This window comes from Adiantum capillus-veneris, chromosome 3 (assembly GCF_014529385.1).
Source record: "Adiantum capillus-veneris isolate H3 chromosome 3, ASM1452938v2, whole genome shotgun sequence".
NCBI classification, from domain to species: domain Eukaryota; kingdom Viridiplantae; phylum Streptophyta; class Polypodiopsida; order Polypodiales; family Pteridaceae; genus Adiantum; species Adiantum capillus-veneris.
In genome coordinates this window covers 171189516-171333694 of record NC_140933.1, presented here as the reverse complement: position 1 = coordinate 171333694, position 144179 = coordinate 171189516, and the positions used below count along the sequence as shown (strand labels likewise).

The 144179-nt window shown below is 42.6% G+C and overlaps 1 protein-coding gene across 1 annotated transcript; it reads right to left on the bottom strand.

Annotated features, from left to right (window-relative positions):
- Positions 1-53694: 53694 nt before the first annotated feature.
- LOC147462185 (E3 ubiquitin-protein ligase RGLG5-like) lies at positions 53695-121908 on the bottom strand. The gene is made up of 11 exons (XM_086509588.1): positions 121708-121908; positions 56626-56710; positions 56344-56487; positions 56128-56241; positions 55928-56025; positions 55783-55853; positions 55607-55712; positions 55225-55352; positions 54996-55116; positions 54860-54916; positions 53695-54792 (listed from the first exon to the last, which is right to left on the bottom strand). Exons 1-11 carry the CDS (start codon positions 121825-121827, stop codon positions 54709-54711), a joined length of 1128 nt encoding a protein of 375 aa, XP_086365714.1. The 5' UTR covers positions 121828-121908; the 3' UTR covers positions 53695-54708.
- Between the last annotated feature and the right edge of the window lie 22271 nt (positions 121909-144179).

Sequence of the window (144179 nt, the reverse complement as noted above, 5' to 3'; positions counted from 1 at the left end):
AGCAGGACAAGCACCTCGAGATGGGTCGGGTTTCCGCGCCTCAAGCTCAGCCCTAGCTTACCTAAGGTCAAAGGCCTTTTACACACATTATTGGAGGTCTTCAATGAAGCTAACCCTAAGGTCTTATGATCCATTTGTTAGCCTTGCTCTTTGATAGACCATCTCTCATTTGGGCCCCTTTACCATTTACCTCATGCTGAGATAGATCTATAAGCACATGTCTATATCTTAACCCTTGTTCTCGTTTATTCTCCCACATTAAGTGATCAGTTTAATATGAGAGAATCATTTGGGTTGGTTAGATATTAGATATTAGATTTTATGACATTACCTCTCTCTTGAAATCATAGTCATCCTCGACTATGAGGTAGAAGAGATAAAGCCTTAGTCATTAGTCAATTTTACTTAGCGGGTAGAAGATCCCTTTTTACCCTACGACATCTTTCCAAGATGGATGAATAATCTGTTTGGTGCTTGGGAGACATAGCTGCCGCAAGCATGTCTGCTCTTTAGTCCATTTCATTCTCCCAAAGTAGAGTGACAAATTCTACTTGGTGTTTGAAAGACGTCGTCATCACAAACATGATTCTAAGCATGCATACTAGTTAAATTTGTGCACAATTAAAAAGAGGACTAGTCTTATAAGACAAGAAAATGAGTCAAGAAATTTGTACATTTGCTTACTCTAATGTAGCATTGTAAGCATTGACAAGGTTCTTACTATCCTTAAGCTATATTCCTTGCATCCATCTAGCATCTTCAAAAGGATAATTTTTGAACTTAATAAGATACCGTCGGATAATCTTACCATGTCGTAGTACCTTGTCTTCATGCCGAAGAACAGCTTCGGGTTGTAGCACCTCTTCTTGGTCTTCAACTTCGGGAGGGTCTTCAATAATTGGTTCAATTGGCGGCTCTCCTTTGTAGGGCTTAAGTAGGCTTACATGAAAGGCATTGTGTATGAGCCAATGGTTGGGCAACTTGAGTTGATAAGTATTGGAGGGGGGACCGGCTCCACATAAATCCAGTCCTCAACTGTTGTCATGTTCTCTAAATTCTCTCTTGCAAAAGTATTGTTCATGCCAAGTTAACTAATTGCTATGATTATGTTGCTATCTTCGACTATGTTCACCCGCTATGCTCACAAAGTCATTTCTCAAAAGTACTTTCATTAATTTTTTCTACTCTCAAGTTAAATAGGCCAATTCCATTACATTGGTATCAGAGCATTTGGTTTCTCTCTTCTTGCTTAAGAAGAGAGGTCCTTAAGTAGCCTATAAATGGTTGATGTTGTTAATTATATTAGGGTAAGTGGAACTGGGATCTATTATCGGTTTTATTGAGCCCACTATGTGGGGGATGGTGCACACCTCGGGAGCTTTGGACTTAATAATGGAGTCTTTTTAGACTTGCCTACGGCTTTACCATTATTGAGCCATAAGAAGTCCGAAAGGAGCTAGCCCTTGGCAACTCTGCTATGTTAGACCTGCTCCTCTACTCTCTATAATTAACCACTTCGAGCCGTGGGTGTAGATACTTAAGAGCCAATTTTCAAAGGCTAAGAGGAGTGGCAACTAAGGTTTTGAATTGCCAAAGCATACACTAAGTACATACATAAATGTTTTTAGCATGGCTGACAATAATCAAGAGAGTAGAATGAAGATTGATAGCTTTGATTTTGCACATGAAGGTGCTAATGATGATGCTCCCATGTTTATGAATTATCTCGTTAGGTTGCAGCAAGCTATGGGCAACCCTGCTTTGCAAGCCGAAGTTAATCAAAAACTTCATGCTTATGGAATTTTCCTTCCTCTCCAAGAGGAGAGAGAGTTTAGGAGGCCTCTTGAAGAGACCCCCAAAAGAAGACTCTCTCCCATTCGAGAGGAGGAATCCAAAGAGTAAGAAAGAAATGAAAGTTTAAGTTCCTCTGAAGATGTGGCTCCACGAAGACGGCGGTCTAGACGATCGCCCACTCCTCCCAAGAGGAAAAGATCAACACATAGTCCTCCTCATCACTCTGAAAGGCAAGAGAGGAAACAAAGGAAGAAAAGGGCTAGGAAGAGGTCACCCTCTTCTCCTTCTTCTTCACCTTCCTCCTCTTCTGATGAAAGTTATGGTTATTCTCCTAGAGAATACAAGAGGGGAGGACATCGCAAATCATTTCCTGCATGGCGAAGGTCACAAAAGCTAAAGAAGTTCAAGGAGGGAGGAAAGAGTATCTCTTTTCTCACCTATGATGGCACCTTCGGTGCTACCGACAAAGTGTTGGCCTTCATCCAGCAATTTGATGCGACCTTTGGAGATGAGGGCTTCACAGAGTCCTCTAAGCTACGCCATGTAGCTATACACTTCCAAAAATCAGCTCGTCAATGGTGGGCTAGCCTTCGTGGAAATGGTGAAGCCCCAAAGACATGGAAAACTCTACGAGTTTCCATCATGAAGCAATTCCTTGCAAGCGATGCAAAGGACAAAGTACTTATCGAATGGCGCAGCTTGAAGCTCCTCTCCCATGAGTCTATCCACAAATATGTAGACAAGTTTTGGGATTTACATCTCAAGGCTACTGTCTTTCAAAAGATAGACTTTGCCGATCAAAGGCAACAATTCTGTGCGGGATTACCTGAAGAGATGGCCAAATACATCAACTCTCAACGGCCTGGTACTATTAGCGAAGTAATCCATCACACCATGGTTGCTTCACGCATCAATTTCCATCAAGGGGCTAGACGTAATGTCAAGCCCATGGAAAACAAAGACAAAAATGATGCAAAGGGGAAAACCAATGTTCAAAATACTTCCCAAGTCAATTTCAACAACAACAACAATTGGTCCAAGGAGAAGGGAGTTTACAAAGGTAAAAACAAACTCTCTCCTAAAGAGCTTGAAGATTTTCGCAAGGACCATAAGTGTTTCAAGTGTGGGGAGCAAGGACATGGCTATCGTTCTTGCCCCAAGAAGAATACTCGCAATGAGACTCCTAGGGCTTCCACCATCGAAGCTCCAAAAGAGGATGCTCACTGCAAAGGATCATCACTTTCCTATGCTTGGGGAAAGGTAAGAGAGCATGATGCCTTCATCTTGTTTGACCCTAGCTCTACTCTTAACTTCATATCAATGGAGTTGGCCACCAAGTTGGGCATTCAAGCTTTTGAGATGGGAGATATAGTAGTGGCTAATGCAGCTTTCAAGGGACAACAAGCCTCCGTTACTCCCTTGATTGGGCAGTTGAGGCTTCATGTCCAAAGCTATGTCGACAAGGAAGACTTCTTCATCTCTCCTCTCCAACATGAGGATGTTATCCTAGGGGCACCATGGTTTGATCGCATGGCTGCCAACATGAAGTTCCCTGAAAGGAGAATCTACTTCACCTACACGGGAAAGAACATGTATATAGATGCTAGTGAGGGTGGTCGCACTATTCCACTTGTAAATCCTCTTGCTTTTGATAAGTCAATGAAGAGCTCAGTTTCTGCGTACATGATTTTTATCAAAGAGTCTCTAAAAGATACTAATGTTTCATCAAATGTAAATGGTAGGAATCAAGAAGAGTTAGACTTGTCTAATTTTCTAAAAGGATTCCTAGATGTGTTCATCGATGATATCCCTATGGACGTACCTCCAAAACAAGGGGATGATGACCATCGTATTGAGCTCCTTCCTGGATGCTAACCACCTAACAAGCCTCCTTATCGAGTCTCACAAGCTCAACAAGAGGAGATCATGAGGCAAGTACAAGAGCTGGTAGACAAAGGGATGGTGAGGCCTAGTTCCTCTCCCTTTTGTTCTCCAGTCCTTTTAGTGCAAAAGAAAGATGGTACATACCGTATGTGTGTGGACTATCGAGCACTAAACTATATCACTATCAAAAGCAGATTTCCCGTACCTCGGGTAGAAGATCTGTTTGATAAGCTACAAGGATCGACCTACTTCAGTGGGATTGACCTTAAGAGTGGCTATCATCAAATAAGGATAGTGGATGAAGATATCTTAAAGACCGCGTTTCGCACAACGTTTGGTCTTTATGAATATCTAGTCATGCCTTTTGGCTTGACTAATGCACCAGCTACGTTCAATCGTTTGATGGAGAAAATTTTTAGACCATACCGCAAATTCACTGGAGTGTTCTTTGATGATATCATCATCTACTCCAAGTCTTTGGAGGAACATAAGCAACATCTCCAAGTGATTTTTCAAGCATTGAGGGAGAACAAGCTTTTTCTCAACCAAAAGAAAAGCGAATTCTTCCTACAAGAGATTCAATACCTAGGTCATATTATCTCTAAAGATGGTATCCAAATGGATCCATCAAAGTTAGAGGTAATAAAAGCATGGCCTAACCCAAGAAATCTACATAAGCTAAGAAGCTTTGTTGGTATGTGCGCATACTATAGACGCTTCATAGCAAAATTCTCTCAAGTAGCAGGACCACTACATGACTTAAATAAGAAGAACGTTAAGTTTGTGTGGATTGCTAAGGAGCAAAATGCTTTTGAAAAGCTCAAAGAGAAGCTTACTTCCCAACCAGTCCTCGTGCTTCTAGATCTCTCAAAGCCATTTGAGGTCCAATGTGATGCTTGTGGTGATTGCCTTGGAGCAGTTTTGCTTCAAGAAGGGCATGCCATATCATATGAGAGCCGAAGGCTCAATATTGATGAACGAGTCTTGGGCATTTATGAGAAAGAGCTTTTAGCTGTTCTACATGCCCTAGACACATGGAAGCACTACCTATTGGGGACTCCATTTATCCTACGAACCGACCACCAAAGTCTCAAGTATTTCATGACGCAAACCAAGCTTTCCGACAAACAAATGAGGTGGGCAAATTTTCTTTCGCAATTTAATTTCCATGTTGCTCACATAGCTGGTAAGCACAATCAAGTGGCCGATGCACTTTCACGACGACCCAAAGTTAATGCGGTGTCTATAGCTACTCACAATGATCTATCCTCTATGATAGATGAGTATGCTACTGACCCTGACTTTAGAGACATAATGTCAGCCCTTGCTTTGGGGAAGAAAGAGGAACCATTCACCTTGCAGGATGGTTATCTTCTCCACGGCAATAGGCTATGTGTTACCCATTCCCTTCGTGAGAAATTTATGTATGAATCCCATGCTCCTCCATATGCGGGGCATAGAGGTATTCAACCTACTCTCCGAGGAGTAGAGACATACTTCTATTGGCCTACCATGAAAGTGGACATACAAGAGTATGTTTCAAAATGTGTAGCATGCCAAAAGACCAAGTATGATAGAGGGAAGCAACCTAGATTACTCTAGCCATTGCCTATTCCAAATTCACCATGGGAGAGTATATCCATGGATTTCTTCTTTGGATTACCCAAGTCTATCCATGGGAATACAGGAATATGGACAATAGTTGACAGGTTTAGCAAGCAAGCATATTTTATTCCTGTCAAAAAGACTATTAAGGCACATCAAATGGAAACTCTCTTCATATCTCAGATTTTCAAGCACCATGGATTACCCACATCCATCGTGTCAGATAGAGATACTAGAATGACCAGTAATTTCTAGAAAGGTCTCTTTGAAAATCTAGAAACAAGATTGAATTTCTCTTCGGCCTATCACCCACAAACGGATGGCCAAAGTGAGATAGCCAATCTCACGATACTCGATCTACTCAAGACTTATGTTACCGAAGTAGATCAACGCTCACAATGGGAAAAGTACTTACCTCTTGTAGAGTATGCCTACAATAATACTATACATACTTCTACAGGAAAAGCACCTTTTGAGATCATTGAGGGAAGACCTAAAAGTCCATTGCTACTCAAAGTACATGGGAAGATCTTCGCCGCCGATGAGTATAGCCGTGACCTACAAGAATCTTATTTGCATTATGATTCCTCCCATTAAGAGAGACTTGTTACAATACAATCTTTGTGTTCCTTGTGACCTAGGTGATGCAATGAATATGGAAAGCTTCATGCATCACAAACATAACATAAACTTGAAGAAAGATTTAACTATCCCAAGACTCAGTCCCACGACCTCAAACACCTTCGAAGGTGGAGAGAGCTAGCAGGGAATGAGGGTAGGGAAGAGGAAGAAGAAACATTTCGTAGGAGAAAGAATTAGTTCCTCACTTATCATAACTCTTGTTGCTAGCATACATAATAGCATAGTAATGAAGAATAAGGAGATGGCAAGCTTAAGCATTGAAGCATGGCTCTTGGTTGGATTTGCACTCCATATCCAAGAGTGTTGGTGTAGGCTCTCAACCTCTACTTGCTTGGAGAAGGAGAGGGAGCTCTTGCACTTTGCATAGCACACAATGAGAGTGTTTCTGAGTGTTTGTGGGTAAGTATACCCCCTAATCAACCCCCTAGATTGCTTGGGTCGACCCCCCCTTGTAGTTCATGCTTGAAGCTCATTGGACCCCTCCAAGCCTAGCCAATCACAAGCAGGAGGCATTACAAGCAACAAGGGTAGCCTTGAGACAAGTGTCCCCCTTTCCCTTTTGAGAGAGAGGGCTAGATAAATGCCAAATCATTTAATTAAATCTCCTAAATTATTATTGGACCCCTTGGGTAGCCAACCAATAGGCTTCAGGCACACCATGAGGGCAACATGAGGAGGAACTTGACAAGTGTCCCTTTTTCTTTCTTTGTACCATGCATGCCTTGTGTGAGTGTGTGGGTGTTCTCTCTCATCCCCCCTCATGTAGGGCTTGCCCCCTCCTTATAGGGATTGAATCTTTGACTTTTTGACACCTCAAGCCCCTCATGCATAGGCCCAGTTCCCACCACAAGCTTGGCTCATAAGCACTTTAAGCTTGGGCTGGGTTCTCACCTCAAGTGCAACCCTAGTATCTCAAGCATCTCAATAATTAAGCACCTCAAGCATCTCAAGCACCTCAATCATCAAGCACCTCAAGCACCTTAGTCATCAAGCATGACAAGCACCTCGAGCTGGGTCGGGTTCCCGGGCCTCAAGCTCAGCCCTAGCTTACCTAAGGTCAAAGGCCTTTTACACACATTATTGGAGGTCTTCAATGAAGCTAACCCTAAGGTCTTATGCTCCATTTGTTAGCCTTGCTCTTTGATAGACCATATCTCATTTGGGCCCCTTTACCATTTGCCCCATGCTGAGATAGATCTATAAGCACATGTCTATATCTTAACCCTTGTTCCCGTTTATTCTCCCACATTAAGTGATCATTTTAATATGAGAGAATCATTTGGGTTGGTTAGATATTAGATATTAGATTTTATGACAAGACCTTTGAATTAACAAAAGAAGAAGGAGTGAAGTGGTTTGTGGATACCTACGATACAGATGCAAACTACAAAGGTGACATCCATCTATATTTGTCACAAGGTGATATGAAATATGGAGACATGGGGATTGTTGTGGGTGTCAATGATGATGTGGATGCAACAACAATGCCATGCTTTGCATGTAATGTGCTACCTATTGGAGAGACCACAAAGGCAAACAAGTTTTGCTTATCATTGGGTACTTTTCATGTAGCAGACATGAATGGTAGCAAACTAGGAAAAGAAAATTCTATTGTAAAATCAGGATTGAAGATCTCCAGCTTCACTAATCAAGAAGACTCATGTGTGGACTGTGTGGAAGACCTAGTGAAGGTAGTGAAACATGCAAAGCAAGTCTTGAGCTTACCAAAGAAGATTGTACCTGCAAAGAAACCAATAGGGACACTATCTAAGAAAGTTGTGGAGAAGACAAGGAAAGCCATAGTTAGGAGTGCACTTGCAGCATCAAGAGGTGCCCATGCAACCCAGGGTGGTCACTTATCAAAAGCTTCCTATATCACGTGCGTTCAAGAGGTTATTAATAATACCTCAATATACATACTTTATTTACACTACATGCCTATTTAAAAAACCCCCACCTCCCTCTGTATGTATACATTTTGATACATTTTGATCTTTTAATAATCCTCTCCGGTTAACTTACATGATAGCATACACATTCTAAAAAGTGACCGCCCCGGGCCGTGCAAGCTCTTCAACACATGTAGAAAAGATCACTGCCACCATTAATTTAGAGGAGCAAGAAGGTTCACAAGAGCAAGATGCACAATGACTCAGAAGAAAAATAAAGGCAAAGGATGATTCTACTCTTGAGGAAGATCGACAAAAACTAGCAAAGAGGAAGATGAAAAAGAGTGCAGAAGAAAAAGATGTTTCTGAAGAGGAGTTGATGGACATGGAAACTCCATTCGAAGATAACAAGGCACTGATCTCTTTAGAAATCAAGAAGGGATTCTATCCTTTTGGGATTAATGAAGTCTTTAGCATTGACGTGACAAGGTGTTTTCCTGCTCGATCAAACTATGTGTACAGAAGATTAAATATAAATTGGGTTAGGATTTTGACTTTAGACTTCATTCAAGAACCAAAGCAAGAGGAGATACTAGCAATTTTGATTCCTTGTGATCCTTTTAAAAAAAATCCTCTTGACAAACTTGCCTAAGAGGATGTTCGCAATGTTGATTACTGGATCATCTCTGGACAACACTCCATTAGTGCTGCAAAACGTTTGCAGGGTGCAAACGTTGCAAATGTTACCCCTCAATTGCGTCAATAATTCAAATATAGACGATCAAAGATTATTCTCAATTGCCCACCAAAGATCTCTCGTGAAATCTCCAAAGATGCGAATCTATCTGTTGCAATGTCAATGCAAAAGGAGCCATTTCTTGACCAACTTATGCAAGCACGAGCACAATGGCATGCAAATGGTTGTCCTTCTAAGCCACCACTTGGTGTCAACCAAACCAAGAAGGACTTTGAGGCTTGGAAGGTACTTTTTTTATTCTTGGATGTGAGTCTTCTTAATCAATATCTATTTGTAAACTAGAGTCTATCATAGGCTCAAGCAAGACCTCCATGTGCTCATTCAGAACTTAAAGTGAGGTTTTAACTTAAGATTTAGTGTCACTTGCATATGAGGCTATAGCACAAACAAGCGAGGCTCGAACTTAAGTTTGAGCCCCACTTACATACACCCATGTAATTTGGACTTTGCATAGATGTATGTGAGCATATAAAGAAACAATTCAATCTAGCTAGGCTTGAACTTATTAAGTATGCGTCTCAATCCCACAAGTTAGAGCCTTGTCAATATTGATGTTGGAATTTTCAATTTTGCAGACCTTTGTTGAGACAACAGAGCACACACTTCAAAAGGGATTTGTCAAGACCGACTTGCATTTGCTTCTATGTGATGAGAAGATATGGAAGAATTGGGTCAAGATCATGAGACAATATGGTCAAGGCTTGCTACCAAATAAAAAGGGAGAAACAATTGACGAAGGTTCCAAAAAAAATCCTAAATTTCTAACTATGAAGGGTGGTCAGATTCGACAAGCACCTGTTCACAGGAACACTTGCACCTACATTGTTCAGGTGCATTTTAGGCCTCGAGAATAAAGAAGTTCTTGAACTACAAAATGCAATCGTGGACAAAACCATCTTGCTAAAGAAGAGCAAGCATACCCCTCATAGAATGGACAAGGGAAAGAAGCAATAATATCATTCTTCTTTGATTTGACAAGGGAAAATTTATCTTGGGAGCAAGTTTGTGAGAAGTACAAGCTATGAGAGCATGAGTACAATCAAATGAGGATCTATAGCCAGTACTATGTCAAGGACTCCCTCAACAGAGCAAAGAAGACTCCACCCTCACTTCCAAAAAGTGTAGTAACTCTCTACAATCATCTTTATAGAGCTAATATGGGCATAATATCTCAAGATGAGTCTATTTCATGGAGAATCAAGGGGGTGGGCTTTGATATGGGGAAGATCAAAGACTTTTGCAATACATAGCACATACCATTTCAATTGGTCATCTTGGATCTTCATGGTACTCAAGAAAAGCTCTCTATAGACTTTTTTGCAAATTTGGCACTCAATCTAAACACATTGAATGCACAGTATGAATATGTGCTAGTGTGTTTCATTGATTTCATCAATATCGGAATGCTTGTTGAAGGGGTTTCTAACCAGTCAACTAAGGTCCATATTGAATATGGAAATATCCAAGCAACCAGAGATGACTCATGGATAGATGGAACTGTGGACTCTGCAATGGTTTCTCTTTTTGTTAGCAAGGTTGATAGATTTGAGGCTATTGGCAAGGCTCATACAAAAAGAGTCTTTTTCTTAGGCTCTTGTGGCAAGGATCATGAATTTATTGATAGAAACTTCATTGATGTCCTTATCACAGGGTTTTGTCTTGAGCAAAGCTATGTTTTGGAATTTTTTTGCGGTGGAGTTGTGCTGGAGCAAAGCTTGTCGAAGAAGAGAAGGGAAATTTCTCTATGTAAAGATGATTTTGAAGCAATGGAGTTAGAATCTCAATGCTCTAGTCTTTTGGAGAGCGATCCGTCCTTGCAGGAGTGGTGTGGTGCAATTCAAGCATCACTTGCGAGACAAACAGTGGAGCTGGATGATAAAGAAAAAGAAGACCTTAACAATCTTGACATCGATGAGCAACAAATCAGTGGATAGGATGTTGATGAAAATGAAGACAATGATAACGTAAACAAAACGGATGATAGTGAAGTTCAAGAAGCTACAAATTTTGATCATCAAGGGGAGGGAGACAATGTTGGAGAAATGAGTCCAGTTGTGGATGTTGAGTGTGCAAAATAAAATGATGAAGATAATGAGGATGATGATGCAGGCAATGAGGATGCACAAGAGGATGATAGAGCCCCTCAAGACATTGTAGTAGCTGATGAAAAAGGTGCGAATGCTTCTTTAGAGTATTTTTGATACTAGGTTTAATGATGCATGCCATTATCATGTACCAACAAACTCTTAAAGTGTAAAAAGGCAGGATAGTGTATTGAATTGATCAATTGTGATGCTTTAGGTCCTTCAAACACTATTTTCTTAATACTATCTTGTGTCTTTATCTAAAAGTATGTCATTTTAATTAGATTTAGTTGTTCTTGTTTTAAAAAATGATGGGGGGGATCAAACTTGAGTTTGAGCCATCACAAAGCACATGTCTTTATTGAAAGTGCCAATTCACAAATCATAGCTAACATACAAATGTGTATTAAGAGTAAGAAATTTTGGTTTTGGTGAGACAAAAATGAAGCATTACTAAACACTAATGAGGCTCAAACTTAAATTCAAGCCTTACAAGGAGAGATAGTGAATCACTTGTGTATGAACTTCAATCACAAAAGTCCTCGCTGAGTTGTTCTAAGTGAGACTTGAAATTCCATATCCTAGTGTAGCACTTGCATATGTTACATGAAACTCATAATGTCTTTGTACCTAACAAGGCATTGAAATTTAGTTTGTAGGCTCAAACTTAAGTTTGAACCTTGCCTCCACATATTAGTGTAGCACTACCATGTGAGGCCGAGCTCATGAGCACTACCATGTTAGGCCAATCTCAAGAGCATTGTAGTAATATAATCTTCCAAATAGCAATACTTACGGATCATGAAGTAAAAAGGATCATACCTTGAAAAATTAATAGTTAAGAGGTTTTTTGAATAGGCCCTAGATGTGCACAATTTTTATACATAGTGAATGCGTTGAGACTAGACATGGCTTGAGACTTAAGCCTTACACTTGAAACATAAGCTTAAGGTTAAGACTTAAGCTTCAGGCATGAACTTAAGTTTGAGCCTCACCTCCAAATGTGAAATAGGTAGCATGTTAGGTGAGCATCAAGTGATCATGTGTATGAGTTTCAACAACAAAAGTCCTTGTCATAGAATCCTACTTTAGTACTTCCAAGTGAAGCTCACAATTTCATATCCTATTGTAGCGATTACATATGTTAAGAAAGAGTCCTAATCTATAACAAGAAACTGAAATTTATTTTGTAGGATCGAACTTAAGTTCGAGCCTTGCCTTTGTATGTTAGTGTAGCACTACCATATGAGTCCAATCTCATGAGCATTGTAGAAAAAAATGTTACAAATAACAAAATACTTATAGATTATGAAGAAAATTGGATCATACCTTGAAAAATTCATAGATAAGGGGTTTTATATAAATAGGTCTTAAGTGCACATAGTATAAAAGGTTTTCATATAGTGAATGATGAAGACTAAAAGGGGCTTAGGGCTTACATTTTAAACTTCAAACATAAGCATATATTTTGAGACTTAAGTTTTAGGCTTGAAACAAAAGCCTAAACTTTGAGAGACTAAAGCCTTAGGCTAGAGCTTAAGATTAAGCCTCACTTTCAAATGTGCTTTAGGTATCATTCTAGGTGAGCATTTTTGTGTTAATGTGCTAAATGGAGCCTTTCTAGCATAAAACGTCTGGGTTAGATGATGGAAATGAAATGGATTCTATGGTTATTGAAAATCCAATAGACTATTTTCTAAATAGGTAAAAATTTGGCTTCTTTTATCTTTCAGATGAAGACAACAAAATAGAAGACGAAGATAACATATCTCAAGCAGCACAAGTACTACCCACCATTATTGGAGAGACCCAGTTTCATAAAGGTGATCTTGTAAAGCACAAAAGTGATCTTGTAGAACAAACCTCTCAAAAAACTTCAAATGACATGACTAAAGAGAGCGAGAACATGCTACCTACAATTGGAGAGACCCAAATTCATGAAGGTGACATTAGGAATAGTGAAGAGGAGATGGTGGTGGTAGAGCATCAAAGTGATTTTGTTGTGATAAATTCTCCAAAACCTTTACATGACACTAACAACATGCCTCAAAGAGATGAGGATGCAGAGGGTAGTGAGAAGAAGGGTGAAGCCAATGAAGAGCGCCAACAAGCGACTCTTACAACCAAGGACATACAAGAAGAAATTGACAAAGGGACAGGAAAAGAGACACCAAATACAAACAAAGTCCAAAGCATTCAAGAAAGGGAGCAAGGGATTGAAGTTGGTGAGAAAAACAAAGGTACTGATTTGTCCAATGTGATTAGTATATATATGGCCCTTTTTGGAAGATAATACAAAACTCTATTATGTTGTCTTTGCAAGTGAAATTGAAATTCAAAATCAAGGATCCAGTGTGCCACAAGTAGACATCAACGTTGAGGAGCTACGTCCTGATGCACGAAAATGTAGGCCACTTGGAAGGTTATATTCTTTTACGAGAGATGGAGATAAACTAGTCTTTCAATCTTCCCACCAATAGAGAAATGCAATCACTTTTAGGAGACATCATCATAGATGAGTATGGGAGTATGAGACATAAATAAACGTGTGCAATTTACAATTGTGTGCTACAAATATTTGGTCCCTTGTTTTGAGATTTATAAGTGTAAAACCTTAAATTGTAATCATTCTTTTGTATCGTATGCAGAAAATATTGCTCATGTAATCAACAAAGAAGACAAGAGGCATTCATGTACAGATTGTGTCAAAATTGACCTTGGTCACACCACAATTGTTGTTCACCCGGGTTGTTTTGAATTTTTGGATGAGATATGTCAGTACTTTCATGTTGGTATTTGGTCCACCATGCTACAAAAGAATGTTTGCACTTATGTGAACACTCTTGAAAAGCATGCACATAAAAAATATCATTTCTTTATGGTATGGGGACAAGAAGATTGCTACATCCATAATCTTCGAAAAGTGTATAGACCAGATAAGCCTAATGTTGAGGCTATTTTTAAGCCTTTGTTGAGGGTTTGGTATCAGTGCAGGAATTTATGCAGTACAAAGAATACATTGCTCATTGATGATAACCCTTTCAAGGGATGTATTAACCAAAAGATAACTGATTATATCCTGAAAGTTTTCAAGGGAGGCGTGACTATCTTCTTTGCAATGCACTTCTACCATACCTTTTAAATCTAAATAATAGAGATGACATTCAATCTGTTATTTCACTCAATCGGCTAGGACAATCTCCAATCACAAAGGTTCATGACCTATTTACAAAGTTTCAAGACATTATGGAAGAATGGGGCATGTGCAATGTCCAAGTTCTAAGGGAAGAACTTGACAACAATTCAGTCGAAGTGGAAAGCTCATCTTGTGCATCTTCACAGCTACCATTGTGCAATAACAAGTTAAGTTATGTTCAAGAAAGTAGGGCAAGAAAGTAGTAAACTCCTTAAGCAAGGATCCAGCTATGTTGGCATCCAAGTTTGGTGTGCCACTATTATCTTCAAACCAGCTGAACTTGTTAAAATTGTCTCACAAAACAAAAAGTTTGAGTGATCAACATGCTATTGCTTATGCTACTAGCTTGGGGTAAGGTCGTGGTCATTTCATTAGCGGAGTTGCAGCAAAAGCATACATATCAAAGCTACAAAAGGCCTACTTAAGGTTATGGGTAGGACTCACTTTAGATTTATAAAAAAATATAAAAAATAAAATCAAATTTTTATCTAATCTAGCATATTTTTTATTGCAGGTGGAAGAAAACAACCAGTCAGGGCTTGACGTGCACGTTGACTCAATCACCTGGAATGTTCACATACATCTAGAGTGGTGGAAATATGTTAAGAAGATTTTGACCAAAACAATGTGTTGGGCTCTAGTATTCCGGCCAAAACAATGTGTTGGGTCCAATTATTGAAGATGAACCAAATATGTACACTTTTATATTTCATCAATTAGATGTTATTCAACCTTGGAAAAAAAGTCTCTCTTTTATCTTTGTGGTTGAAGCTCTTTGTACAAGATTTCTTCTGTGTATTGAAGAAAAATATTTTCTTTTGTTGTCTTCTCAAGGTTTAAGTCTATATATATCATGGATAAAATAAATAATGTTGGTGCACAATGTGTTAATTGAAAATAATATCTCTTCCATTGACCATCATGCCTTTTTTTTGAAACAAGAGATTCTGAAGCATATAAATTTGATTTCAAATGTACAAAGCATTTACGATTGAGGTGGCACATGTCATTGAGGACTCACAGGCCTAGAAGGAAACTGATTCCACCACCCTCAGATACTATACAGAAACAAAGAAGAGTATTGATCCTTGAACTCAATGGTGTTTTACTTAAGACCATTGAAAAGCAACATGGTGATGTATGCCCAGATTGGAAAAAACATATACATCTCGTTGAAGAGAGTACAAATGTGTGGCATTTTATTCGCAAAGATGCATTCACTTTCCTTGATTTTTGCATGCAATGGTTTGAGGTGTGGATTTGGAGCACTAATAGATTGCAAAGGACTCGACATATTCTTGAGTTATGCTTTCCACAAACCATCAAAAATTTAATGTCATGGCAGGACAAGTAGCATGCCAAAAGACAGATCTTTTAATTGGATATCGATTTGTATACCACAAGAACTTGGATGTAGCATGGAGAATTTTTCATGATTTGGATGGAAATAATACCTTAATTTTTTACGAGGCCCTTTACAGTGTAATGCGCAATATGCTCGGAACCTACTTGATTTTTCCAAAAATGTGGAATCAATCAATAGAAGAGCTTGAAAGTTTTTTTGGAGAGAACAATCACTGCATGGTTACTTGGTTGGATCTATGCAAGGGACAAAACGAGAGTATACTTGCAATATGTTGGTAAATGAAGCAGCTTGTGATAGAGAAACCTTGTACATATTGGAGCAATACATGAGAAAACGCAAAGTTTAATGTTGTATTTATAGTCATTGAGCCTCTTGACATAGTATCATTTTCTCGGATGAGTTGTAAAATACTTGGATCCATGTAAATATGTGAATTGGATTTTATTTTCTATCTTGGTGTTTCTAAACACCACACTATTTTTAGGTCCCTTCAATTCTAAAATTTGTTTCTGATTATTGTAGATTCTTTTCATGAGTGTTGATATAGCCAATTCTTTAACGTTAATGTTTCAAATCTGAGCTACTGATTCAAAGAACTTTTTCTACATGAATAATATTGTATAATGCAAATTGAGTTTAGTGCCATGCTTCCCTCATTCTTTCGATGTCATTGTAGTTGATGCATATAAGTATTAATATAAATACACATATCCCTATAGATATGTGTTAAGGGGTATATGAAACATAGAGTGTAGCCGTGAATAGATGATAGCTCAAACTACTAAGTTTTTTAATAGCGTTATAATAAATGGGACTTGAATAATTCCCAAAATTCCTAAATAGGTCGTAAACATCATTGTATGCACTAAAGACCAAGGAGATGCCAAGGAAGTCCTAGAGAAAGCTTTGATTAATGGTGGTATATCAAGGGAGCACCAACGCAGCTAAGATAGTACCAAACATACTAGAAGACAAGAATTAAAAACTACCAAAGAAACTATGGAAAGGTACCAAGGTACCAAAGTGGTCCATCCTACAATGATAAGGTAACAGTGCTCAACTAATGTGCATTAATAGCACTGCATGCAAAAATGTTCAATCTACAGTTTTCATCACAACATGCACAACACACGTCTCCTCTTCGATGTAGACATGTTGTCGTCGGCAAGGATAGAAGAACCTCCATGTTTAGATTGCATGACACAGAAACTCAACTTGCTTGCACGAGTATTCAATGTCCTCACTTCCTCGCAGTGGACTTAGTAACAGCAGCCCTCTGCGGGGACCTCGTAGCAACTAGCAAAGGGGACACCAAGAAGAGATTGGGATGAGCACAGCAAAGAGGATGGCCGCACAACACAACTCAATGCAGAAGAATCTTGTGATGTGACAATAGGAAGGCCAATCAGCCTGTCAGTTCCAAGCGCAGAGGATAACTCGTCTCGCACGCGGGTGAGAACAATTCGAAGTGGCTGTACTTGTAATTATTATACCACACACACACGTTTTCTTCAAAAGTAGCTCATAATATAAAATTGGGAGTTTTCCCTCCAAAAACATAAGAATAGGACATCTTTTGTTTTATGGCCATAACAAAGTAGCACTAAACAAGTGAATTAAAAATTGGTCGTTTTTTGGTACCACCAATACATGCTTTCACCCATGTGTTGAAACGAACCACAATGCTTGCCTTCTACTCTACGTCTACTATCATGCACAACTTAAAGCACAAACCGCATATTTAAGAGACACCACACATAGATTAAGTAATCAAATCAACAAACATGATTGATTAGCTATTTCAAACACATTGCATAAAATACATTTTCGCAAGCCCATTAGTTCTATTACAAATTTCAACCACCATGTATAAGGGAGCACGTGGGAGTTAAGGAATACAAAAAGGTAGAAGATCTTAAGAGGATAGGGAAGCTATGGAGATCCTAAGTGTTCACAAAGTTCTCAATCTCAAAATGTGACTAGCTCTCCAACTTTGGAACCCTTAAAATGACTCAAAATAGCTATTTAACATAATGGGCTGATTAATATAGGGTTCATATTTGATCGGCCAAAAACAATCAAAATTAGTCCCATAACTTAGTTTAGAGCTCTATGAACAAGTTACCCAAGCTTCTTGATCCTAATTAACAACCACGTTGCTCAAAATAGTGGCTTTAGAGGAAAATCATTCACAAAACGTATGACTCCACTTGGACCTACTTGTCCTCTTGAGTTGTTTCTTTCTCAATTGCATTGTGCCTCACTTCCTTAAAGGCTTTAGTGGATGTTTTGCAGATTGTTTTTCATGCTGGAGAGCATTACCCTCTAGCAAGAGTACCATATTCCTATCTTCATTCATTACACTAAAGTAAAACTTGGTTTCGATGCTTGAGGGAAGCTAGGAGCATACGTGCTTGCCAATTCTCTTATTTGGAGTGTGTAGCAAAGGTTTTGAGTTACTAAGTCCATGCATGTGCTGCTAAATTGTCGTTATGACTCCATTTCCATTAGATTTTTTTCACATTATTGTTTCTCTTTTAAGTTCTTCATTTTTGCACAACTAGGAGTAGATTAAGTAAGCCCGCACCTATGAATCAAAGGGTCATGATTTGTTGCGCACTTTGAATGATTTTCTTTTCAAGTCTTGCATGTTCTATTGTATTAGCATATCACCCCCCCTTTGTTTCATTGTATCCCAACCTCGTTTCCTTAGTCAAACGTCCGATCTTGTAAGTAGGCACTGTAGTCGAGATTGTCTCCCTATTCATCTTGATTTGGTGTTCTTGTTTATTGGCTCATTAGTCATTGTGGATAATCAATTCTATCATGTATAACAAGATAACATAGTCTCCATGCCCCAATTGGTTGACCGCCCCTATGTATTGAATCTAGTATGTAAGTACATAAATACCAATGTTGCATTGTCCATTCGGCAACCTGCTAACATTGGTTTCAGTGCCGAGAATTGGCTCTATGTTGATAGAGTGACCTATTCTTAGCTTCTCGGCCCTTTATATTAGCTAGAGTAACGTATTCCATTCTCACTCATGGCACTACAAGAAAACTAGGTTTTGATGCTTAAGGGAAGCTAGCAATAGGGAGTGCTTGCTAGCTAGTGGGAGTTTTTGAGTGTGTTTTGAATGGTTTCAAGTTATAAAATCCATGTCCATATTTTTATTCACGTCCTTTTAAACTTTTGTTAGGATTCCATTTCCATTCAAATGTTTCACATCGGTTTTGCACATCTAGGAGTACACTAACAAGCCAAAAATCATTTCCTGCTTCATCCAAAGCGTCTTTAAAAAATATAACTTTTGGGCTTCAAAAAAACTTTTAAAAAACAGACTTGTAGAGGGTCGTACTAGAAGGGAAACTTGGACAATAGTGGAGTAGCCATATCCTCAAAGTCATCACCTTGCCACAAACAAAAATCTCATCTCAAAGTTGCTACATGCAAGACTTCATTTTCATGAACCTCCTATTGTGGTAAGATACGTACATGAAGGCCATGGAAGAATTAGACCATCACAGGGCTAGAAGTGGGTCAAGAACCCTACAGTAGAGTAGGAGATCCCTATGAGCATGTAGCTAGGTTGAACTAGGTCCCAAGGGAAGAAAAATGACGTGATTTTCACACATAGTTCAAGGATTTTGAATGACCATAAAAGGAAAGGCATCATCATGGTTCCAATGTTGAAATTCTTCCTACTTTTGGAGCATAGATGCACTTATGAAGGAGTTAGGTGAGGATTTGCCAAGAAGAGGTTTTCATTATTACAAGTCCATTTCCATTAGCAATTTTTTTCATATTGTTTTTGTTGCTTTAAGCTCTTTCTTTACTGCCCATCTAAGAGTACATTAAGTAGCCCAAAAATCATCTCCTATGTGTTCCGAAGTGCCATTAAAAACTTCGATTCACCATAACCTTTGAGTAAAGACCATAACTTTCAGATTATGGGGAAAGTGAAAAAAAAAACAAAGTGTTAATTGGAAAAATTATTGCATGAAAATATCGAAAATGTCTTTGAAAGGGATCATAAAGAAAATGTAGAAATATTAGGTTGCATCTTTGAGTGGTGACAAATCATATCCATCATGCCCTACAAGTTGACTAGAGGTTGATACAGCTTGTAGCACATGCCTTGTAGCTCACATCCCCAAAACATCATCCAATTTGGATCTCATTTGAGCGTTCAAAATGCTAAAAGTCCATCAAAACTCTACAATACCATCGAAATACGAAAATGTGAATTGCGTAATCCAACTCACTTTCATGTTGGTATGCAGGTTAGTGCTCATACAGACCTTATTAAAACTCAAACAAGAGCACTAAAGGTGAAATATGTACATGAAGGCCATAAAGGAGTTAGACCATTGAAGGTCCAAAAGTGGATTAAGAAACCCTACAATGAAGTAGGAGATCCTTATGAAAATGTAGCTAGATTCAAGGTAGTCATATTGGCAGAAAAATTGTGTGATGTTCACATACAACTCAAGAGAATTGGATTAACCTTCAAAGGAAAGGAATGAGCATGGTTCTAGCCTTTGAATTCATTGTATTTTTGTGACATAGACCCACTCATGAAGGCGTTTATTGAGGAGTTATCAAAGAGAGATATTAAACACAACATAGTCTTACGACCTATGACTTTAAGCGATAGTTAGGGAAATTTTAAGGGACGCATCTAATTGAGACAATATGTTGAAAGATATCTTGAAGTTGAATTGACAACCCACGAGAGACTAGTGTTAGAATTCATTGAGGGCTCAACAAACAAAAACTTTAAGAAGGATATCTATCTAAAAAAGTGTAGATCTTTGGAAGACTGCAGTTGAGAGGTGATTGATCTTGAAAATAATTGCAAAAGTCTATGGTTAAGGGGATCGTTAGAGTATATTGCTAAGTCTACAACGAGCACAATGAGAGCATCATCACCATGGGGAACCAAATAAATGAGGAGGTCTTAACAGAGTTGTTGACGAGAAAGATGGGGCATGCATTCAGAGCATCTCAATGAGTGTTAATTGTTACAATGGTAACTCCATGTGAGCAAGACTTTTCTGACACAAAGAGAAGTGGATTGGATCAAGATACAAAGACAGGTAGAATACTAGAGTAATTCAAGTTTTGAGCCAAGGTGAACATTGAGACGAACATTAGAATATTAATTCAATTGTTAATTTAGTCACGCTCAATGAGAGTCCTAGCTTGTAATGGATTCACAACTGAAGATTCTAGTTGAGTAGATCAGAGTTAAATGGGTTAGTTTTGAACCTATATAACCTTAGCACATATATATGTTTAGAAGCCCTATGTATAAGAGTCAGTTTATCTGATTCTAAAGGGTCATTTGAGATCAGCAAGATTTTTTACAAAAGATCTTTTGTTAGTAATTCAAATCAAGATTTTGCAAATTCATTGTGCTCGCTTGCAATTGTAACTCCGTAGGGTAATCTCCTACTCTTGCGCTTTATTTGAGTGCTCTCATCATGTGATTCATGTTTCTTCAGAATGGCAGGTTGTTTAAGGCTTGAATATGTTGTGTGTCTTAAACTGTGTTTTTCAACTAATTTTTTATTTGAAAAGCATGAGAGGACTAATCCCAAGCAATTGCAAGCTTGTTGCATCATTTTTAACACTTGTGAAACAAAAGGTTGCAATTTTTTCACACTCCCACTTTTTTCAAGTCCAGCATGTTATGTTAGAGTAGCATATCACTCGTAGATTGCTAGTAAGTTGTACAATCAAGATTTTTTACATGTTCATCTTTACTTGTTGTTCTTGTTTGCTAGCTTATTAGTCATTTTAAATAGTCCATTTCATCATGCCCCTCGGTGCTCAAAGATTGGAATGGAGTGAGTTTTTTGAGTGAGCTTTGGAGTGAGCTTGTTTCAGATATTTCTCAACTGACCAAATCTTAAAAAAAGCTCAGTCTGAAAGTTCGCTCCAAAAATAATTTTTGCAGTGATACCTCTCTCTCTCTCTCTCTCTCTCTCTCTCTCTCTCTCTCTCTCTCTCTCTCTCTCTCTCTCTCTCTCTCTCTATATATATATATATATATATATATATATATATATATATATATATATATATATATATATATATATATATATATATATATATATATATTGCTTGGGCAATATGGGAATCTTCTTTTTGCAAAGCATGCCTACTTCCCATGGCATAACTTTGTACCCAAGTATTGACGAAAGTCTAGACCTCGTTGATGTTTATGTAATTCCCTTCATCAATGTTTGATAAATGAGAGAGAGAGAGTACGAGGTCTAGACTTTCGTCAATACTTGGGTACAAAGTTATGCCATGGGAAGTAGGCATGCTTTGCAAAAAGAAGATTCCCATATTGCCCAAGCAATACATTGCTTGGCATAAAGGGTAGACACCCATAGATTATCCTCAAAAAATGGATAAATAATCAACACTAATAACCACTTCTTAGGTTTTAGGCTTTTAGTTATAGTTTCCCTCCTCTTATCTTGTGAGCAACAACCCAATCGATCGATAACAAATACCTTGACATCCGCTCTGCAGACAATAGTTTTGCCAAGGGAGACATTGTATCTTTGTCAAATTCAGCGACATTGCCATTGATTTCAAGGCCCCTAAAACCAGTACCACCCAAGACCAACTGCTTCGTGGGTCCTAGCACTACCACAGAGGGAGAAATTTGATATATATATATATATATATATATATATATATATATATATATTATATATATATATATATATATATATATATATATATATAGATATATATATATATGTGTGTGTGTGTGTGTATGTATGTATGTATGTATGTATGTATGTATATATATATATATATATATATATATATATATATATATATATATATATATATATATATATATATATATATATAGAGAGAGAGAGAGAGAGAGAGAGAGAGAGAGAGAGAGAAGGGAGAGGGAGAGTGGCCATGCTTGCAATGGCGGGCTTCTCGTCGAGGAGTACGTACTGACGCTGACAGGTGTAATACGGGATGCGGGGATGCACATGCTGCGAGGTAAAAAAGAGAGGATAAGATGAACAAAACCTGAGATGCATCTCAGTTAAGGACTGAGGGTTTGACGAGATGTAAAAAAGGGAGGATAAGATTAACAAAATCTATGGAGGGACGGAAGGTGAGCACGGAGCAGGTTTGGGAGTTTGGAACTCCTGGAGAATGGCTTTATCTCCGCGATAGACTATCCATTTCCCTGTTGTGTGTGCTTCTAGCATCTATTGGAGTTCTGCCTTCTTTTGCTTGAGTTGAGATGTTGTAAGATCTTTTACAAACCAAACTCTAGTGTCTTGAGAAGCCTCAATTGCTCAAAAAATTTGACTTGGTCTACCGTAGTCTTGAAAGTGAGGAATGCATGGTTGGTGTGATGTTTGTGTGTAAGAGAGGTGATTGTTGTTGGATCCCATTGTACCATGTGGATTGTTGTTTGGATGTGGGCTTCTCGTGAAGGAGTGCGGGGTGACGCTAATAGAGGAAGTTTAAGATGCAGGGATGCACACGCTGCGGGGGTACCAGGGATCTACAATTCACAGACTGAGTAAGGGGGTAGGGTTGTGGCTTAACACCTCCCCACAAGGAAGCCCCCGACCTAGGGGGAGACTGAGAGGGCGAGAGATTGACATGAGGAGGAGGTTAGGGTTACAGGTACAGAGACGAGCAAGGGTTAGAGAGAGAGAGAGAGGTATATAAAAAGGGGGAGAGGAAAAAGGAAGAGAGAGAGAGAGAGAGAGAGAGAGGGAGAAAGGGGGGAGGAAAAGCAACAGAGAGAGAGATTGAAGGAGTGGGAGATAGAGAGAAATAGAGATAGGGAGAGGTAGCAAGAGACCAAAGGGGGGGGGAGAGAGAGAGAGAGAGAGAGAGAGGCACCATGAGTTGAGGTTTGGAGCGAGCTTTCAAAGCAAACTTTTTTTCTAGATTTGGTTAGTCAAGCAATATCTAAAAAAATCTCACTTCAAAGCTCGCTCAAAAATCTCTCTCCAAACCTCAACTCATGGTGCCCCAACCGGCTCGCCTTCTTGTGTTGATTTTGGTATATTAGTGTAGAGATAGCTATGTTGTAGCATCCATCATGTGGACCCACTACCATTGGCGTCATTTTCAAGAATTGTCTACGTGCTAGTAATGACCTATTCTTAGCTTTACGACCCTCTAGATTAGGTGGAGTACTATATTACATTCTCACTTATGGTAGTGCCAAAAAAGTGGATCTAGATCTAAGTTACATTATACGTTAAACGTTAAACATATTATACACGTTTAATGCTTGTATGATACGTTAAAGAGTATAAAAAAGACGTATTATACGGTGACACATCGTTGAATTTGGCTCTCCGTATTATTTCTCTGTACTTCGATCGAAGAAATCTTCGATCAAAGAAAATATTCAATCGAAGTGCTTAGTATATATATGCAACCACTGAAGCTCTTTTACTAGTATTTCACACAACAAAATATTGAGCTATTTGATAAAAGTTATCATCTTCTCTCGGTAAGATAAAATATTTATAAAAATATATTTAAAAAATTAGTTATTTATTAAAATTAATTCTATTGATGTAATCAAATTTTAATTTTATGATTTGTAGTTTTTCTTGTTTTCAGTTTTTAAATTGAATAGTTTTAAATCAAAATTAAAATTAAAACTTGCTCTTTCTGTGTTAGAGTTTTTTCACACTTAAAGAAAAGAAAATTAAGTTTATAACCATCTATCATTGTGTTGGAGTATATACTCACACTTGAAGATGGGTGTGTATTGTAAATAGTGATTATTTACTGTTGTGCTAGAGTAAAAGTGCTTACTTGCATTGGAGATACTTAGTTGTTTTCCTTAGATTAAGATTTAAGAATTAAGAATTTCTCTAAGTCCTTGTGTTAGAGTGATATACTCACACATGATAGAATGTTGATAAAGTTTCTAATTGAGGCTTTTTTATTGTACTTGATGCTTATTTTGTACGATTAGAAATGCTTCAACTATGATAATGTTATCACCTTGTCGTGTTAGAGCAACTGCTCACACTTTCAGGTATATTTCCAATTAAAGTTTTTTGGCAGTAATTCTTGTGTTAGAGCATCTGCTCACAGTTTGGGGTATTTCCAATTAAATTTTTTTGGTCGTACTTGATGTTTATCTTGTACCACTAGAAGTGCTTCAATTACAATGATGTTATCACCTTGTTGTGTTAGAGTAGTTGCTCACACTTCTAAGAAGATATGCAATGATCAATACATATTATTTTTACCAATGTGATTTGTAAAAAATCGTGATAATGTAGCTACAACCCAAAATTGATCGTTGATAACCAATGACCTTCGCGTTGAGTTAGTGTATTATGCTCACACTTCGAGATTATCTGATGCAAAAAAATATTATATAAGGTACAATTCTTATCATTTGTAGGTTTAAAGTATCCAAAATTTATCAATGCCTAAACACTGAATTATATTCTCTTTTTGAATATTTGTATACAATGCAAAATTGTTGTTGAATACGATTGACTATGTACTTTCAATTGCTTGGCATAATTAAATAATAAATTGTATACTTTACGTGTGATTAATAAAAAGGATAAATTTACAAATTACATTTGTCTATTTTTTATAGATCTCTTTTGTGCATCATGGTTCGCAGTCATGAGTGGACGTACGTGCATGAAATAGTGTCAGGACGAACTACATCTCGATTGAAGTACAAGTCTTGTCACCATGTGTTCTGTGGCATGTTGAGGTAAGCCATTTAGCTTACACTCGCCCCTTAAGCCAAGCATATCAACCATGCACCATTATGTGCATGAATGCATCCCACTACATAGAATTCCCTAATTATATACTTCTTTATAGTCACATGCTATTCACTATAGGCGCATGATATTTGACCATTCTCCCACATGTGATGGAAATCACTTTCTAGCTTTAAATGCCACCTTTCCACTTTGAGCCTATATAAGGCCATATTGCTTAGCTTGTATTTTGCTCTTTTCATCCAAATCAATCAAGCGAGTCTATTTTCATTGAGTGTTGTCTCTCTAATTTGTTTTGCTCCTAATTATCATGAAACTCTTACTACTATGAATGCAACGAACTCTTTTCCGCCTTAATTAATCAAACCTTACAAGTGGTATCGGAGCTTGTAAGTAATTAGTATCTCCTAATTATGTTAATTAGATCCTTAAGCTAGATTTAATGCTCTCTCTCCCTAAGCACTAAATCAATTCATACTTATTTTAGGATTAGATTAGTATAACTCAATTCTAGTCATCTTCATCATTGGTTTTGGGCAAGTCTACACGGCCACTACCCTCACCGATGATTTTATCAATAATTGAATTGAGTTCTAATTGTGCGTTTTCTCTTCTTTTACTTATCGTTTGACATGCTTGATAAAAATCGGTGCTTATATATATACACATGTACATGTGAATTCATTATCAAGAGCTTTCGGATGAATGTACTCATACTCTGTTTAAGGCAAGCACCAAAGCATGGCGCCTTGATTAATCTTGCATGATTTTATGCTCACTGCCAATTATTCAAGAGTGTGTGTGTGTGTGTGTGTGTGTAGCAGTTTTAAATCTAAATACATATATGCAAACGAACACGAGCTATTCACAGACCATGAATTCTAGAAAAGTACAGTGGTATTGCACAATAATTTATTTGCAGTTGAAAATAAATTTTGTACAAGGTAATGAAGATAACACGATATAGTTCAAGAATCCATAAACCCAAAGTCTGGGAAAATTTGCGTCACATTAAGATATCCTCCATTTGTTAAGAACTCGACAATTTAATCAAGGAAGGTAGCCCTCACCTGCACCCATAGCCACAAGAAAACAGTTCGTTAGCACGTGACTGTACGCAGGTGATGCAGGGCATCCCAGTTGTTATCCATGTCACCTTTAAAAAAAATATTGTTCTTAACAAGTATTTTGTTTAGTTTTGAAATAAACCATTCTTTGGCAAATTTTGCCAATCTGATAAAGGAAATTGCACACCATAAAGTAGCAATGTACATGTTCATTCCTCAATTTAATATACATATATCTCTCTTTTTTTAAAACCATCTTTTTCTAAATCTTTTGATATATATATATTTTTAAAAAAAACTACATTTCTCAAGAAATATTAAAGCTTATCAAGTCATGTCTTGTTATATTGTATCACTAGCCAGAAATAGACAATTGTTTTAATTAAAAAAATATAAGGCACTAGGTGAGTCAGTCCTTCGATCAGACTCGGACCTGGTCTGAGACAGATACAACATATAAAAAACCAGAACAGACCCGTATAAAAGGGAGTTTATACGACTTTCCATAAATACGAGGATTTTATAACCTATTCCTAGAAGCACTATTGTATATACTACAAGATGCTTAGGTTAGAGTCAGCTTCTATATTTTTGAGTGTTTCTTTTTAATCCAGCAAATGAAGACCAACAAATTTTATATAATAGCTGAGGTTCCAACCCAACCAAGCCATATATAACTCAATTTCCCAGTTGAAGTAAAGGTAATTTACCGAACAGTATCAAAAGAAACATCATCTTATGTGAAAAAAAACCAGAATCTTGGAACCAGTTTTAATAAATCCACTATGTACTGCAATACTTTAGCTCAATATACAAACCGAGTATGTATTGCCACTCATATTCAATAACGGATGTGTAGCAACTCTTAGCTTTATCATGAATAAGAGAACAAGCACTAAGAGAAGTCAGGACGCCTTTACAGAAACCAGTATAAAGTGCCCTCAAACAAGTGTACCGCAGATCTAATGCAATAGGAACCTTACCAAGAGATTTAAATTTATCAAGTGACTGTAATTTTATACACAGGACAGCAGTAAATTAGTGAAGCCGTAATCCAAAATATCAAATCCACATTATATGATCATTACAGCTCATTTTATTTGTGAGTTTCTGGGTTTTTTTCAATTTTTACACGAGTTAATTTAATCTATTGAGCAGATTTTTAACCGAATCTTAACATCTTCGCACCAATATACAATTCCATTCTAAAAAGTACATACAATACTCTTTCCTTAGTAGCAAAAACGGCCTCTTACCAGGCAGTTTCCCCCAATTTTTTTAAAAAAACAGAATTTTCCTCATAGACCAATTTTACGGCACTTTAAAGGGAAACCATGCATACAACTCCCATCATTCACAAAAATCCAGGCAATACTTAGTTTAACCGAGCCTTTCACTCAGTTTCCAGAACCAGGTTGCAACTTAATTATTTGTTTATTTTACGACATCGACCATCATTAGTCAAAGAAATATATAATTTCCAAACTGTCACACAGCAGCAAAAGAGTACCTACACATTCATTAATCTCCAAAAGACCAGTAAAAAGTATCCGGAACAAGTTTCCAAATTTTCAACATCAACAAAGCTTCAAAGTGACATATTAGCTTTAGGTTAAATATACGGTAACAGACTACCAGTTACAGCGAAGCTACAGAGATTCCAAATGTAAGACAAGGAATTTTATAAAACCTGTAGATTATGAGATGACGAAGCGTCCACAGTATCCTTCACGTTCTTTTTCGGCATGATTGAGCACCCAGTAGGAAGTATCCACTCACCCACACAGTATAGAATGCACACAAGTGAATACAGTACGATGCCAAGTGAGTAAGAGTACTCACAATTTTAGGGGGCTTTTATACATTGCTGAAGCGAATCGGGAGCAGATCCGCCACTGTCACAGTCCTGCTACAAAGTTAGACGCCACCCATACGGGCCAGATACTCAGGGATAGTCCCCGCTGAAGATACGGTCTGACCTTACATCAGTATATGCGACTATACTCACAAGCCACCTCAACCCTAGCGCAGGCACAAGACGTGTTGCAGGCAGCCCGACACAACAGAGAGGTAAAAATACGCTACAGAGGGTAAATGGAGAGAGAGAGATGTGCTATTTACCTTAAAGCAAGGTCACATCATAAAATATCTAGTCTTATAATGTATACCTACTGGACACACCAAAGCCGTCGATACCCGGTTCAATTCGACCATCGAGATTTTTTTTACCTGGCTCAAGTTTAGCCACACATCCCAATATAAAATCCACACACCATAATCCTCGGCATATGTCATGCATCCAGCAACTGGGTACAGTATATAGAGATGTTTATTTACCTTAAAGCAAGGTCACATCAAATAAATATCTAGTCACATACAGAATACCAACTAGAAACCCCAATGCAGACGATACCCGGTTTGAATCGACTATCGAGCTTTTTAAAAAACAAAAGCGGCTCAGTTTTATCCCACACATCCTAGCTATCCACAAACCAATATACTCGGCTTAAGTCAAGTATCCAATAACTGGGGTACAGTATCCAGCAAGGAACTAAAAAGTGTACGATATGCTGCATATTAACAACACATTTTTTTTATTAATTCATACTTCCAATTTTGATTCAAAGTCAAAAAGTGAGTCTATAAAAGCCAGAAGACACTAATATATAAACCAATCAAAGGTAGCAATAAGGAGTAATTGTACAAGGGTAATATACATATCCGCATGTTTGCATATCAGGAGTGCTAAAAAAATGGCCTACAATCAAGAACTGGTTTTTTCCATAGCAAAAGCACACCTTTATCAATCAGGTGACTCTACACGGAGAACAACATTACTCCGTTATGAACTATATCTATTCCCACACTTAGGAACCTCTGTTTCCCAGACTAAATGGTGGTCATACAAAGATCGAGTGACTCGTGTAACACTTTGGGGTCGTGAGCATTTTAGGAACAATATCAGATTGGCTATGGTTATAGAAGCTCTGGGCCTAGGGTCACAGTATTATTACGTAGAACATTCAATGAAGCCAGGTTTTTCAGAGCGGTTATACCTGCTAGCCCAATTCCTTCCATCTCAAAAGATCTATTTGTATCGAAGTTATGGTCATCAACTAAGAGGTTATTTTAACAGTACTCCACGCACACGGGAGTATGGGTTGGTCTTGGCAACTTGTATTTTGCCCTTAACAGAGCGCCCAAACACCTGCTATTACTGCGATAGCTGTTTGTGTGATCACGTAATGGGTGGTTTAATAGAGATGTAGATGAGGAGCCACAAAAATACTTATCGGCCCTACTTCTTTTTGTCCCTTGTGAATCAGAAGAAAGAACTCAAGCTATTTTGTGTGTGTGTGTGTGTGTGTGTGTGTGTGTGTGTGTGTGTGTGTGTGTGTGTGTGTGTGTGTGTGTGCCCACCCTTTCCCAGGCACCAAATCCTATGAGGTAGTAGACCCCATAGAATAGGGGCCTACAACCTCGAGAAGTATTTGTATTATCAGACGCAGGTTATGCTGAGGTTTTTTGAATCACTCTGATTTAAGTAGACTAATCAGATTTTGTAAATCAAATTTAAGATAGGTCCAGTTTTGTCTTTCTAAGGAGTTGCAGATGCATGCAACCAGGTATTTTTTTGTAAACCCGTTCTTGATGAACTTGGTAATTAACGTATCTATCTCTTCATATGCTCTAAAATAGTCGGAAGAGGCATACATTATAAGAAAAAGAATTCCTAGACAGGTGTGTAGAGAATTTTTGTACGGTCTATTGCTTTTTTTCTTCGTAAATTCAGAAGACATAAGCATAAGTTTATCTCTTTTCCAAAAAAAGAGAGTATAAAAGTTTCCCACAAAAGGGGAAATTATTGTAAACTCAATATTCAGAAAGTGTGTTCTAGAAACGATCAATTTATCCTGCCATAGTACTTTCTCAGAGAATGTAGGTTCGATACATATGCAAGGTGGATAAATCTCTTTAAGTGTAGGTTCAAATAAGGGGTTGTTGATGCTACAAAGGTCATCCATAAATCTGAAAGACTGTGCAAAGTGTGAGAGTAATGAATTACTTGTTGGTATAGTTAATATTTTAAGGAGCCAATGATATTCGAAGTAACAAAGATAAAGATTACACATAATCGGGGAGCATGCAAACCCCATTGTTATCCCTAGAGTTTGTTTGTAGCAGGTATTACCTAATTGGATACAGCAATTATTCAGTAGCCAAAGGATATACCTATATAGATCTTCCTCTTTAAAGATGAAAGGTGCAGATTTATTCGATTTTTTTACCCATCCTTTATTCCCTTTATGTGAGATGCACGTATATCCAAGTTCCTTTCTGTGGGCAAAGGCAATCTTTATAAGAAATGATAAGGTATAAAAAAGACCGAATGGCCCATCTAAAGGGATATTTTCATAGCATTGAGTAATGTCTGCAGTGAAGATGGAGTAAATACTATCTGGGAGGTTGATAAATAACTCAGCTGCATTTTTTATGACCCAAAAAGGGCAATAGTCTACATTTCTGAAACTCTTAATATCACTGTGTTTGATGGCACAGATATTTTCGATTTCTAGTAAGACAAAGTTTAAGCAGTGGGTGATATCTTTCGTAACACAGGAGAACAAGCTATTTGAAGCATCAGAAATCCATCTGAATTTATGTTTATGCATTTTGTACGTTGGGAAGAGTACAGGAATTTTTTGAGATGCAGGATAATACCCGAGACCTGATAATTCATTGTTTAACGTTGTAGCTACGCAAAGAGGAGAGTAATCTAGTTTAAGAAAGTCATTACTATTAAGTCTAGAACTGGCAGCATCAAAAGCCAATTTTTTACATATCAAGGAAGCAGTGTTAGATGCTTTATCTAGGCCAATAATGAGCCATTTCTTTTTAATCTCATAGATAGAGGTCTTCATTTTATGCGTAAGCCAAGTAGTATCAGTGCTAAGCCACGAATGTGGTAAAAGACTAATCTTTTTCCAAAAGATATTTTCGAGAGTTGATGTAAGTTGGAAGTGAACTTCCGCCTCCAGTTGGAGTTTTAAGGCCAAGTCGGCCAGGCATTCAAGTAATGCTGATAAGGCACATTGAGGATTTAGTGGAAAAGGGGGAATATGATTCAAGCCATTACTCAAGAGACTTCTTACATGGGATCCGAGATGATCTCAAGGTTCGATGTACAAACATGTGAACCAAAATCAGTGACGTGTTTACAGAATTTTTGAAATAGATGACAAGAGCAATTAGGTACCTCATTATTATGGAGAAATTCATTGGAATAAAATAGATTCTTAATGGGTGGCGAATATTTCCAACCAAACATCACATCCTTTAGTAATAAATTCAACCCAAAAATATGTCCAAAACATTCTGAAAAGATAGCTTGGGGAGTAAAGAAATCCAAAATTTTGCTTGTAAACAAGCAATGTGAGAAAATCCTATTACACACTTCATGAAGGTTTTTTCTATATCTTTAGCTCGACGAAGTTTTTCTGAAATCAAAGCTCGTTTTTCAGGGTCAGAACAGACTTTCATTCTTGCAGTGAGCTTTCCCACAACCTGGTAAACAGAAGTAATAAATAAAGTAAAGGATAATATCTAACAAGAGTGAAAAAAAAAATATAAATAAATAAATAAATAAAAAGTGGTATGGTAGTGCTAGCAACCTTATCACCAGTCAGGTTTAAAAAAACACAGGGACTGTGTGATTGCACCCCAGCCTATAAGAGTATAATCATTATACTATCATAGGCGAAAGATTCTAGAAACATAGTCTGAGAGAGACCAACCAACCAGTCAATCCCCTTTTGTGTTTATTGTGTGTGTAACAGTTTTAAATCTAAATACATATACGCAAACGAACACGAGCTATTCACAGACCATGAATTCTAGAAAAGTACAGTGGTATTGCACAATAATTTATTTGCAGTTGAAAATAAATTTTGTACAAGGTAATGAAGATAACACGATATAGTTCAAGAATCCATAAACCCAAAGTCTGGGAAAATTTGCGTCACATTAAGATATCCTCCATTTGTTAAGAACTCGACAATTTAATCAAGGAAGGTAGCCCTCACCTGCACCCATAGCCACAAGAAAACAGTTCGTTAGCACGTGACTGTACGCAGGTGATGCAGGGCATCCCAGTTGTTATCCATGTCACCTTAAAAAAAACATATTGTTCTTAACAAGTATTTTGTTTAGTTTTGAAATAAACCATTCTTTGGCAAATTTTGCCAATCTGATAAAGGAAATTGTACACCATAAAGTAGCAATGTACCTGTTCATTCCTCAATTTAATATACATATATCTCTCTTTTTTTAAAGCCATATTTTTCTAAATCTTTTGATATATATATATTTTTTAAAAAACTACATTTCTCAAGAAATATTAATGCTTATCAAGTCATGTCTTGTTATATTGTATCACTAGCCAGAAATAGACAGTTGTTTTAATTAAAAAAATATAAGGCACTAGGTGAGTCAGTCCTTCGATCAGACTCGGACCTGGTCTGAGACAGATACGACATATAAAAAACCAGAACAGATCCGTATAAAAGGGAGTTTATACGACTTTCTATAAAACCGAGGATTTTATAACCTATTCCTAGAAGCACTATTGTATATACTACAAGATGCTTAGGTTAGAGTCAGCTTCTATATTTTTGAGTGTTTCTTTTTAATCCAGCAAATGAAGACCAACAAATTTTATATAATAGCCAAGGTTCCAACCAGCCAAGCCATATATAACTCAATTTCCCAGTTGAAGTAAAGGTAATTTACCGAACAGTATCAAAAGAAACATTATCTTATGTGAAAAAAAACCAGAATCTTGGAACCAGTTTTAATAAATCCAGTATGTGCTGCAATACTTTAGCTCAATATACAAACCGAGTATGTATTGCCACTCATATTCAATAACGGATGTGTAGCAACTCTTAGCTTTATCATGAATAAGAGAACAAGCACTAAGAGAAGTCAGGACGCCTTTACAGAAACCAGTATAAAGTGCCCTCAAACAAGTGTACCGCAGATCTAATGCAATAGGAACCTTACCAAGAGATTTAAATTTATCAAGTGACTGTAATTTTATACACAGGACAGCAGTAAATTAGTGAAGCCGTAATCCAAAATATCAAATCCACATTATATGATCATTACAGCTCATTTTATTTGTGAGTTTCTGGGTTTTTTTCAATTTTTACACGAGTTAATTTAATCTATTGAGCAGACTTTTAACCGAATCTTAACATCTTCGCACCAATATACAATTCCATTCTAAAAATTACATACAATAATCTTTCCTTAGTAGCAAAAACGGCCTCTTACCAGGCAGTTTCTCCCAATTTTAAAAAAAAAAACAGAATTTTCCTCATAGACCAGTTTTACGGCACTTTAAAGGGCAACCATGCATACAACTCCCATCATTCACAAAAATCCAGGCAGTACTTAGTTTAACCGAGCCTTTCACTCAGTTTCCAGAACCAGGTTGCAACTTAATTATTTGTTTATTTTACGACATCGACCATCATTAGTCAAAGAAATATATAATTTCCAAACTGTCACACAGCAGCAAAAGAGTACCTACACATTCATTAATCTCCAAAAGACCAGTAAAAAGTATCCGGAACAAGTTTCCAAATTTTCAACATCAACAAAGCTTCAAAGTGACATATTAGCTTTAGGTTAAATATACGGTAACAGACTACCAGTTACAGCGAAGCTACAGAGATTCCAAATGTAAGACAAGGAATTTTATAAAACCTGTAGATTAGGAGACGACGAAGCATCCACAGTATCCTTCACGTTCTTTTTCGGCATGATTGAGCACCCAGTAGGAAGTATCCACTCACCCACACAGTATAGAATGCACACAAGTGAATACAGTACGATGCCAAGTGAGTAAGAGTACTCACAATTTTAGGGGGCTTTTATACATTGCTGAAGCGAATCGGGAGCAGATCCGCCACTGTCACAGTCCTGCTACAAAGTTAGACGCCACCCATACGGGCCAGATACTCAGGGATAGTCCCCGCTGAAGATCCGGTCTGACCTTACATCAGTATATGCAACTATACTCACAAGCCACCTCAACCCTAGCGCAGGCACAAGACGTGTTGCAGGCAACCCAACACAACAGAGAGGTAAAAATACGCTACAGAGTGTAAATGGAGAGAGAGAGATGTGCTATTTACCTTAAAGCAAGGTCACATCATAAAATATCTAGTCTTATAATGTATACCTACTGGACACACCAAATCCGTCGATACCCGGTTCAATTCGACCATCGAGATTTCTTTTACTTGGCTCAGGTTTAGTCACACATCCCAATATAAAATCCACACACCATAATCCTCGGCATATGTCATGCATCCAGCAACTGGGTACAGTATATAGAGATGTTTATTTACCTTAAAGCAAGGTCACATCAAATAAATATCTAGTCACATACAGAATACCAACTAGAAACCCCAATGCAGTCGATACCCGGTTTGAATCGACTATCGAGCTTTTTAAAAAACAAAACAGGCTCATTTTTATCCCACACATCCTAGCTATCCACAAACCAATATACTCGGCTTAAGTCAAGTATCCAATAACTGGGGTACAGTATCCAGCAAGGCACTAATCAGTGTACGATATGCTGCATATTAACAACACATTTTTTTTATTAATTCATACTTCCAATTTTGATTCAAAGTCAAAAAGTGAGTCTATAAAAGCCAGAAGACACTAATATATAAACCAATCAAAGGTAGCAATAAGGAGTAACTGTACAAGGGTAATATACATATCCGCATGTTTGCATATCAGGAGTGCTAAAAAAATGGCCTACAATCAAGAACTGGTTTTTTCCTAGCAAAAGCACACCTTTATCAATCAGGTGACTCTACACGGAGAACAACATTACTCCGTTATGAACTATATCTATTCCCACACTTAGGAACCTCTGTTTCCCAGACTAAATGGTGGTCATACAAAGATCGAGTGAGTCGTGTAACAGTTGGGGTCGTGAGCATTTTAGGAACAATATCAGATTGGCTATGGTTACAGAAGCTCTGGGCCTAGGGCCACAGTATTATTACGTAGAACATTCAATGAAGCCAGGTTTTTCAGAGCGGTTATACCTGCTAGCCCAATTCCTTCCATCTCAAAAGATCTATTTGTATCGAAGTTATGGTCATCAACTAAGAGGTTATTTTAACAGTACTCCACGCACACGGGAGTATGGGTTGGTCTTGGCAACTTGTATTTTGCCCTTAACAGAGCACCCAAACACCTGCTATTACTGCGATAGCTGTTTGTGTGATCACATAATGGGTGGTTTAATAGAGATGTAGATGAGGAGCCACAAAAATACTTATCGGCCCTGTTTCTTTTTGTCCCTTGTGAGTCAGAAGAAAGAACTCAAGCTATTTTGTGTGTGTGTGTGTGTGTGTGTGTGTCCACCAAAAACATCGATAAGTTTAACGATGTCAAATTTCACACCTGGCAGGCAAAGGTCAAAGGAGTGCTCATAAAGATCGCTATGATTGAAGGGCATGACATTGCTAGCCTAGTAAATGGGCTTAAGAGCATTGTCACGCAGCAAACTTACATCTAGCGAAGTACCACAAGACGACAAAGTGGCCGTACTATTAAGTGCACTTCCACCTTTATATGACCACCTAGTCACAATTCTTGAAGAAAAAGAACCGGCTCCACCTTTCCAAGATGTCATCAACTCAATCCAAGCAGAAGAAAGAAAGCAAAAAGGTCCAATAACATCATCAAGAGGGGCTTATGTCACGACATGCTCAAGGGGAAGATATTCGTCATCAACATCATCAACTGGAAGAAAGTGTTATGAATGTGGAAGAATGGGACACATAGCAAAAGATTGCTACACAAACAATCCTTGCAACAAATGCGGTAAGAAGGGACACCCTCCTTCTCGATGCTACTCAAATGGAGGCAGTAGCAGTGGAGAAAGCAGTAATAGTAGAAATAACAGCAGAAGCTACGAAGGGAGGAGACCTATCAAAGGGTCAGCTCACATGGTAGAAGACAAAGAAGATGAAGGCAAGAACAACCTTGTCTTTTATGAAGACGTACTTTGAAGATGCAGCCTCTCTACTGGTAGGAAAGGACTTCTATTTTCCTGTGTAGATATGATCATCCTGTGTGGATTTTTTTGTCAGCATGTGTGGATATTACCATCCTGTGTGCATACCAACTTATCATCCTGTGTGGATATTGCAACTTCAGTATTTTGTCTTAGTCCAAACCGCAAGGGGAGGATTGTAAAGTGTGAGCTTTGTCCTAAAGTATGAGTCAAGAAGAGAAGAGTGGAATTATCCCACATGTTGTGGAGCAAACCTGTAGAGCTACTTAAAGTTCATTTCATGAATGAATAAACACAACTCTATTTTGCACTACATGTTTGTCTATGGTGAGTATGTGTTAAGCTAAGTCAATACTCAAGATTGTGTTTATGAGTCCAAGCTAATTCTATCTTGGAACCTAATTCACTTGAGTGATAATCTTGCTTACACACACACTCACACAGTTGCTCTATGTTTCTCTTTCATCCACCCTAGCTAGCACGATCCCATTCCTATCAAAGGGTCAGCTCACATGGTAGAAGACAAAGAAGATGAAGGCAAGAACAACCTTGTCTTTTATGAAGACGTACTTTGAAGATGCAGCCTCTCTACTGGTAGGAAAGGACTTCTATTTTCCTGTGTAGATATGATCATCCTGTGTGGATTTTTCTGTCAACATGTGTGGATATTACCATCCTGTGTGCATACCAACTTATCATCCTGTGTGGATATTGCAACTTCAGTATTTTGTCTTAGTCCAAACCGCAAGGGGAGGATTGTAAAGTGTGAGCTTTGTCCTAAAGTATGAGTCAAGAAGAGAAGAGTGGAATTATCCCACATGTTGTGGAGCAAAGCTGTAGAGCTACTTAAAGTTCATTTCATGAATGAATAAACACAACTCTATTTTGCACTACATGTTTGTCTATGGTGAGTATGTGTTAAGCTAAGTCAATACTCAAGATTGTGTTTATGAGTCCAAGCTAATTCTATCTTGGAACCTAATTCACTTGAGTGATAATCTTGCTTACACACACACTCACACAATTGCTCTATGTTTCTCTTTCATCCACCCTAGCTAGCACGATCCCATTCCTATCAAAGGGTAGACCTAATTGTGCAACATCCCTACTGCATAGTGTAGGAATAAGGAGATGGAACACAATTTATAAGGCATCTAGGTAGCAAGGACTAAAAGCATATCATTGCAAATTTCTTGAATCCACCCAATATGATTTGAACACATAGATCACCTTTGCAATGGGAATAATAGTGTGTTGATGGTAGAGCTCTTTTAAAGAACTTGGCTTGGTTATGGCATTTTGTCTAGACAGGCAACGCTTACTGCAATGGTGCCGACCATTTTAAGGTTACAATAGCTAGGTTTCTAGATGTGGAGGATTACCTTGTGGATTGTGCTATTGCAAGATCTATGAATTGCGTGCACGCACACACACACACACACACACACACACACACACACACACACACACACATAGATTGGTCATCTTTTCATCTCAAATATCAGACCTTGAGGCCAAGACTTGTCCAATGGCTCTTTGAGGTCTCTTGGGATTGTCTATGTGCATAGGAAATCCTCTTTCTCTTTCTCTCATAGATGGTGGACTCTAGAGGATTGTTTCTAGTGTTTGGGCTAAGGAAGCTTACACACCGGCTGCCCACAAATGGGCAATAAGTGCGTGAGCAAGACGTGGTTGCCAATTGTGAAACAAACACTGGTTCTGTGTTTCTAGTGTTGGACATAATCTCGGATAGGCAAGCTTCATCACCCATGCATGGGCACGGATTGAGCCACATACTCAACCAAAAGAGAGAAACACTTTGAGCAATAGAGTAGTTGCCTTTTCAAGATGAAGTGAGTTGCTTTTAGTTATACTTTTAAATTGGACAAGCATGTGTGTAATGCATACCCGCCCATTGTTGGGCAATGAAAAATTAGGGGTGTATCCAACCTAAGTGTGCCTCAGCTGGTAATGAATCTTAAAGTGGGTGACATCCAGATTCTTCTCGAGAGCTCGCTACTGCTGCACGCTCCCCCCCCCCCCCCCCCTTTCGCCCTCGCGCTGCCTCCAGCCCCCGCGCTACCCCCCTCGCCCTCGCGCTGCCTCCCTCACCCTCGCACTGCCCAGCCCAGCCCGCCCCCCCTTTTGTGTTGTTGCCCACCGTCCTCGCCCCGCGCTGCCCCCCAGCCCCCCCCCCCCTGTCCTCATTGTTCCCGAAGGTCTTTTGCACCTCACTCTGCAGCACTTCTTCTTCGGACAAGTGCTCGGCGTACTCGGTTGCAGATTTTCTTCACGGTCTGCTTCTTCGACTCAGCAGTAGACACAGATGGAGGCTCCAGCTCCGCCACAGAGGGACTCACCCGAAGCCCCCTCGCCCGACCCCTCTGAGCCAACCATTCGACTTGCTCTCTCACTCGACAAAGCAAGTGAGCCTAGCCGCAGAGGAGAGATGCGCGGGGGCTGGAGGCAGAGGAGAGCTGCGCGAAAAGCAGCAGAGGAGAGCTGTGTGACCTTCTCCAGGCCCGCCTTCTTGTAGAGGTGAGCAGGATCTTGGACGTACAGATACTCGGACGCGGTTACTACCAGATTGAGTTTGAGAATTCCGAGATGGCGTCCAAGGTCATCGCCATGAGTCCACTGACCATCCGAGCAGCACATGCCCACTTTCAACAGTGGAGACATGGTTTCAACCATGCTTCGGATGTTCTAGTAGATGAGGCAGACATCCCCATCTCTATCTGCTTTCCGATTTTGCGGAGGGAGTACTTACCACTTCTGTCTAGGATAGGCTCAGCTATTGGGAATGTCCTGGAGACACCTCGCACGGCAGCCTCAGTAGCTGCCAAGGTGGCTAGCATTCCCTCATTTCGCGTTTTGGTCATAGACACTCACACGCTCCCGAAGGTTATCCTTCTGCCTCAGGTGAGTGGGGGTTGGTTCAGACAAAGTGTGGAGTATTCGGGCCTCCCGAACCAGTGCTTCATTTATTGACAGATGGGCCATCTAGCAAAGGCCTGTCCATGGAGGAGGCCTCGACCTACACCAGAGCCTCAGCCTCAGTCTGCAAGGGCTGGCCAGCAAACACAGCCAGAGACATAGCGCACACAAGCAGAGCCACCCTCTGAGTCTGGGACTCCAGTGGAGGAGGGATGGCAACAGGTCCGTGGTAGACATCGACAGGGGCCACAACATCATACTGGCACTTAGAGTGGTCCTCAGGCACCTACTGATGGGTTCCCACGGGAAACCATTTCGGTCCTCTAGAGCAGGACAAGGTCCCTGCCCCAACCCCTTCCCCAGCTTCACCTTCTACAGCCCCTCCCCCCCCAGAGTTCCCTCCATCTTCCTCATCCTCCCCCCCGCCTCCTGCTCCCGCCGCCTCTTCCCCCCGCCCTTCTTCCTTTGTCGCTCCTTCCTGCCCCTCTTCTCCACCGCTCCCCCCATCTCCTTCTCCCCCCCCCTCCTACTACAGTTCCACATTCGACCCAGGGGACAGGGCCTTCTCCTGTGGCTAGGAGATCTCTTGGTAGCGCCTTTGCCACGAGTCGCTTAGCGAGAGAAGGACGACCTTTCCTGCGGCCCCCTCTGCAGGTACAGACATCTTCCCTTGCAGCTATCCCTTGTGGTGTGACGAGCATTGACATCCGGTGCCGATGGGACTTCTTCGACTACGGCTTTACTCGTTTTCTCGGCGACCCCTCAACAGACCATTAGGCAGCCTGCTTCAGGATCCATGTTCTGTTCCTTGCCGCTAGGGGGACAGAGGCCTTGGACTCATCAGTTGGCTTCTCCTTCCCCCTCTCTGGCAAAGACCAGGTAGAGTGGACTCTCGACTTAGTGTCGGGATGGTTGCACACACAGGTACTAGAGTTCTCTCACCACATGGGAGAACTAGGACTTACATATTTGCTCCAGACTTTGTGGCCATTGGCCAAGTTTGCGGTGACACCTCCAGACTCAACAGAATGTAGACACATTGTGGTTTACTTCTTTGCCGATACACAGTGCTTGCCATGCTATGTATACATTCATGAGGACTCCTGGATAGAGGAGGTTTCTTTACTTACGGCTCGCTCTGCTTGGGCTTGGGCCAGGCAATCGTTGCAGTCACGCTATCTAGAGGATGCTCGGATGCGGATTACTCCCCATCCAAGCCAGCCTTGAAGATAGCCCATCTAGCTACTGCGGCAGCATCTGTTCTCTCTCATTCTCCATGAGGATCGTCTCATGGAACGTGCAGGGACTAGTTGGGCCCCAGTTTCAGCGTCAGCAGGGCCGACTACATCAGGAGCTTCAGTGTTGTCTTGTGGGAGGAGAGATTGATCTCCTTATGCTTCAAGAGCACCATCTGTGTGAGAGTTGCATCAGACGTTGTGGTCAGCTCTTGCGTGGACGATATGATACTTTTTGGTCAGCTGCTTTTGGACCTCGAGGCATCCAGGGTGGGGTATGTATGACTATTGTAGACTCTCTGCCAGCAGGCCATAGTGGGCAGAGGGATCATTGTGCCAGGCAGGGCCCAATGGATTACTATGCAGGTTTAGGGTAGCCTTGTGGGTTTCCTAAATATCTATGCGCCCAATGTGGCGAGTGCTCGTGAAGCATTTTGGTCACAGATAGTTGAGTCTCTTCCGCAGGCAAAGCATTGGTGCATAGGGGGGGACTTCAACATGTTGGAGGACCGTTCTGACAGGATTGGTGGTGGCCATGCTACTGTGCATGGAGTTGAGTTGGCAGCTTGGGAGAGGCTTTGTATGACTTTGAGGGTCTCGGATGCATGGCAGCACTCTGGTTTTGTGAGGCACCCAGACAGCCTTGCCTTCTCTCGATCGGACCGCAGAGTGGGAGGAGTGAATTTATCGCGGATAGATCGCTTCTACACTAGTGACCACTTCAGTGACTTGGGAGGGATAGTGGGCATCCTGGCAGGGACCTCCTTCTCGGATCATGCACCAGTGATCCTCACAGTAGAAGATAGGCAAAGGAGTGGGAGAACGATGCTTCCCATCCTAGAGAGGGTCTTGTTGGACTCAGCACTCAGAGAAAGGGTAGAGGCCCTCTGGAAAGAGGGCTTGGATAGGCAGGACTCTCCTGCTGACATAGTGGATGCAGGCCTAGCACAGATTAGTCGTTCCAAGAGTCTTTGGCTCGCCGGGCTGCAGCGCGAGAGGAGGAGCAGCATCTCAAACGGGGCATTGCTTTGTTAGAGAGGATGCAGGAGCAGCATCCAGACATCCCATGGTTGGAGGAGCAGTTACAGCGGGCTCCACAGGAGCTTGCTAGCATAGAGGAGAGGCGACATGAGTTTGCTTTCCACAGACAGGCATCTCAGTGGACCTAGGTGGGCAACAGAGTGACTGGTGCTTTCTTTGAGGCAGTGGGACCTCGGCACTCACATGCCAAGGTCAGTCAGTTGAGGAGGCCCGATGGTTCAGTTGCTTCTAAGCCCGAGGATATGCGTGCAGTTGCTACTCACTTTTATCATGAGTTACTGTCTGTTGAGTCCCAGTCAGCGTGTCAGGATGCATGCAGGGAGTAGGTTTGGGCACAGATGCCTTGTCTTGTGACTGAGGAGATGCATCAGAGGCTTGAGCTGCCACTTCAACTTGAGGAGCTGCACATGGCTCTTAGGGCCCTCCCCCGTGGTAGTTGTCCAGGTGAGGATGGACTCACTCCTAGTTTTTTCTTGGAGTACTCGGACCTGCTTGGCCCAGATCTCTGCAGTGCTTTTCAGTACATTTTTCACACAGGAGAGATGCCTGACAGTATGAGTGAGGGCCTGATCTACCTCATTCCCAAGGAGGGTGGCTCCTTGGATGAGATTCGACAATGACGCCCCATCACCATCCTCAACTCAGCCTACAAAATTCTTGCCAAGGCTCTGAGTTTGAGGATTCAGCCACTTCTGGAGAGTCTGATACATGGGACTCAGACAGGTTTTGTCAAGGAACGTAGTATCCTTGACAACATCTTTACCCTTTGGGAGGCCTCTGCCCTCGCACGGCTCCATGGTGAGGACCTCGTGATCCTTCTTCTCGATTTTGAGAAGGCATACGACAGAGTTGACTGGGACTTTCTAGAGGGAACTCTACGCAAGATGGGCTTCTCAGATGCTTGGATCGGAGGGATGTTAGCTTTGTACAGACAGGCTCATAGTCAGGTACTCTTGGCAGAAGGGAGAGGTGATCGCTTCATGCTTACACGCTCGGTCAGACAGGGCTGTCCTCTTGCCCCTTTCCTCTTTCGGTTCTATGCGGAGGCGATGAGCAGGTTTTTGGTGTCGCAGCAGGTTGGTCTACGGGGCTTAGCACTCCCTATTCAGGGAGATGAGCTACTGGACACTGAGTTTTCCGACGACTCAGCCTTGTACTTAGATGGCCATGAGGCCAACCTCCACAGGTGTGAGCAGGCTCTGGAGACCTTCTCTTGTGCATCGGGCGAACTGATCAACTGGAGAAAGACAGTGTCTTTCTCGGTTGGTAGTGCTCCTATGCCAGATTGGATGCCAGGAGAGGGTTTCAAGTGGATCCCCCCAGGGACTACAGTTCGATACTTGGGCTGTCAGGTTGGTTTGGACTTGTCTCCCGAGCAGCAGATTGCTCCCCTTCTCCTGTCTATCAGGAGAAAGTTGTTACACTGGAGCTCAGCACGACTCTCTTTGGCTGGCAGAGTAGTAGTTGCCAATCAGGTGTTGTTGGCGACTATGTGGTACATCACTTCCTACTAGATCTTCTCGAGTTCTTGTATCAGCCAGGTAGAGAGGCTGATCAGGAACTTCCTTTGGTCAGGACGTGACACTCAGATAGCCCGAGCCAAGGTAGCTTGGCAGGTCATCACTCTTCCTTATTCACAGGGAGGGCTTGGGATCATTGATCCAGCAAAGCAGAGCATAGCCCTTCTTGGGAAGTTCATCGTCAGAGGACTTCTTCCAGGTGAGGAGCACTGGAAGGAGTTCTTGCTACAGCAGCTACGTGCTAGGGTGTCTCAGGCAGGAGGCCCTTGGCAGCCTTCGACCAGATGGATCTTTACAGAGATGCGCAGAGTTGGTCTGAGCAGGAGACTGGAGGATCGCTTCGCTGTGAGTCTGCTTTGATCTTGGGAGCACTTGCGACGTGGCCTGGAGCAGAGACATCCTACATGCACGGAGGAGCGCCTACGGCAACCCCTCGTCTAGAACCCCATGGTTAGCACTCAGAGAGGCCACTTGGTTGGTAGTCGGGTTGGTAGTCGGCCTCATGTTTCCTAGGGTCCCATGGCAGCAAGTCCAACACGCTCTTTAGGTGACTGGCTAGAATTCACAGGTTTGTCAGAGAAGGCCCAGGGCCTTCACAGGACATGAGACGGGTGCAGAGCATGTGCCAGGACATCACAGAGTCAGTTCCAGTTGAGTCGCTCATGCCCCTCGAGCCAGTAGCACCCCGGTGGATGAGAGCCTTCACACGACTGGAGGTTCTCATCTCAGTCAGGGCCTGCTCAGAGGCTGTCCCAGCTCTTTTCTTCGAGCTTTAGGGTGTGGGGCGCCTTCAACGAGTTGCAGTAGAGGACCCACAGGTAGCAGAGTGCTGTTTTCAGAGGATCCGAGTAGTGGGCATCTGTGGGAGGACCGTTGTCATAGACCCTGACCCAGCAGCTCTTGAGACTGCACACTGGAGGCTGTGGGCTTGGGAGTGTTTTCCACTGGCATGAGTACAGTGGGACCCTGGTGAGTGGCTATGGAGGGATCCCTTCTCTTCTGTAGACCACCAAGAAGTCTCGTTCTTTCAGTACACTGTTCGACTGGGACGTCATATACTAGCAGCACAGAGAAAGGCCCACCCCGTTGCAACACCTCATTGGCAAGAGGAGGGGCTCACAGCTGAGTTCTTGGCAGTTTTTTGGGAGAGGTTGTGGGACTCCAGATAGCTGAGGCGAGTCACCTTGTTTCAGTGGTTGGTCGCACACAGAGCTACAGCAGTCGGAAGCTAGCTAGTGCATAGTGGTCTCTCGGCCGCCTGTGCAGCTTGTGACCACCTTGTGGAGCGTCAGCGTCACTGTCTTTGGGACTGTCCCTCAGCCCAGCAGGTGTGGCTACGAGTTCTTCGGCTCATGCCTTCTCTCTCTACGGCTCGACAGTACACTTGGGGAGCAGCGGCTTGGTCCACCCTCTCAGGACTGGCACTTCAGTTTGAGCTATCTTCCACCAGCAAGATGATAGTGATGCAGGAGGGGCGACCTACACTCCAGCCCGCTACAGAGCTTACTCCACATGAGTGGTGTAGTGAGAGAGAGGAGTGTTGGGAGCTCATCAGTGGCCTGGCACTCTGGTTCATATGGCGGGCCCGCTGCTTCCGCATCTTTGAGGCTTGCCCTGTGCCACCAGCAAAGACTGTTCGTGACTTCTGGGTAGAGCTGATCCACGCTCTCAGAGGACAGCTCAAGGGACTATAGGGCAAATCCAACCACATGCGGGAGCGCAGAGAGACTTTCCTTCGACTCTGGCGTCCTGGGCCTTTCTACTCCATGGTCCAGGGTGTACTCGGATGGCACTACCGACCACCTGTGTGGCTTTTTCCTCCCCCCATTTCTTGATTTAGCCCCATTGTACATATGCTAGTTTTTTCATTGGGAGAGTCTCCCACCATGGTTGTTGTAGCCCTCTCTTGAAGAGGTGGTTGTAGCCCTATGGGCAGTTTCAGTAACTAATAGAAGGATCTTTTTCTTGGAAAAAAAAAAAGTGTGCCTCAACTGACAGTCGTGTGGTTTGATAAGTTGCAAGAGGAAAAGGAAACAAAATTTAAAGTCGAACATAACTTGAAAAAACTAGGTCAATGTTTGGCAAGTTGGCAAACATTTGAATTTCCCAACTTGGGTGTTAGGGTAAGCTCAACTTGTGGCACCATGTGGGAAAGCCCTCTAGCCGCCTAGGAAAGAATAATTGATAACATGGCCAAATAGAAAAAGGATGAAACCCATCTAGCCAATGATTGTAAAGCACCAAGCCTATAGAGAGGCTACTTTCTCATTAATCAATTGCACTTTTACTCTTATCAATTGTATCTATACTCTCTCTCTATGCTCTTAGCTTTGGTATAACCTAACCCTAATCACCATCTCTCTAACCCTAACCCTAACACCATGGTTAAGCTAAGGCTTCACCCTCCATAGCCTAGTGCTAATCATCGATGATTAGGGAGTAAGCTTCCGCAACCACTAACTCATCAAGTGTCGCTAATTAAGCTTGGGCTTGTTCTTGGCAATACCAATGAGCCACTACCCTTTTTTATTAGCGGCATTTTAATAATCGTATTGTGTGTGTGCAATGTTCTTCATCTTATTGTGTTTATTATCATCACATTTTGCAATGGCATTGCTCTCATCACATTGTCCATTTGATTGCGGCTTGTGTATGCGACGTGTTTGTCGAGAGCTTTCTATAGAGCCCTTAAGTGCGTGATTTGCGCAAAGTTCAATGAGTGTGCAAAATCCTTTTGCTTTCAGCTTCGTTTTGAGCCCTTAAACTTTGAGATCCAATCCCATTAAGACCACCTAATCACATCCCTAACTATAGGTGTGCGTCGCATTCTTTTGTGTGTGGACACCCTGCCATATTGAGCATAAATATTACTTTTTTTTGGCAAGTTTACATACAAGGATAGCCTTGTTGGCTAGTTTACCTTGTATAAGCTATTCTTGGGGATATAGGTCGCGTGTTCAACGTCTGATTTTAGAATGAGCTTCACGGGCAGATCTGAAGTAGAGACTTAGATTCCCACGCACATGCACGCCCATCTTTCTTATGCTACCAGACGTGAAGCGGATAAGTAAATCCGCCTTTGAGCCTATTTTTGGCTCCGCCTTAGAGAGGTCCCCCTTCCCGCAGCCCAGCTTGGCTCAAGAGGCTCCACCTTGGGGTCCCTTCCCACCATCCAAGGCTCTGTTTCCCTCGAACCTCCCAAATCTTATACTATCCAATGCACAAGCCTCTGTTCTTGTGCTGCAAAATTTCAAGTTTCAGCAATTGCCCCGTTTTTCATGCTTCCAAAAGATTTGTAACTTTTTATGATATTAAAGGTTGGATCAAACACAAAGACACAAAGCATACCCCAATGGCCATGATAGAAATGTGCATGAGGACACAATACACACACATGACGTGCACCACCATTGAAATGGCACAGTTATCCATGAGGATATAGTGGTTCCAATACATGTAAGGGGACTAGACATTGCCACTAAATGTGGTAAGACCTTCCCTACAAGAAGCACACTTATGAGCACTCACATGAATGTGCTCACAAGCACACAGAAAGTGAAATGTATGTGTGTATTACATCGTTGGCCAAGATGGCCGCATCCTCAATACAATAGATCAATGAAGATAAAAAAACAAGAAGACGACAACGACATGAAGATAAAGACGACAAACAACAACAAGATAAAGACAAAGCAAAATTTGACAACGACTTTGACAAACAAATTTGTAGATTTGAAGACGGTATCAACAACACATTTGACCCTCAAACATTGGAGGCAAATACACAAAACCATTTGAAAGCACCACATTTGTATTTTTACCTACCACCTAGTTGCCTACAAATCTCTAGGGGAGGTGCACACTTTGATCCTACACCCAGTTGATAATTCTCTGGGGAGGATGTTGTGACTTTGGCTTGACACCCAGTTGACAATTTTCTGGGAGGACACTTTTTGCGTGCTACATTTGACACTCACTGAGATGATGCCCATCTACACATGAATGCAAGGAAGCTTTGTAAACCCCAAGTTTGGCTTGAGGAGGCATATGTTAGGGTAAGCCCAACTTGTGGCACCATGTGAGAAAGCCCTCTAACCACCTAGAAAAGTATAATTGATGACATGGTCCAATAGAAAAAGGATGAAACCCATCTAGCCAATGACTGTAAAGCACCAAGCCTATATAGAGGCTACTTTTTCATTAATCAATTGCATTTTGACTCTTATCAATTGTGTCTATACTCTCTCTCTCTCTCTCTCTCTCTCTCTCTCTCTCTCTCTCTCTCTCTCTATGCTCCTGGCTTTGGCATAACTTAACCCTAATCACCATCTCTCTAACGCTAATCCTAACACCATAATTAAGCTAAGGCTTCATCCTCCATAACCAAATGATAATCATCGGTGATTAGGGAGTAAGCTTTCGCAACCACTAACCCATCATTGGGTACCCTCCAAACAAAATTAAAACACAAAGAGAAAATTTTCCAATGAGCAACATGATCAATTCTTGCTAGGGACGGTCTCGAAGCGGATTAGCATATTTGCAGGCCTTATTTTCCCTGAACTCGAGTAGGGCTGAACCCATTTTGTTTGAGCCAAAATCTACAAAGATCCTTTTGCAAGCTTCGTGGATGAAAGCAAAAGAAAGTGGCAAAAAACAGGGGAGGACAATGAGTGGGTAGTTGACGACGCTTTGACAGACGCGTGGGCAATTGGCACTCGAGGAGAGGACCAAAAACCAGACGGGCTACACAGTGTGCAAGGCAAGCTTGAGAGCAACCTGGTAGGCACGCGAATATCTAAGAGAAAATTGTTTTTTTTAATATGTAGTTCATGGGCTCAGAGCGACACAGCAAGCCGATCTTGGTGGACTGGCTCAACCCAGACGATTATCTACGAGTGTTGTTGCACGTTCAATATCGGAACAAAACTAAAAAATTTAAATCAGAGAACTTGCAGTTCCAGCTTCCTACTGAGCAAAAAATAGAGATTCTTGCTAATAGAGTTAAAGTGGAGCTAGTGGGTAATGAATATAAGGAAAAAGGGAAACTTGGCCTATAGCTTTTCCCAGAGGGACAGCCTTGCACCCTTAGCCAACTTCGCAAGGTGGCACAGTCAGTGTTGAAGGCAGAGGTAAGCACTTGTGCCCTTGCGATTTGCTACAAAGCGTGGCCAACTTCTTTTTCAAAAGTTGGTGTGATAGCAACACGTCCGACCACCTTGAGAGAGAGAGAGAGAGAGAAAGTATCAAAACGCCTCCTCCATATGCTCCTGTCTGCCTCTTTCATGTCATGTCCAAATATTTCGAATTCCCTTTGTGTTTTCTCTGGGCTTAGTACCCTGGTGCTTTGTAATTTGTGAGCTATCCTAGTTTCGTGGATGAACCGACATTGTTTTCTTTCATTTTGCAAGTCCCAAACCTCAGGTTGTCCTGCTCTATTTCTTGGTTTGTTCTTTGCTATGTCTGTGTTTTTTTTTTGCGTGTGCGCTAGTTTCTTGTGCTTGTTTTCATGTGCATAGAGTGGTGTGTTTTTTGCATGGTTTGGGGTGTGTGTGTGTGTGTGTGTGTAGCTTCCAAGCAAAGGACTGCTTTATGGCGAGACATCTCTTCTTATCCATGGATCTCCAATGCATTCATTTGTGGTGATTCTAACAATATTCCAGATATGCATGACAACACCACGTGCAATTCACACATGTTGCTTGCGGAGAGGCAAGCATGGAATAATCTTCTTGCTTTTGCACGAATGCTTGATTTATAGTGTTATTTGCATCCACATGTCTCGAGATTTACTTTTCAACATGTTGCTCGTCCCTCTCATCGCGCACGTCTGGATCGTTGTTATGTGCTCAACTTACAACTATATGATGATTTTGTATGTGATATGAGGATGGATTACACCTTGGAGCTATTGGTGGATCATCACCCTGTTTTGTTGACTTTGGGCAACTCCTTTGTGATCGACCTCTTTCTCGAAAGTGTCTACTACATATCAACAATGCTTATCTTACTCATGAGACATTTCAAGATATGATTTCTAGACTTATCCCCCTCTTGCTTGCCCACATGCATCTTGATCTTGATGTTTCTTGGTATCGCTTTGTTATATGGGTGCAATATGTTTGTTCAAGATTATGGTAAACAATACATGCATCAAACTCGAGGGAATGTTGATGCTACAAAACAGGTTTGTCAATGACTACAGGTATTGGCTGGCGGTCTTTGTTTGACTCTAAAATGATAAAGTTGTTTGAAGCTCGCGTATGATCCAATATAATGACAAGCGGAAACTAGATAAATGGAAGACACGTGCTCGTCAACAGGATTTTCTGGATAAAGGTTGTGCTTTGAAACAATCTTTTAAGCATCTACATCATACGAGGGTTTCCTAGAACATTAAGCATATATTGCTTCCTTCAAGTGCTTGGGCGTCATCCAAACAAGAACTTGCCAATGCCATGGTCTCACATTATTGGCAAGTGTTTGTTGCTCCTCGTCAACCCTCTACAACAGTTCATCAAGCACGACAATTATTGCTCTCTCATGTACATTCAATCTTTTCTTCATAGGATGCACAATGCCCTGAGGAACCATTCACTGATTTTGAATTGCATTGTGTGTTACTTGCATTGGGTTGTTCGCAATCCCTTGGCTGGAATGGGCATATTGTGGAATTCTTCCTTCCTTTTGGGAGACTCTCAAAGAGCCCTTGCTTTTCATGGTGAATTCAGTATGAGAGAAACAAGATTTGCCACTATCCTAGAGAGAGGGTTTGCTTAAATTGTTGCCTGAGCAAGCACTCATTGGTAGCCAATTACTTTGATGCATGTCATTTATAAGATATTGGCTAAGTTGTTGGTGAACCAGATTAAAGATCACCTTCTTATAGAACTTCATCAAGCTCGGTACGGTTTCATTCACGTCGCCAAATCACCGACAAATTGGCTAATGTTTTGATCGGCATAGAATATGCAAAATACACGCAATAGGATGTACTTGTTATGCAAGTTGATATTGAAAAGGCTTTTGACACTGTGTAGTGGGACTACATTACGTCTTCAAGGATCCTTGAAGGTGAATTGACGAAATCTTGGCCTCTTGGTTGTTCACTTAGGGGGTGCATTGTGTATGCTTTTGACATTGTGTAGTGGGACTACATTGCTGCTACGATGCAGAGTCTTGGGTTCGGTCCTAAGTAAGCAATGTCATTTATTTCTTGTATGCTTGCAATATGTCTTAAAGGATCCTCGACGATGAAGTGACGAATCTTGGCCGGTGTTCAATTAGGCAGAGCTACCCCCTTAGTGCATTGTTGTATGTTATTGCCACTCACCCCTTGTTGATGTATTTTGATCATTTGACCTCCCATGGTCGTCTTGTAACAAACTTGGACACTCCAAGTCAAGAATCAACTGCGACAGCACCAAATAACCACGTCAAAACAATTCACAGATCACAATAGATTTGCACTTGCCCGACGGAGTTCCGTGCCTAGAGATATTGGCCCCAAAGACTGGCGCCCCTTTCGGTATTTCTTTTTATATTAATCAGATCAAAGTACAAGAGGTGGCTAGGGTTTCACTCTCAGACTCTGCGTCCAGATGCTCTAAGAAGTGAAGCCTTCTCCACATATTTAAAGGTACAAGGGATGCCCAAAAGCAGAGCTCCAAAAGCTTTTAAAATAAAAAGCATAAGAGCTCAGAAGCTCTTCTCTCTCAAGTTCTCCTTTTTTTTGTTAAAAAAAAGCATCCTCTTCAAAAGTGAAATTCGCGTCGCTCATCATTTTTTATTTTTATTTTTTATTTTTTTTTGAAAAAATTACCAAAATACCCCTCTAATTTGTGGAAATTCCCAAAATATCCCTCAAATTTCAAAAATTCCCAAAGTACCCCCATAATTTGTCATAAATTCTTAAAATGCCCTTCAAATTTTCCAAAATTCCCAAATTACCCCCGGTTGTGAGAGTAAATTTCTCCAAAAATAAAAATAAAAATTGTAGCTTTTCATAAGAAGAGTGATTGTCTACCATACATGATGCTACACTAAAATTTGAGTCGGTTATGTAGGCTTTAGATATGAATTGCTTCATTATTTTTAGACATATTTCGTTTTTTCTTTGCGAGGTAATTGGGGACAAATTACATGTAAGCACTCAAAAACCGATCTCAATTGTCAAACAAGAATAAAGATTAGAAAATCTTGAAGAATCCAACGAAAATAGATACAAGGGTATTTTGGGAATTTTTGAAATTTGAGGGGTATATTGGGAATTTCCACAAATTAGAGGGGTATTTTGGTAATTTTTCCTTTTTTTCAACCTTGACGATTTTCAAAAATTAGGGTTTTTAGCAAAAATTAGGGTTTGCAGGAATTTTAGGGTTTCTGCTGTCCGCCACGTCATCACTTTGTGACATACCCCCCTCTTGAAATCGACCGCGATTACGCCTGCAAAATCGACAAAAGCCATAAACCGTCTTAGCAGACACTGACTACTAGTACCTACGTACTAGGAACACACATACAGCACATGTACAAAATCGACAGTCACATCACACGACATCACAAGACATCACATGACATTCAACATTCATTCGGATCTTAGACCATGATTTATCAGCAATGTAGCTAGCAATCACATCTAGGTCTAATCGGGACCTCATCAATGTCCGATTGACTAACCCCTATTGCAACCATGTCTATTCGAGATCAATCAGACCAAAATGCTGCAGTCATTCGTCTATCAGTTCCTGCACTCACAAGAAGTCAAGAACAAATCAGTATCATAATCAGGAATTCCATTTCATAAAGTCATCCAGCAGAATACTGTCAGCTCTCAGTATCCCTGAAGCTCAAAGAGACATCAGTGACTTTAGTATCAAAATCAAGGCATGAAAAGTACAAAAAGAAATACCGAAAGGGACGCCAATCTTTGGGGCCAATATCTCTAGGCACGGAACTCCGCCAGGCCAATGCAAATCTATTGTGATCTGTGAATTATTTGAAGTGGTTATTTGGTGCTGTCGTGATTGATTCTTAACTTGGAGTATCCAAGTTTGTTACACGTCTTCATGGCTTGCAGTTACCCTCCGTTCAAAACCTTTTGGGCAGGCTTATGCAGATAACTCTTTGTTTATGCCTCGCAATCACCAAGTTGTTGTTCAAGCGATTATGGACGCTTTGGAGCTGTATGTACTGACAGATCTTGCAATCAATTTTCACAAATCGATTCTTTTGTCGCTTAATACTTGTGATTGACATGATCTGATGTGGTGAGGTGAGATTGTTCCTCAGAATGTGCTTGCCAAGTATTTCGGGTATCCAATTGGATAGAACGTCACTCACACTCAAAAAATGGATTGGGTTTTGCAACGCTTGAATGTCAAATTGCATTACTGGACATTATCCACAAGGCCATTGCATGTTGGCCTGCAAATCAGTCAAAGTGTCTTGATGACTCACATTCACTTCTACATGTCATTGTTACATTGCCCTCATCATTGTCTCACTTCTCTTATGTCGGCTATTTTGTCTCACTTGTGGCGAACCCATGCTCACAGAAAAGGCGAGTAGGTGTTTACGTGTATGTGTTTTTTTTTTGCATGCATTTGATGTCGATGAGAAAACTTTGCAATCCTAAGCGCTTTTGTTACAAACTTGGACACCCCAAGTCAAGATTCTACCGCGACACAACATAGATTCACTTCAAAACAGTTCACAATTCACAATTAGGTTGACACGGCGAGGCGTAGTTTCGTGCCTAGAAGTATTGGCCCCAAAGACTAGCGCCCCTTTTGGTATTTCTTTTTGTATTAATCTGTGTTCAAAGTACAAGCGAGTGGGTAGGTGCTCACTCTTAGACTTAACGTCCAAATGCTCTGAGAAGTGAAGCCTTGCCCATTAATTTATAGATACAAGGAATGCCCCAAAAGCACTTAAACTTAAAAGCTTCTCAAATTAAAGCAACTGTCCCAAAAGCTGTTATAATCAACCAGCACCAATTCAGAAAATCCGCACGCAGTGCCACGTCAACAGCTCCGCAAATCTCAAAAAATCTGTACGGAAAGTCACGTCAACCTGTCAACGCAATATGCGGGGGTTCCCGTTTTGTGCCACGTATCAGCCCTTTTCGGGTGTATCCGAGGTTAGCCACGTCACCATTTTGTGACATACCCCCCTCTTGAAAGCATTGTAATCACCCTCGATTACGCCAGCAAAATAGACAGAGGCCATAATCTGTCTTAGCATTAGCAGACACTGACTGTTAGTACCGACGCATTAGGCACAACACATCTAGCACATGTACCAATCGACATGACATCACAGGATATCACTTGACATCACAGAAGATCACATGACAAATCACATTCAAATTCATTCCAAATCTCAGACTATGATTAATCGACAACGTATTTAGCAATCGCATATAGATCCATTCGGGACCTCACGCATGCCCGATTAACTAATCCATATTGCAATCATGTCTATAGAGATTTATGAGACCGAAATGGTGCAATCATTTCGTCTTTCAGTTCTGTCAGATTCTTCACGAGAACCCATGTGTAATATGGGATTCTTTATGGCTTTATGCCTTGTAAGACAGAGTGATGAAGACGGGAGCGTGCCCGCTGTGCGATGTATGAAGGGTGGGAGTGGCTAATAAGTCCAAGGTCGGGGCACGAAGATTCTTTCCCAAAAGTTGTGCGCACTGCAAAAAGGATCAGATCCTCCATAGGAGAAGAATCTTTATGTGCTATGATACCACTGTAACAAACTTGAACACCCATAGTCAAGATTCTACCACGACACAGTAGAGATTCACTTCAAAAGAGTTCACAATTCACAATTAGGTCGACACAGCCCGACGTAGTTCTGTGCCTAGAGGTATTGGCCCCAAAGACTCGTGCCCCTTTCGGTATTTCTTTTTGTATTAATATGTGTTCAAAGTATAAGAGAGTGGGTAGGTGCTCACTCTCAGACTGATATGGGGTACTTGGATTTTACTTCCACATTGATTTCTACTTGGAAAAATGTTACAATTCATTTATAATGGCACGGTCGACAAGAGTGGGAAGAGAATTTGCTTTGCTTGGAGAGTCTTCATTAGAGTCGGGCATTCTCTCTTACTTTGGTTGACCGTTCACCTCATGAGGCATACTTTCTCTCTTGTCGTGGCCTTCGCGTAGTTGATGGTGTGGTTGATGAGGTGGGCTACATTTTCCAATTTCCCCTTGCCACTCCCCGTTTTGGATTGGGTATGCATTACCGTCAACTCTAGAGAGAGCTTCAACACATGCTGGTTGACTTTTTACCCATTCCGCCTTTGGTTGATGGTAGCCGCATGTCTAATTGGAATTTCCGGGACACACCTTTTGAGGCCATTTCTGCCAGTCAAGTTTATGTTGTTCTTCTTATGTCTTATGTTTTTCGTCCGCAAACCAGAACCCATTCTTGAAAAAGTAATAGAGTTTTCCTGCTAACGCCGAGTATTTTAAACATTATGCACCCTGTTTGATACAAGTTGCCTACCAAAAGGAAAAAAAAATCCCTTGTAGAGCATCACATATTAAACTTTAAAGTGTTCTATGTTACGTCAGCAACTTGGGGAGACTGAAAATCTGGGAAAAAATAGCTGTCAGTATATCATCTGTCCGCCATTGCAATCAAATGTCAACTGCCTATTTTGGATCTTGAAAACATGAACTTACAAAACTTTGGTTGACAGAATTACCATCTATGGCTGTTATTGCAATCAAGTTACTTGCACTCACTCTGCACCTAAATGGGTTAGACACTTCGCTCAACCAAACAATCTCAATCTTGTCGTTATCTGTATTCTGCAAATTGGACATCTTTGCAATTGGGATGCACACTCTCTGCAAGTCTGCATGCTCTTATGTGAGGAATTCAGCACAAGTAAAGAAGTCAAAGACATAGCAACACACACATACCTTATGACCACACTGAAATGCCATATTCTTGGGTTCTTGAAGGCATACAGGACATACCTGCACAAAGGCAAGCAGTTCCAATATTAGATTTCTGCAGTCCCTTCACACATGAACGCAAAGTACATCTTATACGCACATCACTTGCATCTGGAATGCTCCTTTCATCCATTGTCCCTGATGCCACACTTGAACTCCTGTTTGGAACACCATGGGGAGGCTGACAAACATGACCTTTTGTTTCCCTTCCAGTCTTTTGGCTGCAAGAGAAACTTACAATTTCATCCTAGCCAAAAATAACACTGCCAATGCCACAAGCCAGAAAAATTCTCTTGCCAATGCCAAACAGCCAAAAGTTCTCTCCTTACTTCAAAATTCCCAGTTCAATGGCTGCTTTGTACTGTGATGGGATCTCCATGAGTGCCGCCAATGCAAATGCAGCCTCTTTTTGAGGTGGAGGCAAGTTTTTTGTCATAAGGTTAGTGAAATTCACGAACTGCAACCACAACACAAACAAAATAATTCAATGGCAAGCATTTTTAACCAGCAATCACATAGTTTAGAAAACTGATTACATACTTCCTCTGATTCCACTCTTATATGCACTATGTATTGATGAGAATTGACTAGAGCTTGCCCAATTCTTCTAGGAGCTAAAAATTAACATCTCACTTTCGAATGCTCACAGGATGCTTGCAGAGGAGAGATCTATCTTGGTCATGATAAAGAAAGGTTGGATATTTCTGTTACCTGGAAATTATCGAACATTCGATGTGGAATTCTGTCATCAAACTGCTTCATGGTGTCCCAAGGACCATCACCAACACCCACCAACACGATCGATAATGCATATCCACTACGGTCAAGCGCGATCAATAAATATCTAGTAGGTCATAGTGTGTACAAAAACTTCCAACAAGCCACACCTCGCCTCCACAATAGCATCTATGGTCCCCTGCTCTTGTGGACTTAATCCGCTATTCACACTGTGTGTAACCTGCAGAGAAAGTGGTTCAAGTATTACATCTGGCAAAGCATCACTGGATTTGTGACCGCAATAATCATAACAACCTGCCCATCTGCTATTATGAGGAGGACATGATACTGGCCTCCACTTTGTTCAACTATGTCCATCCCTACTTTAATAATTGGTGCAAATGAAGTTGGACCTGAATATTCTCAGCAGAAGAGTTGTCTCAAAGTGGGTGCAAAATTTGTCTGATTGCAAAACACAACTGCCAAGGTATCAAAAACAACTGAACAGTTCAAACCTGAAAGATGGAGGTGTGGAACTATCTCTTTGTAACGTGTCAAAACCTCTTCAAAACCATGACAAGGCTGCCCATTTGCATGAAAGCTAAATACCGAGTGGTCACCTGTGGTTGCTGCAATGCAAAGCCCAACCTAAATCCAATCTCAACAGTTCCAAAACAACTTAGCCTCGAGAGCTGTTAGAAGCTGTTAGGAAATATAGTATGTGTACAAACCATCCCCAAAGCCAAAGCAGGGAATCAAATTGTCATCGTCAAAAGCAGACATGGTCCTTCCCAGTATTTCTATAGACTGTTCATATGGATTTGGTCTTATATTGCTGATAGTATGCAGACTTTGCCCATTGAATGACTGCCTGCCTGCAGCAACATTGTTAAAATTCATTTATGCTTTGCCATGTGCTAATGATCCTGTTTTCTTAGCAAGCTCAGTCATTGAAATTTTACAAATTCTAATACTTGACATAATAACAATTTTCTTAATATCTGGCAAAATACCTGTCCATTCATTACTTTTGGTAAAATCAATGCCAACAATCAAGTTCGACGATTCAAGACCAGCCCCTCTTAAGGCGTCTGTTACCTGCAGCAATTGAATGAAATGGATCAAAATACTCTCTCTCTCTCTCTCTCTCTCTCTCTCTCTCTCTCTCTCTCTCTCTCTCTCTCTCTCATCTCAAAAAAGAAAAGGGGCTGTATTCCTGTGTACATATGTCTCAAACTGGTGACGTGGCATGGCCCTGGACAAGTGGGGCAGCAGACCCGGACACTCTCACTGGCTAGACAGGCCCGAAAAACGCGGAAGACAGGCTGACGTGGCAGTCCGGAATTTCCGGTGCAAAATGCGGAGGGAGGCTGACGTGGCAGAGCGAACGGATTTCCGCTTTTTACGCTAATGCTGTACGGATTTTCCTGCTTTAGCGCTGGCTGAGATTTACTGGCAGCTTTTGGGGATAAATTGCTTTATTTTCAGAAGCTTTTGGATTACTGCTTTTGGGGCTCTACTTTTGGGCATCCCTTGTAACTTATAAATAAGTAGGCAGGGCCCTCACTTCTCAGAGCATCTCGACGTAGAGTCTGAGAGTCAGAACCCTCCCACTGTCTTGTACTTTGAACACAGATTAATACAAAAAGAAATACCGAAATGGGCGCCAGTCTTTGGGGCCAATATCTCTAGGCACAGAACTCCGCCAGGCAATGTCGAATCAATTGTGAATTGTGAACTATTTTGAAGTGAATCTCTGCTATGTTCACAGTAGAATCTGACTCGGAGTGTCCAAGTTTGTTATAGTGGTATCAAAGCGCGGCCGATTTCTCTTCTACTTGGAATCCCTTTTTCGCAACACTCAAGGATTTCAACAAAGAACGGTCGACTTTCTCTGCATCTGGGGATGCGGGAAGAGATCACGAAGAAGATTCTCACGAAGAGTACAGCCCACCTCGTGTTGGGTCTAAAGGCCCTCTTATAGCCTCTCTTACTCATTTATTCATTCTTTTATACTTGGGTGTGTTCACACCCAAATGCCATTTAAATGGTCATAAGTTTGTACCCTTACATAATAATAAAACATAGGGCTTTTAGTTGTGTGCCCAAGAAACACACTAAGAAATCGTACGATCTCCTCTCTCCCTCTCTCTGCAACAGTGCTCACGCTCACTCTCTCTCTCTCTGCTCGTGGGCTCTTCTACACCCATCGCTAGCCCCTTTCTCACTTCAAACTGGTATCAGAGCCAAGTTCCCTACTCCCGCGCGCATTCCCTCGCGAGAAATCTTCATTTTCTCTCTCTTGTGCAGTTTTCTCTCTCTAAAAACAGCAAGCACAGGTGTCTTCTCTCTCCTCCCCAGACTCAAGGAAGACAATACCTTAGCCCACAAGTGCTTATATGCTGAAAACAGGTTGAAAACAGGTCATTTCGGGCTGTTTCTCTTCAAAAACAGGTTTTTTCTGTTAATTACAGCAAGCACAAGTGTTACAGGTACATTTGGGACACTTTGGGCAACACCAATCCACCCGGAGAATTGGGAGTTTTGCCCTATTTGCTGAAATTTCAGTAAATTTCAGCAAGTTGTCACTTTAAACTTAGGGGTTTTGCACATTAGTGCAAGATTATTCAAGTCTACGCGTACAGGTGTAATTACAGGAAAAATTCTCAAGAATTCGAGTTGAGAAATTTAGGGCTTTTGCTGATTTTTCAGAAATTTCAGCAAATTGTGCAGTAACTTTTGGGGCTTTTGCAAATGTGATACAATTATGGACATTTTGTGTCATATATTGCAATTTGTGGTACAATTGAGCAGAGTTTGAGACCTCTCTCACATATACAGGAGGTTTATGTGACAAAAAACACATGTATTTACTTGTGGATGTTTCCCATTGAGTCTATGTATTGCTGAAAATACATTTTGCAGCAGCTTTTACCTCAGTTGCAGGTTTGAGGTTGTTGCAAATGCACTTTGGTTTTACTGCTGAAGTAGGAACATTCATGCACAGGGTGTATGCTTCATGTGTGTGCTGAAATTTCAGTATTTACTACTGAAATTTCTCTCTTTTACTGTTGTACACTTTGGATAAAGTGTTTGTAGCCCATTGTTACGTTTCCTTGCACTTCTTTAGTGTTCTCTGAGCCTGCAAGAGGCTAAAATTGCAACTTGTAGCCTGCTGTTATAAAATTATAGCAGTGAATTTTTTGTTTATTTTGCTCGAAATGGCTTCCAATGCATCTACAAGTAGCAGTGAGTCAAAGTCTTTGATGGAAATCAAAAGATTTGATGGCACTCGCTTTGATTTGTGGAAGGAAAGAATGCAAGGCATTCTATTCCTTAAGGATTGAGAAGATGCATTGCTCGCAGCAAAACCTGAAAACTTGTCAGATGCAGATTGGGCAAAGCTGAACAAAAAGGCTATTGCTTATATCAAAATGGTTCTATTAGATGATGTGCTTACTGATATTAAGCGTCTTGACACTGCACATGCTATTTGGCAGAAGTTGACTAGTTTGTATGAGAATAAAACTCTTGTGAATCAAGTTCATCTCATGCGGAAACTTGTAAACATCGAATTGGATGAGGCAAAGCCTGCATCTGAGCATTTGAATGCGTTTACAGGTGTTTTGAGGCAACTTCAGGATTCAGGGCTGCAACCATTTGATGACAAGTTGAAAGCTATTTTTCTTTTGATGACTTTGCCTGACAGTTGGGAAGCGCTCATTGTCAAATAATGCTGCTTTAACCTATGATGGTGTAAGAGGCTCCATTCTAATTGAGGAGATTAGGAGGAAAGCCAGTGGTGAAGGCAGTGGCATAGCTTATCATTTAAGGGGCAAGTCAGAGAAAAGGAACAATGTAGCTAACAGGGGCAAGAGTAGAAGTAAGAGCAAGGGAAAATCTCAAGATATAACTTGCTATCAATGTGGACGCAAAGGGCATAAAAAGCCTGATTGCAGATTTTACAAGCAAGAGCTTGAGAGGAAGAAGCAGCAAACAGGGTAAGAAGAAGAAGGATGCAAAAGATGCTAAAGGTGATGATGACACCTCCTCTTCTTCCAAGGATGTTGGCAAGGCCAATGTGGCCTCTAGTGTGGTCATAGATAAAATTGTTGATGTGGACGAAGTACTTGTCGTAGCTTCGAGTGTCTTTGATGATGTTGTGGCTATGGCAAGTGATATGTATATCACAAAGCCAGATCTTATTGACGCTTTGCTTTCAACACATGATGGGCTGTCCCAGTCTTGGATAGTAGACAGTGGTGCCTCATTTCATGTAACTCCTCCTTTGGAGTCTTTTGCCACATACACTGCAGGTAACTTGGGTAAAGTTTACTTGGGTAATAAGTATGCACGTGACATTGAGAGTGTTGGCACCATTCACTTGGCTTTGGAAAATGGCCAAGAACTTGTTTTGCATGATGTTAGGTATGTGCCTGGCATTAAGAAGAGTCTGCTATCAGTTGGGCAGCTGGATGCAAAGGGCTACTTCACTACTTTTGGTGGTGGCTCTTGGAAAATACAAAAGGGTTCTATGTTGATTGTGAAGGACACCAAAAGGGGAACTTTATACTATTTGCATTGCAAGGCCTTACCTGGCAAGTTTGCTGCTATGGCTGAAGTTCATTGTCCAATGGAACTTTGGCATAAGAGACTTGGCCATACGAGTGAGAAAGGACTGCAGGTTCTCTCCTCTCTTGGGAGATTTGATGTAAAAGGTCCTTGCCTTGAATTTTGTAAAGATTGTATCTATGGTAAACAAGTGAAGTTCTCTTATTCGTCTGGTGTCTCTAAAAAGTTGCATGCTCTTGATTTAGTACATTCAGATGTTTGCACTATGCCTGTGAGCTCACATGGTGGTGCACGCTATTTTGTATCTTTCATTGATGATTTCAGTAGAAAGACTTGGGTGTATGTACTTAAAAACAAGAGTGATGTTTTTGACGCTTTTAAAAGATTTCATGCTTTTGTGACCACACAAAAAAAGGGTCTCAAGTTAAAGGCCATAAGAACAGATAATGGGGGAGAGTATGTATCACGTGAATTTAATGCTTTTTGTGAGATGCATGGTATTAAAAGGGAGTTAACGGCCCCTTATAATCCATCATCTAATGGCGTGGCTGAGAGATATAACCGCACAATTTGTAAGAGGATACGTTGCATGTTGTCCACAGCTAATCTTCCACAAGAATTTTGGGGAGAGGCTTTGAAAACTGCAGTTCATGTATGCAACCGTTGTGCTTTAGACAATGGCATCCCCGAAGAGGTTTGGTCTGGCAAACCTGCTTCATATGACCATTTGCGTGTTTTTGGCTGCGAGGCATTTGTGCATGTGCCTATAGATCAGAGGACTAAGCTAGACATGAAATCCATCAGAGGCATCTTCATGGGTTATGGAGATGAGGGTGAGATGGGTTACAGAGTATGGCTACCTGATTACAGAAAGGTTGTACGCAGCCGAGATGTAGTATTTAATGAGGCTAAATTGCTCCAAAATGCTACACATGTAGACCATGATAAAAAGAGGGTCAAATTTCATAATGACCAGCCAGCCATAAAGCCTTCCTTGGCTGAAAATATGGTGCCTATTGATGCTGAAAATGAGCAGCAACCATTTGTGCAACAGCCAGAAGAGAATGGACAGCAAATAGATGCACAAAATGGGGTAGAACACAATGATCAGCAGGCTGAAAATGATTTACAGCAGGGTATAAATGCTGAAAATCAGCCGCTAAATGATAACAGAATCATTCCTGAGGATGTAGACCCTTTACCGGCAAATGTAGATCATTGGGTGAGGAGATCTACACGTCAAAGACGTCAACCAGAGAGGTTTCAGCCATCTTTGGATTGTGTTTTGTCGACTGATGAGGGATAGCCTCTCACATACAAAGAGGCCCAGTCTTGTGACGACAAAAGTAAATGGGAGCTTGCTATGAAATCTGAGATGCAATCACTGTATGCAAATAATACATGGGAGCTTGTGCATTTGCCCAAAGGTAGGAAAGCTATTCCTAACAAGTGGATTTATAAGATCAAATGTGTTGATGACCAACCCAAATACAAGGCGCGTTTAGTTGCTAAGGGTTATGCACAGAAGGAAGGCATTGACTTCCAGGAAATCTTCTCACCTGTAGTGAAGATGTCTACTCTCCGTGTGTTGTTTGCTCTATGTGCTATCTTGGATTTGGAGCTTGATCAAATGGATGTGATCACTGCTTTCTTACATCGTGACTTGGATGAGGAGTTGTATATGCTGCAGCCTCAGGGCTTTGTCATTCCAGGAAAAGAGCATTTGGTATGCAAACTAAAACACAGCTTGTATGGGCTGAAACAAGCTCCTAGACAATGGTACAAAAAGTTTGATACTTTTATGCTCAATCATGGTTTCAAACGCAGTCAAGCAGATCATTGTCTTTACACTAAAAAGGCTCCTGATGGTAATCTTATTGTGCTAGTCCTATATGTGGATGACATGTTGATTGCTGGCAAGCATAAGGAGACTTTGAATGCTTTGAAAAAGAAGCTGAATTCAGCTTTCTCGATGAAAGATTTGGGTGCAGTTGAACATATTTTGGGTATGCGTATTAGGAGGGATAGAAAGAAGCGTCTTTTATTCCTTTCTCAAGACAAGTACATCAAGAAAGTACTTGAGAGATTTAATATGGCTGATGCTAAGCCTCTTGGTGTGCCCTTACCTACGCACACAAAGCTTAACAAGCTTGATTGCCCAAAAGATGATATAGCTGCTCATGCTATGAAAGGCATTCCTTATGCTTCAGCTCGTGGTTCATTGATGTATGCCATGGTTGCTACACGACCAGACATTGCTTATGCAGTGGGAGTTGTTAGCAGGTTCATGTCTAATCCTGGCAAACCACATTGGGAGGCAGTGAAGAGCATATTCAGGTACTTAAAAGGTACACTGGACACATGTATATGTTATGGCAAGGGTACACTATCATTGCGGAGATTCTGTGATTCGGACATGGCAAGTGATCTTGACACTAGAAAGTCTACCAATGGGTATGTATTCACACTTGCTGGAGGTGCTATTTCATGGTGTTCAAGGTTACAGAAGATTGTGGCACTGAGCACTACAGAGGCTGAATATATTTCAGCCACAGAGGCTTCTAAGGAAGCTATTTGGCTTAGCAGGTTGGTCAGAGACTTTGGTCTTCCTGCATATGCTCCAGTGCTTGGTTGTGATAGTCAGAGTGCTGTATGCTTGGCAAAGAATGCCATGTTCCATGCTCGTACCAAACACATTGATGTGCGGTACCATTTTATACGACAAGTATTGGATGATGGCCTTGTCACACTGACAAAGGTCAAGACACAGGATAACCCTGCAGATGTTCTCACCAAGTGTCTTGCTAAGACACAACATCAGCATTGCTTACACTTCGTGGGAGTTAGTTAAAGGTACCACATCGAGCCTTTAAGTGGGAGGTTGTTGGGTCTAAAGGCCCTCTTATAGCCTCTCTTACTCATTTATTCATTCTTTTATACTTGGGTGTGTTCACACCCAAATGCCATTTAAATGGTCATAAGTTTGTACCCTTACATAATAATAAAACATAGGACTTTTAGTTGTGTGCCCAAGAAACACACTAAGAAATCATACGATCTCCTCTCTTCCTCTCTCTGCAACAGCGCTCACGCTCACTCTCTCTCTGCTCGTGGGCTCTTCTACACCCATCGCTAGTCCCTTTCTCACTTCACCTCGGCCTACTCAGACGGAGATTGAAGAGATGGAACGTCAACAATTGGTTGATGACGCGACAAAGATGATGATCAACATTGCGAAGGATCCGAAATTTGCAAAATTTTTGACTCGGACATCCTTCGACGAGGTGCACACCCAGTGGCAAAAAGCCACAGAGCCACCCCTCAAACCGGTGTCAGGAGTTTTTAGGAGCAAGGGATTGCGCATATGTATACACACATGCATGGTGCATAAAATAAAGGATTGCCCATTTTCCAAAGCCAGGTGGTTAGGCGGGGCCCACATGTGTACAGATAGGACAGCATGTACATAGTGCATTGATTTTCACTATCACCAGTACCAGTGTATTTTTTCTATAATAATGAGGAGTTGGTAGCGCGGAAAACTTCTCGAGGAAGCTATCCGCGGGCCGACGACATGAGGTAAGCAGGTGCGTCAGATGGCATCTAGTGGCGTCAGATGGTCGAATGGGGTCAATACTTGCACATGGATAAGTACGGACACAACGTGGGTGTTTTCTTGTGATAATTATGCAAAAAGGTCATCATGAGAATTGTATTTAGGGGCCACTTCACGTGGTTGCGGCATGCATTTTTGAAAAAAGTTGAGTGCCAGGTGTGCGGATGGATGCAGCAGGGTGACAACTATGCACTACGAGGCCAGTTTTTTGCCTGTTCGGGGTCCGTTTGAAATCAACTAAAAGGCAAAGGATGCCCAAGTAATAAAGCTAAGTGTGGGAACTGAAAAACCTGAGAGAAGACCAGGAGAAGAGGAGAAACAGCCGCAATTGAGTTTTTGCTGTTTTTGGAGCCTGTTTTGGCTATAAACTGCTCATCCGAGGTCAGATTTGAGCACTTTGACATTGTAGACTGGGGTTTTGGGCCGTTCCGGACGCGATAGCGCTGTCCATTTTGCCAAATTCCTCACTGTTTTTCTGTTGTTTTGGTTGTGTAAGTTTCTCCTATGAGCGAAGCTTCTGCTCCAATTTGTGATTGTATCTGACATATTTTACCCATATTGTGTGAGCTATTTACCCCATTGGTGTTGGCCCAAGCTCAATTGTATCTAATCATCAGAAATTCTCCTCTTTTGAGCTGAGTTTTTTGGGTGGGTGTGTGTGTGTGTCTCTCTGTGTGGAGTGGGTAAATGGGTAGTCTCCCTCCTCTCACTCCATCGGTGTGTTCCCTGCCTCAGCCAGGTGGGTTGAGTAAGCCGAGTGGTGCCCCATAGTGTGTGTGCGTATCATCCCAAGAGTGTGTGTCGGGTCATTATACAGGCGTTGTGTGTGTTTCCATCCCGCTCACATTCTTTTGGTGTCCCCACGGAAGATCTTCTTCGAGTACCTTCAGCTTCGGGATTACAGGTTGCAGATTACAGATTACAGATTACGGGTTACAGGGACAGGGACAGGTACAGGTGATTTACACATGTACAGATAGCTGGAGTAGAGTGATATACTGGCAAGTGGGAGTCAATTGCAGTTGCCGTGGGTATGCATCATTTGTCGCCTGTTTGAGCGCATTGTCTGCTGGTATTGTAAGTTACTTGTGGAAACTGCCATTATACGCCTTCGTGGAGCCATACTTGGTTTTATTTGGCAGTTCCAGCCATTTCTGAAACTTGGTCTGGAAGATAGTCATTTCTGAGACTTGACTATACGAGATTTGCATAAGCTTTCATGAGAGGGTCGATAGAGTGAGGTTTTATTGAGCTGGGAGATTCTCAAATGTGAGATCCTTTCGGTGATACAGGTGGCTGGAGCACCATGTACTAGTGATTCCTACTTGATGCTCGGGTTCTATTGTTGGCAGGTTATGCATACATATACAGTCTATATTTTGGGTTCTCACTGCTCTACTTCTGGGAAAACACTGCCAAAATTTTTCCAAGTTGTGGTGGCTGGTTTTTTGGTCTTTTGAGCCATTTATGCGGTTATGCTGCTGAAATTCTGGCAAAATCAGAGGATAAGTCGGGTGTGCCTTCTTGGGAGCTACATGGTTGACTTTAATGGATGATCAAAATGGCCCTCAATTCACTCCTTTTCATTTAACTCAAAGAATCCAAATAAATGTTCATGTGTCCAGGAAGATTTTTTTCCAGCTGCGCATAGTCTTTATGTTCGGGCCAAGAAGATTAAGAGAGATACTGGAATGCCCTTTGCCTCTTGTAATTCTGATGATTAACTATAGAAGCTTATTTGATGTGCATGTGTTTGTCCTTATCTAAAGACAAGCTCCATTGAAGTTTCTAGGGATTGAGTCAGTCAAAAGTTTTGGGTTCTTGCACGTGTGTTCGAAGGGGTTCTCAAAACATCGTAACTTGGGTAGTCATGGCTTTCTCTTATTCGGAGTTTCATGGAAGAAGTGATGAAGATGTGGAAGACTTTTTGGAAAAGAAGGAGGTTGCCTGCATTAGCAACCAGATTCATGACCCGGCACAGATGTTACGTCTTCTTCAAATTTGTTTGAAGAGTGATGCATGAGTTTGGTCCAAAGCATTTGAAGAGGAGTTGCGTGTGGCTGATCCACCTGTGAGATTAAGTTGGGATAATCTACGGCATGGATTGGAAGTGGAGTTTGTGAAGACAGAAGATCCTGACAAAGTGTGGCAAGAAGTACAGGGTTTGGTGCAAAAGGAAGGTGAGCCAATACATGCGTACATACGTAAGTTTTCATTGGCATGGGAGAGGAGGTGCAAGGCCTTAGCACCACAGGTGCCCCCACCTGACATGATGAAGAAGGACAGGTTCTTGGCTGGTCTTTGGGAGAACATACGTTGGAGAGTGGAGCTAAAGAAGCTTAGAACATATGAAGATGCATTGGAGGTGGCAAGGAACAAAGAGTGGAAGCTGAGGAAAATGAGCCAACTAGGGGTGGAGTCTTCGCCCAGGAGGCCTGAGTTTCAGCCTATGGATTCTTTACAAGGTCGCATGTCAACGGTTCATCATGAACCAGTGGTTTCTGTTACTCCTCAAGTTATGCCAGCAGTGGTCACTACAGCAGTACAAGATGATGGGCTAAGGCAAGACATGAGGCAAGTGGTAGATTTAATGAAGAATCTCAGCCTAAACATGTTAGGTAATGTGGGAAATAGTCGAGGTCGAGGGAGGTTTGCAATCAGCCAGGAGGTGAAGAAAAACCCAGGAATGGTGTTGAACAAAGCAATGGTAGGTTCTGGAGGCAGACGCCCACATGTTATAATTGTGGAGAGTGGGGCCACATCAGCCCACAATGTGATAAGCCACCAAGGATGGGTGGAGACATGTATCCATTGCCAAGACAGATGCTAACTAGGTCAAATGATTATGGCATCAAAATTAAGGGAGAAGAAGGAACCAGTGGATTAACCCAGGAGGAAAAGGGAAAGACAAAAGTGGTCACATATTTTCTGGTTTAGGCAGTAATCCCATCTCAGTGTAGATTCGCCGGTTTAGGCAGCACTAATATAGATTTGAAGATTTCGACAGCACGAATGTAGATTCATCGATTTATGCAGCATGACCACAATGCAGCTTCGCCAATTTAAGTAGCACAAGTGCAGATTCACCAGTTTATGCAGCACGCCTATTTGTGTAGATTTGCCGACTTTGGCAACATCAGTTGTTAGACGAGTGACTAGCTGCAATTATTTTGGTTTTGATAACAACTGAGGACAATTGTCTTTTAACCTCAGGGTATTTAACGGAAATGGATATTTGATTAATTGTTTATTTTGGAATGATTTACTCGTGATGCAGTGAGAATGATGTCTATTGTGATCACATGGTATAGTATTGTTGTTTAGCACATCGCTAAGTGCAAGATGTGTTGGCGACAGCTTCAAGTATCAAGGAAGAGGGCGTACACTAATTATAATTGGAGCAATTATATGTTTGTTGTAAATTAGTCTTTGGTCAAATCCTATTTTTACCGAAGTAAATGTATCTATTTTGGGCTGAACTTTTTTTTTATAAATATATATGTACCGAAGGAAAAAGCTCACTTCTACACAGGGGGGAGATTGTACCCACTGCTCGTGTCCCTCTTCTTTTCTCCATACTCTCGCTCTCATGCATCACGCGATCATAGTCGAACATATGCACATTCGGTTATGTTGCTCATAGGTATGCCTTTTTCATGTGTTTTGCAAGGCCCCACGCCTCCAACTGTTGCAAAACTCTTCGAAAGAGAAGTATGTACTTGTTTCTAAGTTTTTGTGTGTATTTATTAATTAGTTGACTCCTTGAGTCTGGTTCTGAATCTATGTTTCTGATCATAGAAAACCAAAATTGTTGACTAAATCAGAGAAGGCCATTATGTTGCAAGCTACCGTAATACAAGAAGCTCCGTAAGCTCGATGCGATGGTCCTCCGGCCGCTCGGGTGGGAGACGGGGTGGAAGATCATCCTGCAGAAAGAGATACTTTAACTTGGTAAACAAAGCGGAATACCTGTCTGGAGCTTGAATGCTCTGGGTAATTGGAGAGGCATAGATGAATGCCGCTTGTGCTCGTCGTCGTAATTCACGCTTCGCCTACACATGAGAAATGAGATGCAAAGAATATAGACCCTCCTCACCACGAATGAGCATGGGAGAGTCACTTTTGGCATTTAAAATGAGAGTATTGTCCGCCCAATCAATCAGAGGGTTATGCTCACGACACCATCTAATGCCCAAAAGCATATCACATCCTGAGAGAGGAGACACGACACATTTCCTACGGAAGGCAGCTTGTTGAACTGTAAACAACACGTCAAGACACTCTTGCGTGATGAGAGAGTCCATACCAGGAGCGAAGCCCGACACCTCGAGAGGAGATATCTGACTAACCTCTAGGCGGGCTCTCTCTATAAGTGAGGCACTAATCACATCATGTATACTGCCTATATCAAACAATATGACAAAACGTTGACCCTTCACATGACCATAACACTTAAAGAGAGACTCATCAATGTGTGTGTCAGAAACATGTGAAGATTCAGATTGGTTCATTAGAGTGCTTGTGGTAGTTGAGGGTTCCTTAGGTTCTTTAGGTGGGGCTGTATTAGCCGCTTTAATGTGACCCTTGACGTGACATTGATAACAACGACCTTCCTTAGCATAAATGACTTGTTCTTCTACCGTTATGTATCCTCCTATAATTCCTTTTGCGGCTTTTTCGTCAGGGGTTAGCTTAGGTTTAGCAGGTGTTTTAGCTTTACACTTAGATTCATTTTGTGAGTTCTTTTCCAAAGGATTAGAGGAAGATTGGCTAGACGAGTTACCATTCTTACCGTTCTTACCGTTCTAAGGGTTCTAAGGAGTCTGAGAGGTACTTTGAGAAGACTTGTTCTCCTTAGGCTTTCCCTTATTGTGCTTCATCTCTTGTGCGAGAGCAATTGCTACCACCTTGTTGAGATCAATCGGATCGAGTACCTCGACATCATACTTGATATACAATCCATAAAGGAATGCCTCCTTGCGCTCATCATCCGATTTGCGTAATTGGTCGCCGAGCTGCAAAACACGATTAGAGAAAGACATGACTGGCATACCATTTTGCTTGAGACTGCCCCAATCGTCTTTCAATCGTGCTAGGTACTGTGGTGGCATAAACCGCGCCTTGAGCTTGTCTTGGAAGTCGGCCCAATTGAAGAAAAGGGGGACGTCTTTTCCGGCTTCCTCTAGGTGCGCGGTGAACTGTGTCTCTTGCCAAGCGTTGTACCAATTAATGGCATCACCGGCAAGGTACATGGCTGCCGTCAAAACCTTGCTATTTCCTGTCTTCTTAGCTGTCGCAAAGTAGCATTAAATTGATGCAACCAAGAATGAATAATAGTAGCATCCATCTTACCGTCATACTTACTGAACGCCAACTTCTCAATGACTGGGTTGTTGGAGTCCGAATCTCTGCTTATGCTACTTGATGAACTACCAACATCTTTGACCGGCTCGGGCTTCAAGGTGAGCACCTATAGGACCAACTCTTGCATGCGTTGGTCTCTCTGCGCCTCACGCTCTAACTCCAAGACTGCTCGTCTTTCTTCGGCCACCAAGTGCGCTTTCTCGCACCACGTTCCAAGGCTAACTGCCTTTCTTCAGCTGCCAAGCGTGCTTGATCACGCTCACGCTCCAAGGCTAACCGTCGTTCTTCGCGCTCGCTCTCCAAGATAGCGCGTTGCGCCTCTTGTTGTAACATCATGTCCATCATCAACTTGACCAAAGCCTCCATAGGATTTGGTGCAACCTTTGGCGTAGATGGGGAGGGGGAGGGTCGGAAAAATCTCCTCGTGGGGAAAATTCTTCTTCTCCATCTCCATGCTCATCACCTTCAAGCAAAGTATCCATTCCGCTTCGGGTGATGACCATACACTGAGATCTTGGGTACTTAAGTCCACGAAGAACTTGGTTCTGAAGATTCTTTAGTTCTTGGGTCCTTAAGTTCTTGAGTTCTTGAGGTTCATGAAGTCTTTCTTTAGCTTGTAATCTATGTTAGAGAAGGATCTTCTCTTACCCAAGCTCTTCTCTTTCCTGCAAGCGCACCCCTTGACGGCCTTGCGCTCACACCAAGGTTGCTTTTTCCCACCTCACGTCGAATGGCCGGCCGCTAAATGCACAGTCCGCTCTCAATGAATGAAAAGAAGAACAAGGGGAGGCCGGAAAAGCCCTTCTTTCTTGGGTTTCCTACCACTCTTCAAAAACACGAATAGGAATCCACACGCCAAAGAGGACTTGGGTTACGCAAAAAAAAAATCTTGTGGTTCTTTCCTTGAGTGATACAGAACACTGTCAAAGCTCTGATACCAATGTAAGGTGCAACGGAAGTGAATGCTGAACTTTGCTCAAGATGAGTGCTCCGAATTGTGCTCAAGGGTTCCTTTGACTTACGGAAGGGAGAGCCTTCCGTTCCTTCGGTGAGAGAGTGCAAATGATCACAAACAAACTGGATAAACACTGTGAATGAAGGTGTTGAGACTGAGAGAGAAATAGAGAAGAGAATACGACACCAGAATGTTGTCAAACCCTCCTCCAAGGGCCCCTCTCTCGATAGCGAGAGAAGTCTATGCTATTGATTGCACAAATCTAGTACAAAGGTGCTGATGCAAGTTCATGATGCTATGATGCAATGCTGATCTAAGTCGGGGACGACAGTGACGACGAGGACGACGGCTGGCTGAAAACACTGACTTCAGGGCTGAAAAACGCTGCTCTTTCTCGGTTGAAAACGCTAATGCTTCCTGTTGAAAACACTGATTTAATCTGCTGAAAAATGTTGGATCAGCCTGCTGAAAAACGGTAGTGCTGGCTGCTGTATAACACTGATGCTGGCTGCTGTAAGCGTTGATGCAGGCAGGTACAAAACGCTGGCCAGTACAAAACGCTGGAATGGACAGCAAACTGCATATCTGCAACGCTGAACGCTGAAATCCCTGGTGCTAGGCTGAATGCTAAAGGTTCTTGATGAGGAGAAACCCTAGAGGGCCTACTGCAGAGTCTACCTGTGCTCTCTTGGTTTCTTCTGCTCTACTGAGTGATTGCCAAGTTTCTTTTATATTAACTTAGCAAATTCACCCTACCCAGTTTCCCAACAAAGTCACTTATTAATAATAAATGAAAAATGGCTAAAATAGGGAAAATGGGTTCTATGTCCTGTAAAATGCTCATGATGGCTACTGACTGCATGTTGTGTGTAACCAGAGGATATGCAAGTACTCTAAGTGCCTCGACATGCACGGCCTGCGCACAGGCTCACAAAGGTGCCAGAACACTTCCTAAGCTGACCTGAACCCTGGACTTGAAGTAGTTTGTTCGCATGCACATAGGGTTAGATGTGCACGTAACACTTGTTCTTGATGGTGATTTTATTGAGAGCTCTGTAGTCAATGCACATTCTCTATGATCCATCTTTGTTTAACACTAAAGCGTTGATGAACTAGAACGTGATGTACTTGGTTGGATTAGACCCTTTTCAAGAAGTTCCTTTACTTGGTTCATGATTTCCACGTTCTGGGCTCTACTTTTCTGTAAAGTGGCCGATTCGGTGGCGAACTGCCAGGTTTCAAATCAATGGTGTGATCTTCAGGTCTCTCACGAGGTAGCTCTCCAAGCAAACCTTCAAAGAACAAGTAAGCTTGAGATTACAAAAATTCGTGTTGTTCTTTTTCTATGTTTGATAAATTTGACTTCTTACTCTCATCGTGTTACAGACTTGGACACCCAAAGTCGGAAATTTGGCACGACACACGAGAGAATTACTTAAAATACTTCACAACTTTATCACACTTTAATAATTGGAGTCGACACGGCCCGGTGTAGTTTCGTGCCCAAAGATATTGGCCCCAAAATCTAGCGCCCCTTTCGGTATTTATTTTTATATTAATGCTTGAGCAAAGTACAACAGCTGTGGGAGCTCTTATTTATTCTTACAAGAGATGCCCTAAAAGTAGAGCCCCAAAAGCAATAAACTCAAAAGCTTCTAGTCCAAAATCTTGCACCCAAAAGCAAACTCTAGCGCCAAAAAGCTGGTCCGCAATTTGCGTTGCCACATCGGCATCTTCTACACAATTTGGAGTGTTTGAGTATTTGCTTTAGTTACGGTTTAGGCCCCTTGGCCACTGCTCTGCAAGTTGGTAGGGTTAGGACTTTAAATCTTTAGGCCCCTCGACCGGGCTCTGTAAGTTGGCTAAGTTTTCTTCTTCTTCTATTAGGATTTAGGCCCCTCGGCCAACAAATTGATCAGATCTTCGTGGCTTGCTACATCAGCGGTTTGTGGCATACCCCCGTCTTGAAAGAAAAGTAATTGTCCGTGATTAGATCTACAAAACTCAATCAAGTTAGTCCAAAAAACTCCAAGGGTCGTTCAATTTTCTCATTCTATATCGGAGCTCTTAATGTTCTGGTGTAGCAACGTTAGCCATCACACCCAGACTGCGTTGATGTTTGAAGGGGTGTCTCGATGCACTAATATTACATACCCAAGCAATCTCACCCAATTTGGAGCAAATATGGTTGGCACATCACAATGCAACACAAATGATACAGACGTAAGTACGAGACATAAAACCATAAACTCACAAAAGAATACTGCCACTGAGAACCGAGGTTCCAGGCCATGAGAAATTCGAAGGCCACACTCCCCCATGAATACTTCCCCCGAGAACCGAGGTTCTGGGCCATGAGATTCAAAGGCTTGATACAACCAAACGCTCCCCACACCGCAGTTCGCATTGCTTGCTAGACGCTCATCACACCGCAGCCTGCATCGTTTAGAGGTTTCACAATACACACATGAATACTCCTCTTAGGAAAAGCCCAAGCCATGAGATATTCGGACATCTTTAATGGCATTCTTCTCTTCAATACTCCTCCCAAACCAATGTCCAATCCATGAGTATGTCCCTACGATTTTCGAAAAGTTTCCATTAAGGAGAATCTTGCAAGATCCCGCTTGAATAGGTGGGTAGGAGACGGTGACGAGCAAGTCAAGTTGAGTTGCGGGAGGAAGACGACGACGGCCATGCGCAACGAAAACAGGAGCAGGAGACGAGGACGCGTAGGTAAGCTGAGGTGTAGGAGGGAGATGATGTGCAGGTAGGCTGAGGAGTAGACGATGGGTTGATTTTTTGAAAGCACACACCATTCGCATGTGATCAGCGAACGAGGTCAGCTTGAGTGGTTAACTAATGTGCAATGAAACCAACTTTTTGTGTGCCTGTGTTCGAACATCGATCCTGCGTTTTGGAGAAACGTAAGAGCAAGGGGCAAGGGGCAGTGAAGCAAGGAATATATGGAGATTCCGCTAAATAAACGAAGAAGCTACCATTATGTAAGTAAAATAACATGAGTTAATCACATTATTTCAATCACAATTTACTCTTGAATACTCCTCCCAAATGAAGGTCCGAGCCATGAGTGATCTAAAGGTTTGCAACGTCAAAACCAGAATCAATCAAATTCAATCCGCATCAAGACAAGTGCATAACAGATAAACTCCATTTCAAACAAATTCCAAACAGTATTTTCAAACAAAATTTCTCAAGCAAAATTTCAAGCAAATGGTTCTCCTTGTTACAAAAGAGTAGATGTCCAACTATATGCTCCCAAATGCTTTCAGGTGCATGTTCCTCACTCCTATTACATGTTATCTGCACACAAATAACAAGAGCTTCCAATAATGTTAATTTTACACATGCTGAAATTTTTTGCAGAAACCCTAATTTGCTGCTGAAAACCCTAATTTTCCAAAGTTATTGGAATAAAAAACCGTTCGCGTCAATACGTAGGGCTCATCAAGAGGATCAACTTTGTATACTGCCTCATGTCGGTCAATTTTCTTTTCAAACGCCAAGCTATCCGTGGTGTTTATTTTGGTGCTCATATATTTGATGAAGTCCTATTGGCGAATATTGAAGCCAAAAATCTATTGTTGGAGATGTTTCCACTCTTCTTTAGCACGCAGATGACCCATGTTCTGATGTGGGCACTGACAAAGGATTATCAAAGTCTTATCCGTCATAATTGCCCGATGTAGGTGGAAATAGTGGAGACTTCCCTCACACATGGAGACACTTTCTACCATTGTTGGCTGCACAGCTTGGGAAGGTGATATGTGCCCCGAAATTGGATGCGAATTCTATGGGATACTGACAAAACTACCCCGGAAGGCATTATGGTTGATTGGGGGAGCCGTGGGTGGGCAAGCGCCCATTCAAACTCAAATGGGGCAAGTTTGCAAATTCATCGTCAGGTGCAACGGAAGAGAATAAGGATGTAAGGTGCAACGGAAGTGAATGTTGAACTTTGCACAAGATGAGTGCTCCGAACTGTGCTCAAGGTTCCTTTTACTTAGGGAAGGGAGAGCCTTCCGTCCTTTAATGAGAGAGTGCAAGTGATCAAGTGGATAAACACTGTGAATGAAGGTGCTGAGACTAAGAGATAGAGAGAGAAGAATACGACACCAGAATGTTGTCAAACCCTCCTCTGAAGGCCCCACTGTCTATGGCGAGAGCGGTCTACTATTGATTGCACAAATCTCTACAATGCTTTGGATTTGCCGACGATGTCGAAGACGATGAGGACGACGACGAGACGGGCTGAAATCTGAAAATGCTAAGGGCTGAAATCTGCAAATCTTTATCTGCTGAATTCAGATATGTCGAGGACGACGATGCAACGACGACGCGTTGAAAACGCAGATTCTGAAATCTGCGTTTTCCGGGCTGAAACTGCAAACTTCGATGGATCTGACTGTGCGGTGAGGATCGGTTGCGGGAAGGTGAGATCTGCGAGGTTTGGGGATTCTACTGCGGTGTCTTGATGCTGAACACTGAAAACGTTAGTGCTACTATTGATTCTGTCGCAATGGAATTGCAAAACGCCGAGACTGATCTGCAAACCAAAAACGCTAGGGCTGAAAATTGTCCTTGCTGAGGAAATCTGCTAATGCTAGGGCTGATCTGCTATCGCTGTGGAATCTGCTAACCCTAGGGTTGATCTGTTGTCGCTGTGGAATCTGCTAACGCTAAGGCTGATCTGCTGTGTTTTGTTGTCGCCGAGGCTGATCTGCCATGCAAAAACGCCAAGGTTGGTCTGTAGATGAAAAACGCTAGGTCCTTGCTGTGATGCAAAAACGCTAGGCCTGCTGGGGGTCCTGTTGAGAAGGTGTCTGTTGAACCGAAGTTCCTGCTGCCTCTTTTGCCAGAAAGTGCTAGCGCTAAATTTGCTTATATACTTGGCTACTGAATTTGCCCTACCTAGTTCCCAACAAAAGTCACTTAAAAATAATAAGTGAAAAATGTCAAAAATACGGAAAATAGGTCTATGCATTGTAAAAATTCTCTTGATGGGTTGTGATGGAAATCGGATGATCATGTTGTGTGCAACCAGAGGATATGCATCTACTCTAAGTGTCTGGACATACAAGGTCTACGAACACACTCACAAAAGTGCCAGATCACTTCCTAATCTGGACTGACTGAACTGAACTGAACCCATGTCATAAAGTAGCTTGCCCACGTGCACAGAGGGTTAGATGTATCACGTGACATCCCCTCCTTTTCAAAGTGAGGTACTGATACCGAACTGTATGGCGTCGAGAGAGATCGCCAACAGGGCCTGGAATCCTGGAAAGGACTCTTCACTGGCCCACTCTGATGCGTAGGTCATGCGATACTTGAACTTCATAAAGGTCTGCAATGCTTGCTTCTTTGGGCCGCGCCAAAAGCGACACAGTCATCTGTAACTCCTTCAATGCTTCAACTTCGTCTATAGTCATGCGTCGACCTTCTTCAAGAATCTCCGAGGCTGAAAATTCCTGAAACCACTTCCAACACAAAAACATGAACATACCCATTTTCCATGTAAAGTGACTGGAAAAATTCTAGTCTTCCTAAAAGACTGTGCATGCAATGTAGATAAACATATAGATGGAGTGCCAAACCGTTCACCAAACACACGTAAACAATGGGGTCGAAACTTGTCTTTCTATTCTAAATCTATCAATTGTGGCAAATCACCATGTAAATGCCGATGCTTGATGCTCAATCCTTCTTGTGCTCTTTCGATTACTGTGTCATGTCAAGAAAGAGACATGGAATGTGAATTCATTGGGTGCAAACATTTCATCTTTCCATGAGTAATCCGCATACATCCGTTCTCATTCATGAGTGAATCGTGCTCATCGTACAATATGTCACACCTCTAAAAAGGAATCACATAAGAACGGTGATTAAAATACAGGAAAGCATCATGAATGAAACACTCGAACAATGCGTGTTGACTAATCATTCGAACACATAATACTTCCTGTGGGGGTTCTTTGGACCTCGACTCGAGAGCCAAGATCGGTGCTTCGTGATGATCGAACCTGCAATGAGGTTAGCTTCACTAGAAAAAGCAACAACTAAACCATCATCCTTGGGAACAGCCACATCTTGATCATACAAATCATCATGCTCGTGAGTAATCACATTTTGATCAGACAAATCATCATGCTTATCATTATCATGCAAATCATCATGCTTATCATAATCATGCAAATCATCTGTGTCATGCTTTGGAAAACAAGAGACTGAGAGAGTCTCCTTCTCCTGATCCTTTGCAATCTGCGTCTGTACATTAGAAAAAAGTCGCAACAACTCTTGCATCTGTTAGGCGCTCTGCGCTTCATACGCTAATCGTCGTTCTTCGCACTTGCGATCGAATTCGGCTAGGCTTTTTTTGGCTGCCAAGCGTACGTGCTCATGCTCATGCTCTAAGACTGTCATTCTTTCTTTGGTCACTTCGCGCGCTTGCTCACGCTCACGCTCCAAGTCGGCCTTTCTTTCTGCTTCTCTTTCTGCTTTTCTTTCTGTGTGTTTACGATCCAATTCTTCCTTTCTTTGCTCCCATGCTGCTTGTCTTTATTTGCGCTTGCGCTCCAAGGCAGTGCGTTGCGCTTATAGTTCTATCCTCCTGTCCATGAACATCTGCTCCAAAGCCTCCATAGAAGTTAGTGCAATCCTTGGCATAGATGGGGAAGGGGAAGGGTCGGAAAAACCTCCTAGTGGGGAAAACTCTTCTTCCCCACTCCCATGCTCACCACCTCCATGCGAAGTATCCATTCCGCTTTGGGTGATGACCATCCACTGAAGTCTTGGGTTCTTAAGTTCATGAGGAACTTGGGTTCTTGTGGGTCTTGGTTCTTGAGTTCTTGAGGTTCTTGAGTTCTTGAGGTTCTGGAGGGTCTTGAGGGTCTTGAGGTTCTTGCGGGTCTTGAGGTTCTTGTGGTTCTTCTTTCGCTTGCAATCTGTGTTAGAGAAGGATCTTCTCTTCACCCAAGTTCTTCTCTTTTTCGCGGGCGCACCCCTTGGCAGCCTTGAGCTCACCAAGGTTGCTTTTTCCCACCTCACGTCGATTAGCCACCCGCTAAGTGCACGGTCCGCTCTCAATGAGTGAAAAGAGGCACAAGGGAAGGCTGGACAAGCCCTTCTTTCTTGGGTTTCTTGTCACTCTTCAAAAACATGATTAGGAATCGACATGCCCAAGAGGACTTGGGTTATGTGCGACCTCAACAAGCAAAAAATTATTATGTGGTTCTTTCCTTGAGTGATACAGAACACTGCCAAAGCTCTGATACCAATGTAAGGTGTGGTGGAAGTGAATGTTGAACTTAACTCAAGATGAGTGCTCTGAACTGTGCTCAAGGTTCCTTTTACTTAGGGAAGGGAGAGCCTTCCGTCCTTTAATGAGAGAGTGCAAGTAATCACAAACAAGTGGATAAACACTGTGAATGAAGGTGCTGAGACTGAGAGATAGAGAGAGAAGAATACGACACCAGAATGTTGTCAAACCCTCCTCCGAAGGCCCCACTCTCTATGGCGAGAGTGGTCTACTATTGATTACACAAATCTCTACAATGCTTTGGACTTGCCGACGATGAGGACGACGACGAGACGGGCTGAAAGCTAAAAATGCTAAGGGCTAAAATCTACAAATCTTTATCTACTAAATTCTAACTCTATGTCAATGACGACGATGCAACGACGACGCGCTGAAAATGCGGATGCTGAAATCTGCGTTTTCCGGGCTGAAACTGCAAACTTCGATGGATCTGACCGTGCAGTGAGGATTTGCTGCGGGAAGGTGAGATCTGCGAGGTTTGGGGGTTCTACTACGGTGTCTTGATGTTGCAAACTGAAAACGCTGGTGCTACAGCTGATACTGTCGCGATGGAATTGCAAAACGCCAAGGCTGATCTGCAAACGAAAAATGCTAGGACTTAAAACTGTCCTTGCTGAGGAAATCTGCTAACGCTAGGGCTGACCTGTTGTCGCTGTGGAATCTGCTAACACTAGGGTTGATCTGCTGTCGCTGTAGAATCTGCTAATGCTAGGGCTGATCTGCTGTGTCTTGTTGTCGCCGAGGCTGATCTGCCATGCAAAAACGCCAAGGCTGGTCTGTGGATGAAAGCCGCTAGGTCCTTGCAGTGATGCAGAAACGCTAGGCCTGCTAGGGGTCCTGCTGAGAAGGTGCCTGTTTAACCGAAGTTCCTGCTGCCTCTTCTGCCAGAAAGTGCTAGCACTAGGTTTGCTTATATACTTCGCTACTGAATTTGCCCTACCTAGTTCCCAACAAAAGTCACTTAAAAATAATAAGTGAAAAATGTCAAAAATAGGAAAAATAGGTCTATGCACTGTAAAAATGCTCCTGATGGGTTTTGATGGAAATCTCATGATCATGCTATGTGCAACCAGAGGATATGCATCTACTCTAACTGTCTGGACATACACGGTCTGCGAACAGACTCACAAAAGTGCCAGATCACTTCCTAATCTAGACTCACTGACTGAACTGAACCCAACCCATGTCATGAAGTAGCTTGTCCACGTGCACATAGAGTTAGATCTGTCACGTGACAAAGGATTTACTAGGATCTAGTACTCCGCACACAAACACAAGGGACATTGTACTTCATTTGAAAGAACTGAATTGAACTGAATGAAAGAGAGACACAAGAGAGAGAAAAGGGACGTCACAAGGATGTCGGATCCCAACCCTCAAGGACCCCCTTGCTCTGTTGCCAGAGCAAGTACTTTCTTTATTCTTGCACAAATGCTACTACAATGATGCTGTTGCTAATGGGTACTGATGCTACTAATGCTGGGGACTGAAGGTACTGAGGTATTGAGGTTCTATGTTGATGACGATGATGTCGACGACTAGGTGCTGATGGTTTATGTCGGAGACAATGATGTCGATGACGGATACTGCTGGTCTATGTCGGAGACGATGATGTCGACGACGACGATGGTGACTGTGATGAGGATGACGATGGTGTCGTCGTCAAGTCTAGGACTGCGATTACGATGACGATGTCGGCAGCGACGATGATGTTGATGACGACGAGGAAGGCTGAGAATGCAAAACGCTAGAGATGTTGCTGGCTGAAAACTGAAATCTGATCTTCTGCGGGAAATTGGGACTATGTCGGCGACGACGACGGTGGTGACGACGGCGATGACGACTAGCAAAATGCTAGGTGCTGAAATCTGAAAGCGTTGGCTGAAATCAGAAACACTGGCTGTTCTAACGGTACGGTGAGGATCTACTAGCGAAAGGATGTGATTTGCGAGGCTAAGGGGCTGATCTGCAAATGCTGAGGCTGAAAACCAAAATGTTGGCTGATGTGCTGTGCTTGAGGCTGAATCCAAAAATGCTAGGATTGATCTTGTGTTGAAACTAAAAACGCTAGGCTTATCTAACTATAGGTGGGTCGATGCGGCGAGGATCTGCAACAGGAGTGCTGGGTTCTCGCGGGCTAAGGGCTGAAATCTGAAAACGCTGGTTTGCTGATGCAAAACACTGGTTTTCTTCTTGAGAAACGCTAGGACTCCTGCTGAGGTGCTGCCTATCTGCTGCGGTGCCTTCCTCCCATAGTAACAAGGGACGGAGCCTAGAGACGGGGGATGCACAGTTCGGGGACAGGGTCGAGGACGAGGACGGGTGGGGACGGGCAACAAACTGCCTGCCAGGGGGAACGCAGCCAAAACGTCCCGAGGACGGCAAGGGACGTTAGGGGACGACGTCAATTTTTTAAAAAATTTGAAAAACTGATCGTTTCTAACGGCTAGTTCCTCTCCAATAGCCATATTTTTGAACTTTCAAGCACCCCAATGGCTATAAAAGCCACCCTTTGGGTCCTCATTTCTCGATGTTTTATTAGCACATTTGCGTCTATATGACTCATGTTCTTTGGTCTATTTAGTGTAAATTTGTGGTCAAATTGATGCTCTATGTGTGTGGCATGTGTGTAGGTCAAAAATTGCCAAAAAAACTCTTTTTTTGCCGTTCCGACCCCCGTCCCCTAACTTTTGCCGTCTTGTCCCCGTCCCCGTTTTCGACCCCGGCCCTCCGTTCCACGTTACTTGCTTCCTCCTTCTCTGCCCTGGCTCTTCTGCCTCTACTGAGTGCCCAATGGGTTTCTTTTATAGCTCTTTAGCAATTTACCCTACCTACTTTTCCAACAAAAGTAACTTATTAATAAATAAGTGAAAAATGTGTACTTTGGCAAAAAGGGTTCTATGCTCTGAAAAATCCTCATGCAGAAATGATTGTTTGTGCAAGAGAGGGTATGCAAGTGTGACCGGCGTCGACTTCATGTCCTGCTAGACGCTCACAAAGTGCCAGGCTCAGTCCTAAGCCAAGACTCATGCTAGACTATGGCAGAAGAATGTCCACGTGGCGCAAGTGAAGTACTGAGGTACTGATGAGTATTGAGGGGTATTGATGGGTTCTATGTCGACGACGATGACGATGACAACGAGGTATTAATGGGTTCTATGTCGACAACGATGATGACGAAGACGAGGTATTGTCACAAAGTGATGACGTGGCTGCTCCTAATTGCCCGACTGCTGAAACCCTAATCTGCAAAAACCCTAACCCTAAAAATCTGAAACCCTAACCCTAAACCTAATTCTGGCCTAGCTCTGCCCTAACCCTAAATGGCTGCAAGCTGCATTGCTGACGTGGCAGGCAACAGGGAAAAACAGTCAAAAAATGCGTAGACATGATGACATGGCACCGTACGGCAGATTCCATAAAAAGCGACGCGTTTCACGCTGGACTGTACGGCAGAATTTGCGCTGGGAAAAGCTACGCAATTTTTGGACAGCTTTTGAACTTTGCTTTAATTTTTCAAGCAAGGCTTATGAGACAGATTGCTTTATTTTATAAAAAAAAGGATGGCAGCTTTGGGGGCTCTGCTTTTGGGCATCCCTTGTAAACAAATAAATAAGTGGTTTGGGCTCCCACTCTGCAGAGCATCTGGATGCAGAGTCTGAGAGTGAGACCCAACCACTCTTGTACTTTGAACTCAGATTAACACAAAAAGAAGTACCGAAAGGGGCACCAGTCTTTGGGGCCAATATCTCTAGGCACGGAACTCCGCCCGGCCAGTGTAAATCAATTGTGAACTGTGAACTGTTTTGAAGTGGTTATTTGGTGTTGTCGCGGTCGATTCTTGACTTGGAGCAAGGTTGTAAGGTACGTAGTATTCGGTACGTGTTCAGTACATACTGTATGTTGTACCGTATGGATTGGGCCATAAGGTACGTAAAATTCGTAGTATATTTTTTAAAAGCTAAAAATACAAAGAATTTCAAATTTATATACAACCTATCTAGTTTAAAAACACTGCACAATACTTAAACATAGCCACAACTTTCAAAAAACACTTAAATTCACCCCACAAGTTAAGTAACCGCTAGATAACTCTACAACACACTTAACGCACACTTCAAAGTTGAACACCAAACTTACAATCTTTCGCGAGGTCAAGACTCTAGAGTGCCTCCTTGCAGACTCCAAACACAAAGGGAGGGAGGGAGGGAGGGAGAAAGAACCTTATCGGTGGCGGCAAATCCTTCCTTGGTCTCTGTGCAGACACTGTGCAGAGACTCTGTTCTACTCTCTGGTTCTCTTTTGTGATAATAACCAGTATAGGATAGGTGGACTTATTAAAGGCCTCGCCCAACCAGTCCGACCACGGGGAATAGGCACCGTCGGCGAATTTTTTATTTTTATTTTTTCGAGGGTTTTTTTTCCATTGGGTACGTACGGAATCGTACGGTACATACGGATACCGTACGGATGTACCGTACGGTACGGAACCAAACCATACGTACGTACGGAAACAACCTTGACTTGGAGTGTCCATGTCTGTTACAATGGTATCAGAGCACAAACGATTTCTCTTCTACGAAAAATCCGATCCCAAATTTTTTTTTCCGTGGCACCTATGGCTTCATGCAAGGATCAGTCCACTCCCTCTGCATCCGGAGATGCGGGAAGGAATCACAACGAAGATTCCTGCAAGGAGTATGGCCCGCCTCGGCCGACTCAGGCGGAGCAGCGAGAGATGGAGCGTTGTCAATTGATCGGCGATGCAACAAAGATGATGCTCAATTTTGCGAAGGACCCAAAATTTGCAAAATATATGAGCGAGACTTCTTTTTAGGAAGTCCACGAGCAGTGGCAGAAAACCCGCTCTCAAGAAACCTTCTGCTCACAAGAAATATTCAGAGAAGGAATCAAAAGAGGTTGATGCACGGATTGCTTAGCTTTTTGACGCGCAAAACAAAGCTAAAAAGCACGGCAAAAAGCAGAAGAAAGGCACTGACTTCCCGGGATATTTGGGTCGTCAGTCGACATTTGATAAGGCAAAGAAACAGAAGAAGCGTGTTCGATTTGAAGAAGTACCCAGATCTTCTTCTTCTTCTTCTGACAGTTCTTCTAGCTCTTCTGACTCAAGCAAAGAAGATTGAGAAGGCAAAAAGCGAAGCAAAAAACAATGCTTCGGAAAGGGCAAGAAAAAGGCAAAGAAGTCTAAATCTCACCCAGTGAGTGACAGTTCTACAAAGGACTCGTCTACAGACAGTTCAGACTCTGACGACGCCAACCTTTATGCAAAGAGGAAGAATTTTTATAAAGCCAACCGGTATGACTTTCTGGAAGACAAAAGCAAGAAGGTCCAAGAGTTTAAGGAAGGTGGACAGTCAATTAAATTTGACACATTTTCGAGATATAGAGATGCTTCGAAGGCTTTGTCTTTTGTACAGCAGTTTGACATCGCTTTCGCGGGAAGACGCTACTCAAAGCACTCTAAAATTCGGAGAGTTGCCTCTTACTTTAAGGGGAATGCTCGAACTTGGTGGTCCACGCTTCTTTTAAACAAGACTGCGCCAGTTAAATGGCTGAAATTTAAGAAGCTTTTTATTTCTTCTTGGCTGACTCAAGAGTATGAACACGATATACGAGCTGCTTGGAACGATCTTCGGATGACCAAGAAAGATACAGTGGACGCTTATTGCGAGAGATTCTGGAGCTCTTTTCTACCCGCCTCTTCATTCAAGAAGATCTCATTCAAAGAACAGATTGAGCGGTTTACCTTGGGTCTACCTACAAAGATCCGAGATCACTGCTTGCAACAGAAGTCAGCTTGTATTCAAGAGTTGATGAGTCATGCGAAACGGGGTTTTGCCATTCACTCTGGCAGTCTGACCTACCCCACCGATGAGGTCATGACACAACGAGCCGAACAGACTTCAGCGAATGAAAGTAGAAAGAGAAAGAGCAACCCAGAAAAGAAGGATGCACGACCCAAGCTTACTCCTCAGGAGAGAGCTCGCTTCATCAAGGAGGGTAAGTGCTTTGGATGCGGGGAACATATCTCCGCAAAGTGCCCTAATAAGGCACAGAAAGAACAGAATGACAAGGACGACCAAAGGCCTGAGAGTTCGAGAGCAGCTGAGGAACGTGGAAGAAAAAGCAAGATGAAAACAAGACTAGTTCTAGATTGTGTGGGTACCGATCCCAACATCATGGACGAGAGTACAGAACTTTGCCGAGCTTGGGGCAAAGTGAAAGACCAAGAGGCCTTGATCTTCTTTGATGGAGGAGCCAAGGCCAACTTCATTTCACCGGAATTGGCCCCGCGGCTCGAGATCACTCCCGATCGGACTCGGAGCGGATTTTACTGTCTTTACAGACCATCAGAGTTTGCGCTATTTCTTGTCACAGAAGCAGCTATCGGAAAAGCATATGCGGTGGGCGAACATCTTGTCACAGTTTCACTTCCAGATTGTCCATGTTCAAGGACTGAAGAATGTGGTGGCAGATGCTTTGTCTCGAAAGCCATTGGTTCTGGCTATTTCCGTGATACATCATAGGAGCTTCGAGGATATGGTCGACCAGTATGCCACAGCTACAGATTTTGCAGACGTTTTCACACGGATACGGGATGGGGAGACAGTAGCGGGATATTCCATTCGGGATGGCTACCTGATGAGAAAAACTATGTTGTGCGTTACACAGTCGTTGAGGGAAGAGGTTATGACCGAATGCCACTGTCCACCTTTTACGGGTCATCGGGGCATTGCTACCACCATGAAAGGGGTAGAGAGATACTTCTTTTGGCCGAGACTCAAGAAGGATGTGGAAGAGTTTGTGCACAGTTGCTTGGTATGCCAGAAGGTCAAGTTTCACAAGCATAAAGCACAGGGATTGTTACAGCCTTTGCCCATACCCACCCGCCCCTGGAAAAGTATTGCTATGGATTTCATTTTTGATCTCCTGAGAACACAGAGTGGTCACGATGGTATTTGGACTGTTATTGACACATTTAGCAAGCAGGCTCATTTCATTCCAGTGAAGAAAACAGTCAAGCCGGATCACTTAGCGAGATTGTTTGTGGCCCAGATCTTCAGATTACATGGCATGCCTAAGACGATTGTCTCCGACAGGGACCCCAGATTTACGAGTTTGTTTTGGAAGGCAATTTGGGAGAACATTGGCACGCAGTTGCAATTCTCGTCATCGTTCCACCCGCAGACTGACAGTCAATCTGAGATTGCCAATTCAGTGGTTTTCGACGGGGAAGGCGCCATTTGAGATTGTTGAAGGTGCTGGGAAGGTTCCACCCTTCCTAAGCACGAAAGATAAGATTTTTGAAGCTGATGAGTATACGCGCGACTTAGACACGGCTTTTGCCAAGGTCCGCGAGCCTTTGCAGAAATCTCAAGAACGACAGAAAAAGGCAGCGGATCGCCATCATCGCGACTTGAAATTGAAGGAGGATGATTGGGTGCTCTTACGTTTTGAGAAGGCACGCCTGAGAAAGAAGAGGCTTTTTCCAAAGCTTAGTATAAGATACTACGGGCCTTTCCACATCTCTGAAAAGATCAATGATGTCTCCTTCTGACTGAAACTGCCCGACACTTGGAGGATTCACAATGCATTCCATGTGAGTCTCTTGAAACCTTTTAAAGGTGATGTGTCTGATGATGGGAAGCCTTGTGAGCAACCCGAAGTGGAAGAAAACGAGGAGATCCTTGTTCTTGAACAGATTTTGGCACATAAGGATACGAAGAATAAAGGTAAAGTCTGAAGGCGGTTCTTGGTTAAGTTCAAGAACTATCCTGCATTGGATGCGAAGTGGATGGAGGAGGAGGACCTAGCAGATACTCCTCAGATTGTGAAACTTTACCTCGAAGCTTTTGGTTTAGCATAGTCTACTCCAAATGGAACCCAGAATTCAGCTTCGTCGGAGATCTGCGGCAGTGGGATGCACAAGAGGGGAGTTACTCCGCTCCTTTGTCAACAGATGCCTCGATTTGATACTAGAGACACTGATGTCTCTTTGAGCTTCAGGGTTACTAAGGGCTGACAGTATTCTGCTGTATGACTTTATGAAATGGAATTCCTGAATATGAAACTAATTTGTTCTTGCCTCGTTTGTAAGTGCAGGAACTGATAGACGAAATGACTGGAGCATTTTGGTCTACTTGATCTCGAATAGACATGCTTGCAATAGGGGTTAGTCAATCGGACATCGATGAGGTCCCGACTGGATCTAGATACGATTGCTAGCTACATTGCCGATAAATCATGGTCTAAGATCCGAATGAATGTTGAATGTCATGTGATGTCTTGTGATATCTAGTGATGTCGTGTGATGTGACTGTCGATTGGTACATGTGCTAGATGTGTGTTCCTAGTGCGTAGGTACTAACAATCAGTGTCTGCTAAGACGGTTTATGGCCTCTGTCTGTTTTGCAGGCGTAAGCGAGGGCGATTACAATGCTTTCAAGAGGGGGGTATGTCACAAAGTGATGACGTGGCTGCTTCTAATTGCCCGACTACTGAAACCCTAATCTGCAAAAACCCTAACCCTAAAAATCTGAAACCCTAACCCTAACCCTAACCCTAACTCTGCCCTAACCCTAAATGGTTGCAGGCTGCATTGCTGACGTGGCAGGCAACAGGGAAAAACAGTCAAAAAATGCGCAGACATGATGACATGGCACCGTACGGCAGATTCCGAAAAAAGCAATGCGTTTCACGCTGGACTGTACGGCAAAATTTGTGTTGGGAAAAGCTACCCAATTTTTGGGCAGCTTTTGAACTTTGCTTTAATTTTGAAAGCAAGGCTTATGAGACAGATTGCTTTACTTTATAAAAAAAAGGATGGCAGCTTTTGGGGCTCTGCTTTTGGGCATCCCTTTAAACAAATAAATAAGTGGTTTGGGCTCCCACTCTGCAGAGCATCTAGACGTAGAGTCTGAGAGTAAGACCCAACCACTCTTGTACTTTGAACTCAGGTTAATACAAAAAGAAATACCGAAAGGGGCGCCAGTCTTTGGGGCCAATAATTCTAGGCACGGAACTCCGTCGGGCCAGTGTAAATCAATTGTGAACTGAGAACTGTTTTGAAGTGGTTATTTGGTGCTGTCGCGGTCGATTCTTGACTTGGAGTGTCCAAGTCTATTACAGGTATTGATGGGTCTATCTCGACAACGATGATGACGACGACGACGACAAGGTTCTAATCGGTCTGTGTAGACGACAAGGACGATGACGACGACAAGGTTCTAATGGGTCTATGTCGACGACGATGACGACAACGAGGTTCTAATGGGTCTGTGTCGACGACGATGACGAGGTTCTGATGGGTTATGTGGATCCTTATGCTGAGCTAGGCAAGGGCCAAGCCAAGGCACAAGGGGTACTAGATGTTATGGTATTGTGTCGACGACGATGACGACAACAACGCTATGGCTGAATGCCGGAATCTGCTATCTAGCGATGTCGATAGCTAAGGTTTGCAACCATGGCGAGGCTAGGGCTGAAGTCTGCTGGGCCGCGGGCGCTTCAAAGCTGAAAACGTTGGCTGTCTTAGCTGAAAACGCTGCTCATGCTGGGCTGAAAACGCTGATCATCAAGGCTGAAAACGCTGATGGAGAGGAGGCTGGAAACGCTGGCTGAACTAGCCTTGCAAACGCTGATCTGCAGGTCCTTCCTCTGCTGCCTCTTTTGCCAAATCTTAGCGCCCAAAGGGTGCATATATAGGAGTCTTTTTCTGGGTCGAGCAAGCTCTAATTCAGCCCCACGACCAAGCAAATGATAAGCTGAAAATTCACAGAATAATAAAGTGCCAGGTTAGAGGTGGTTCACATGCAGCAAAACACCTACATGCTAAAATGCGGTACTGTGCAAGAGAGGGTATGGAACTATGACCGGCCTGGGCATGCACATCCTGCTAGAGGCTCACAAAGGTGCCAGGCTAGGTCCTAAGCTAAGACTAACGCTAGATTGCAACAGAAGCTTGTCCACGTGGCGCAAGTGTAGTGCGCACGTGACATCCCCCCTGTTAAAGGTGAGGCACATCTGCCAAACTTCTATCTATACTTCTATTGTTGAATGCTTCTGATGCTTGTGGATGCATAAACTCCTCCAAACGGGTGGATACTGCGGATGTAGGTACTGTTGCTATATAAACGCCGACAGTAGGAGTTGCTAGGCAGCCTTACTACTGTCGCAGAATACCAGCCTTGGTGCTGACTCTGCCTTGAGAGCAAGTACGACAACTCGAATAGTCCTGTCGTGAAAACGTTGCAGGTGAAGCTGAAAAGTAAAGGTGCTCATAGTTATTTCCGATGGTTTCTTGTCAACGGAAGTGGATGCACGCGACATGCGAATGCGAATGAAACCGGCCGGTGGGGTGGTAGGCTTTGGCTTTCACTCGAAATTCTTTACTTCAGACACACACAGACAGAACGTACAAAGGAAACCTGCGACGGGAATTAACACTTAAGCACACACACGGCTCGGAAGCTAGAATGCTCCGAGCATACGCCAACAACCTGTAGGCCCCAAAATTGGCGCCCCTTTTGGTATTTCCTGGGAATCCTTTACCTGTATCCTGCTAGATACTACCTGTTTTGGCCAAATTTCGGCAACATAACAACCCCAAAACTTGCGCGAAACCAATTCCCCTGCTGGAACTCACTTCCACTGGCATAAACCCTCTGATTCCAGCCCAAAAACAAAAAATTCAGCACGCTGTATTTACTGGTTTTTGCCCTGTTTTCAGCCCCAAACAGTCCCCTAACTCTTATTTGCCAGTGAGGCACTATTCCCAATGGTTATGGCGTCCGTATAACTGAAAAACAATCAATACATCGCATACACAGCGCTGAAAACGCACCTGCACGGTGAGGTTATGACCCTCACCAGTGCTTGCTTTGGAGTAGCAGTTAGCTACCCTTGTTCCTGCTCAAGGAGGCTCTTGCCTCAACACAAAAGCATGAACCCACACAATTGTACATCAGTCAAATGAAGAGCCCTCTTGTGGGGCATCACATTACTGCACGTAGGGGAGAGAGTGCAGTGTGTAGTGTGCAGGGCATCACTCCTAGCACCACACTGTACATGAGAGGGAAAGAAAGCACTCCATAGCTCTTAACCCGTGACAAAAGCTGAAAAATGAGTCTACCAGCTACAAATTCAGTGCCACTTCTTGATGCAAGAGGAAAGTGCACAGAAATTTCCACTTGGCGCGTTTACAGGCATTTTCCCATTTCGGGGTTTCCGCCCTAAAAATCTCCCGACTGGTTGCCCAGTTAACTTCGTGGCAGACTTGTAGAATGTTCCCCTTGTCATACCGAAGATAATGACGCGAACACATTTCACGGCCCAAAATAGCAATTCCCTAATTTTTAGGAGATGCTTCCGTTGGGCTCTCACTGGTCATCTGACCATCTATCCTCATTGGGGCCGCATCTAAAAGTGCAATGTGGCCCAACTATCGGATACTTTCCGTTGGTGATCCCACCTTGACTTTATGCCTTTATTGAGTTCACTTCCTAGTATCCACCAACTTGCTAAGTGGGACGGGGGGACCTACATGACCTTACACTGAGCCTAGATATCCTCTTACTATACGAATTCCAGTGCCGACCAACTTCCCGTCTGCGGGTGAAACTACCGTTTACATTGGCCATACAATGTCCGACCATTTGCAACTACAAAAAGAGTGTCTCAAAAATAAAACAAAAATCATTGGAAAGAAACCAACAACTAAGGTTAGCAGTTGCCACGTCCTCGTGACATAGTTAACAGCTGCCACGTCCTCGTGACATACCCCCCCCCCCCCCCCGTGAAATCGCAAACGTCCTCCATTGCACACCATAAATACACGCCACTGATGATCTTGTGTTGTTGGCACTCTTTTATCATCGCATGTATCCGCAGGAAAGGTCGTGACACATAGATACAAATGACTTAATGAGACCTTCATACTTTTGTCATTTCCATTGAATTCATACTAGATACAAATGACTTAATGAGACCTTCATACTTTTGTCATTTCCATCTATTACACTGAATTCATATGTACATTTGATGTGCTAGCTCTATCATTACCCCTCCTTTGCACACGTTGGGTTGGGGCATAAGTAGGTTGTAACCCAAAGGCTTCAAGGTAGAGTTGCAATACATTTGGTGATTCTGACAATTCATGCTCTTCCATCCACTCTTGCAACCTGTCCTTTAACTTTTCTATCCTTACGTGCCAAAACTTGCTCAGGTACCAGGATCTCATCAAGCTCCTCAACTTCTGGCTATTCCTCATCTGGCATATCTTCTGGCACATCACCCACGAAGGGTCTTCGAAGGGTCTTAGAAGACTCACGTAAAACGCATTATGAATCTTCCACGCATCAGGCAATTTCAGCCTGTAAGCCGCATCGCTGATCTTGTCAAGCACTTGAAAAGGCCCATAGTAACGCATACTGAGCTTAGGAAACAGCCGGTCCTTGCCCTTCATTTTCTTTCACCTTCCCTTTTCGAACCTTAACAGAACCCAATCACCAGGTGATAACAGCAATTTATGATGGTGACGATTAGCAGTCTTTTTCTGTTTTGCTTGAGTCTTCTTCAAGGCAACTTTAATTTTCTTATACATTTCATCTATGTTCTCAACATATCGATCTGCCTCAAAGATCTTGTCTTTTGTATGCAAAATGGGAGGAACTTTTTGGCCGCCTTCAACAATCTCGAAAGGTGCTTTGTCAGTCGACGAATGCACCGTATTATTGTACGCATACTCAAGCATAGGCAAATACTGTTCCCACTTGCCCTTATTATCTGACACATAGTGTAAGGTGCAGCGGAATGAATGTTGTACTTTTCTCAAGATGAGTGCTCCATAATGTGCTCAACGTTCCTTTTGTTCTTAGGGAAGGGAGAGCCTTCCGTTCTTAATGAGAGTGCAATGATCACTAACAAAGTGAATGGACACTGTGCATGCAAGTGTATGAGACTGAGAGATAGAGAGAGAAGAGAATACGACACCAGAGATGTTGTAAAACCCTCCTCCGAAGGCCCCACTCGTTGGCGAGAGTGGTCTACGATTGATTGCACAAACTGGTACAAAGTGAATGCATGTGTCTGATGCAAGTCTAGGCTAGATCGATGACGACGACGGGGATGGCGAGACCGATCTAAGGGCTGAATTCTGTTGTCCTTGTACTGTTTTCCAAAAACGTTGCTGGCTGAATTCTGCTACTGCTGAAAATGCAAGAGAAAAACGCTGATTTGCTGGTCTTTATCGCTGAAAATGTGCTGCTGTTGTGGGGCTGAAATGGCTATGGAAAGAGGCTGAAAAAGGCCTCCTGAAATCGCCCAAGGGCTGAGATCTGTGGCGACCAATGCTTGGATGAAAAACGCTAGACCTGATGAGACTTGGCGATGGAGGTTTATGCTAAAAACGCCAAGGCTTGGGACTGTAGGGCGATGGTGACTTGCTGAAAACGCCAACTAATGGGAGGTTATGGCGATGCTAATGAAAAACGCTAGGCTTGGAGGAGAAAACGCCACCAAGGGTTGTTGCTGAAAAGTAAATGTTGAGCAATGGTGCTCCTGCTGCCTCTTCTACCAATAAGTGCTAGTCTAGGTTTGCTTATTTACAAACTTACTCAATTCGCCCTACCTACTTTCCAACAGAAGTCACTTAAAAATAATACGTGAAAAATGTCAAAAATACGGAAAATAGGCTAAATGCACTGAAAAATTCCCCTGAAGGATTGTGATGGGAATACTTATGATCATGCTATGTGCAACCAGAGGAAATGTATCTACACTAAGTGTCTGGACATGCACGGTCTACGAACAGACTCACAAAAGTGCCAGATCACTTCTAAATCTAGACTGACTGGACTGACTGAACCCTTGTCGTGCTGTAGCTTGTCCACGGACACATAGGGTTGGATGTGTCACGTGACATCCCCTCCTTTTCAAAGTGAGGTACTGGTACCGAACTGTATGGCGTCGAGGGAGATCACCAATAGCATCCGGAATCCTGGAAGGGACTCTTCGCCGGCCCACTCTGATGTGTGGGTCGTGCGATACTTGAACTTCATAAAGGTCTGCAACGCTTGCTTCTTTGGGCCGTGCCGAAAGCGACACCAAGTCTTCTGTGGCTCCTTCAATGCTTCAACTTCGTCGAGAGGCATGCTTTTTTTTTCTTCAAGAATCTCCATGGCTGAAAATTCCTGAAACCATTTCCAACACAAAACCATGAACATACTTATTCCATGTAAAGTGATTGGAAAAAATCATGTCGTCCTAATAGACTGTGCATGCAATGTAGATGAACAAAGAGACGGAGTGCCAAACTGTTCACCACGCACACGCAAACAATGAGATCGAATCTTTCTCTTATGATTTAAAGTAATCAACTGTGGCAATTCACAACGGAAATGCCCATGCTTGGTACTCATACTTTCATGTGCTCTTTCTACAAATGTGCCGTGCCAAGGAAGAGACATGGAATGTGAATTCCTTGAATGCATACTTTTCAGCTTTTCATGAACAATCCGCATACATTCGTACTCATTCATGAGTGAAACGTGCTCAACAGACAATATGCCATGCCTAGGAAAAGGGATCACATAAAGACGCTGACTAAATTTACAGGAAATGATCACGAATGAAACACTCGAACAATGCGTGCGTATGAATCATGCGAACACATAATACTTCCTGTGAGGATTCTTTGGACCTAGGCTCAAGAGCCAAGATCGGTTCTTCATGATTGATCGAATCTGCAATGAGATTAGTTCGCTAGAGAAAGTATCAACTAACACATCCTCCATGTAAACAATCACATCATCTTCATGCAACTCATCATGCTTGTGAGAAATCACATCTTGATCATGCAAATCATCATTCTTGTCATTGTCAACCAAATCATCATGCAAATCATTGGCATTCAAATCATCATGCTCATCATTATCATTCAAATCATCATGCTTATCATCATGCAAATCCTGTGTGTCATGCTTGGGAGAAGAGGACTGAGAGAGTCTCCGTCTCCTGAATCTCTTGCATATGTGTCTGCACTTGAGAAAAGAGTCGCAAGAACTCTTTCATGTATTGGTCACTCTTTTCTTTTATGGCTTTGTTCTTGCGATCAAATTCTGCTTGTCTTGCTTTGTTCTCGCGATCAAATTAGGCTTGACTTTCTTTGTCTTCCAAGTAGTACTTACGCTCTATGGCTGCCATGCTTTCTTCGTATTCACGATCTATGTCTGCCTGTCACCAGCGTGTGACTACTATCTATCCTTTTTGTTGATTTCTTTCTTATTATCTATTTACTTTCACTTTTTGGAAACACCCCTCGAGAAATCTAATTGCCCTGCATTGCATAGCTAGTGTGGAATTGTTCAAAGGGAGTCCAGGCCTGAGGGCAAGAGAGCACTAAAGTTGGACAAGGACTATGGTTAGCCAAGTGGGGTCATTGACTAGCCAAAGTGGAATCCTTTGCTACAGAGGCTACATTTCAGTTCTGGATGTGGCCACAGTGTACAAAGAGAGTCGGATGACCTAGAAAGATACAATGGCAGCATCTCCTAAAATTTAGGGAACTGCTATTTTGGGACCTGAAAATGTGTTTGCGTCATTACCTCCGGAATGACAAGGGGAACATTTTCTTACTCTGCCGTGAAGTCAACTGGGCAACCGGTTGGGAGATTTTTAGGCGGCAACCCCGAAACGGGAAAATGCTTATAAATGTGCCAAGTGGCACCTTCTGGTGCACTTTCCTCATGCAAGAGAAGGGGGCGCTGAATTTTAAGCTAGGAGAGGCTCATTTTCAGATTTTGTCACAGGTTAAGAGCTATGGAGTGCTTGCTTTCCCTCTTATGCACAGTGCGGTGCCAGGAGTGATGCCCTACACGCTACGCACTGCCCTCTCTCTCCCCTTTGGCAGTATGTTATGCCCCACTAGTGGGCTTTTCATTTGACCAATGTACAGTTGTGTAGGTTCATGCGCGATTGCCGAGGCAAGAGCCTCTTGCACAAGTACTGGATTAGCTAGCGACTAATCCCCCGCAGGTACAGGTGATTCGGAGAGGTTTCACGCCCGAAATCTCGTCTGATTCAAAGGGCAAGTAGCCCTACAGGTGCGGGAGCTCGAGGACTTGCTACGGATGCGACCGGCACGCGAAACGGAGCCCGAAACAGTAAATTATAGCCTGCTGTGTATTTTTGCAGGTTTAGGGTTTTGGCCCTAAACGGACCCTAATACCCCCAGGAGGTTCGGGGACGCAAGGGGACCGCTGTACAGCCGATCTGGCGCATTTTCAGGGCTGAAAACAGAGAATTCAGCGTGCTGCAGATTCTCGCCAGGTTTTGCAAAGTGCCCGTATGCGTCGGGAAAGTCATTTAATGCGTGGGAATACTGACCGTGAAGGGTTCTAGTACAGTTATGCTGCCGAAATCAGGCTAGAACAGTCAAAATTCAGCCAAGGTTGTGCGGGGCAGCTTGGAAAGAACCACAGCGTTTATTCCCTCTTTTAAACAATAAAGAAATACCGAAAGGGGCGCCTAAGTTAGGGGCCAATCTGGTGTCGGTCTTCTCATACAGGTGCATTCTAGCATCTGTATCCCATTCCCCTCTCTTGTGTCACTATAGCGCAGGTATAATAGACGACTAATAATGGGTGAAAGCTAAATCAAGGTTTGAAGTAAAGTCTACCGCCCTTTTTGGATTGAACAGGCCGGCTTCACTACCATTTCTTCTTCGTAGACCTTTCTGTCCGCTTCTCTTTCTGCTTTTTGTGCTTCGCGTTCAAACTTGTTGTCTATAAACAACTGCGTCAACTCCTTCATAGGAGTTAGTGCAATCCTTGGCGTAGATGGGGAAGGGGGAGGGTCGGCAAAACCTACTGGTGGGAAAAATTCTTCCTCGCCTCTCTCATGCTCATCACCTGTATGCGAAGTATCCATTCCGCTTCGGGTGATGACCATGCACTATGATCTTTGATTCTTAAGTTCACGAAGAACTTGGGTTCTTGAGGGTCTTGGGTTCTTGGGTTCTTGAGGGTCTTGAGGTTCTTGAGGTTCTTCCTTCGCTTGCAATTTGTGTTTGAGAAGGATCTTCTCTTCACCCGAGTTCTGCTCTTTTCCGCGGGCGCATCCCTTGGCAGCCTTGCGCTCACACCAAGGTTGCTTTTTCCCACCTCACGTCGATTGGCCAGCCGCTAAGTGCACGGTCCGCTCTCAATGAGTGAAAAGAGGCACAAGGGGAGGCTAGACAAGCCCTTCTTTCCTGGGATTCCTGTCACTCTTCAAAAATACGACTAGGAATCGACACGCCCAAGCGAACTTGGGTTAGTGCAACCGCAACAAGCAAAAAAAAATCTTGTGATTCTTGTGGTTCTTTCCTTGAGTGATACAGAACACTGCCAAAGCTCTGATACCAATGTAAGGTGCAGCGGAATGAATGTTGTACTTTTCTCAAGATGAGTACTTCATAATGTGCTCAAGGTTCCTTTTGTTCTTAGGGAAGGGAGAGTCTTACGTTCTTAATGAGAGAGTGCAATGACTAACAAAGTGAATGGAGATTGTGCGTGCAAGTGTATGAGACTGAGAGATAGAGAGAGAAGAGAATACGACACCAGAGACATTGTTAAACCCTCCTCCAAAGGCCCCATTCTCGTTGGCGAGAGTGGTCTACGATTGATTGCACAAACTGGTACAAAGTGAATGCATGTGACTGATGCAAGTCTACACTAGATCGATGACGGCGACAGGGATGGCGAGACCGATCTAAGGGCTGAATTCTGCTGTCCTTGTACTGCTGTCCAAAAACGCTGCTGGCTGAATTCTGCTAATGCTGAAAACGCAAAAGAAAAACGCTGATTTGCTGGTCTTTATCGCTGAAAATCTGCTGTTGTTGTGGGGCTGAAATGGCTATGGAAAGAGGCTGAAAAAGGCCTCCTGAAATCGCCCAAGGGCTGAGATTTGTGGCGACCAATGCTTCGATGAAAAACGCTAGACCTGATGAGACTTGGCGATGGAGATTTCTGCTGAAAACGCCAAGGCTTGGGACTGTAGGGCGATGGTGACTTGCTGAAAACGCCAACCAATGAGAGGTTATGGCGATGCTGATGAAAAACGCTAGGCTAGGGGAGTCTTTGCTTGGAGGGGGAAAAGCCACCAAGGATTCTTACTGAGAAGTACCTGTTGAGCAATGGTGCTCGTGCTACCTCTTCTGCCAATTAGTGCTAGTCTAGGTTTGCTTATATACAAACTTACTCAATTTGCCCTACCTACTTTCCAACAAAAGTCACTTAAAAATAATAAGTGAAAAATGTCAAAAATAGGGAAAATAGGCTAAATGCACTGAAAAATTCTCCTGAAGGATTCTGATGGATTCTGATGGGAATGCTTATGATCATGCTATGTGCAACCAAAGGATATGCATCTACACTAAGTGTCTGGACATGCACGGTCTGCGAACAGACTCACAAAAGTGCCAGATCACTTCTAAATCTAGACTGACTGGACTGACTGAACCCTTGTCGTGTTGTAGCTTGTCCACGAACACATAGGGTTGGATGTGTCGCGTGACACATAGAATTTCAGCAGATCTAAGACAGTAGAATTAGCCTCTTCTGACTATCCATCAGTTTGTGGATGAAACAAAGACGAGAACTTGAGCGTAGTGCCCATGTTCTCAAACAATCCTCTCCATAACAAACTGGTCATACGAGGTTCACGATCACTGACAATCGATTGTGGCATACCATGGTACTTAAACACATTGTACATGAACAAGCGTGCCATCTGATCAGATTTTATCTTCTTCCTGACGGGGATAAAATGGGTCTGCTTGTTGAACCTACAGATAATGGTCATATACCATCATTTCCTGTTGGCGTTCTTGGAAGATCAAAGATAAAGTCCATAGCAATGCTTTCCCATGGCTTATCCGGGATTGGCAGTGGTTGTAACAACCCTGGTGCCTTTTTCTTGTCAAACTTGACCTTTTGGCAAATCATGCATACTCGCACAAAGGCATTCACATCTCTCCTCATGCATCATCATAAAACCATCTCTGAGGAGGCAGTGTTCATGATGTTGCCCCTCTTGCAACTATTCAAAGATCCTTGCAAAATCTTCATCAGTAACATACTGTTCCTTCATGTTATCTAACTCATGATGATAAGGAATTGACACAGCTGAAATTTGTGGCTTCCTTGATAATGCATCAACCACAACATTCTTCTTGCCTTCCACATGCATAATCTGGAAGTGGAACATAGAAAGATTGTTTGCCCATCGCATATGCTTTTCGGATAACTTTGACTGTGTCAAGAAGTACTGCAAGGTCTGATGGTCTGTTTGGACAACAAAATCAGCACCTAAGAGGTAGTGCTTCCAACTAGAAAGCGCATGAATTACGGCCAAGTGCTCTTTCTCATAGACTTGCATAGTCTTCTCTGGCCCTTGCAAAATTCGGCTTTCATAAGCTACTACCCGTCCGTCTTGCATTAGCACTGCTCCGATGCTGCTGCCACACCCGTCACAAATGACTTTCTGAGATCTGGCAAAACAATTACTGGATCTGAAGTCAACTTTTCCTTTAAGAGACTAAAAGCTGAAATCTCTTTTTGGGTCCATCTGAAAATGACCTCTTTCTTTTGCAAAGCGTGAAGAGGTGATGCTATCTCTGCAAAATTCCTGATAAATCTTCTATAGTAGGAACACAATCCCAAGAAGCTTCTGACATGGTGCACAGTCTTCAAGTCTGGCCATGTCTTTGCGGGATCCATTCTGACACCATCCTTTGAGACTATGGCCAAGAAAGTGGATCTCTTCCAAGAAGAATTCACTTTTCTTAGGATTGACAAGTAACCTGTGACTGCGTAGCTCTTCAAACACAATGGTCAAGTGACGCCTATGCTCCTCTTCATTCTTCGAGTAGACTGTCATCAAAGAATGTTCCAACAAACTGCTGATGCGAGCGGAAAAACCGGTCCATCATTCTGTTGAACGTGGCAGGAGCATTTGTTAGACCAAACGGCATCACTAGAAACTCATAAAGACCAAATGTCGTTCTAAACGCAGTCTTGTGCACATCCTCTGGCCTTATACGAATCTGATGGTACCCACTCTTAAGGTCTATCCTGTTGAAAATTGCAGCACCCTCTAAACGATCGAGAATATCATCAATTCTAGGAATAGGAAACCTATTCTTCTTGATGGTATTCTTATTCAACGCACGGCAATCAATACACATGCGCCATGAGCCATCCTTCTTCTGCACTAGGAGCACTGGGGAGCAAAAGGGTGAAGAACTAGGCTGAATCAGCCCCTTCTCTAATAACTCCTCAACCTGGCCCATAATCTCTTTCTGCTGCGCCGCGCTAACCCTGTAGGAAGGTCTATTTGGTGGGCTACACCTTGGCACCAAATCTATCCGATGGTCCTCCGGTCTCTCTGGCGGCAATTGCGACGGCAATGAATCAAGAAAACAGTCACTAAACTTTTGCAAAAATGCTGACCTTTCTTTATCTAACACAAGTAAATTTGACTGATCATTATCTGAGACATCACGTGCAAAAATCAAGTACAAAGAAAGATGATTCTTTATTACAAAAGTGATAGCAGAAGCAGATACGATAGGGACAGACTCCCCTTTGAGCTTTACATCCAAAACATGAGTTTTGCCCCTATGCTAAGGGGTGATCGTCTTGCCGAAGACATCCAGCACGCCATGTACTCTGAACATCCAGGGAATCCCAAGTAGCGCATCGCACCCTTCCAATGGCATGATATAGAACTCTTCTGTGTCCACATACGACTGAATATGCAGACGCGGCTTTCCAATAATGGGAGTAACACACTCTGAGTGGCCAGGACATGCCAAACCTGCGTGTGCTATGTATCCCATTTCTTCAGCTCCGATGCCCAGCTTCATAGCTAACTCTAGTGAGATAAAGTTGGCTTTGGCACCTAGATCAAAGAAGATGAGTGTCGTCTGATCCCTAACTTTACCCCATGCCCTGCATAACTCACTGGCATCTGTATTGGGCCTATCACCCACCATATCTGGCACCAAACATGCTGTGGGTTTAGGCTTCTTGCCTTGCTAGTCCTCTTTATCATCTGAGTCAGCTGGTCTTTTTCTTTGTGAACAATTGGTAGCAAAGTGACCAGGCTGCTCACATATAAAGCATTTATTTTCAGCCATTAGAACCTTCTTTTCCTCGAGCGACTAGCGCACAAAAGGCTTCCTTTTTTGTTTCTTTGCCTGCGCTCCAGAAGTCCCGGCTGAATCCTTGTCTTTGGTGGCCTTTTCTGACCCCTGTGACGCTTCAGGTTTTCACAAAGGGCTTCTTCGCTGAATTTTTCTTTTGTTGCCCTCCTTTCTCGTTGCTCGGAAGCCCACTGTCCTCTCCTTTCAACAAGGCAAGACCAGTGTTAGCAACTTCCATAAGCTGAGTGAGGGTAGCCACTCTAAGTAATCACGAAGCCCTTTAGGCAGCCCACAACAATACTTCTCTATCTACTCTGTCAATGGCAGAAATCTGTAGGAGGTCACTGAGAGTAACGCTTTACAAAACCTCCGATTATACTCCAGCAAGCTCTTGCATGTAGTTGAAGTAAGCTGGTGCCAATCTGTCATGACGTCGGCTTCAAATTCATTGACACATTTGCTTGAAGTAAACCCAAGTGGCGGGTGCCTGTCCTTACATTAACAATGTCGTCCACCATGTAAGCGCATTGTCCTTTAAGAAAGTGGCAGCTTTCCTGACCTTAGAGGCCTCTGTAAAATTCCCTCTACATAAGCTGTATCAAACTGCTCGAGGAAAGTGAGAGCCTTTGCTTTATCTTCAAAGCCATTGAAAGTACTAAACTTAACGGCTGCACCACCTTCTTTGTAAGCTTTCGGCTTCTCCAGTGCCCCCAAATTGTCATAAGGAATAGTCTGCAACATGGGCACTGTAGTAGGCATGATCGGCACATCTTGGCCATTAACATTTTGCGTCAGGGGTGCGATATCTGGCTGCTGTCCAAAAAAACCAGCCATGCCAAAATGACCCTGTGGCACCCCAAACTGGCCTTGGTTGCACTGAAAACCTTGCTGCATGCCAATACTACCATACATGGGGTTTGGCATCATGCATTGCATACCCCCAAACACTGTTCTTGGCATGTATGGCAGACTTCCAAGCGCATAACCAGCCATACGTTGGAACATTAATCCACCCCCGAAATACCCAGGATGTACCGTGGGTGGTGGAAAAACTAGGTGCATTGCCTGGTAATCAGTTCCCTGTCCATTCAAGACAGCATGCGAGCTCTGAAAGTGGCGGGCTGAACTGGCATAACCTGTGGAATAGGCGTTCTAGCCACCTGTTCAAGCACGATGAGGGACCTGTTTTGGAGCCCCTAACTCCACAACATGTAAGGTGCAACGGAATGAATGTTTGCGCTTTGCTCAAGATGAGTGCTCCGAACTGTGCTCAAGGTTCCTTTTTTTCTAATGGAAGGGAGAGCCTTCCGTTCTTAATGAGAGAATGCTATGATCACAAACAAAGTGAATGGACACTGTGCGTGCAAGTGTATGAGACTGAGAGATAGAGAGAGAAGAGAGATACGACATCAGAGACGTTGTAAAACCCTCCTCTAAAGGCCCCACTCTCGTCGGCGAGAGTGATCTACTTATGATTGCACAATCTGGTACAAACTGAATGCATGTGACTGATGCAAGTCTAAGCTATGTTGACGATGACGACGAGGATGACGACACTGGTCTAAAGGCTGAAATCTGCAAGTGAGTATCTGCTGTCCAAAAACGCTATGGGCTGAAATCTGCGGCTAGTCCAAAAACGCTGATTTTGGGGCTGTTTTCTGATGATCTTTGTTGCTGAAAATCTGCAGGTCTTAGACTGAAAACTGAGGCTTCTTGGGGCTGAATCTGCAACTCTTTAGGGGCTGAACTTGCAGGTTCTTCATGGCTGAAAAACGCTGCATGTTGAGGTCGTACCTGATGAAAACGCTAGGCTAATGTCTGTCAAAAACGTTAGGTTGCTGGGGTTCCAAAAACGCTAGGGAAGGGATCTTCAAAAACGCTAGTTGATGGGAGATGTGTGGCGATGATCTCTTGATGGGAAAACGCCGGGTTGATGCAGGTGATGGCGATGTTCTCTTGCTGAAAACGTTAAGGATGAAGCTAGCAAAGCGCTAGGTGCTGATGTCTTTGCTTGGAGAGGATCCACCAAGTTCTTGTTGAGAAGTTGCCTGCTGAGCTTGGCTCTTGTTGCCTATTCTGCCAAATAGTGCTAACTCTAGTTTGCTTATATACAAACTTAGCAAAATTGCCCTACCTACTTTCCAACAAAAGTCACTTAAAAATAATAAGTGAAAAATGTCAAAAATAGGTAAAATAGGCTAAATGCACTGAAAAATTTCCCTGATGGATTCTGATGGGAATGCTTATGATCATGCTGTGTGCAACCAGAGGATATGCATCTACACTAGGTGACTGGGCATGCACGGTCTACTAATAGACTCACAAAAGTGCCAAATCACTTCTAATCTAAACTGACTGGACTGACTGAACCCTGATCATGCTGTAGCTTATCCACGGACACATAGGGTTGGATGTGTCACGTGACATCCCCTCCTTTTCAAAGTGAGATACTAGTACCGAACTGTATGGCGTCGAGGGAGATCGCCAATAGCATCTGGAATCCTGGAAGGGACTCTTCGTCGGCCCACTCTGATGTGTGGGTCGCGCGGTACTTGAACTTCATAAAGGTCTGCAACGCTTGCTTCTTTGGGCCGCGCCGAAAGCGACACAAAGTCTTTTGTGGCTCCTTCAATGCTTCAACTTCGTCGAGTGTCATGCTTCTTTCTTCTTCAAGAATCTCCATGGCTGAAAATTCCTGAAACCATTTCCAACACAAAACCATGAACATACCTATTCCATGTAAAGTGAGTGGAAAAAATCTTGTCTTCCTTAAAGACTGTGCATGCAATGTAGATGAACAAAGATACGGAGTGCTAAACCGTTCACCACACACACACAAACAATGAGATCGAATCTTTCTCTTATGATCTAGAGCAATCAACTGTGGCAATTCACAACGGAAATGCCCATGCTTGGTGCTCATCCTTTCATGTGCTCTTTCTACAACTGTGTCGTGCCAAGGAAGAGACATGGAATGTGACTTCCTTGAATGCATACTTTTCAGCTTTTCATGGACAATCCACATACATTCGTGCTCATCCATGAGTGAAACGTGCTCAACGTACAATATGTCATGGCTAGGAAAAGGGATCACATAGAGACGCTGACAAAAATACAGGAAACGATCACGAATGAAACACACGAACAATGCGTGCGTACTAATCATGCGAACACATAATACTTCCTGTGAGGGTTCTATGGACCTAGGCTCGAGAGCCAAGATCGATCCTTCGTGATTGATCGAATCTGCAACGAGGTTAGCTTCGCTAGCAAAAGTATCCACTAACTCATCCTTCTTGTGAACAATCACATCTTCTTCATGCAACTCATCATGCTTGTGAGAAATCACATCTTGATCATGCAAATCATCATGCTTGTGAGAAATCACATCTTGATCGTGCAAATCATCATGCTCATCATTGTCAAGCAAATCATCATCATGCTTCACATAATCATCCAAAACATCATGCTCATCATTATCATTCAAATCATCATGCTTATCATCATGCAAATCATTGTCATTCAAATCATCATGCAAATCATGTGTGTCATGCTTTGGAGAAGAAGAAACTGAGAGAGTCTCCTTTTCCTGAATCTCTTGCATATGTGCCTGCACTTGAGAAACGAGTCGCAACATCTCTTGCATTCTTGCTTTGTTCTCGCGATTAAATCTTGCTTGACTTTCTTTTCCTTCCAAGTCGTACTGACGCTCTATGGCTGCCATTTCTTCTTCGTAGGCCTTTCTTTCTGCTTCTTTTTCTTCGCGTTCTAGCTTTCTTTCCATAAACAACTGCTTCAACTCCTCCATAGGAGTTAGTGCAATCCTTGACGTAGATGGGAAAGGGGGAGGGTCGGAAAAACCTCCTGGTGGGGAAAATTCTTCTTCGCCTCTCTCATGCTCATCACCTCCAAGCGAAGTATCCATTCCGCTTCGAGTGATGACCATCCACTGAAGTCTTGGGTTCTTGTGGGTTCTTGTGGTCTTGGGTTCTTAAGTTCACGAGGAACTTGGGTTCTTGGGTTCTTGAGGTTCTTGAGGTTATTCTTTAGCTCGCAATCTGTGTTTGAAAAAGATCTTATCTTCACCCGAGTTTCGCTCTTTTCCGCGGGCGCACCCCTTGGCGGCCTTGCGCTCACACCAAGGTTGCTTTTTCCCACCTCACGTTGATTGGCCGGCCGCTAAGTGCACGGTCCGCTCTCAATGAGTGAAAAGAGGCACAAGGGGAGGCTGGACAAGCTCTTCTTTCCTAGGATTCCTGTCACTCTTCAAAAACACAATTAGGAATCGACACGCCCAAGCAAACTTGGGTTCGTACGACCGCAACAAGCAAAAAAAAATTCTTGTGATTCTTGTGGTTCTTTCCTTGAGTGATACAGAACACTACCAAATCTCTGATACCAACGTAAGGTGCAGCGGAATGAATGTTTGCGCTTTGCTCAAGATGAGTGCTCCAAACTGTGCTCAAGGTTCCTTTTGTTCTTATGGAACAGAGAGCCTTCCGTTCTTAATGAGAATGCTATGATCACAAACAAAGTAAATGGACACTGTGCATGCAAGTATATGAGACTGAGAGATAGAGAGAGAAGAGAGATACGACACCAGAGACGACATAAAACCCTCCTCCGAAGGTCCCACTCTCGTCGGCGAGAGTGGTCTACTTATGATTGCACAATCTGGTACAAACTGAATGCATGTGACTGATGCAAGTCTATGCTATGTTGACGATGACGACGGGGATAACGACACCGGTCTAAAGGCTGAAATCTGCAAGTGAGTATCTGCTGTCCAAAAACGCTATGGGCTGAAATCTGCGTCTAGTACAAAAATGTTGATTTTGGGGCTGTTTTCTGATGATCTTTGTCGCTGAAAATCTGCAGGTCTTAGACTGAAAACTGAGGCTTCTTAGGGCTGAATCTACTACTCTTTAAAGGTTTAACTTGCAGGTTCTTCATGGTTGAAAAACGCTGCATGTTGAGGTCATACCTGATGAAAACGCTAGGCTGATGTCTGTCAAAAACGCTAGGTTGCTGGGGTTCCAAAAACGCTTGGGAAGGGATCTTCAAAAAAGCTAGCTGATGGGGGATGTGTGGCGATGATCTCTTGATGGGAAAACGCCAGGTTGATGCAGGTGATGGCGATGTTCTCTTGCTGAAAACACTAAGGATGAAGCTAGCAAAACGCTAGGTGTTGATGTCTTTGCTTGGAGGGGATCCACCAAGTTCTTGTTGAGAAGTTGCCTGCTGAGCTTGGCTCATGTTGCCTCTTCTGCCAAATAATGCTAACTCTAGTTTGCTTATATACAAACTTAGCAAAATTGCCCTACCTACTTTCCAACAAAAGTCACTTAAAAATAATAAGTGAAAAATGTCAAAAATAGGTAAAATAGGCTAAATGCACTGGAAAATTCCCCTGACTGATTCTGATGGATTCTTATGGGAATGCTTATGATCATGTTGTGTGCAACCAAAGGATATGCATCTACACTAAGTGACTGGGCATGCACGGTCTACGAATAGACTCACAAAAGTGCCAGATCACTTCTAATATAGACTGACTGGATAGGCTGAACCCTAATCATGCTGTAGCTTGTCCACGGACACATAGGGTTGGATGTGTCACGTGACACAACATGCGAGTGTTCCCTTTCCTGCTGAGTCGCATGAAGTACTTGGGCTTGAGCTTGAACAAGCTCTGTACGCGGTGTAGGTTGCCTATTTTGCTGTTGCCCTGGTAGCGCTTGCAAGAACTCCATAAAACTTGGATCTTGCACCAATTGCGAAAAGACATTCACCGCGGCAACTAACTGAGTCCTAAACGCATTATCCTCAAGTTGCCCAGTCATAAAGCCCTGTACTACTGGAGGGACATTGACATCAACAGGAGCTACAGACTGACGTGGCCGTGAGCTCTCGCCAATCTCGAACACCATAGCAGTTTCTTGTCTTCCCTTCAAAGAGGAACCCTCCTCCATAATGCCCTTCCCTTTGTCGGCCATAGTGTAATCCCGCGTTCCTGTACTCTTTGTCTTTATCCAAAACAACCGAGGCTCACTCTTTGAGGAAAAAGTGATTGATGTCCCGGCAATGGAACCTTGAAATCGGCCTGTGGGGCGGTAGGCTTTGGCTTTCACCCGAAATTCTTTACTTTAGACACACACAGAGAGAATGTATAAAGGAAACCTGCGACGGGAATTAACACTTAAGCACACGCACGGCTCGGAAGCTAGAATGCTCCGAGCAGACGCCGACAACCTGTAGGCCCCAAAATTGGCACCCCTTTCGGTATTTCTTTATACTTTGAGAGGGTAAATTACGAAGTAGAGTCCTGGGAATCCTTTACATGTATCCCGCTAGATACCACCTGTTTTGGCCAAATTTCGGCAGCATAACAACCCCAAAACTTGCACGAAACCAATTCCCCTGCTGGAACTCACTTCCACTGGCATAAACCCTTTGATTCCTACCCAAAAACAATAAATTCAGCACGCTGCATTTACTGGTTTTTGCCCTGTTTTCAGCCCCAAACAGTCCCCTAACTCTCCTTTGCCAGTGGTGCACTATTCCCAATGGTTCTGGCGTCCGTATAGCTGGAAAACAGTCAATTTACAGCGCATACACAGCGCTGAAAACGCACCTGTACGGTGAGGTTATGACCCTCACCGGTGCCTGCTTTGGAGTAGCAGTTAGCTACCCCTGTTCTTGCTCAAGGAGGCTCTTGCCTCAGCACAAAAGCATGAACCCACACAACTGTACATCAATCAAATGAAGAGCCCTCTTGTGGGGCATCACATAACTGCACGTAGGGGAGAGAGAGAGCAGTGTGTAGTGTGCAGGGCATCACTCCTAGCACCACACTCTACATGAGAGCGAAAGAAATCACTCCATAGCTCTTAACCCGTGACAAAAGCTGAAAAATGAGTCTACCAGCTACAAATTCAACGCCACTTCTTGATGCAAGAGGAAAGTGCACAGAAATGTGCCACTTGGCGCGTTTACAGGCATTTTCCCGTTTCGGGGTTGCCGCCTAAAAATCTCCCGACTGGTTGCCCAGTTGACTTTGTGGCAGAGTTGTAGAATGTTCCCCTTGTCATACCGAAGATAATGACGCGAACATATTTCACGGCCCAAAATAGTAGCTCCCTAATTTTTAGGAGATGATTCCGTTAGGCTCCCATTGGTCATCTGACCATCTATCCTCATTGGGACCGCATCCAAAAGTGCAATGTGGCCCCACTTTCGGATACTTTCTGTTGGTGATCCCACCTTGACTTTATGCCTTTATTGAGTTCACGTCCTAGTATCCACCAACTTGCTAAGTGCGACGTGGGGACCTACATGATCTTGCACTGAGCGTAGACATCCTCTTACTATACGATTTCCAGTGTCGACCAACTTCCCGTCTGCGGGTGAAACTACCGTTCACATTGGCCATACAATGTCCGACCATTTGCAACTTCAAAAAGAGGGTCTCAGAAATAAAACAAAAATCATTGAAAAGAAACCAACAACTAAGGTTAGCAGTTGCCACGTCCTCGTGACATAGTTAACAGCTGCCACGTCCTCGTGACAACGAATGCAAAAGAGGGTCAGGAATCATGTCCCTTCCATATCCGCATAAGAGGCAAGTAGATCCTGGTACTCAAGATCTGGATTGTCGTGTATCCCATGTCGATCTTCGTTAAAAGACATTGCAATGAAGAGAGAATTTGGTACTGGATGCTTGATACTAATGGTGCTAAGAGGCTAACAAGTCCGGGGTAAAGACCAGAAGCTTCTTTAAGGGAAAAAAACTTGAGAGAAGTTCTTTGGGTTGTTGGTTCTACTTGGGTTCTCAGTGGTTCTTCTGGGGTTCTTCTTTAGGTTCTTCCCTTGAGTTCGCAAACCGAAGCACGCACAGAGCTCTGCTACCAATGTCAGGTGCAACGGAAGTGTTTAAGGATTTAGCTCGGATCTAGTACTCCGCACAAACAAAAGAGACACTTTACTTCACTTGAAAGAACTGAACTGAACTGAATGAAAGAGAGACACAAGAGAGAGAGGAGAGAGAAAAGAGACGACACCGAATGTCGGGTCCCAAACCCTAAAGTGCCCCAAAGCCAAAGAAAGTACTTTCTTTATTCTTGCACAATGTTGATACAATGACTAAATGTTGAGATGTTGATGCTAATGGGTACTGATGCTAGGTACTATTGAGATACTGCAAGTGTTGAGTATTGCAGGTACTGAGGCTATTGATGGGTATTGAGGTACTGATCGGTACTGATGGTTTCTATGTCGACGACGACGAGGCACTGATAGGTTCTATCTCGACGACGATGACGACGACGAGGAGGTATTGATGGGTCTATGTCGACGACGACGACGACGAGGTTCTAATGGGTCTGTGTCGACGACGACGACAAGGTTCTGATGAGTCTATGTCGACAACGATGACGATGACAAGGGGTGCTAGATACTAGGGTACTGTGTTGACGACGACGACGACACTATGACTGAATGCTGGAATCCGCTAGCGATGTTGATGGCTAAGGTTTGCAACCATGACGAGGCTAGGGTTGAAGTCTGTTGGCACTTCAAAGCTGAAAATGTTGGCCGTCTTAGCTGAAAATGTCACAAACTGCTGACGTGTCAAAGCCCTCAAGAATGGAGCCAACTTACAGATGCCGGCGGAGGGGCCTAAACCTTAAGAAGAACAAGTAACAGAAGAAGAAGTCCTACCAACTTATGGGGACCCCATCCGATGGGGCCCCAAGTGACATAAAGGATTAGAATAAAGTTGGACCCTCACACACACACACACACAGCGTGGAACTAATGACGAGGCACATTTTCAAAAATTACGCTGACAGTGCTGACGTGGCAAGCTATACAGAATTCCGTGTTTTGCTGCTAACTACTGACATGACAATTGTACGGAATTTCGTGATTTACGCTAGCAGCTTTTTGGCATTGCTTTTGGACCAGAAGCTTTTGAGTTTGAAGGCTTTTCATGTAAACTACTTTTCATAGGCCAAGGGCCTTTAAATATGTGCTAAGGGCTCATTCTCTGGCATGCTTCCTGGAGAAGGTGCAGAGTCTGGAGTACCGGCTTGTACTGTGTTGATGCAATATAAAGAAATACCGAAAGGGGCGCCAAGGTTTGGGGCCAATACTCTCTGGGGTGGAATTCCACCACTCTCTCTCTCTCTCTCTCTCTCTCTCTCTCTCTCTCTCTCTCTCTCTCTCTTTGATGGACCATGCTGTGCTCGGCTACAACCCTATGGAATGAGCCTAACCCTAATTTTTTTAAGCAGGTTTCAGGATGGAAAGTTAGTCGACTTTTCGAGCTCGACTGATGTCGAGATTGCTTTTTAAGTTTGAAATTTGTTTGAGAACTTGTTTGGTGATCCTGTTTAGAATTTGTTTGAAATGGATAGTATCTGTTTTGAACCTGTCTTGGTGCCGATTTGAATTGTTTGACTCTGGTTTTAATACTGGTTTCAATTATTGGTGATTTTTGTCACAAGACTGGCACCACGTGCCAATAGAAAGGAACAGACTGAACAGACTTTTAGCACTTCAATAACAACTAAAAACTAAAAGAGAGACCACACGCGACACGGAGTGGCGGAATTCCACCCCAGAGAGTATTGGCCCCAAACCTTGGCGCCCCTTTCGGTATTTCTTTATATTGCATCAACACAGGACAAGCCGGTACTCAAGACTCTGCACCTTCTCCAGGAAGCATGCCAGAGAATGAGCCCTAGCCTCATATTTAAAGGCCCTTGGCCTGAAAAGCAGTTACAGTAAAAAGCTTTTAAAACTCAAAAGCTTCTGGTCCAAAAAGCAATGCGAAAAGCTGCTAGCGTAAATCACGGAAATCCGTACAGCTTGCCACGTCATCAGCTAGCACAAAACGCGGAAATCTTTCTACTGTCCTTAGGGTTAGGGTTAGGGTTTTTGTAGTTTTAGGATTAGGGTTTCTAAAATTAGGATTTGCAAGTTTTAGGGTTAGGGTTTCCAGAATTAGGGTTTTCAGGTTTAAGGGTTAGGGTTTTCAAAATTAGGGTTTCAACAATTAGGGTTTCTGGCAAAAATTAGGGTTAGAGTTTGTGCTCTCGAGCAGCCATGTCATCACTTTGTGACAGTTTAGGCCCCTCGGCCACATTTGTAAGTTGGCTCCATTCTTTAGGCTTTGACACCTCAGCAGTTTGTTACATCTCCCTTTCTTGAAAGAGAGTAACCGTCCGCGATTACAGCATATCTGCAAAACAACTCAAGTTAGCTTAAAATTTTTGAGGGACATTCCGAGGGACAATTAGTTTGCACTTTTTATTAAGGAGTTAGCTTCTCCTTTCTGCTCTTTTGATCAAGGAGTTAGCTTCTCCTTTCGGCTGTTTTGATCAAGGAGTTAGCTTCTCCTTTTGTCCAGATCGAAACTCTTGATATTCCGGCATAGTAAAATTAGCCATCACACCCATACCATACTGATCTTCCACGGGTGTCTTGATGCACTAAAATTACATACCCAGGCAATCTCATCCAATTAGGAATATTCAGTAATTGACACATCACAATGCAACACAAATGCTCACATATGCATGTTACAAAACACAACAAACAGCGCCGTTGAGCACTCCCCCGAGACAAACGGTCTGTGGTATGAAGCTATTCAACGACTACCTCGTCACTTCCCCCGCAAATAACCTAAAAAGGTCCGAGCCATGAGCTCAGAAGACTGTACAACCAAACGCTCCCCAGACCACAGTCTGCATCACTCGGAGGTTCAAGCATACAACCAAACGCTCCCCAGGCATCGGCCTGTGTCGTTCGGAGGTTTTCTAGCATACAACGAAACGCTCCCCAGGCATCGGACTGCATCGTTCCGAGGTTTTCTAGCATACAACGAAACGCTCCCCAAGCATCGGACTGCATCGTTCCGAGGTTCAAACAATACCAAAACAGTATTTCTCACTTCTCCACCCGTGAGTAAAATTCACCAATCAATGGAACCAGTATTGAAACCAGAGTCAAACATTTCAAATCGGCACCAAGACAGGTTTAAAACAGATAGCATCCATTTCAAACAAAGTTCAAACAATACGTTCTCAAACAATGTTCAAAAGTATCTAACTAGAAAACAACTAGAGAGGTCATTCAGGGTTTTGTTCGGACAATCGAACTTTGAGGACAACGGGCTTGCCCTTTTGCATCACGATGATGGTTCGGTTCCGGACCTGGAGAGTTGCATCATTCTTGTCGTGTCAGGGCATGCCCAAGAGAACGTCGCAATTGCCCAGCTTCATAATGTGGAAATCGGCTTTTCCATGACAATCTTGTATAGTCACTGGAAGTGCACCAATGAGCGGTACCACTTTCTGAGTTTTCCCTGTGGCTAGCTCAGCTTCAATTTCTCCACCCTCTGCATCATAATCAAAGTGCATCTGCTTCAAGAATTCTAGATGGATGAAGTTCTCCATAGCTCCGGGGTCAAAGAAAATAAGGGCTTTCAAGCTTTTGACTTTTCCATAAGCTCTGCATAATTCATTAAAACTCTCGAGGTGTATACTATAAATATCGAGTACTAGTCCAATAGCAGGTCTAGCCTTCCTGGCCGGAGGTGTCCGTGGGGATCTGTCTGTCGTGGGAGCAGAAGGTTGCACTGAGGACGTCGAGGCTCGCTCAGGACATGTATTGAACGTATGCCCTGTTTGGAAACATTCGAAGCATCTACCTTCTTGTAACAAGGCGTCTCGTTGACGTTGTGTCAAACGAGGCCATTGAGGTTTGCACGGGATTCCCAAGAATTTGTTCGTTGTTGCCCGGAGTTCTGGTTAGTGGCCGGACATTCTTCTGTGGTGAACTCCAACTTTCCTTTCATGAGCTTGTAGCCGACCGCGGCATGGTCCATAAGCTCTTGCATGGTAGAGACTTGCTTGGAGAGACAATATTCCTGCAATGGTGATGGTAGTCCAATGGTGTAGTGCTCGCACTGGTCCTCCAAGGGAATGAACTTAAAGGACACCGGAAGGTACACGTCGAGAAACCTTTGGTTATAGTCGTCCATGGTTTCGGTGGCAAGCATTTTCAAGTTGCCCCACTCTGCCAAAATCCGGACTTCAAACATCGAAGTCATGTAACTACGTGCAAAAACTGTCTTGAAAGCTTGCCAGGTCCTTGGAGCATGCGGTTGTGTCGCGATTGAACTCCACCATTGCATAGCATTATCTTTAAGCAATCCCACTGCTGAAGAAATCTTGGATTCTTCTGTATAGTTCCCCAAAGCATAGATGTTGTCGAATTGCTGTAGGAACTGCAATACTTTCTTGCGATCTTTCACCCGGGAAAAAGTGAAAAATTTGACTGGCTGCACCATATTCCTGAAGACTCCCCCAATCGGAACAGATGGCTGAGAAGGTTGCCGGTGGAAGCTCTCGTACTTTCTGGTGCCGGAGGAGGAGGTACCACCTGGGGCATCGAAGGGTAACATGTAGTTCAAAAATTGTTAAAAACTTTGCACAATCGAAAGATTCTGCTGAGGATGCAGCGAAAGAATGTCGTGAAGCTCGTTGAGCAGAAACTGCAAATATATTCCTGAATCCATGAATTCCAAGTATTGGGTTCTTAATTGACTTATGCCCTGTAAGACACTTGCGGTGAAGACGGGAGCGCGCCCGATGAGCGATGAAGTAAGGGTGGGAGTGGCTAATAAGTCCGGGTCGGAGGGCGAAGATACCTCAAATAAAATTCCATCAATAGATCTGTCTGCTTTTTTGTAAGACCGGTATGCTTTCAGAAAAGCACATGCCTGATGCTCTGATACCACTGTCACAAGACGGGCACCACGTGCCAATAGAAAAGAACAAACTAAACAGACTTTTAGCACTTCAATAACAACTGAACTGAAAGAGAGAGAGACCACACGCGACACAAGTGGCGGAATTCCACCCCAGAGAGTATTGGCCCCAAACCTTGGCGCCCCTTTCGGTATTTCTTTATATTGCATCAACACAGTACAAGCCGGTACTCAAGACTCTGCACCTTCTCTAGGAAGCATGCCAGAGAGCCCTAGCCCCATACCCTAGCAATTACAGTAAAAAGCTTTTAAAACTCAAAAGCTTCAGGTCCACAAAGCAATGCCAAAAGTTGCTAGCGTAAATCACGGAAATCTGTACAGCTTGCCACGTCATCAGTCAACGCAAAACACGGAAATCTTATTGCTGTCCTTAGGGTTAGGGTTAGGGTTAGGGTTTCTACAATTTTAGGGTTAGGGTTTCTAGAATTAGGGTTTGCAAGTTTTAGGGTTAGGGTTTCCAAAATTAGGGTTTGCAGGTTTTAGGGTTAGGGTTTTCAAAATTAGGGTTTCAGCAATTAGGGTTTCTGGCAGAAATTAGGGTTAGGGTTTCTACTCTCGGGCAGCCACGTCATCACTTTGTGACAGTTTAGGCCCCTCGGCCACATCTGTAAGTTGGCTCCATTCTTTAGGCTTTGACATGTCAGCAGTTACAATTTTACTCCTAGGTGGAGTAGCGGGAAATGATATTTGAGAATGCTTGTTCATACTCATGGCCCGGACCTTTGTGGTTATTTGCGGAGGGAGTATTGAATGATTGAAAAGTGTTGTTTTTACTCATGGCCCGGACCCTTGTGGTTATTTGCAGAGAGAGTATTAGTTGTTGTTACTCATGGCCCAGATCTGCATGGTTATTACGGGGGAAGTATTAAGAAGTTTGAGCAGTGGTTACTCTTAGCACCTCCAAACGACACAGGCTGCGGTCTAGGGGGTGTTTGGTTGTAAAAGGCCTCTATATCTCATGGCCCGGACCTTTTTAGGTTATTTACGGGAGGAGTGATGAGGGAATCGTTGAACGGCTCATGGCCCGGACTCGGATGGTTATTTGCGGGGGAAGTGTTCATCGGCGGCTTTATGTTTCTATGTCTTGTAACATGCATATGTGAGCATTTGTGTTGCATTGTGATGTGCCAACCACTGAATATTCCTAATTGGATGAGATTGCCTGGGTATGTAATTTTCATGCATCAAGACACCCGTGGAAGATCGGTGCGGTCTAGGTGTGATGGCTAATTTTACTACACCGGAATATCAAGAGTTCCGATCTGGACGAGAGGAGAAGCCAACTTCTTGACCAAAAGAGCCGAAAGGAGAAGCTAACTCCTTAACAACAAGAGCAAACTGATTGTCCCTCAAAATGACCCTCGGAAATTTTTTACCTAACTTGAGTTGTTTTTACAGATATGTTGTAATCGCGGATGATTACTCTCTTTCAAGAAGGGGAGATGTCACAAACTGCTAACGTGTCAAAGCCCTGAAGAATGGAGCAAACTTACAGATGCCGGCTAAGGGGCCTAAACCCTAAGAAGAAGAAGTAACAGAAGAAGAAGTCCTACCAACTTATGGGGACCCCGCCTGATGGGGCCCCAAGTGACATAAAGGACTAGAATAAAGTTGGACCCTTACACACACAGCGTGGAACTGATGACGTGGCACATTTCCGAAAATTACGTTGACAGTGCTGACGTGGCAAGCTGTACGGATTTCCGCGATTTGCGTTGATTGCTGACATGGTAGTTGTACGGAATTCCGTGATTTACGCTAGCAGCTTTTTGGCATTGCTTTTGGACCAGAAGCTTTTGAGTTTGAAGGCTTTTCATGTAAACTGCTTTTCATAGGCAAAGGGCCTTTAATATGTGCTAAGGGCTCATTCTCTGGCATGCTTCCTGGAGAAGGTGCAGAGTCTGGAGTACCGGCTTGTACTGTGTTGATGCAATATAAAGAAATACTGTTGCTAAATTGGCTTTATCTGACAGAAAAATAATTCTAAATGAATTATTGGATTTATAAGTGAGAGCTTGGAACATCAAGGAAAAATAATTCTAAATGAATTATTGGAATTTTAAGTGAGAGGGTTTTTCTCACTAGAGACATCCGAGTACGGAGTATTCCTAGTGCGTCATTCAAAGTAATGACACGAGCACTGTGAAAGGGATTATCTGTAAGGCCACCAGGAACGGGTGCTTCTGATGCGTCACATCGGATGGGTGACAGGGAGCATCGGAAAGAAGTATCCAACCATCCGGGAACGGACATCTCTGATGCGTCATAGGATGGGTGACATAGAGCATCACGAAGGAGATTGTACCGTAAGTTCGGTAGGAAAGGACTAGGTGATGGGTATTCCTGATGCGTCACAAGGTGGGTGACAGGTGAATCGGAAAGGGGATATGAATAGTCGAGAGGAAATTCCGAACTGTGTTAGAATTGTGCACAAGGAAAAGCAAGCACTTGAATGAAGATGGGTTCATAGGAAACTTTGAGGAAAAACAGATGCTTTCTGAGAAAGCGGGATTGCTTTTCGGGAAAGCAGATGCTTTCCCGCGAGGAAGTCGATGTCTGCATTGCAACTGTGCGTGTGATTGCATCCAGGGACACCTGGGAAGTGTTGTGAAAGCACTGTTTTTAACTTATAAGGTTTTATTGAGTTTTTGGACAGATTCATACTATTTTTAAAATATGCAGGCCGCCCATTTAATAAGTGGCTAGCCATCTGATAAATAAGGCCATAGATCAGCCAGCGTTTTCTCTCTCTCTTTTTCTGACAGAACAGCGAAAAAAAAATGAAAAAAGTTGAAAAAAAAAAAAGACCGCGATCTCTACGCGAGCAGCTATTCGTGCCCGTGGCTAGGAACTATAAAAGCATCACATGCCCTCACTCACATCCACGGATCGAAGAAAGGTAGACTCTCGAGATGTGATCCGGAAGTTGAAATTCCCAAGGGAAGGACTTCGTGTCCAGGAAAGCGGAGTTAATCTGCAGGAAGAGGACTCTGGAAACAGAGTTAGAAAAGAGTTGCAGGGATGTCATGCCCCAAGTCTGGAAGGTGAGATCCAGAGGCGAGAACCTTGGTTCTCAAGGATTTGGAATAAGGAACGGAAGTTCCTTGGAATAGGGTTTTGCCCTAGGAATCGAAAGCTGAGGCTTCCGGGAACCATCAAGTCTTATTCTAGAACGAACGTGGTAATACATTCGGTTCGAGTGCTTGTATAGACTTCTCCTCAGTAATAAAGATACTATTACGGGGGGGGACCAGCCCATCTTCTGGTCCCCAGTACTGTGTCGATCTTCTCACTCTCTCTCTCTATCCATTTCTCTCTATATCGATTGGCTTCAGTAATCAGTGATAAATTTTATTTATCCGAATGTATTTTATAGTGTTATGCGCTCCCGTTTGTGATAGTGGTATCAGAGCATGGTCTCCTCTCTTTCTCTGTAAAGGAGGACGACTCTGGGAAGATACGGGAAGAAGCCATGACAAGCCAAGAGAGAAGTAAGCAGGCGGAAACCTAAGTCTTGCAGGAAAAAGCTCGCAGAGTTGAAATTTTTATTTCTCTCTGCAAGAAGTCGACACAAGACTTGGGATTCTCTGAGAAGGCAACAAGAGCATGATGCTCAAGAACCTAGAGAATCCAAGGAGCGGAATGCTCGAGATCCTTCACATTCCAAAAAATATCCATGAACATCAATCCATAACCATAGCCAAGAAATCCCGTCATTCCGGGAAGGATATGAAGATGGTCTTTAGACCTCAGAACACTCCGGTCAAGTTTGATACTTTTGACGGATGGGAAAATGTCCCAAAAGCTAACGCTTTCATTCGACAATTTGAAGTTGCCTTTGCAAGCGGCAATTTCTGAAAAGCGTCGAAGGTGAGGCAAGTAACCAAACACCTCAAGGGGGATTGCAAGTACTTGGTGGTATACCAAAGCTCTGCAAGGAACTTAAAACAAAACTTTCAAGACTAAATTTTCCGACAAATTTTTTTCCTCTACGGAAGGCATCCAAGAAGATTGGGATCGGTTTGCCCAATAGGAACACGAGTGAGTCAAAGCAAGTAGTGGTTCACTCTTGCCAAGGTAGCTCCACTCTTGATCCTCTCTGAGGAAGGAAAGATAAACAAATTTAACGAAGGACTTTTGCCCGAATTTTGTAAACCCATTTGCAAGATACTTTGCAGCAGATGGTGGAGTCAGCAATAAAAGCTGAAAGTGTACACCTCAGTGTACATAGAACCAAATCCCCACAGTGGGACGGGAACCATTGAACACCAAAACAACGAACTTTTGTTACCTCTCCTCGAAGGATATGTTGCTATCCGGAGAAAGTTTGGAGGAAGGGAATTCAATCCAACTCCTGAGTTTTTTGAAAGGAAGACCCTCAAACTTTAAGTAAGAGGGTAGGTCTTTGATCAAAGTTAAATCTTTGAGGAACCCATAAACTGCGTATTGCTTTTATGCACGAGATATGTATGTGTCTAACCAAGACTGATCACTCTCGAGTGCTTATGAGAGTAGAATTGAATTGAAACATTGCTTTATGCAATGAATTGGTTTGCTCAACCATCCGGAAGGTCAACTATTGATTTCGTATCCGGTAGTTCACCAACAAATTACCTGCTATTGCGGGTAGGACGACAGAAAGGAAGGAACCATTCCAAGATTTCAACCAAGAAAAGCTTTCACTAAGCTTGAGTATCTTATGAATCAACACCCCCTACCCGGTAAGGGAAGATATGGTAGTGCTTTTCACACAAGTGAATGAACACTCTCTTTGCGACGGAAGGAAAAAGCGACGACTACGGCCTGTGCTCGAGGAATCCAAGGATTGAAATCCTAGATTATTTGATGAGCGGGTTTTGCTCTAAGGTCGAGCCAAGGGATCGTCAAGTTGAGCGTCTTCGCTCTAAAGATCTTACGAAGGGAAGGTAATTTCCTAGGTTCACCGAAACTCTAACACAGCTTAAGAATTATGTACACTTTTGAGTACATGGATAACACACGAAGATGCAGACCTATACCAAGGAACTGGACGAGAGTTTGTTATACTCTCTTGAGTGCCTTTTTGCGCGCAAGGATGTTCCGACACAATAATCTCTATTTGAGATGTGTTCGGTAGAAAGAATTTGAGTTTCTCTACAGAGAAGAGGTTTTTTGATGGCTCGTTGATCATTGAGTACGCTATGTGCTTTTACTATTACAGTAGCAACTTTTGGTTGCGGTATATGTTTCTCCATGAGCAGGTCAAGTAGCATTTACACGCTGCTGGAATAAATTCAAACTATTATGTTCGTAAGAATATAAGTCGCCAACCGTTTTAAAATGGTAAGAATTACCTTAACCACATATAGGAGAATCAAAGAGGGTTCACTCTATTGTGAACCGGGTTTGAACGTACGTTCAGAAAATGTTATGGCTAAAATCCTATCTGTCTGAGATTTTGCAAGTCGTCATTGATGCTCGTAAGGTGAATCATTTTTTATGATTTTGTAAGGAAGAGACGCTAATGGGCGTCGAAAAAACACTGCTGGTGGTAATAACTCGCAGGAGGAAAAGATTGGAAGGAAGTGCCACCGTGCACAAAGAATCTTCGGATTGGAACCGTCCGCCTACGTTGAGCGACGGCCTGGAACAAGAACCTTCTCTAAGGTGATCGCAAACTTTGTTTGTGAAAGAAAGACATCGAGCTTAATGCTCTATGACTTGGGCATTCCCTATGTGGGAGGACACAAGAGGTTTAATACCCTCTGGACTAACAGCGCAGGATTATGCGCAAGGACAGATACCTAGATTGATTTCTATGAAGATTATTCTTCTCGAATTTGAGAAGACGGAATCAAGTTAACAGAGTCTCGGATAAGGAAACTTTGAATCAGAACAATTGGCCTACCCAAAGCAAAGGCTCCAGAATAAGAACTTACTTTGGTAAGATAGCACACTTTGTCTGCCATAGGAAGATTCACATGAACTTAATGCTCTCGACATGCCCTATGTGAGAGGACACAAGAGGTTTAATATCCTCAGGACTAATAGCGCAAGGTTATGTGCAAGGGCAAAGACCTAGATTGATTTCTAGGAGGATTATTCTTCTCGGGATTGAGAAGGTGGAATTGAGTTAACAGATTCTCGGATGAGGAAACTTCCAATCTGTTGGAAAGACGCGAATGACTAGTTCTTACCTGACTCGTAAGTTTAATGAAAGGTGAAGGATATCCTCGAGGTACTAGAGGAAAGAGATGATCCGGTAAGGTAAGTATTGAATTATTGAATTTTTGTTTAATTTCATTTTTAAGTTCTCTACTGAGAAAGCACCGGCTCAACTCACCATTGAGCAACATTTGGAATTTTTCCGGTTTCTTCCCGGCAGTTCAGTTGGACCTCTACAGTTGAGGACAACTGTTTATAAGTGAGAGGGATGTTGCTAAATTGGCTTTATCTGACAGAAAAATAATTCTAAATGAATTATTGGATTTATAAGTGAGAGGGTTTTCTCGCTTGGAACATCAAGGAAAAATAATTCTAACTGAATTATTGGAATTTTAATGAGAGGGTTTTTCTCACTAGAGACATCCGAGTACGGAGTATTCCTAGTGCGTCATTCAAAGTAATGACAGGAGCACTGTGAAAGGGAATATCTTTAAGGCCACCAGGAACGGGTGCTTCTGATGCGTCACATTGGATGGGTGACAGGAAGCATCGGAAAGAAGTATCCGACCATCCGGGAACGGACATCTCTGATGCGTCATAGGATGGGTGACATAGAGCATCGCGAAGGAGGTTGTACCGTAAGTTCGGTAGGAAAGGACTAGGTGATGGGTATTCCTGATGCGTCACAAGGTGGGTGACGCGTGCATCGGAAAGGGGATATCCATAGTCGAGAGGAAATTCCGAACTGTGTTAGAATTGTGTACAAGGAAAAGCAAGCACTTGAATGAAGATGGGTTCAGAGGAAACTTTGAGGAAAAACAGATGCTTTCTGAGAAAGCGGGATTGCTTTTCAGGAAAGCAAATGCTTTCCCGCGAGGAAGTCGATGTCTGCATTGCAACTGTGCGTGTGATTGCATCCAGGGACGCCTGGGAAGTGTTGTGAAAGCACTGTTTTTAACTTATAAGGTTTTATTGAGTTTTTGGACAGATTCATACTATTTTTAAAATATGCCGACCGCCCATTTAATAAGTGGCCAGCCATCTGATAAATAAGGCCACAGATCAGCCAGTGTTTTCTCTCTCTCTTTTTCTGGCAGAACAGCGAAAAAAAAATGAAAAAAAAATGAAAAAAAAAAAACGATCGTGATCTCTACGCGAGTAGCTATTCGTTCCCATGGCTAGGAACTATAAAAGCATCACATGCCCTCACTCAGAGGGAGGACCAGTTTTTGCAAGGAGATGCTGCTGCAGAGTTCACCCGCAAAGAAGACGTTTGCCGGTGATGCCCATGATTGTCCCAACTGTACCCGATGTTGCCAAGACCCAATGCGCGAGTTCCCTCACGAAGAAGTGCCTACGGAGCATGTTTCCATCGCGACAAGCTGCTGTTTTTCTCAATTTTCAGCCCATAAACATCGTAGACGGGGCTGATTTACGAGAAGGAACCCAAGAACACACCTCTTTTGTGTGTAGGATTGGAAGAAAGGATTTTCTATGTAGAGATCTCTTCCGGGGAATTGCTTTTTCGAGAACCGAGTTGCGTTACGTGCGTCAAGACTTTGAAGGTACGATTTTCATGTTATGCTCTCTAAGTATTTGATTGCACGTGTGCTTCCTCTTCGTGAGGGAGTAGGAGCAGAGGAAGGCATGAGCCTCTGCAGGAGAAAAGCGCTCTGAGGAACTAGAGCCAGATCAGCCCAAGGGTTTCGTACCCAAGTTTGGGAAGCAGATCCACGGATCGAAGAGAGGTAGACTCTCGAGATGTGATCCGGAAGTTGAAATTCCCAAGGGAAGGACTTCGTGTCCAGGAAAGCAGAGTTAATCTGCAGGAAGAGGACTCTGGAAACAGAGTTAGAAAAGAGTTGCAGGGATGTCATGCCCCGAGTCTGGAAGGTGAGATCCAGAGGCGAGAACCTTGGTTCTCAAGGATTTGGAATAAGGAACGGAAGTTCCTTGGAATAGGGTTTTGCCTAGGAATCGGAAGCTGAGGCTTCCGGGAACCATCAAGTCTTATTCTAGAACGAACGTGGTAATACGTTTGGTTCAAGTGCTTGTATAGACTTCTCCTCAATAATAAAGATACTATTACGGGGGGGGACCAGCCCATCTTCTGGTCCCAGTACTGTGTCAATCTTCTCACTCTCTATCTCTCTCTCTATCCATTTCTCTCTATATCCTTTGGCTTCAGTAATAAGTGATAAATTCTATTTATCCGAATGTATTTTATATTGTTATGCGCTCCTGTTTGCGACAAATACCGAAAGGGGCGCCAAGGTTTGGGGCCAATATTCTCTGGGGTGGAATTCCGCCAAGTTTGTTCAGTCTGTTCTTTTCTATTGGCACGTGGTGCCCGTCTTGTGACAAAAAACGTTCCTCATGTTGGGCTGAAAACGCTGATGGAAAGGAGACTGGAATTGTTGGCTGATCTGGCCCTGCAAACGTTGATCTGCAGATGTAGACAACGCTCTCTCATGTACAACCAATCATTTCTTCTCAGGATGGACAACGCCTTGAGGAATCTTTCACTGATCCTAAATTGCATTGTGCATTGCTTGCATTGGGCCGTTGGCGATCTCCTGGGTGGGATGGGCTTATCATGGAGTTTTTCCTCTCCTTTTGGGAGTTCCTTAAAGAGCCCTTGCTTTTTATGATGAATGCAACATGGGAGAATCAAGACTTGCCAATATCATGGAAAGAGCTTATATTGTTGCCTCACCAAGCACTTTGCAAGCAATTTTCTCATTGGCGGCCAATTACTTTGATGCCTGTTGTTTACAAGATATTGGCAAAGTTGGTGGTAAATAGGATTAAGGAAACTTTGTACTTCCAAGCGCCTTGGTGGTCTCAATATCTTCGACTTGTGCGGCATGTTCTTGCTAGGAAAGCTATGTTGTTGCCTACTCTTGTGCAACAAAATCAACCTTGGGCTCTTATGCTTGTCTGTCTGTGTCGACATGTCGTCACTTCCTCCTTCTGTCATTGGCAACCATCTCTCTGGGAGGTCGTGTTTGGCAAGATGGATGGACACATTCCAGAATGTCCTCTTACTTCCAGTTTGATTTCTGCATGGAAAGATGTTACAATTCATTAATCATGGTGTGGTCGACACCAACAGAAAGGGAATTCGCTTCGTTTGGAAAGTCTTCATTGGAGTCACGCATTCTCTCTTACTTTGGCCGATCGTTCGCCTCGGCAAGCATGCTTTCTCTCGTCGTGGCGTTTAAGTAGTTGGTGATGTGGTTGATGAGGCAGACTATACTCTTTGGTTTCCCCTTGCCGCTCGACATTTCGGATTGGTATGCATTACCGTCAGCTTTGGAGAGAGCTTCAGCACATGCTGGTTGACTTTTTGTCCATTCCACCTTTGGTTGAGGGTGCTTGCATGTCTGACTGGTTTTTTCAGGATACACCTTTTGAGGCTATGTCTGCCCATCACGTTTATGCTCTTCTTCTACCGCGGCCCTGGATTGCTGACCACTGCAATGCCCTTTGGTCGATGCACAAGTTTGATATCTGGTGGAAGAAGCCACTCTCTGCTCTTTGAAAGAGGCACTTGCCTTTGAAGAAGCGATCTTTTCTCTGGCCATGCTTGCTTGAAGTTCTCCCGGTGAACTCTTTTCTCAATGCACGTCATATCTGTTGTGTCCGTTGCTCAACCGCGGAAGAGACTGTTAGTGACCTGCTCTGGGATTGCTCCATTATTAGAGGTTTTCTTTGCCACATAGCAGCATGTATGCGGCTTCAATTCCCATCTATGGTCTTTCACAAAAGGTTTTGGGCCTTTGGCATTCTACCGCCCTCCTTACAGCGATTTGTGGTGTTCTTTATGTGGGTGAGATATTGGGCTTATTGGACCATGTGAACGGCTGCATGTGCCTTCGCTTGGTTGCAGATCCTTTTCAATTTTTCAAGTTTAATCTTTACGTTTTGCCTCGAAGTTGGTGATATCACCTCAGAGATGCACTGGCTTTCTTATGAATGCCTCTTTCAAAATGTGTGTGTGTGTGTGTGTGTGTGTGTGTGTGTGTGTGTGTGTGTGTGTGAGAGAGAGAGAGAGAGAGAGACCTCTTCAATGCTTCGAAAGTTGTCCCCAATGAAAGAGTACTTGTGAGAGACTGCACTTGTTGACGGTTCCCTCGCAGTAGCTCTGCGTGTAGCAGCTGCTTTGGACGAAGCTCCTCCCATGTTCAACGTGCGATTTTCTAACACTGCGTTATCAACCTGCACTCTACGACACGCCAGACTAGGCAGGAGATTCCTAAAATACCCATCTAGTTTCAAAATTTTCCAAAATACCCTTTATCTATTTTGCTTGGATTGTTCAAGATTTTCTAATCTTTATTCCTTTTTTACAATTGAGATCCGTTTTTTTAATGCTTAGCATGTAATTTGTCACAGATTACGTTGCGAAAAAGGAAATTATATCAAAAATTAATGAAGCAATTCATCTCCAAAGCCTACGTAACCAACTCAAAAATTCTAGTTTTATCATCTTGTATTGATAGACAATCAGTCTTCTTATGAAAACCTACATTTTTTTCTATCTTTGAAGAAATTTAATCTCACAACAACGGGTATTTTGGGAATTTCAAAAAAATTGAAGGGCATTCTGGGAATTTATGACAAAATATTAGGGGTACTTTGGGAGTTTTTTTAAATTTGAGGGGTCTTTTGGGGATTTTTGCAAATTAGAGGGGCATTTTGGTAATTTTCCCCTTCCTCTAATTAGTCACCAAAGATTCTTCCCGTTTTTAAGACAAAATTTTACATGCGTAAGGGGTAAGGCCTTAGTATGCCCCGTTTTTGCTTATGAAAAATGGGAGGTTATTTTGAAAAAATGCACAACTTTTTGATTGGTTTGTGGAGACAGAAGATACTCATTACAAAGACAAGCAAATATATTCACATGGCCACTAATGATGGAGAGGAGACTCATGAGTCATATTCATCACAGCAGACGAGCTAGTTTTTGGCTTGCTCAAAGGGCAAGAGATATAGAGCTTAACTTATCATCATTGTTTCAAGATTTAAGAACTTTCCTTACCTTATAAGTTATAAGCAGTGTTCAGCATTTTACTTTGTGACTTCTTGATTCGTCTCTCGTGCCTATTTGCTTGTCTATTCGACATCATTCATGGTCATGTTTATCTGTTGGAGTGTGCTCTGTTGTGACACAACAAGGGTGCTATACTTGGTGAGACTCAACAAAGCAACCAACTTTGTCTCTCTATATATGCGTTCAAGATGGGAGGCGGACAGAGATGGGTTGACGACCACGCAGTTGGAACCAGAACGAGGGGTAGAGAAATAGAATCAAAGATGGCGGGGGGGGGGGGGCATATTTAGAGCCACTTGCTTAGTGCTAGAGAACAAGAGGCAGAGTGTCGTGGGTAGTAAGCGGTCAAAGAGGTTGTTTCTAGGTTACACCACTGGAATAGACTTGTAGTGCCAAGGGTGGCTTTGTAACAAGCAGTGAAGAACTCAAGGGCATGGCATAGTTGGGCTGGGAATAGGGGCCAAGTACACGCAAAGCCCAAGGGATAGAGCAGAAGTTGAGTATGCATCACAAGTAGGGCAAAGGGAACACACACTGTTAGGTGTGAGCTTTTTCCTAGAGTCACTAAAATATGAGTCAATGAGAGAAGAGGAGGAATTATCCCACATGTAGTGGTGCAAGGTTGTAGAGCTACTTAAAGCTCATTTTATGAATAAGCAAATCCATTCGATTTTGCATTACATCTCTCTCTCTTGTTTATGGTGAGCTTGTGATGGCTTAGTAACTACTCAAGATCGTGTTTATGAGTCCAATTTAATTCATCTTGGAGCCTAATTCGCTTGAGTGATAATCTAGCTTACACACACTCACTTGTGTGCACGATGTTTCTCTTTCATCAACCCTGGCTAACACGATCCCATTCCCATCAAGTGGAATCAGAGCTCCAGGTTGTGCTAGCTAGATTCATAATTCAAAAATTTGTGGATCAAGGGCATCAGCAGACTTTCTAGAAGCAATCTAAAAAGTTTGACCAGATTCTGTGGAGGAACATGGATTGCGATCCATGTACCCCAGAGACCAATTTTGCAGAAAAGTGACCAGTCACAGTGAGCATCAATGGGACATTGCTCTCGTCAAGTTTGCTTGAAAGAAAAACTCAAAAATCACATCAAAATTGGCTGTTAGGAAATAAACAGCAAAATAAGCAATGTAGACACAAAATTTGGGGTTTTTAAAACTTTTTGGGATCCAAATTCAAAAAGGGGTGAGATCTGGCTTCTATAGGGAATAGAGAACCTGCATAACAATATTCATGAAAAAATGCTGCCAAACATGGATCGCGATCCATTTACCTTATGACATTTGGGGATAATATTTGACAAGTACATACCTTATAACTAGTGGAACAACTTTGCCAAAAGGGACCATAGCAAAAACTTTAAAAAACTTGGTCAAAACACCAAAAATTCTGCGAGATAGCCAAAAACCGCAAGGCAAACATAAAAACTCACTTTTGACTTGGAAAAAGTTGTCCAAATTCAAAAAGAAGTGGTGGAGTAGACTGCTGACACTGCAAGTAGTCATCAGGCCAAATTTGGAGTTCGGATGTGATGGAACATGGATCGCGATCCATGTACCTCATAAAAGAAGTTTGGCTGAGATTTGAACAGTAGGTAGCTGGTATCATTTGGAACAACTTTCCCAAAAGAACTATATGCAAAAAAAGTTGTAAAAAGTGGTCAAAAGAGCATTGTCAAAACTATCACAACGGGCTGTAGAAGTTAGTTTTGGTTGGGCAAAACCGCTCCAAATCCAGAAATTCTTTGTGGAGCAAGCTACAAAGATCTTAAGCTATCAGGACATCAAAATTCAGATTCAAAATCGGTGGAACGTGGATCACGATCCATGTACCCCCGAGAAATTTTTGGAGAGAAACTTCTCTAGCCTGTAGCAGAGACCATCGTGAACAAAAGTCCCCAATGAATTTATATCAAAAAAGTTCAAAAAGTGGGTGAAAAGAGTCAAAAGAAGTTCAAGGTGAAACCCATAAAACGGACCTGTGAATTGACTTTTGCTTTACCTAAAGTGATCCAAATCACATAAAAACCATATAGTAGGGATCAAGAGACCAAGGGCAAGCTGTGAGTCAAGTTTCATCACCATCTGACACAGATGTACATGGACCGCGATCCATGTTCCTTTGTCACATACTGATACCAAACTTGCACCATAGCTAGAGGACATCACAAGGAGTCTAGTGATCTTTTCAAAAGTTAATTTTGATACCAAAAGGCCAGAACTGCCAAGTACTCTGACAAAGTGTCAGAATTGACCTAACTTTCAATCCAGAGGTCCATTTTCAAAAAAATTGACACCATAGGACCTACTAATCATGTTGAATCTGATGGTACCAAGAGAAGTCAATTTGGGCTCCAAACATGATCGCGATCCATGTACCCATAGTGAAAGCTTGACCTAAAACATTCCAGATCAGCAGTAAACACATAAGCACTACAAGAGGTCACTTAAATTCTGGCGCCACATTACCGGCGTCACTGGCGGGCGTCGGTATATATGTGTGTATGCATGGAGGGAGATAAAGTTTTTTAAAAATTTGACTTTCAAATGTCCGACGCTTGTTCCGGCACCTGTTCCGACGTTAGCGCGCATGCTCTTTCCGACGCTTGCTCCGACGGCTATTCCGACGCCTAAGCTGATTTTTGTACTGACGACACCTGCAAAAAACGAAACCGCAGGCTTTCTCTGTGCATTTCTCTTCTTCTTGCACGTTTTCTCAAGCTCCTCTTCTTCCTCATCTCTCATAGATCTGGGGCGAAACAAGCTGTCGGAAGTGCTAATCTTGCTTGTGGGTTAGCCCATAACACTAAGGTGAGATTGTTTTCATGTTTACTTGTAGATTTAGGGTTTAGGGTTTAACTTTGTGTTTGTGTGTGCGTTTTTGTAGGCTCCATGACTTTTACAACAACTGTCATTGCTCAAATAGGACGAATGTGATTGCTCAAACCTTTAAAATCCATATTAAATTTATTTAAATTAATTTGTATATTAATAAAAGAAAATTTCATGCTTTAAAAGAAATTACGGTTTGTGATGTGAAATTTCATCTTAAATTATGAAAAAAAATTGTTTTTGTTTATGAAAAAATCTTGTTTTGAAGAAATTTCGTTTTGAATTATGTCGTTTTTGAAATTATGCAATTGATGGGGTTTATGTTTTAGGTTAAGTTTAGGTTAAAAGTTAAGTTAGATTAGGTTAGGTTAGGGTATCTTGTACGTTAGGTTAGGTTATCTTATACGTTAGGTTAGATTAAGTTAAGCTATGTTAGGTTAGGTTATATTAGGTTAGGTTAGGTTAAGCTACGTTAAGTTAATTTAGGTTATCATTAGGTTATGTTAAGTTAATCTACGTTAGGTCAAGCTACGTTAGGTTAGGTTACATTAGGTTAGGTTAAGCTATATGTTGGGTTAGGTTAGGTTAAACTGTGTTCGACAATACGGCAAGCCATAGAGCTTACCCACATCGCATATTAAAAACAACACAATGGCGATCCGTTTGTCAATACGGCAAGCCATAAAGCTTACCCACAACGCATATGCATTGTGGGCAAGCTCTATGGCTTTCCGTATTGCCAATAGCTCACCATTGTGTTGTTTATATATCCGTGAGCGATTTTCAAGTCCTAAAATAGCTAAGCGGCCCTGAAAATAACACCATGGCGAGCCGTTTGGCAATACAGCAAGCCATAGAGCTTGCCCACAATGCATATGCGTTGTGGGCAAGCTCTATGGCTGGATGTATTGGCAAATGGCTCGCCATTGTGTTTTCTATATGTGTGCAAGCGGTTTTCAAATCCTAAAATAGCTAAGCGACCCTAAAAACAACACAATGGCAAGCCATTTGGCAATACGAAAATTCATAGATCTTGCTTACAATGCATATGCATTGTGGGAAAGCTTTATGGCTTAGGATATTGCCAAACGGCTCGCCATGGTGTTGTCTATATGTTTGCGAGCGATTTTTAAGCGCTAAAATTGCCTCGTGTTCCTAAAAACAACACAATGGTGATCCATTTGGCAATACGGCAAGCCATAAAGCTTTCCCACAAGGCATATGGCTTTCCGTATTGCCAACAACTTGGCATTGTGTTGTTTTTATGTCCGCAAGTGGTTTTCAAGCCCTAAAATAGCTAAGCAGTCCTAAAAACAACACAATGGCAAGTTGTTTGGCAATACGACAAGCCATACAATTTTCCCACAATGCATATGCATTGTGTACAAGCTTTATGGTTTGCCCTATTGCCAAAATGTTGGGATATAAAGCCCAATGTGGTCGCCCAGGTAAGTGGGCGGGCCGCTAGGTATGTACACATATTCTTTTGTTAAAACCTAATAAGAACTCACTATGCTCTACACATTACAGTAGAGCGAGTTCACCATATCGTCGTGCTCTTCTTCTCGCACTCTCTCTCGCGTCACACTTCCGCTCGTACTCCTTCAACTGGTATCAGAGCTCAGATCGAGGCTCGGGGCAGCATTTGCAGGTAGCCAGAGTCACCTGCTCAGATTGGAGTGAGATTCAACAGGCGAAGACACGGCCCCAAATCCTATGGGAAAGCCCCTAGGGCTTGGTGTTCTCAGAATTTCATTCTGAGGTCATCTCGGCCACCGTTCGGCTTCGACAAAGCTCTGCGCAGGCCATTTTTGACTACGTGGTCTTGGCGGGTGCAGATCCGACTACAAATTTGGGGTTTCGGCCTACGACTGCAAGTGCTGAGGATATCTGCACTTCCAAAGTGCTGATTTGTGGTTGTCTACACAACGAAGGACGGCTCACAGTTCTTGGAGGCATGTCACATACGACACGGGCGCACCTACACACAGACTGTAGGCGACATCCACTAGTTCATCAAGTAGCTTGTGTTTGCTGCTTGATATTCCAGATTTCATCTTGACATTGTAGGTACTTCCACATGGGATGTATTGTCAGAGATGATGTATGTCTGTTGAGGGTTTGCTGGCTGTGAGTCACGCAGCAAACAACTGCTGCAACGGTTACAGCATACAATGGAAAATTTGTGGATGTATGACTTTGTGGGAAGTCTATGTACTGTTAGATTTACTGCAGCCTTTGCTGAGGGTCGAGTGAGGTTTTATTGAGCTGGGGGATTCTCGAATGTTGAGATCCTTTCGGTGATACAGGTCTTGGAGCGATCCCTCGAGCACCCTTAGATAGGCAGCTAGGATGTATTGATTGTGAGTTAGACAGTTGGGATTGCATCTTTGCTTTATTGCCGTTGAGGCATTGTCGCAGTCTATGCTTACAGGACAGTGACACGACAGTGAGAGACAGTACAGGTGCAGGATAGGTTTACCCACATCTTACAGTGTTAGAGAGATAGTGGTTTTTTGAGCTGTTTTTGGTCTGTTTTTTAGTACACCAGAGCCATTTTACAAAGGAGACTCTGCCAAAATTTCTGCAGAATCTAAAGCTTTCTTGGTTCATTTGACAAGTTGATATTGGTTCAGAGGGGAAACTCTGCCGAATTTTTCCCAGGAAAGTAAACTACTGTGAAGCGTAGCTATGGCTGGATCACAGGACACTGCTCTTTACAATATCAAAAAGCTGGATGGAACCAATTTCCCCTTGTGGAAGAAGCAGATTTGGCACGTGTTGGTACAAAAGAAGCAGATAAAACATATAAAGCTCAAGGGGATAAAACCAGAAGATATGGATGAAGATGAATGGAGAGAAATGGATGAATTGACACTTTCTACCATTATGCTGACTTTGGTAGAAAGCGTTTACTTCAATGTAGCAGACGAGATGTCGGCTTATGAAGCATGGACAAAGTTGAGTGATCTTTATGAGAAGCAGAGTGCAGCTTCACAAGTATACTGGCTTAAGAAACTTGTTGACTTGAAGATGAAAGAAGGGACACCTATGTCCAATCATCTGAATGAATTCAACACCATCTACAGTCAGTTGTCAGCTCAAGGTGTCAAGTTTGATGAACCTATTAGAGCTATGTTCCTGTTGATCACATTGCCGAAAAGTTGGGACACTTTTCGCACAACTTTGAGTAATTCTGCACCTCCAGATGGTTTGACCATAGCAGGTGTAGAAGGCAGTTTGCTTACTGAAGAAACCAACAGAAAGACAATGGACAAAGGCAAAGGAACAGCCTTAGTTGTCAGGGGAAGGACCAAAGAAAAGGACAAAGGTGGAAAGAGGAATCAGTCTCGTAGCAATTCCCGCAGTGCTAAAGGCAAGAGTGACATAGAATGCTACCATTGTGGCAAGAAGGGTCACATGAAAAGAGACTGTAGAGAATGGAAAGTAGAAAAAGGCAAAGAGAAAGCTGAAGACCATGGTGAGAAGAACAAGTCCTCATTGAAGATTCAAGAAATAAATGTGACAAACACTGTTGCAGAGGATGACAGTCTAGTGTCAGGAGACATCTACTTCTTGAAGAATACAATGGACTCAGCTCTTCTTACAGCATCTGATGGACATGCATTGAGTGACTCGATTATAGACTCAGGGGCATCACTTCATGTGTCTCCAAACAAGGAGTGGTTTACCTCTTATGTGACCACTAAAGATCATGTTCGGCTAGGAAATGGGCAGACATGTGAGATCTTAGGTGTTGGAGATGTTCAATTGAAGTTTCAGAATGGCTCTTCTTTCACGCTGAAGAATGTGAGACATGTTCCCACAATTACAAAGAGCTTGATCAGCACATGCTTACTTGATGATGCTGGCTACATCACCACTTTTGGACAGAACATGTGGAAGATATCCAAGGGTTCTATGACAGTAGCACATGGAGTAAAGTCTGGAGGACTTTACATGATTTATGTATCAAATGTCTCTAAAAATGTAATCAATGTAACCGAGCAGCCGAACGTTTCTTTGTGGCATAGCCGGTTAGGACATATGTCCAAGAAGGGAATGGAAATCTTGTCTCGTTCTGGTTTAATGATTTTGAATTCTGTGAACATTGTCTGTATGGTAAGCAAACACAGCAGCCACATAAGCATAGAAGCAGTAGAAGAGATACACAGTTGGCACGTGTTCATAGTGATTTGTGTGGACCTATGCCTATGTTGAAGATGATGAAACAGGAAACAGAAGGAAGACAGCAACTCAGAGTAGGAAGAAGATGGAGAAGGAGAAGACACAGAGCTTGTGTACGAGATCTCTGTAGTCTCTCTCTCTGTATTGGAATAATAATAATTGTGTATATACAAACTCAGAGCTACAAAGCTTATATGAAACCCTAAGAGATAAGGTGTCCTTTCACACCAGATGTCCAGGGGGAAAAACCCAGTGGGAGAAAAGTGCCCCTGGTGAAGCGCATATACACACTAACACTACTACATGTCTACAAATCCCCCCTGTAGTGATAGTGTGAATCCGTACAAGGTAGCAGATCATCATGTGTATGAGAGTAAGCCCAAAGCTTTTCGGAAAGCTTCAAACTTTTCTCGTGATAACGCCTTCGTAAATAGATCTGCAATGTTATCCTGTGTAGGACAGTAAGTTAGTGTGATCTCCCCTGCATGTAGCCTTTCCCTGACATAGTGGTAGTGAACCTCTATGTGCTTTGTTCTTGCATGAAATACTGGATTCCTTGCAACTGCCATAGCACTCTGACTGTCAGTGAAAATGGTAGTGGGTGCCTGTTGACACTCACAAAGATCTGCCAATAACCTGCGTATCCATACACAATCAACTGTTGCCGTGAAAGCTGCCCTGTACTCAGCTTCACAAGTTGATGTAGCCACTGTGGGTTGCTTCTTGCTTAGCCAAGATATACATGCATTTCCCAAGAAAAAACAATTGCCACTTGTGGAATGTCGTGTGTCAAAATCACCAGCCCAATCTGAATCGCTGTAACCAAGAAGCTGCATAGAACTGTGCTTTCCATACATATCCCCCCTTGGAAAGAACATGGCAAGATTAGGGGTACCTGAAAGGTAACGAAGTATGCGCTTCACAGCCTGCCAATGATGCATACCTGGGCTGTGCATAAATCTGCTTGCTTGTGAAACCCCAAATTGAATGTCTGGACGAGTGTTGCCTGCCAAATATATCAAGCAACCAACCGCTGCTGCATAAGTATGTACATCAAAAGTTTCTCCAGCATCATGCATGCTCAACTTTGATCCAGTTTCTACGGGTGTAGAGATTGGCTTACAATTTTGCATACCAAACTTGTCCAAAATTTTATGCAAATATTTTGCCTGCAACATGTATATGCCATCCTCTGATTGCACAAACTGAATACCCAAGTAATAATGTAGCAAACCAAGATCAGACATCTCAAAGGTTTTTCTCAAAGCATCTTTAAACGCTTCAATTTCATCTGCAGTATTGCCTGTAAGAAGCATATCATCCACATAAAGTGTTAGCATAATGAGAACTCCATCTCTCTTTTTGACATACAAAGTACTTTCTGTTGGACTATTCTGAAATCCCTGGCCAATCAAATAAGTATGTATCTTCTCATACCATGCTCTTGGAGCCTGTTTGAGACCATACAAAGCTTTACGCAATCTACATACCTTTTGCTCTTGACCTTTTACAACAAAACCACTTGGTTGACTTACATAAACTTCTTCCTGCAAATCACCATTCAAAAAAGCAGTTTTGATATCCAACTGATGCACTTTCCAACCATGATGAGCAGCAATTGCAACTAGTGATCTAACTGTGGACGCACGAGAAGTAGGAGCAAAGGTTTCATCATAATCTATGCCTTTCTGTTGCGCATAGCCTTTTGCCACAAGCCTTGCTTTGTACCTGTCAACAGTACCATCTTGTTTCCTTTTTACCTTAAAAACCCACTTTGTACCAATAGGCTTTTTACCTGTAGGCAAGTCCACTAGATCCCATGTATGATTCTTATGAATAGAATCAATTTCTTGCTGCATAGCATCTTTCCACTGAACACACTCTAAAGCTTGTTCAAATGAATCAGGCTCATCTGCATCACAAAGAGTGCTAAAGCAAGCCAAATCTACTTGCTCTCTGCCAAAAGTAGTACCAGCACGTGTTTTCCGTGGCAACGGTGCATCCAACTTGCTATCCTGCAAAGTTTTCTGAACCCATTTAGGCAAGGTTCTTTCTTCCCTGAGAACTTCTTGCTCTTCACGCACAATTTCCTCTACATTATGAGGTGTCACATGCTGATCAAAAGATTGATCAAGATTATCAACCTGTTGTGAATCTTGATTTTCCACAAAAGAAGGAAGCAAACCTTCAAATACATCATGTGTCTGCATATGAGGTACATCAAAAGCAACCATAGGTTGAGCAGTAGTTTCTGCAAAAATTACATCACGACTTTCAAAAATCTTGTTTGTAGCAGGATTGTAAAGTCTATAACCTTTACTTCCACTACTGTACCCCACAAATATACATTTGATTGCCTTATCATCAAGCTTCCCACGTAACTGCTGAGGGATGTGAGCATAAGCAAGACAACCAAAAACACGAAGATAACTGACTGAAGGTTTTTTGTCATACCAAGCTTCATATGCAGTAATGGTCTTCAAGGCACGAGTAGGACACCTGTTCAAAACATGTGCTGCACAAGCAACTGCCTCCATCCATAGCTTATGAGGCAAACTCTTAGCCTTGAGCATACATCTAGCTGTCTCCATTAAAGACCTGTTCTTCCTTTCTGCAACACCATTCTGTTGTGGTGTGTATGGCATAGTGCATTGGTGTTTAATGCCTTTCTTTCCCAAAAAATCCTTAAATGCACCTGACATGTATTCACCTCCTCGATCGGTACGAAGAGTCTGTACTTTGCAACCTGTTTCATTTTCAACCATGGCGACATAATGTTGAAAAACTGCAAACACATCTGACTTTGCTTTGAGTGGATACACCCAACAAAACCTGGAAAAGTCATCAATGAAGGTCACAAAATAAAGGCTATTTCCCAAAGATGGCGTCCTCATAGGACCACATACATCACTGTGTACAAGCTGCAACTTTCGTGTCGCTCTAACTGAACCATCCTGCGAAAATGCAAATCTGTGCATCTTTCCAAGAACGCAACCTTCACATACATGTCTTGGTGGCATCTCCAATAAAGACAAATCATGCACCATATTATGACGTTGTAAAGTCATCAAACTGCCATAACTAACATGCCCAAATCTAGCATGCCACAACTCAGCATCCTGCATGGCCTGAGTCTTTGTTTCTGCAATACATACCTGAATCTGCTTTTCATAACGATCTAGCACAAATAGTCCATTTTCCAGCGTACCTGTAGTGATAAGAGAATAACCATTCTCTCGATCTCGTACAACACATCTGTCATCCTCAAAAATGACCCGAAGACCATTTTTTGCAAGAGAGGATACAGACAACAAATTCTTCTTGATCCCTGGAACATATAAGACATCTGGCAAGCATAAATCTGAACCATCTGAAATGGTAATCAAAATCTTACCAACGCCTTTGATTGGATAAGAAGCATTATTTGCACATGTCACCTTCTTTCCTGCTGGAGCTGCATCCAATGAACAAAACAAATCCTTCCTTGAAGTAATATGCCTGGATGCACCACTATCAAAGTACCAAATCATTTGTGTCTTGTCAACACTGTAAGCAGAAAAATTTGAACATACTACAAAAGCATAAGAATCCTGCACAAAGTTTGCAGACTCTTCTTTAGCTGTAGAAGAATCACCAGAAGCTGAAACAACCAAACTTGACTCTTTCTTCTTTTCTTTAGCAATTCGCTTTTTACACTCACTAATGTAGTGACCAGGTTTCTTGCAGTAGTGACATTTACCTTTCTTCTTGGACTTGTCGGAATCACCTTTAGACTTCTCTGAAGATTGTCCTGCACTAGACTTGGAGTGATGAGCACTCTCTTTACCCCTGTTTTTGTTCTGTACAACAAGAGCATGATCCATACCATCCACCTGTAAAGACTTGTTCTTACGTGATTGATCCTCCTGCAATAGCAAAGCCACTAACTCTTCAAAATGAAGAGGGTCAGGATTAGCTCGCAAAGACAGAGTCAAAGAAGTCTGAAAAGTCAAATAAGATGGTGGTAGTGAATTGAGTGTTTTGGAAACCAAGTCCTTCTCTGGAATCACTTCATCAATGCTAAGCAATTGCTCTTTAAGATCCCTGATTTTTGTAAGATGCTCGACAATATCGTCACCTTCGTCCATCTGTATTTTGTCAAGTTGTTTCTTCAAAAACTCTATTCTGGCAGCGTTTCTTCCTCCAAACATAGCTTGCAGAGTGTTCCAAGCATCCTCAGAAGTTCTGCAAGATCTGATATGTGGTGTGATTGTCCTCTTTATGGTTAAGGCAATCACAGCCATAGCCTGTGCATCTTTAGTATCCCATCTCTTTTGCTCTGGAGTGACTTGTGAGGGTCCTGCACCACCAGCTGCACCACGACCAGGCGTGGCAGGTGCAATGCTACCTGGACGAACTTCATCTCCAGATACATAATCCCACAATCCTTTACCAACCAAAACATTTTTGGCCATAAAAGACCAAAGAGAATAGTTGGTACCATCCAATTTGTCTTCGGATGTAAACGCACCAAAAATCTCTTTCTCCGTAGATTGAGCCATACTGTAGATGCACACAAGAGAGCAAAAGAACCTCCAAGAGATTCACAAATCTCCTCTCCAATCCAAGCAAAACTCTACACAAAATCTCAGCACAAAGCTAAGACAAGTTGCTTCCCAAAAGAACTGTTTACCTGAAGAAAATCTGTCAAAAAGCACACCCTCTTGATCTAAACGCCTCGGAAAAGTAACTTCTGCTACGCTGCTCAGAACGAAATTCTGAGGGCTCGAACGGCTTCGAAAGGGGGGTAAAACCCCAGGTCGCCTGCTCAGAATACTCCCGGAACGTCGAGGATGCTCCCACGAACAAATTTTCCGAAAACTGCCTGAAAACTGCGATTGCGCGCGCGGACGCGAAAACGCAAGTAGAGGCTCTGGAAATCACTTCACTCTGATACCAATTGTTGAAGATGATGAAACAGGAAACAGAAGGAAGACAGCAACTCAGAGTAGGAAGAAGATGGAGAAGGAGAAGACACAGAGCTTGTGTACGAGATCTCTGTAGTCTCTCTCTCTGTATTGGAATAATAATAATTGTGTATATACAAACTCAGAGCTACAAAGCTTATATGAAACCCTAAGAGATAAGGTGTCCTTTCACACCAGATGTCCAGGGGGAAAAACCCAGTGGGAGAAAAGTGCCCCTGGTGAAGCGCATATACACACTAACACTACTACATGTCTACAGCCTAACCTATCTCTAGGGGGAGCTTCTTACTTTATGACATTTATAGATGATTACTCGAGGAAAGTATGGGTTTACTTTCTCAAGCACAAGGATGAAGCATTTACTGTTTTCAAAACATTTGTGACACTTGTGGAGAATCAGAGTGGCAAGAAGCTTAAATGCTTACGCACTGACAATGGTGGAGAGTATGTTTCAAAGGCCTTTCAGGACTTTTGTGAGTCAAAAGGTATAAAACGTGAACTTACTGCTCCTTACAATCCTCCTCAAAATGGTGTTGCTGAGAGGATGAATAGGACCATACAAGAGAAGGTCAGAAGTATGTTGTCTAATGCACAACTGCCAAATGGGTTTTGGGCTGAAGCTGTAACAACAGCTGTTTATCTTATAAATAGATCTCCAGCAAGGTTTTGTAGAAGGATTCAGTGGCAGAGATGGTATGGTCAGGCAAAATGCCCTCATACAAGCATCTCAGAGTCTTTGGCTGTGAGGCATATACTCATGTTCCAAAGGAATTTAGGAAGGCAAAGAGTAGAAATGCATCTTTCTAGGCTATGGTAATTCTGGTGAGATGGGGTACAGACTTTGGGATCCCGAATCCAGAAAGGTTATCCGCAGCAATGATGTTCACTTTAATGAAGCCAAATATCATTCTAAACCAGAGAGGGTTGAGGAGATTAGAAGAGTTTTCTTCCAAGAAGATGGACCTGCACGTGCAAGACAAAATGTCAGGGCTCAAGAGAAGCAAGGACAGGATAGAGTGGAACCACAGGTTGTGGCTGAGCCTCAGCCACCTATTTTGCGTAAATTGGGACGTATCTCACGACCTCTTGATCGGTTTGTTCTATCTATGAACTATGTCATGTTGACTGATTGCAATGAGCCTTCATGTTACAAGGAAGCAGTGCAAATGAAGGACTCCGGGAATTGGCAATTGGCCATGCAGTCAAAGATGACAGCTCTGCATAAAAACCAGACATGGAAGCTAGTTAAATTACCACAGGGCAAAAAGGCTCTACCTTGTAAATGGGTTTACAGGTATAAGATCACCACTCATGATAGTCAGCCAAAGTACAAAGCAAGGCTTGTTGCCAAGGGCTTTAAGCAAGAACAAGGCATTGACTTTGATGAAGTCTTCTCTCCGGTGGTCAAGATGACTATATTGAGATGCTTTCTTGCATTGGTTGCCATATTAGGGTTGGTGTTGCACCAAATGGATGTCAAGACAACGTTCTTGCATGGTGATTTAGATGTGGAAATTTACATGCAGCAGCCAGAAGGGTTTGTTGACAAGTTTATGCTTTCTCAAGGCTACACACATAGTGAGTTCGATCACTGTCTATATACAAAGAAGGCTAAGGATGGTAGTTGGCTGATCCTTATTTTGTATGTGGATGACATGTTGATTGCTGGCAAGCACTTGGAAGAAATTCAGCTTTGAAGTCAAAGATGGAAAAATCGTTTGACATGAAAGACATGGGTGAGGCAAGTCATATACTTGGTATGCGCATTGAGAGAGACAGATCAAAGAAGTTGATTTGGTTATCTCAAACAAAGTATATTGACAAGGTTTTGCAACGTTTCAATATGGAGAAGGGAAAGGCATTGAGTGTTCCATTGTCACCATATGTGAAACTTAGCAAACAAGATTGTCCTGTGTTTGAGGAAGAACAGGCTGAAATGGATAAGATTCCATATGCGTTTGCAGTGGGTAGTTTGATGTATGCAATGATTGCTACTCGCCCAGACATTGCATTTGCAGTGGGAGTAGTAAGTCGATACATGTCAAACCCAGGCAAAGAAACATTGGGAGGCAGTGAAAGGAATATTGAGATACCTGAAAGCTACAAAGAGTATGCGTATATGCTATGGGAGTCAGGAGCTAAGTGTAAAGGGTTTTACAGACTCAGATTATGCAGGTGACTTAGACAACCGAAGGTCTACGTCAGGGTATGTCTTTACATTGGCTGGTGGAGCAGTATCATGGCGTTCTAGATTACAAGATTGTGTTACTCAGTCTACTATAGAGGCTGAATATGTTGGAGCATCAGAGGCATGCAAAGAATCAATTTGGCTTAATCGACTAGTAACAGATTTGGGAATCAAAGAAGAGATGCCTGTGTTATATTGTGATAGTCAGAGTGCTATACAATTGGCTCGTAATCTAGTTTATCACTCAAAGACAAAGCATGTGGATGTGAAGTATCATTTCATCAGGGAAATGCTCGAGGATAAGCAAATTCAGCTTGTCAAAGTTCACACCACAGAAAATCCTGCTGATCTACTTACAAAAGGACTTCCCTCAGAGAGCTTTGCACATTTTCGCAAGCAGTTAGGTGTAGGGTAGTACATCACTTCTCTACATCTCTTGTATATTAGCTTGTATAGTAGCTTCTCTCACACTTAAAGTACCACATTGGACTTTAAGTGGGAGGTTGTTGGGGTATAAAGCCCAATGTGGTCGCCTAGGTAAGTGGGCGGGCCGCCAGGTATGTACACATATTCTTTTGTTAAAACCTAATAAGAACTCACTATGCTCTACACATTACAGTAGAGTGAGTTCACCATATCGTCGTGCTCTTCTTCTCACACTCTCTCTCGCTTCGCACTTCCACTCGTACTCCTTCACAAAAGGCTAGCCATTGCGTTGTCTATATGTCTGTGAGCAATTTTCAAGCTTTAAAATTGCCTCATGGCCCTAAAAACAACAGAATGGAGATCCGTTTGGCAAAATGGAAAGCCATAGAGCTTGCCCACAATGCATATGCATTGTGGGCAACCTCTATGGCTTACCGTATTGCCAATGGCTGGCCATTGTGTTGTCTATATGTTTGCGAGCGATTTTCAAGCGCTAAAATTGCCTCATGTCCCTAAAAGCAACACAATGGCGATGCGTTTGGCAATACGGAAAGCCCTAAATCTTGCCCACAAGGCATGTGTATTGTGGGCAAGCTCTATGGCTTGCCATATTGCCAACGGCTCGGCATTGTGTTGTCTATATGTCTGCGAGCGGTTTTCAGGCCGTAATATCGCTTCGCAATCCTAAAAACAACACCATGGTGAACCGTTTGCCAAATTGGCAAGCCATAGAGCTTGCTGACATTGCATATGCATTGTGAGCAAGGTATGGCTTCCCATTTTGCTAAATGCCTCACCATTGTGTTGTTTTTATGTTATGTTAGGTTAGGTTAGGTTTAAGTTATAGGTTAGGTGAGATTATAGGTTAGGTTAGAGTTAGCGACAAATTATTAGTAGAAAAAATGCAACAGGACTTCGAAGATGACTCGTGTACTTCTAAAAACGCAAACGGACTTAGGTTAGGTTAGGTTATAGGTAAGGTTACATTAAGTTAGGTTAGGTTTAGGTTTTAAGTTAGGTTAGATTATAGGTTAGGTTAGAGCTAGCGTCAAATTAATAGTAGAAAAAACGCAATCAGACTTCGAAAATGACTCGTGTACTTCTAAAAACGCAAACGACTTAGGTTAGGCTAGGTTATAGGTTAGGTTTATGGTATAAGTTAGGTTAGACTATAGGTTAGGTTAGAGCTAGCGTCAAATTAATAGTAGAAAAAACGCAATCGAACTTCAAAAGTGCACACAGATTTCAAGAACCTTAATATGACCAATAAAAACGAGATTATTACCCTGTGGTCCTAATCTCCGTGCACCTCTAGACCGAGGTATGTGAGGATCGGGACTGGCTAGAGAATGTGAGGTTGTTAGAGCTAGCAGCAAATAGTTGAAAAAACGCAATCGAACTTCAAACGCGCACACAAACTGCAAGAACTTTAATATATAGTCATTGACTAGTAAAGACGAGATTATTACCCTGTGGTCCTAATCTCCATGCACCTCTAGACCGAGGTGTGCGGGGATCAGGCCTGGCTAGAGAATGTGAGGTTGTCATGTATTAGTAGTGTGTAGTTATAACAAATAGAGTGTTTTAATTATTTGTTGCATCATTGGTAGATAAAATATGGACAATAGGATGGCGTGTCCTTGTGCACATTGCAAGCATCAGATCTTTCGAAAACGAAAAATCTAAGACAATCAAGCTACTCGAAGCGCAAGGATTTTATGAAGGTAACACTCAAATATGATTACCAAAAAGTGTAGCTCAATCTGGGACAGCCAAGAGAAATCACGGAGCACAATCTTACATCCAAAAGCAAGCAAAGACAACCAACATCCAATAGAAGGCAATTGTAACCAAGACTAATACAATCTCTAGATGGATACCTCGTCATCAACTCCAAAATCAAGGCTTCTGGATACTGAAGCCTAGTGTCCATCAAGCCAAAGTAGAAGAGAAAATTCCAAAGATGGTCACACAAGGACCAAAAACAAGATGGGTTCTGAAATTGCTCGTGGAAACTCAAACACAAAGAACCCACACACACACATTCAATCGCTTCTCATACGAGATAAAGCAAAGGCTACATCAGTCATTCAACAAGGAAGTCAAGAGGAGCCAAAATTTGCCAACCTATTGACAAAATGGTGGCATCCGAAGGCCAACACAATGAAAGAGGCCTAAATTTCCAGAACTTATGGAATTGGGTTTTTGGCCTTGAGCAGGTAAGTCCAAGTTGCCAATAAACATAAATGGCATAAAAGTCCGATAGCTAAGCCACTAAACGAGCGAGACGTTAGTCCCAAAGCTTCAAGTAATATTCTTTGTGGTCTAAGCATCTTATCGCTATTCTAGGTACTGCTCAAGTTGAAAGAGTTGAGCATAATTACGTTGTGTCGCTCATGCTGGTATATGCGAACATAAGAGTCAAAGTCGTTGTAGTATAGTGGTGAAGTGAAGGAGGAAGTCCAAAAGACACTCACGCACTGAGCATAGTGAGGTATGAGTGGAGAAGCTTCTACATCAAAAACCCTTCTTGGAAATGTGGAAGCGATTACAACTTCCTTTAATGTCACAAATGCTACATTTGTTCCTTGAAGCACCAATCAACTCCCTCTTTCACGCTGTATGCTTTTGTTTGAAAATTTCTCATAAGCATATAGAGTGTCCCATAATTGGCACTTGCATTAGGCACTCTTCCTTTGTTATCCCAAGCACTCACCTTGCATAACAGGTACTTCAACTCCAAATGCTCGACTCTAATAAGAGCGTATACCAAAAGCACTTTTTTTCCACCGGGTTTTTTACCTTTGGCCATCCAGGTTTTCAGACTCTAATCTAGAGACACCCATCACCACACGCTTGTATATATTCCTTCAATATCATCAATAAGGAAATGGCTACCCAAGTCATTCACCAAAGAGAGCAACAATTACAAGTCTCCATATGCTTATCAAGAGCATATTTTATCTTCAAGGGCGACAACAAAAGCTCCATAAAAAATGGCAAGTTAAAGAATGGCCTACAATGACAAGCAATGACGACATCATCACGAGATTACTCAACAACCAAACATAAGGAGATCAAAAGTGTTGAAGCTAGTGAAGTATTTCAAGTCATCAACAAAGACAGACACATCAAGAGAAATCTTCACAGCCAAAAGTGGCACCAATAAGAAGAATGAGCAGCAGAGGCAAAATTTCATCGACAATTGAAGTCCAATACACGCATCAAAAAGAACACAATAGATATGAAGAACTCAAGGAAGGGGGGAGAATCATCAATGACAACGCACTTCCCAAGTTGAAGACCAACCTTGAAGACAAAGCTGAAGACCACTCTATGACAAGACTGCATAAGGTCGTGCCAAGGGACGACACGATCTAGGAAGGGGGGAATGTTACGAGACAGACCAAACGGGCGCCCACCTAGCTGGACACGTAGGGGGATACCACATTTGTACTCTTATTATTTTGTCAAGCTAGTGAGTTATACTCTGTGTAAATCTTGATTCCAAAGTAGCAGGTCAATTCCCTGAGTTGTAATGATGTCAAGATATTGTAAAGGCCCATGTGAGCCAATCATTGGTCATTTAGAATATCCTAGGTATAAAGGTCAATAACTTTAATGTGAAAGGAGGCTTATCTATAGAGAAAAAAGACCTCTGTTGTACGTATGCTCAAGCTACGAAGCTGCTCCAACTTGTAATCATTGCAACTAATGATTGAGTAATCCATTTTCAGTTTTGAAACTTGCATTATGTTCCTCTCTCTTTGCTCTTTCATTCAAGTGTAAGCATTGGCAGTTTTGTTGAGGTTTGCAACTACACGTTGGTGAGCCTAATCTTCAGATTTAAGTGCTTAAATCATCGTTTTTAGTCATGTTGACCATAGGAGAGTGTTCCTAGACCATAGGGAAAAATTTGTGGATAGTTCAATTGCAGTATTTGAGACCTTTTTCATGATGGATCGTGATTTTGATACCTTGTTGGATTGCGACTAGACTTGGTAGGATAGTGCCCGTCCTAGACCTCCTCCTAAAGTTTTGTTGCATGTTGAGTTCGTTCGAGTGCTGAAATGGCGTGATGACCTAGAGCTGCGAGAGGACATGGAAGATTTCTCTAATCATTCAATGTTGGTTTGCTTGTTGATTTGGTGTGTTTGCTTGTTAAGGTTCACTTCTCGAGATTGACGATCTCAAAGAGTCTCTGTGCCCCATCCGAGTCACTTCCCTGAGTATTGACATTATGTTAGCGCCAGATCACTATGCTACATACGTTCATCGCGGCGACCCGCTAACAATTCATTAGTATGCATTTGTGTGATTAGCATTCCCTAATCTTTATTTGTGTTAGCTTAATAATATCAATCCCTAATCACCACTTGGGCAAGAGCATGCTCCACTACCCTTTGGTGATTAGGTGAGGAAAAGTTGCATTTAGCTTTTTTGGTTTCTTGCATAATCTTCATCATCAATTAGTCTTTGCATTTAGTGTGTTTTCTGCATAGTTTTCATCCTTAATTAAGCTCTCCATTAACCTGTTTTTTGAGGCATTTCTTATGTGTGGAAGAGGTTTTGGCCAAGAGCTCTCTAATGACTATTCATTTGCTCTAACTAGATTCCTCATGAGCATTTAACATTCAGAAGAAAGATCAAACACTAGATTTCCAAGATGTAATCAACTCTTAAATGTCCAAGGAGAAGAAGCAAGGGAGAAATATTACTTCATCAGGAGGAGCTTTTGTTGCATCCTCATCATCAAGTGTAAAGAAGTGCTACGATTGTGGGAGAATGGTACACACTACAAAGGTAAGAAGCCTGCCAGAGGATCATCTCACATAGTAGAGGACGAAGAAGAAGACGAAGACCAAGGCAAGAACAACCTGGTCTACAGCAACGACATACTATGAAGATTGTAGCCTCTCTTCAAGGGGAGGAATTTTTTGTCATCCTTTGTGGATTTGTCATCCTTAGTGGATATGTATTGACATCCTGTGTGGATACTATGTGTCATCCTTAGTGGATAACCAATGTATTGTCCTAGCCCAAACCTCAAGGGGAGGATTGGAAGGTGTGAGCTTTGTCCTATAGTCACTAAAGTATGAGTCAAGGAGAGAAGCGGAGGAATTATCCCACATGCAATGGTGCAAGGTTGTAGATCTACTTAAAGCTCATTTTATAATCAAGCAAAGTCATTCCATTTTGCATTACATCTCTCTCTTGTTTATGGTGAGCTCGTGATGGCTTAATAACTACAACTCAAGGTCGTGTTTATGAGTCCAAGCTAATTCATCTTGGAACTTAATTCGCTTAGAGTGATAATCTTGCCTACACACACTCACTTGTGTGCACGATGTTTCTCTTTCATCCACCCTAGCTAGCATGATCCCATTCCCATCATCCACTTCATCAACTTCAACTCTCTCTCTCTCTCTCTCTCTCTCTCTCTCAAACACACACACACACACATACGCACACACACACACACACACACACACACACACACAAGCATCACATTCTACTTGCCTAGAGATTTGAACAAAGAACAACATCCTAGGTCTTGAATAATAGAGGAAGTAGCCCTTTAATGGTTGTACCAACTGCTAGCGAATAATATGCGCATGGGTGCAAGGCTTGCAAATGTCGTTGAGGTTGCATGTAGGTAGGGAGGCCATGGTAATGGGCTAGGAAGAATTGAAGGCTCCACTGGTGAGTGAGGGTTAGGAAGCTGACAACTTTGACTTGCACAGTTGGTCAAAAGTTGCCAAGGGTGACCAATATGTAGTCGCCTTCTATGTGGTAGGCAATGGTGGCTTTGGGTCATGGTGTGCTACACACTGAAATTTCTAACCTCATCTTCTCCGCCTGCCATCGCCAGCCTCAAGTTTCTTCACCTCCGTTAAATATGAGCGGGCTCTCTTCAATCACAAGTTGATTGCCACGGTACCCTCCTCCAACATACATCTTGCTTCCTCAAAGTAGTCAATTGTCCTTGCTAACAAAATTTCGAGATTTGATTCTCCTTTTTCTCTCCCCTCCATGTATCTCTCGTGAGAGTGCATGCGTGTGTGCAAGCGTGAGAGAGGAGAGGAGAGAGAGAGAGAGAGAGAGAGAGAGAGAGAGAGAGAGAGAGAGAGAGAGAGAGAGAGAGAGAGAGAGAGAGAGAGAGAGAGAGAGACAAAGAACACAAAACGCTACCTAGATATTGCAAAAATGTTGGTTGATCCAGCCCTCGGGAGGAGAACCTCATGCAGGAAGGTGATGCACCCAGACCATGAAGAGTTGTGCTCTGATACCATATGAGATTGACATTGTACAGGTCTCATGTTCTGGTAGTCAAGGGGGTTGATGGCCCCCTCTTCCCCATACCAATGTTTGTTGTGTCAATTGTCTCTCTCTCTCTCTCTCTCTCTCTCATCTCATGCTTTTGCACACACGCACTCTCACATCTCTCCCCTTCTACAACTCGGCAGCCTAAGTACAATATGAATAGCTAACAACATTGTAGAAATGTCTGGAATCACTTTGTGACATAGAAAGCACTTCTTCAAGCGTCTCTCAGCTAGCACCTTATAGGAGAATTCCATAGTTGGTGTTGCAACCATTGTGGCTCCATCTTTCCCATCTATTTCCACTACTCTAGCTCTCTGTCAGGGACTACTTGCCCAAGTAGCTAATAGCAGTGATGGAGAACACGTTGTCTACTATCAACACATGCCTTTTGGATGCAATGAGCCCCTTGTGATTGTGGATGTGTGAAGCGAGCAACACAAAATAGAAAGAAGGTGCGGTTCTATGTTGCTTCATAGGAGAGTACTACATTCCTCAAGCACCGTAGGGTACCATGTCATAGGAATCCTATGATAAG

Bases quoted from the DNA above. Each gene is read 5' to 3' on its own strand.
- LOC147462185 (XM_086509588.1), bottom strand. From the start codon at position 121,827: ATGGGAGGAGCTTCGTCCAAAGCAGCTGCTACACGCAGAGCTACTGCG. The intron at 55,854-55,927 runs GTTGTTATGATT...CTTTCTCTGCAG, and splicing joins TCATAATAGCAGATGGGCAG to GTTACACACAGTGTGAATAG. The intron at 55,353-55,606 runs GTAACAGAAATA...TTGTGGTTGCAG, and splicing joins GAATGTTCGATAATTTCCAG to TTCGTGAATTTCACTAACCT.